The sequence below is a fragment of the Phalangium opilio genome, unplaced genomic scaffold (genome assembly GCF_054372755.1).
Source record: "Phalangium opilio isolate 3A_F unplaced genomic scaffold, DU_Popi_V2 ptg000217l_1, whole genome shotgun sequence".
In the NCBI taxonomy this organism is placed as follows: domain Eukaryota; kingdom Metazoa; phylum Arthropoda; class Arachnida; order Opiliones; family Phalangiidae; genus Phalangium; species Phalangium opilio.
The window spans coordinates 5,503,120-5,643,930 of record NW_028324218.1 but is presented as its reverse complement, the minus strand read 5'-3'; the positions used below and the strand labels follow the sequence as shown (position 1 = coordinate 5,643,930).

At 36.2% G+C, this 140,811-nt stretch overlaps 14 protein-coding genes and 1 long non-coding RNA gene across 33 annotated transcripts in view; 8 read left to right on the top strand and 7 right to left on the bottom strand.

Annotated features, from left to right (window-relative positions):
* Window positions 1-8,848, bottom strand: part of inaE (inactivation no afterpotential E) — a 112,220-nt gene extending 103,372 nt beyond the window's left edge. The window contains exons 1-2 of the mRNA XM_089857340.1: window positions 8,596-8,848; window positions 8,339-8,412 (exon numbers count right to left, since the gene is read on the bottom strand). The gene's annotated coding sequence lies outside the window, so the exon portion shown is untranslated. The remainder of the gene's footprint in view (window positions 1-8,338; window positions 8,413-8,595) is intronic.
* Window positions 2,037-2,678, top strand: LOC149615898 (uncharacterized). The gene is made up of 2 exons (XR_016375895.1): window positions 2,037-2,113; window positions 2,183-2,678. It is a non-coding gene; the product is annotated as an uncharacterized LOC149615898 (long non-coding RNA).
* A 2,734-nt stretch (window positions 8,849-11,582) lies between the features above and the next one.
* LOC149615896 (uncharacterized) lies at window positions 11,583-21,535 on the bottom strand. The gene has a single exon (XM_089856321.1). It carries the CDS (start codon window positions 20,644-20,646, stop codon window positions 15,052-15,054), a length of 5,595 nt encoding a protein of 1,864 aa, XP_089712447.1. The 5' UTR covers window positions 20,647-21,535; the 3' UTR covers window positions 11,583-15,051.
* A 376-nt stretch (window positions 21,536-21,911) lies between these two features.
* LOC149615895 (uncharacterized) lies at window positions 21,912-24,220 on the top strand. Its single transcript, XM_089856462.1, has 2 exons — window positions 21,912-22,320; window positions 23,298-24,220. The coding sequence occupies exons 1-2, from the start codon at window positions 22,046-22,048 to the stop codon at window positions 24,202-24,204; spliced, it is 1,182 nt and encodes a 393-aa protein (XP_089712588.1). The 5' UTR covers window positions 21,912-22,045; the 3' UTR covers window positions 24,205-24,220.
* Window positions 24,221-41,796: 17,576 nt separating this feature from the next.
* Ras64B (ras-like protein 2) lies at window positions 41,797-46,786 on the top strand. Its single transcript, XM_089856029.1, has 6 exons — window positions 41,797-42,320; window positions 42,846-42,933; window positions 43,215-43,317; window positions 43,395-43,503; window positions 43,580-43,698; window positions 43,785-46,786. The coding sequence occupies exons 1-6, from the start codon at window positions 42,219-42,221 to the stop codon at window positions 43,858-43,860; spliced, it is 597 nt and encodes a 198-aa protein (XP_089712155.1). The 5' UTR covers window positions 41,797-42,218; the 3' UTR covers window positions 43,861-46,786.
* A 1,341-nt stretch (window positions 46,787-48,127) lies between these two features.
* Rpn9 (regulatory particle non-ATPase 9) lies at window positions 48,128-50,655 on the bottom strand. Its single transcript, XM_089856523.1, has 6 exons — window positions 50,456-50,655; window positions 50,262-50,375; window positions 49,764-50,202; window positions 48,649-48,837; window positions 48,385-48,582; window positions 48,128-48,315 (listed from the first exon to the last, which is right to left on the bottom strand). Exons 1-6 carry the CDS (start codon window positions 50,554-50,556, stop codon window positions 48,220-48,222), a joined length of 1,137 nt encoding a protein of 378 aa, XP_089712649.1. The 5' UTR covers window positions 50,557-50,655; the 3' UTR covers window positions 48,128-48,219.
* Window positions 50,656-51,708: 1,053 nt separating this feature from the next.
* Osbp (oxysterol binding protein) lies at window positions 51,709-74,097 on the bottom strand. Of its 7 annotated transcripts, XM_089857353.1 has the most exons (16): window positions 73,947-74,096; window positions 73,191-73,378; window positions 71,770-71,975; window positions 63,099-63,355; window positions 61,848-62,052; window positions 61,685-61,772; window positions 60,557-60,695; window positions 60,250-60,474; window positions 59,922-60,167; window positions 58,441-58,758; window positions 57,243-57,412; window positions 56,940-57,160; window positions 55,518-55,896; window positions 53,087-55,454; window positions 52,967-53,034; window positions 51,709-52,828 (listed from the first exon to the last, which is right to left on the bottom strand). In XM_089857353.1, exons 2-13 carry the CDS (start codon window positions 73,316-73,318, stop codon window positions 55,751-55,753), a joined length of 2,349 nt encoding a protein of 782 aa, XP_089713479.1. In that variant the 5' UTR covers window positions 73,319-73,378; window positions 73,947-74,096; the 3' UTR covers window positions 51,709-52,828; window positions 52,967-53,034; window positions 53,087-55,454; window positions 55,518-55,750. The 7 variants fall into 7 exon arrangements, with proteins under 7 accessions (XP_089713479.1, XP_089713477.1, XP_089713478.1 ...); XM_089857351.1 differs by having other exon boundaries at window positions 52,967-55,454; XM_089857352.1 differs by having other exon boundaries at window positions 53,001-55,454.
* A 670-nt stretch (window positions 74,098-74,767) lies between these two features.
* Window positions 74,768-75,460, top strand: LOC149615891 (mitotic-spindle organizing protein 2B-like). Its single transcript, XM_089856291.1, has 2 exons — window positions 74,768-75,033; window positions 75,107-75,460. The coding sequence occupies exons 1-2, from the start codon at window positions 74,906-74,908 to the stop codon at window positions 75,309-75,311; spliced, it is 333 nt and encodes a 110-aa protein (XP_089712417.1). The 5' UTR covers window positions 74,768-74,905; the 3' UTR covers window positions 75,312-75,460.
* A 524-nt stretch (window positions 75,461-75,984) lies between these two features.
* On the bottom strand, window positions 75,985-89,087 carry LOC149615890 (PHD finger protein 12). 3 transcript variants are annotated; one of them, XM_089857348.1, is made up of 12 exons: window positions 88,904-89,087; window positions 88,492-88,667; window positions 88,345-88,405; window positions 88,014-88,275; window positions 87,802-87,922; window positions 86,521-86,824; window positions 86,064-86,195; window positions 84,283-84,973; window positions 82,607-82,840; window positions 82,352-82,530; window positions 80,339-80,551; window positions 75,985-79,037 (listed from the first exon to the last, which is right to left on the bottom strand). In XM_089857348.1, the coding sequence occupies exons 1-12, from the start codon at window positions 88,952-88,954 to the stop codon at window positions 78,873-78,875; spliced, it is 2,589 nt and encodes an 862-aa protein (XP_089713474.1). In that variant the 5' UTR covers window positions 88,955-89,087; the 3' UTR covers window positions 75,985-78,872. The 3 variants fall into 3 exon arrangements, with proteins under 3 accessions (XP_089713474.1, XP_089713473.1, XP_089713475.1); XM_089857347.1 differs by having other exon boundaries at window positions 88,014-88,405; XM_089857349.1 differs by lacking the exon at window positions 88,904-89,087 and having other exon boundaries at window positions 88,014-88,246; window positions 88,492-88,634.
* Window positions 89,088-90,892: 1,805 nt separating this feature from the next.
* Git (ARF GTPase-activating protein GIT1) lies at window positions 90,893-106,083 on the top strand. 3 transcript variants are annotated; one of them, XM_089857005.1, is made up of 19 exons: window positions 90,895-91,155; window positions 91,677-91,810; window positions 91,892-92,007; window positions 92,079-92,175; window positions 93,526-93,612; window positions 93,685-93,815; window positions 93,879-93,973; window positions 94,042-94,136; window positions 94,213-94,285; window positions 95,379-95,476; window positions 95,550-95,664; window positions 97,009-97,172; window positions 97,301-97,570; window positions 98,704-98,847; window positions 99,678-100,079; window positions 100,150-100,229; window positions 100,314-100,532; window positions 102,234-102,297; window positions 102,727-106,083. In XM_089857005.1, exons 1-19 carry the CDS (start codon window positions 91,104-91,106, stop codon window positions 102,919-102,921), a joined length of 2,631 nt encoding a protein of 876 aa, XP_089713131.1. In that variant the 5' UTR covers window positions 90,895-91,103; the 3' UTR covers window positions 102,922-106,083. The 3 variants fall into 3 exon arrangements, with proteins under 3 accessions (XP_089713132.1, XP_089713131.1, XP_089713130.1); XM_089857004.1 differs by having other exon boundaries at window positions 100,150-100,532; XM_089857006.1 differs by lacking the exon at window positions 97,301-97,570 and having other exon boundaries at window positions 90,893-91,155; window positions 100,150-100,532.
* A 2,330-nt stretch (window positions 106,084-108,413) lies between these two features.
* Window positions 108,414-114,531, bottom strand: LOC149615888 (tRNA (uracil-5-)-methyltransferase homolog A-like). The gene is made up of 12 exons (XM_089857360.1): window positions 113,971-114,531; window positions 113,782-113,879; window positions 112,562-112,637; window positions 111,965-112,236; window positions 111,682-111,901; window positions 110,831-110,977; window positions 110,615-110,755; window positions 109,623-109,805; window positions 109,415-109,490; window positions 109,236-109,355; window positions 108,719-108,815; window positions 108,414-108,639 (listed from the first exon to the last, which is right to left on the bottom strand). Exons 1-12 carry the CDS (start codon window positions 114,367-114,369, stop codon window positions 108,516-108,518), a joined length of 1,953 nt encoding a protein of 650 aa, XP_089713486.1. The 5' UTR covers window positions 114,370-114,531; the 3' UTR covers window positions 108,414-108,515.
* Window positions 114,532-114,591: 60 nt separating this feature from the next.
* Window positions 114,592-116,346, top strand: LOC149615887 (uncharacterized). The gene has a single exon (XM_089857369.1). The coding sequence runs from the start codon at window positions 114,763-114,765 to the stop codon at window positions 116,053-116,055; it is 1,293 nt and encodes a 430-aa protein (XP_089713495.1). The 5' UTR covers window positions 114,592-114,762; the 3' UTR covers window positions 116,056-116,346.
* Window positions 116,272-133,621, bottom strand: Iml1 (GATOR complex protein Iml1). 6 transcript variants are annotated; one of them, XM_089857335.1, is made up of 33 exons: window positions 133,407-133,621; window positions 133,205-133,292; window positions 133,002-133,057; window positions 132,834-132,919; window positions 131,785-131,918; window positions 130,836-131,046; window positions 130,626-130,768; window positions 129,357-129,544; window positions 129,154-129,288; window positions 128,546-128,607; window positions 128,413-128,489; window positions 128,278-128,347; window positions 127,783-127,816; window positions 127,589-127,715; window positions 126,316-126,764; window positions 125,267-125,716; window positions 124,700-124,807; window positions 124,330-124,458; window positions 124,115-124,262; window positions 123,794-123,992; window positions 123,163-123,248; window positions 122,914-123,088; window positions 122,333-122,542; window positions 121,312-121,461; window positions 120,750-120,802; window positions 120,605-120,682; window positions 120,410-120,539; window positions 120,034-120,142; window positions 119,163-119,357; window positions 118,760-119,098; window positions 118,422-118,621; window positions 117,171-117,278; window positions 116,272-116,591 (listed from the first exon to the last, which is right to left on the bottom strand). In XM_089857335.1, exons 1-33 carry the CDS (start codon window positions 133,447-133,449, stop codon window positions 116,382-116,384), a joined length of 4,980 nt encoding a protein of 1,659 aa, XP_089713461.1. In that variant the 5' UTR covers window positions 133,450-133,621; the 3' UTR covers window positions 116,272-116,381. The 6 variants fall into 6 exon arrangements, with proteins under 6 accessions (XP_089713461.1, XP_089713462.1, XP_089713458.1 ...); XM_089857336.1 differs by having other exon boundaries at window positions 122,339-122,542; XM_089857332.1 differs by having other exon boundaries at window positions 121,312-121,539; window positions 133,407-133,620.
* A 23-nt stretch (window positions 133,622-133,644) lies between these two features.
* On the top strand, window positions 133,645-136,262 carry LOC149615885 (uncharacterized). Of its 4 annotated transcripts, XM_089857382.1 has the most exons (8): window positions 133,645-133,781; window positions 133,871-133,938; window positions 134,834-134,943; window positions 135,217-135,406; window positions 135,489-135,564; window positions 135,625-135,723; window positions 135,803-135,914; window positions 135,994-136,262. In XM_089857382.1, exons 4-8 carry the CDS (start codon window positions 135,379-135,381, stop codon window positions 136,057-136,059), a joined length of 381 nt encoding a protein of 126 aa, XP_089713508.1. In that variant the 5' UTR covers window positions 133,645-133,781; window positions 133,871-133,938; window positions 134,834-134,943; window positions 135,217-135,378; the 3' UTR covers window positions 136,060-136,262. The 4 variants fall into 4 exon arrangements, with proteins under 4 accessions (XP_089713508.1, XP_089713507.1, XP_089713510.1 ...); XM_089857381.1 differs by having other exon boundaries at window positions 133,655-134,168; window positions 134,722-134,943; XM_089857384.1 differs by lacking the exons at window positions 133,645-133,781; window positions 133,871-133,938; window positions 134,834-134,943 and adding an exon at window positions 134,973-135,152.
* A 1,204-nt stretch (window positions 136,263-137,466) lies between these two features.
* LOC149615884 (sentrin-specific protease 1-like) lies at window positions 137,467-139,658 on the top strand. The gene is made up of 9 exons (XM_089857373.1): window positions 137,467-137,679; window positions 137,757-138,012; window positions 138,080-138,233; window positions 138,367-138,460; window positions 138,534-138,676; window positions 138,744-138,947; window positions 139,041-139,199; window positions 139,283-139,378; window positions 139,443-139,658. The coding sequence occupies exons 2-9, from the start codon at window positions 137,936-137,938 to the stop codon at window positions 139,503-139,505; spliced, it is 990 nt and encodes a 329-aa protein (XP_089713499.1). The 5' UTR covers window positions 137,467-137,679; window positions 137,757-137,935; the 3' UTR covers window positions 139,506-139,658.
* Window positions 139,659-140,811: the final 1,153 nt, after the last annotated feature.

Below are 140,811 nucleotides of genomic sequence, written 5' to 3'. Positions count from 1 at the left end.
TTACATCGCGGCCAGAAATTTAAAAACCCTTCATTATGGAACCATGTCCGCGTGAAAAGTAATAAAAAATGTCCCGACGGGCTGACGGGCAACGCCGAGTGCCTTCGCTCCTAGATCATCATATATGACGAATTTTACCTTGCGAATTTATAATTTATCTCATTGCCTGTTACGTCATACGCGCCTAGGAACTCGCGTCACTCTCAACCAATGGAAAAATTACGGTTAGAAAGACGCCATTAGAATTATGAGGCCCGGTATACCTACAAAACCCGAATTCATAGAAATTAACATGGGATGTATTAAGGGTTCACAATTATTCCAAGAAGCTGTATGTATTCCTTAAAATATCTATTGCCTTCAATATACTGCATTTTTCTACCTCGTAAAAAATATCCGGTGTGATCGGATCATTGCAAAATACTGATCCTTTTTAGTGACCCAAGAAAAAATAATAAACATCAAAGACCAAACGTGCATTCACTCTGAATCTGAAGTTAAAGGGAATATGTAACTAATCTAAAAAGACCCAAATTGCGCATGAGTTTACCAAATAATTACTAATCCTGGAATGGATTTTAGGTAATATTACCATTGAGAATCTGATATCCTTTTCTCTTAGTTAATTTGCTCCTGATTTACTACTCCAATTTATATGATATACGAGAGCCTTCTTGTGTCCATGAGAAACTTTTACAATAACAAAGCAATCTACAGTAACTAGTTTTTGTTTCTTAGGCTCCTAGCCCTATTCAGGGATCCTATACTTTTATGCAAGCGCCATCTGACCCCTAGGATTATATACTGCAATTGTGAAACGATAGAGCAACAATGGTGCCAATGCGTCATCGAAAGGACTTGAAATCTTCGTGTTTGAATGGCCTCTTGAAGGCTGGCTGAATTTAAATTGATATGTTTGGTTGTATTATTCAATGGTAAGTTACGACACGCTACACTCTTTTAGGATATTTTGGAAATAGGGTAATAAATACGGAATTTTAGGGTGATTTATGGATCAAAAACTGGGATTTAGGGTGATTTTTGGACCAAAAACTGGGATTTAGGGTGATTTTTGGACCAAAATCTGGGATTTAGGGTGATTTTTGGACCAAAATCTGGGATTTAGGGTGATTTTTGGACCAAAAACTGGGATTTATAGGTGATTTTTGGATCAAAATCTGACTTTTAGGGTGATTTAGGGACCAAAAACTGGGATTTAGGGTGATTTATAGACCAAAATCTGACGTTTAGGGTGATCCAGGAACCAAAAACAGAATGTTTCTGTGATTTAGGGACCAAAAAAACCAAAAATATGGGTTATTGATGCAAAAATAAGTGCAAGATATTCCAAATACCTGCTGGAAACTTTATTACGTATAATATTTGAATATAGTCATGACCTATACAGGGTGTTTCTGAAAAGTCCATCACAAATTAAGGGGCGTGTTTATGGGACCAAACTGAGCGGAAAGTACCAAAGAACATGGGGTCTACAACATTTAGTTTCGGAGATATGGCCCCCCAAACATTTGCCCCAAAAACGAGAAAATATCCCAAAATGTGGAGTAAGGGTTATTGCCATTACCCAACTTGTTTCGAAGTCATAGACAATTTCAATAGCCTTGAATTTGAGAAACACTACTGTAACTTTAGATAGCAGAAGGGTATAAATGGGTAGAAGTACGCGTACGGCGGTAATGTAAAGCTAATGCCAAGTGTCATAGTGTTTTAAGATTTCTCAGCACCCAGTAAAATGGTGGACCTCAACCTAGAGGGCAAGAAGTCCCAGAGGCCGTAGAAGACGAAGTCCTTACTATTTTCGAGAACGAACCAGAAGCAAGTACCCGCCAGGTGAGTAAGCGATTAGGCGTTGGTCACGTGCTCGTGTGGAAAATCCTCAAAAGTCACCAGTTTCATTCTTACCATTTTCAAAAGGTTCAAGGTTTGAATTCCGCGGACTACCCACGACGCATTGATAAACGCCATTGATTTCCCGCGTAGTCTGTTAGTCACAGACGAAGCAAATTTTTCGAAAGATGGTATTATTAACCTGCATAATAAGCATCAATGGTCCCAAAGAAACCCTCACGCAACGCTCGTTAAATCTCACCAAGTACAATTTAGTTTAAACGTGTGGTGCGGTATTGTAGGTGACAATTTAATTGGATCTTATTTTCTACAGCCCAGGTTAAACGGTGAGGCGTACCTACAATTCTTACAAGACGTTTTACCGGAATTACTTGACGACGTGCCCTTAGGTTTGGTGCGCAGAATGTAGTTCATGCATGACGGTGCACCACCACATTTCAGTCTCGCTGTCCGAGCTCACCTTAACGCGACGTTCTCTTTTCGGTGGATAGGTCGAGGTGGACCCGTGAAATGGCCTGCTCGATCACCCGACCTTAACCCGTGCGATTTCTACCTTTGGGGCCACTTGAAGGACATAGTTTATCAGAGTGAAGTACCTGATGTGGAAGAGCTTCGTCGACGAATCGTTAATGCCTGTCAAACTATTCGCGATACTCCAGGCATTTTGCAACGTGTTAGGGAATCGTTTGTAAGGCGTGTTCAAGTTTGCCTTAACGCGGGTGGTGAACACTTTGAACAATTCTTGTAGTAGTTATTTGTTACAGATTAAGAATGAAGAACTAATAAAAAATACATTTACATTGGGATCGTATCATGGCGTTTTCTCTGTGACACATCAAACACTAACGTAATGAACAAACTCAACCTTCAATCGCAACCATTTTACTGGGTGCTGAGAAATGTTAAAACACTATGACACTTGGTATTAGTTTAACATTACCGCCGTACGCGTACTTCTACCCATTTATACCCTTCTGCTATCTAAAGTTACATTAGTGTTTCTCAAATTCAAGGCTATTGAAATTCTCTATGACTTCGAAACAAGTTGGGTAATGGCAATAACCCTTACTCCACATTTTGGGATATTTTTTCGTTTTTGGGGCAAATGTTTGGGGGGCCATATCTCCGAAACTAAATGTTGTAGACCCCATGTTCTTTGATACGTTTCACTCAGTTTGGTCCAATAATCACGCTCCTTAATTTGTGATGGACCTTTCAAAAACACCCTGTATAGACGATATATCTTGATCAATGGACAGAACTCCAGAAAACCAAAATACACTACTACTTTCCTAGAAACTCGCACACCCTACAGGCTATAATAACCTCAAAGTGAAGCTCGCCTTTTTTTCTTCCTTTTCTTGATTCGGGCACGTTTCCTTACGTAGTTTGCAAAAAAAAAAAGGGTTCGAGCAAGGCTATAGCTAGGTCTATTGCCTGAGCGACTGAAGTAAATGGGCGATGGACTCTGAATTGACCATCGACTTAATAGAAAACTGCCATTAGAGGGAAGTCGCTATACTCCTGGTCAGTTTCACCTGATAGCCAAGATAAAGTGGGCAATCCCTTCCCAGGATTATTGTCCTAGTTTTAGATGGACATTGCGGTTAAATCAACGCGAGTCTTAGGTTCGAAACGCGAGGCGTAAGGTTATATCGTAACCGAATCAAGGTGAGCTAAGGTAAAGTAAGGTCCTTTCTAAAGAAGATTTTCGGACGGTGCCTACCTCTGGTTCGAAACAAGATGTAACGTTAAACATTGTACTAAGTGGACTACTTGCTCAAAAGTCAAAATTTTGTACACCTAATTACTTATTTCTGAATTTTTTATGTGAATTCCGGCAGGGATAGATTTAATTTTAAGAAGTAGGAATGGAGAACGGTTAGTATTTACTTCAGTCCGACTCATAGCCCAATATAGAGCCCCGACCTTCAACACGTACGGAAAAGTTTAAATTATCTTATTGGCTGCTCGCTTAAACTACGTTATGATGACGTTTCTGACAGGGACGGCGGAAAAATACGTAATTCCTTTTTACCTCAGTCGCTATGACCCTCTCACCTCTTCTTTCATACCCCCCCCCCCCCGTCCCGTGGAAAGGGGTCCGGGACTTTGACGCACGACCAGCCACATTACTCTGTTCTCCATTCCTACTTCTAAAATTAAATCTATCCCTGGTACACCTGATTGATTATTCAAGCGATTAACGACTCGATTGAAAGCCTTCTTCCACAATATCCAGTATAATGTTAACTTTCCACAACTTTTATTTGCCATTGCTAATAATAAGTCTCAAAGGAGGCCACAAAATAAAAAAAAATAAAAGCTACACAAAATCAGAGGCGATACATTATCTTTGGTACCTTCCTTAATTGGCCATTGAGACAACGTGATGTCTACGCTAGTTCAATATGAACAAAAACAAGCGTCAATCTAAGCTGATAACACGGATTATCTACCAAGGCCTAACCCAAAACAGGCAGCAATGTCGTTCTAACTTTCTAAGGTATTCCTATTAACAACAGCAACATGAGCATTTTCCAAGCCGCGAATACTTGAAACCTGCGTCGTCTTTCCCAAACAATTCAGGGAATGTATTAGGTAACAACAGAAGTAAGATAAGGGACTAGAAGTATCGAGGTAACCAAATTCTTCACTTGTCGAAAGTGAATATTCTTGATAACACACCAACGGTTGGCCCTCTGGTAGCGGTTTCTGAATTTTCCCTCCAAAACGTGAGAGGCTCGTAGCGGTAGACGGCCGAACTAGATTCAAGCACCCGCGTCCGTGTTCCGCGGCTTTAGGTTGAGGAGAAGGGGGTAGGAAATGTTTTTGGAACACGACCAATTTTTCTCTCTCTAGTGTAGTAGGCGCGATGGAAGCGGCATAAAATACTCAAATTTGTTCACTAGTGCCAATGCTAGAGCTCCTTACTTCTAGTCTCATCTTACTTCTGGTAACAACAAAGTGAACAAACACGTTATTATAAGTTAATATAGCATAAGTCTACATGGTATGGATAATGAACCAAAAGAAACAACGGTTTTTAATAGCTTAGAGCGCGCTGTTAACTTGTGAAATCAGGAATTCATACAGCTAATAGGAATATTTGTGTCCTAACGTTAATTTCTATGCTGGTTTTGTGGGCCGGCCTTGAGAACTTACTATCGCTTCACGCCTTATAGTAATAGTAATGGCGTATTTATAACTGTCGTTTCATTGGTTGGGAACAACGCGAGGTTCATAGGCATGCGCTCAAGGTGCAAGTATGTTAGAATCGAAGTACAGTGGATTCTAGGGTCGATTTTAAGTCAAATATATAATTTCTGTGACAATTTGCCTAATAAAGGACAACGTTTATAAATGTCAATATCTGGACTTCAGTCATACAATTTTGTTTTCATATTCTTTTACTTTTTCTAGTATTTTTCCACTATGAGAGATTTCTTTTTTTCAAATAATTGTTGTTTTAAAATCATGTCTTTAAACTGAAAAATGTCAATATCTGACACTTCAGTCATACCATTTTGTTCCCTTATCTATTACTTTTTCTAATCTTTGTCCACTATAAGAGGGTTTAAAAAAAAATAATTGATGTTTTATAATCATGTCTTTAAACTGAAAAATGTCAATATCTGCCACTTCAGTCATACCATTTTGTTCTCTTATCTAGTACTTTTTCTAGTCTTTGTCCACTATAACAGTTTTTATAAAAAAATATTGGATGTTTTATAATCATGTCTTTAAATTGAAAAATGTCAATATCTGAAACTTCAGTCATACCATTTTGTTCCCTTATCTAGTACTTTCGTTAGTCTTTGTCCACTATGACTCCGAGAGTTTTTTTCTTTCAAATAATTGGTGTTTTATAATCAAGTCTTTAAACTGAAACATGTCAATATCTGGCACTTCAGCCATACCATTTTGTTACCTTTTCTATTACTTTTTCTAATACTCACTAAAACAGATTTAACTAATTTGACGTGACGTGATGAAAGTCATCAACCCCTTATGTAAAGTAGTTAGTTTATAAACTGGCCTATTTATTTATTCATGATGTTGAAAATAATTATGTTAACTGAAGCTCTTCTTCTCATTAAACCGTGGGTTTTATCGGGATCTTCTTCTCAAGTAGAGCAAGCTATTGCCTCCAATCTAATCTTATGCATAAATTAACGGTTTATTCACAATCTAGAGGTAAGATAAATCTAATTTATATTCTTTTAAAAGGGCATGCATCTAGGGCAGCAAGCAAAAAGGGGCGTATTATAAAAGTTAGTTTCCACGTAAAAGAACTGCATTTAATAGATAATGATACTCGAAAATATAAGGTAGCTGTATGGAGCCTTGGAATGGGGGAGAGTTAGGCCAAGAAGTTATATCTAATTTATTAGGGAGAAGGTATAAATTCGTTCATCCACATTTCTAGCTTTATCTCCAGTCCAAACGTAGACGTGTCCGGAGATAATCCCCGCCGCCTCTAAATTACAACCAGCAGCATCTCATTGGTTCTTGAAAACTCGTGCACGTCAGCGCGACGCGAATGAGAAAAAATTACAGTCATATTTTCCAACACTTAGGAGAGGCGAAATATCCCGGGACCTCCTTTTACGTCCCCCCCACCTTGTATTTTGAAAGGGGGACGGGACTATGGCGCGCGAATACTTAGGCATCTTATACCTTCTCCCTAATAAACTAGATATCACTTCTTGGTTAGGCCTAGGCTGACTTCTTTCGAAATGGAAAATGCAAAATTCAATCAAACGTCAATTTCAAAGAAAATAAAGTGACTAGCTTTTTCGATTAAGGATAAAAAAGAAATCCGTCCGGATGAAATAAAAATAGGAAAAACAAATGAAATTGCCACTCAAGATTCGCGGATCTATAGCTTTGAAGGGTGGTTCGATCGTATGAATTAAGCTTTGTCAAAAGTAGTATTTTTCTAATAAAATTGAACGCGGTTGAGTTTCAAAAATTTCAAATTACTAACTCACATTTTCAACTTTTCGATGATTCCCTGACTTGGTTAAAAAAGTTCTTAAAATTCCTTCACCTGGTTAAAAATTTATTAAAATTACCTGACCTGGTTAAATAAAGTTCTTAAAATTCCCTCACCTGGTTAAAAAAAGTTCTTAAAATTCCCTCACCTGGTTAAAAAAAGTTCTTAAAATTCCCTGACCTGGTTAAAAATTTATTAAAATTACCTGACCTGGTTAAAAAAAGTTCTTAAAATTCCCTGACTTGGTTAAAAAAAGCTCTTAAAATTACCTGACTTGGTTAAAAAAAGCTCTTAAAATTCCCTCACCAGGTTAAAAAGTTCTTAAAATTCCCTGACTTGGTTTAAAAAAAGCTCTTAAAATTCCCTGACCTGGTTAAAAATTTATTAAAATTCCCTGACTTGGTTAAAAAAAGCTCTTAAAATTCCCTGACTTGAAAAGCTTAAAATTCCTGACTTTGTTAAGACACCCCCCAACTAGAACCCAAATCCCCTTCAATTACCGACCTTTTTTGGTCCGTTTTAAAATTCCCTGACTATTTCAACATTTTCCCTGATCCGTATCAACGCAGCTAGAAAACGCGCTCTTACAATTTAAAAATAATCGAATTTAAATAAACAGGAAATTAAATTTTGAAATAGGAATACGTTAAACCTATCGAGTATACAATTTTTAAAAATCTAATACCATAAAATTTAGTTCTATATTTTGATCCCTCTAGCAAGGAAACCTTACTAAAGGCAACCCTTTTGAAAAGAGCATCGCACCAGGTACTAAGGTTTCACAAAAATAATTCTCTTATGGTTCTTAATATTATTTTAGAATTGAAGGGATTTCATATATATATTTCCATCTAGCGTCTAATGAGATATTTAATTAAATCTCAAGGGAATGACTGAACGTAATTAGACAACCCGCGGTTGTACCTGATTTTTCGGTGCGTTATATTAATTAAGAGTGAACTGCTTTCGCGTTAATTAACAGATTTACATAGACTTAAAACGGAATTTAATATGGTTTTGATGTTTATGGGGGGGTATAAATATGTGCGTGGTTTCCTACGAGTTGATTGTCATAAAACTAAGGTAATTTCACCCTTGTTGTTAAATTAATGTTTAAGTCACAAAATGTTCACAAGTTGAAGCCCAAGATTTGGTGTCACAATTTGAGATTTGCGTGACAGTTTACTAAATAATTTATTAATCATAAAAAATTCACAAGATGTGAAACCTCGACGTAAAAAGTTGTACATAATCTTTCCGAGAAATTTTCATAAACTATGAACAATTTTGAGGCAATTGTGAAAAAGAAAAGTTTCCTTGGAATATGGGTTGTGAGTACTCTAATTTAAGCTCATGACAAGCTCTACGTCACTAATACTAAATAAAAAATGCTTAACTTACGGTATTCACAAAAACACGTCTAATAAACTCAGAAAAATCGAACATGCTTATAATCAAAAATTTACTCACCCATTTTGAAGTTCTGGAAGATATGACCCATTTTATTTCATACACATCCAATTTGAAATAAAGGTAATAATACACTGTAAACAGAAATTGATATACATACGTAAGAACAACAAAATACAGTAAACACACAACACAGAGAGAGTACAGCAAACATATTTCCCATGCATGAGATTCTTCAGTCTTTAGATGTAGAGAAAGAGTCAATATTGGGACATGGGGAAATCAAATATGTCGTTGCTTTTAGCGTTTTCAAGTACCTGATCATAAGGGAGGAACGGGACGGTAGAATTGCATTGCGCCATACGCTAATGGACAAACAATAGAATGATGACCAAGCATATAAGGGATGTCCAGAGTGCACGGACATAAGCCGTCAATTAACTACATAAAGGGAAATCTAGTTGTTTTGTTCCTGAAAGGACAAAGTAAAACTTAAGGTTAGATACAATGAACGTCTCGGATTCAGGTAATTCCATAGCCAAAATTATAATAAATAAAATTTCAGTTTTGTCTTTCGGTAAGTAACGCTCTGATTTCTAGATTTCTGTTTGCAAAGCAGGAATATTGAGGTTGGATGCGGCGTGGTTTTTGAGATTATAATGAACCTTTGGGGGATTTTCCTTAACGATAGTAAAATTATAATAAGAACAAATTTAGTTTTGTCTGTCGGTAAGTAACGCCGCTGGGAGAGATTTTAGTTTCTGCAAAACAGGACTATTAAGGTTAGGAGAAGTGTGTCTTCTGAACTTTGAGATATTTCTTTAACAATGGCAAAATTATAATAACAAATTTAGTTTTGTCTGTCGGTAAGTAACGTTCTGATTTCTACATATTAGTTTGCAAAACAGGATTATTAAGGTTAGGTACAGCGTAATTTTGAGATTCTAATGAACTTCGGGGGTTTTCCTTCACATGGACTAAATTATAATACAAAATATTTTGTTTTGTCTGTCTGTAAGTAACGGTCTGATCTATGGAGTTTAGTTTGCGAAACAGAACTATTAAGGTTAGATGCGGTATAATTTTGAGATTCTAATGAACCTTTCGGGATTTTCCTTAACATGGGCAAAAATATAAAAATAACAAATTCAGATTTGTCTGTCCGTATGTAACGCTCAGATGTCTAGAGTTTATAATTCAAAACCAATCTCCTCACTATTTGTGCCCATATTTTAATAATTCCTTAATATGCACCGATGACCTTCTTGATTTGTTTTCGCTGACCAGTACTAACCCCACATTCAAATACATATATGTTTGACCCTTTAACCCCCCCCCCAAAAAAAATAAACTGGGCAATAAAAACTGACTTTCCCAACGAAACTCAATTAGTTCTTAAGAAAATAAACCTCAAAATCAATATATCGACATTCAAAGCTAAGGATAAAGAGTCGTAAAATTCAAATTAAGGAAGACGCTAAAAGTACACTAAAAACATACAACCATCCCTACACCTAAAGTTGCAGTCATCTGGCGTTTAAACCCGTTAGTTAGTTAGACCTAGAAGCTAAAATACTAATTAAACCTTAAAACCTTTTACAATAAAAAGGCAACATTACTAGCTAGTAACTTACTTACTAAATTTACATCTTAAAAAATTCAATTTAAAAACAAGAGAAAAAAAAAGTAGAAGAAAAATAACGGATCCGTGAAAAGAACGTAATTTGAAAATCTTCTAAAGAGAAAGTTTCACGAAAACCGCCCCCCTTAGTTAATATCAAGAAGTGATATCTATAGTTTATTAGGGAGAAGGTATAAGAGCCTAAGTATTGGCGCGCGCCATAGTCCCAGTCCCATTTTCAAAAATACAAGGGGGGACGTAAAACAAAGGAGGCTGGGCTATTTCGCCTCCTCTCCTCAGTCGGAAAATATGAGTGTAATTTTCGTCATTCGCGTCGCGCTGACGTGCACGAGTTTTCAAGTACCAATGAGATCATTGCTGGTTGTAATTTAGAGGCGGGATTAACTCCGGACACGTCTACGTTTGGACTGGAGATAAAACTGGAAATGTGGCGAATTTATACCTTCTCCCTAACAAACTAGACATCACTTCTTGTTAATATCTTTTACAATGACGAATTGGTTTCACAAAAGAGGAGGAGTTTATAGAGGAAATGTTGCCATCGACGTCATTTTCTACGTCATATTGCTAGAGCGAATGAAAGTCGACCTTTTCCTTAAAGCATAGCCCACTCGATAACGCTGGCTGCTCGACAGGGCAATACTTAAAATGAAGATTTTTCTTATTTCAGGACGGTTAAGAACTCGCGATCATGTGAAACAGTTAAGCCTTGGCTAGGTAAGTTTTTTCTCAGTTTGAAATTCAAGTAAGATGATGGACGTAAATCAGTATTGAATTAAGTATTATAATTAATTTATAAAGATTATCTTCCTTGTTTGATATGGCCGGCTGGGGCCTTCCAAAAATTCGATGGCCAAGTCTTAGACTGGTCCCTGAAAGCGGAAATGCCACAATTCAATACTTCTAGGTCACGTGACTTCATGACGCAGCAACTTTCAAACAAGACCGTAAGTTTTTGGTTTTTATAAAACCAACTATTGGCTGACATGATACCCGTCCTTTAATTCTAAAAATTTATTTCTTAACAAAGGCTTAACATTCACCAAAGTCAACTTAACCTGAACAGGAATAACATTGTTAAAAACCGGTTTCCAATGGAGATTTTGTCTCAAGTTGAACTGTCGCAAAACTGAAATAAAAGCCTGGTCTTGAATTTTTAAGCTAGTCGATAAATTAAAGAATAGTGAAGAAAAAAGAACTCTTCTTCTTAGGAAGCTTCATTTTCTTTTTTCTACTTTTAAGTTCGTCAGTTAACGATTGCTCGTTTGGGGTTCTAATCCTTGATTGACTGCATCGTCAAGAATTGCTTATTCCCCTTCCCCCCCTTCTCCACTCTCCTTGAAACGTCACGTGATTTCCTTAGAACCGACTCATAATTATTTACGCTTTGTAATTTTTCTATTGATTAAATTGATTTAAAATTTATGAAGTTACAATTTTCGAACGACAAATTTGAAACAATATTACAATACAAAATTAATTAATACATAAGTTTAGTTTCTTGAATTAAAATTATTTTAACAATTAGTTATTTATTTTAACAATTGGTTATTTATTTTAACAATTAGTTATTTATTTTAACAATTGGTTATTTATTTTAACAATTGGTTATTTATTTTAACAATTAGTTATTTATTTTAACAATTGGTTATTTATTTTATATTAGAAAAACAATTTTTTTAAATTTTTGAGTTGTTAAGTTACACTTAGCAACAAAAAAATTGTAAAGAGCAAAAATGTTTGGTTAATTAAGTTCAATTAAAGGTATTGTACGGGAATGCATACAGTTAACAGGAATAATTGTGTATAGCCATTTTCACTCAACGTGTATTAGCGGATTTTGAGGGAGGAGCTATAGACTAATCATTATATATGACGAATTTTACCCATAGCGAATTTAAAATTTATCTCGCCGCCTGTTGCACCTTGAAATCGCGCCTAGCACCTCTCGCGTTGCTACCATGCAACCAATGAAATCGCAGTTAGAAAGACGCCATCAGAATTATGAGGCGTGATTTTAAAGCCAGGCCCACAAAACCCGAATTCATAGAAATTAACATGGGATATATAGTGGCACAATTATTCCTAGTAGCTGTATGTATTCCTGTAATCGTTGGGGATAGAAGTTACTAAATACATTTTTGACTCAAAATTGATTTCCCATAGAACCCTTTTTTTTTGGAAAATATTGTAATTTCTTGACTAGCGCCTTTCTATACCCTCTACCAGAAGTAAGATGAGACTAGAAGTGAAGGGCTCTAGCATTGGTAGTAGATCCTGGCACTAGTGAACAAATTTGAGGATTTTATGCCGCTTCCATCGCGCCTACACTACAGAGGAATTGGTCGAGTTCCAAAAAAATTTCCAACCCCCGTTCCCCTCAACCTAAAGCCGCGGAACACGGACGCGGCCCCTTGAATCTAGTTCGGCCGTCTACCGCCACGAGCGTCTCACGTTTTGGAGAGAGGGAAAATTCAGAAACCGCTACCAGAGGGCCAACCGTTGGTATGTTATCAAGAATATTCACTTTCGCCAAGTGAAGAATTTGGTTAGCTCAGTACTTCTAGTCTCATCTCACTTCTGCTTCTACAAAATATCCCGGCATAACACCAACACCAAAACACAAAGATTTACACCCTGTATATTTCAAAACAGAGTTAATGTAAAGCAAATATTGCTATACGTGTAAATATATATTAAAAAAAATATAACATAATATAATATGAAAAATCTATAATGAAAAATAGAATGATGTCCATTTTGTTGCACCACACCCCCGAAACACTTTATTCGATATCCGTTGAAAGCTTTTTTGAGTTTTCAAAACGGAAATTGGGCCTCTTTTCGTAAAAAAATTAAATTTCCTTTCTAAATATATCATATATAACTATAACCATTTATATGTAACAAACTAAATCTCCTATTTCAACAAAATGGCAGCTACATTCTAATCCAAATTACACCATTTAATTTTAATTATTACTTTATTATTTTTTATGTTGTATTATTATTATTATTATTTTCAAATTATTGAATAATTTTCGATTTTTCGACTTTTAGGTGTGAATTTTTCAATATTAATGTTAGTTTTCTTTCATTTGGTGCGAATTTTAAATAATAAATTATTGTCCGTTTTCTCGACATTTTGCTGGGAATTTTCCCAAATTATTGCTCATTTTAATGAAAATCAATTAAATTACACCATTTAATTTTGATTTTTTTCTTTCTTTTATGTTGCATTATATTATTTTCAAATTATTGAATAATTTTTGGTTTCTCGAAAATTGGGTGCGAATTTTTCCAAATTATTGTTAGTTTTCTTTCATTTGGTGCGGATTTTAATAAATTATTGTCCTTTTTACCGATATTTCACTGGGAATTTTCCCAAATTATTTTCCATTTTCCCGACATTTCGCTGGGAATTTCCCAACTTATTGTCCATTTTCCCGACATTTAACTGCGAATTTTCCCAAATTACTTTCCATTTTCCAGACATTTCGCTGGGAATTTCCCAAATTATTTTCCATTTTCCCGACATTTCGCTGGGAATGTCCCAAATCCTTTTCAGTTTTCCCGACATTTCGCTGCGAAGTTTCCCAACTTATTGTCCATTTTCCCGACATTTCGCTGGGAATTTCCCAAATTATTTTCCATTTTCCCGACATTTCGCTGGGAATTTCCCAACTTATTGTCCATTTTCCCGACATTTAACTGCGAATTTTCCCAAATTACTTTCCATTTTCCAGATATTTCGCTGGGAATTTCCCAAACTACTTTCCATTTTCCCGAAATTTCGCTGGGAATTTCCCAAATTATTTTCCATTTTCCCGACATTTCGCTGGGAATGTCCCAAATTATTTTCCGTTTTCCCGACATTTCGCTGCGAAGTTTCCCAACTTATTGTCCATTTTCCCGACATTTCGGTGCCAATTTTCAAATTATTGTTCATTTTAATGAAAATCAATTAACTGAAATTTTACACACAAGTGCTACCTTACTTAAGTCTTCATATTGTACGTTTCCCGACATTTCGGAGCGATTTGCAAGTTACTGTTTGTTCAGTGACACTCCAGTACGATTTTCAAATTATTGCCTATTTTCTGAAACTTGGGGGCTTAATTTTTAAATTATTGTCCGTTTTTTTTAACTTGGTCTTGATTTGCAAATTAATATCCGTTTTCTGACAGTTCGTCTCGATTTTCAATTTTTTTTGACAGTTTTACGCTATTTTCAAATTATTCCTGGCAATTGTGCGCGATATTCTTGTAATTTTCAAAGTTGCTGGGTATTTACAGACATTTAGGTGCAATTTTGAAATAAGAAACAGTCATTCATTTCATTCTACTACGTTTTCTAGGACATTTTCTCGCTATTTTCGAATTTAAATTGTCTATTTAATGACATGAAGGTAATTTTTAAATTCACTTAATGTTTTCTGACATGACAATCCTTTCTCTAATAATTACCTGCAATTCATTGAGTTTTTTGTGGTATGTTTTGCCCGAATGAAGTTTTAACCTAACTGCAATTTTAAAGTGATACACCCTACTAGCCTACAATGGTCTGTTTTCTAATATTTATTTGCTGTTTTTAAACTAATTAAAATTAATTATTGCTAGTAATTTTGCATGAGTGAAATTCAAATTTAAATTATCTTACAGCCTACTAGCCTACTAGCCTACAATAGAGCTAGCTCAAAATCTTTAGTGTGAAGTCACACATGCCATTTGTCCATAGAACCTAAGCGGTACCAAACAGGGCCGACCACTGCCAAAGCTAAGTCCGTGACGTTTTAACAGGGCACTGACGTCACAGCTGAGATAGCTCTATAGTGTTTTCAAAAATGTTTCTGAACTCTGTACATCATGTTTTAGAAGGTCCCGGATAAATGCAGGGACGTAGAGCCTTACTGCGCGAGCGATTTTAGTATGATCGTATGTAGCGTGAATTGAACTGACTCGGGGGAAAACTGCCTGTTACCCAGGATTCCTTTCGCTTCATTTTTCTTAAAGGCCTATTGCCGTTTCTCTAATTTTCACATGCTTTTTAATAACTTATTTAATTTTTCCTGATAATTTCACCAAAGTTTGAAATTTCCTGACCTTTCCTGCAAACTGCAAAGTGCTGCAAACTACGATTGTCGACTCCATCTGTCATTGCCCAACATTTCAGGAGAAGTTTGATACGCGTACTCTCTTAATTCAGTAATTTGATGTTTCAAATTTCTGATCAGAGCTTCCCTTTCTTGCCGAAAGTGCAGCAAGTTCTTATAATCTCTGTTCAATTTGCTGTTTTCGAGTCTGTAAAAGGTCACCTTCCTTCTCAACGCGTATAAACGGGCTGACCGACCTTGCACCATTCGAGTCATTTCTATATTCAAATTATGTATAGTATATTTAAGGTCAATGATTTCTAAGGCATTATCTTCGTTTATTTTCTTTATATCAGCAATTTCTTTATCTTTCGCTTGGCAAGTTTGCTGATTTTTAACTGACAGTTCAGCGTTTCTCAACTGCAATTCCCGAACATCCTGATCGAGATCCAGCAAATCAACATCGGTTTTTTCGATCCTCATATTTAACCGCGCGATATGTTCGTCTTGTTGCTGGCGTATTTGCTGAAGTTCAGCATTTTCGTTTCTCAATTTTTGATTCTTATCCTTCAGTTCATTAACTAACTTCATGTCGTTTTCAACTGCGCTGTTAAGTCGCGATATTTCGGCAATCTTCTGCTGTAACGTTTCTTGCTGATTTCTGGTAATTTCTCCCAAATAACTATTCATTTCAGTAATTTGTTGCTTAAGTTTTTCAACCTCAGCAACTTGACTGGCAATTTGTTCTTTAAATCGAGTAATTTCGTCTTCTTTTTGCGCATTCAATTTTTCCAGTTCTTCATTCCTTTTAGAATTGTTTTCAAGCTCCGTCTTTAACTGCAATATTTCGGCAACTTTTTGCTGAAACAATGGGGATTCGGGAATATTTTTCTCAAATGTTTCTTGCTGACGTTGCATTAATTGCTTGTACTGCGCTTCTAAATTATCCTTCTCTAATTTAGTCGCGTTAACCTTCTTCAAAGCGTCTTCAACCTTCTCATTTAACTTCAAAATCTCAGCGTCTTTTTGCTGATATATCTCTTGATTACGTTTCATCACACCAGCGTACCCTTTATGAGTATCGTCGTAACTTCGTTTAAAATCAGCCATCTGTTTCGCGGCAATTTCTAGCTTTTTATTCAAGCTCAAAATCTCAGCGTCCTTTTGCTGGCACATTTCTTGCAGACGTTGAATCATACCAGTGTAACCTCGCTGCGAATCCTTAAAGTTTTGCACGCAATCTGACATCTCTTTCTTACTCATTTCTATCGTTTTATTTAGGTTCGCAATTGCAGACGCCTTTTCTTGATATAGTTGTTGGTTACGTCTAGTCATCGCGGCAATATCTTGCTGCATTTTCTCGAAACTTAGCTTAAAATTTGAAATGTCTCTCGCGGAGACGTCGACCTTTTTACGCAGGCTTATAATTTCAGCGTCTTTCTCCCGTAGCAATTGTTGAAAGTGATTAGTATCCTCGACACTATTTCTCTGTATTCTCTTGCAACTTTGCTCAGCGAATGCAAGTTGCTTCTTTAAATTCGCTTCCGTTTGCTGATATTCTATCCGCAATTGTTCAGCGTTACTTTTAATCTCGGCAATTTCCTTATCTTTCACAGCCAAATTTTCCTGATGACTTTGCATCAATTTCGCAACTGATTCTTGCTCTTTACGTCTAACTTCCAAAATGGTTACAGCAACTTTTTTCTGTTCTTCACTCAAACTTGCAATACTGGCATCTTTATCAATGATTAACCGCTGTTTTTCAGCGTTAGATTCTTCCAATCCTTGTATCTTTGTTAACAATTCCGTTAAGTTAATCTTCTTATAGTGATTTCCATATGTAAATGGCGTTTCTCTGCCCAAATGCAGCACGAATTCATCCTCGGAATGTGGAAACCTATTTCGACTCTCGGTCAACGTTGGAGTGGCAATAAGACTTGAAGTTGTGGTGGCACCAGCAGTTACTGCTGGACTTAATAGTTTTTCTCTACTTACGGTTTCAGCAAGTTTCTCTCTTTTAATTCTACTCGAATTTTCAATAGGTGTTCCTGGGGTTTTTCTGCTGGAACTTACAGTTGAGACTGATGATGCAGTTCTACTTGCACTTTCAATAGGTGTTCCTGATGTTTTTCTACTGGTGATTACAGTTACGCCTGATGATTCAGTTTTACCAGCGGTTTCAGTAGAAGTTGCTGGTGAGTTTCTACCCGCAGTTTCAATAGATGTTGCCAGTGAGTTTCTACCGGCGGTTTCATTAGAAGTTGCTGGTGAGTTTTTAACGGCAGTTTCGTCAGAAGTTGCTGGTGAGTTTTTAACGGCGGTTTCATTAAAAGTTGCTGGTGAGTTTCTAACGGCGGTTTCATTAGAAGTTACTGGTGAGTTTTTAACGGCGGTTTCATTAGAAGTTGCTGGTGAGTATCTAACGGCGGTTTCATTAGAAGTTGCTGGTGAGTTTCTAACGGCGGTTTCATTAGAAGTTGCTGGTGAGTTTCTAACGGCGGTTTCATTAGAAGTTGCTGGTGAGTTTCTAGCGGCGGTTTCATTAGAAGTTGCTGGTGAGTTTCTACCCGCGGTTTCATTAGATATTGCTGGTGAGTTTCCAACGACAGTTCTATTAAAAGTTGTTGGTGAGTTTCTACCCGCGGTTTCAGTAGATGTCGCTGGTGAGTTTCTACCCGCGGTTTCAGTAGATGTCGCTGGTGAGTTTCTACCGACTGTTGCAGAAGATATTGCTGGTGAGTTTCTACCGGCGGTTTCATTAGAACCTGCTGGTGAGTTTCTACCAACGGTTTCAATAGACGTCGCTGGTGAATTTCTACTCACGGTTTCAGTGGAAGTTACTGGCGAATTTCTATCCCCGGTTTCGTTAGAAGTTGCTGGTGAGTTTTTACCGGCGGTATCAGTAGACACTGCTGGCGAGTTTCTGTTCGCGATTTCAGTAGACACTGCTGGCGAGTTTCTGTTCGCGATTTCAGTAAACGTTTTTGGAGTGTTTCTACTCACGGTTTCAGTAGATGTTGCTGTTGAGTTTCTACTCGAGGTTTCAGTAGACGTTGATGCTAAGTTTCTACTCGAGGCTTCAGCAGACGTTGCTTTCAAGTTTCCACTGCCGGTTTCAGTAGACGTTGCTTTCAAGTTTCCACTGCCGGTTTCAGCAGACGTTGCTTTCAAGTTTCCACTGCCGGTTTCAGCAGACGTTGCTTTCAAGTTTCCACTACCGATTTCAGCAGACGTTGCTTCCAAGTTTCCACTGCCGGTTTCAGCAGACGTTGCTTTCAAGTTTCCACTGCCGGTTTCAGTAGACGTTGCTTTCAAGTTTCCACTGCCGGTTTCAGTAGACGTTGCTGGCAAGTTTCCACTGCCGGTTTCAGTAGACGTTGCTGGCAAGTTTCCACTGGTGGATTCAGTAGATATTTTTCGTAAGTTTCTACTGGCGGTTTCATTTGATTTTCCGCGTAAGTTTCCTCTGGCGGTTTCAGTAGATGCTGCTGGTACGTTTCTGCTTGTAATTACAGTTGCGATTGATGATGCTGTTTTATTTGCAGTTTCAGTAGCTGGTACGTTTTTACTCTCAATTACAGTCGAATTTGTCGATATATTTCTACTTGCAGCTATAGTAGATGTTGCTGGTACGCTTCCATTTGTAATTACAGTAGATGTTGCTGGTAAGTATCTACTTAAAAGTACAGTTGGGTTCAATGATGCTGTTGCAGTCGCGGTTTCAGTAGCTGTGCCGTTTCTACTTGCAAGTACATTCGAGTTCGTTGATGTAGTTCTACTCTCCGATTTTGATGAACTAGCTTGCCTTGCAAGTGACCATAATTTAAAGCCTGCACCTGTGGGAACGCTACTCTTCCGAGATACACTAAGTGTGGTACCAAATCGGGATCTATTAGTTGCAAATCTGGGTGGTCTTGATCCAAATGTCGCGGTATTTGTAGAATTTACTTTATGTAGAAGACTACTTTGGTACGTTGCGGTACTTGCTCCAAATTGAAAAGTGCCATTTTCAGAAGTTGCGGACTTTGCTATACTCGGTCCAAATGAAAGGGTACCATTTGCAGATGTTCCGGACTTTGAGGTACTCGATCCAAATGAAAGGGTACCATTTGCAGATGTTCCGGACTTTGAGGTACTCGATCCAAATGGAAAGGTACCACTTGCAGATGTTACGGACTTTGAGGCGCTTGATTCAAATGGAAGGCTACTATTTGCAGATGTTGCGGACTTTGAGGCGCTTGATTCAAATGGAAGGGTACCGTTTGCAGATGTTCCGGACTTTGAGGCGCTTGATCCAACTGGAAGGGTACCGTTTGCAGATGTTCCGGACTTTGAGGCGCTTGATCCAACTGGAAGGGTACCGTTTGCAGATGTTCCGGACTTTGAGGCGCTTGATCCAACTGGAAGGGTACCGTTTGCAGATGTTCCGGACTTTGAGGCGCTTGATCCAACTGGAAGGGTACCGTTTGCAGATGTTCCGGACTTTGAGGCGCTTGATCCAACTGGAAGGGTACCGTTTGCAGATGTTCCGGACTTTGAGGCGCTTGATCCAACTGGAAGGGTACCGTTTGCAGATGTTCCGGACTTTGAGGCGCTTGATCCAACTGGAAGGGTACCGTTTGCAGATGTTCCGGACTTTGAGGCGCTTGATCCAAATGGAAGGGTACCATTTGCAAATATTGCGGACTTTGTGGTACTCGATCCTAATGGAAGGGTCCCATTTCCAGATGTTGCGCTACTCGATCCAAATGAAAGGGTACCATTTGCAGATGATGCGGTACTTGATCCAAATGAAAGGGTACCATTTGAAGACGTTGCGGAACCCGATCCAAATGAAAGGGTACCATTTGCAGACGTTGCGGAACCCGATCCAAATGAAAGGGTACCATTTGCAGATGTTGCGCTACTCGATCCAAATGAAAGGGTACCATTTGCAGATGCTGCACTACTCGATCCAAATGAAAGGGTACCATTTGCAGATGTTGCGGAACCCGATCCAAATGAAAGGGTACCATTTGCAGATGTTGCGGAACCCGATCCAAATGAAAGGGTACCATTTGCAGATGCTGCACTACTCGATCCAAATGAAAGGGTACCATTTGCAGATGTTGCGGAACCCGATCCAAATGGAATACTCCTGGGCACCCCTCCGGATGTTGATTCGATACTGGCGCCTTGCTGACTACCAAATTGAATCCGTGCACCTGCCGAAGATGCTGCGGTATTCCTTGTTGTTGTAATATTGGACGTCGAGGCCACGTTTGTGTTGTCCGTTCTCACAGACGTGGATTTTTTAAAAACGTATTCGTAAGTACCATTCAACGGACCAAAGGATATAACATCACTTTCGTTCAATTTACATTGTCTTTTAGGTTTAATTACCGTTTTGTTAATCCTAACGACGTTGTGGTCTTTACTGGTGGAACAGTTCATAATGTACCGACCCGCACCATTCTTGTATTTCCCAATGAAGGCCAACAAAGGATCAATATTAGGATTGTTTAGTCGCAAATTGCAAGATCCTGCTTTTCCAATTGTAAAATTATCTTTATGAAGTGAAATTATTTTCGAATTTGACTTTTTACTAGGCTGTAGGTAATAGGTAACGCGGGAACCGCCTTTCGTCTTCGACATTTTGAACGCGATAAATTTTATTTTCCAAGTAATGGCGTGATCTAGCTCAACTTAGGTGTTGTTTAAAACTTATCTTATCGGAAAATATTAATACACCAAAGATAAGAAAAAATTCAATGCACACGTGTAATGAAATTGTAATGAATTGCTCTATTGTGTTGCGAAGCCTGGTAATGGACCATTCCGTAATTTCCAGTTAAGAGTTAACTTAAACAAACACCTTCTTGAGTTATTTCCCCTGGAGCCAAGAACCACCCACTGCTAGAGGCATTAATTTACGCGACTCGGGTTGGCTAGTCTCCTGTCACGTGACGTGCAGTGAACTCGGGCAACGTAAGATGGCGTTGCCTCCTGGTTGGTGCCATGGAAATAACCTTACCTTTCCTTTGTTGGTTTTTCTGCGAGTAATCAGTTCAATTGTCTATTATCGTCAACCTAACCTCGTTCGCATGTCATACTATCTAACTTTAATACTAATAAAGGCTGGCTTTTATAAAAAAATGTCCAATTTATCTCGCGGTTTTATCTAGAAGTTCAAAACGTTCAAAACCAGATAAGTCGCAGGTGCGGCGTGTACATTGGTTAAGGTGAGTCATTAGCTTCTCGAGTGTCGGTACCCTCGCTAACCAACGTAGCCTTAACAAAACGGAAGTGGCACTTCAAACATTACTAGAACTACAGGTATCCCAAAAGTCACTTTAATGGGGAAACAAACCACTCCCTCGGCTAAACTTCACAGAAGTTTCCTGATGAATTATGTTCGGTTTCTATTGAGATGATATTCTGAACTTTGTCAATTTAACAACAAGTGTTAAAGACATAGAGTAATTAGAAATGATATAGAGGGAGTAACGCCTTAATGGACATTACAGAGTAAATTAATTTTTAACTGAACACAACCTTCCTTAGGCATAGATCGCGAACAAACTGTAATTATTTTTTAACCTAAACGCTCCTGTTGCTAAGGTTGCAATAAACAATGAAATAAAATTCCTTATCAACATACATTTCATTATAAAACTCTCAAAAAGACCCCCAAAACAACCATAGAAAAATCCGTACTCAAGGGTAATTTTTTAGAGCCTTATAACCGGCTTTCTTTGCATAAAAATTTACCAAGATTAAAGATAAAGTACAATTTTGATACAAGATAAACTATAATTCATACGAGCTTTCTACTCTATGTTAGTCATTAGTCTATGACTCTATGTCTCGGGGGTCCGGGGGAAAGATACAGTATCAACCCACCCCCCCCCCCCAGTCTGCCTTGCGTTAAATTTCTTCACAACGTTTGAAAAGTTTCTGCATGGTGGGCCAAGGCTTAGCAAAGTTTTAAACACGCTACGATAAAGGGGCGGTTTAAACTGTAATTAACGCGTGTTTTAATTATCATTTCAAGATGATGTTCTGTTTGAAGTCGCCGGATTCGACCATCGTGTTAAATCCGCGTGCTAGAAATGGTTATTACGTTTATTTTGACCGGGATAGCGGCGAAGTTATCATTGATCAGAAAAATGGTCAATATTCTTGTTTTCATATTACGGTTTTGCGACGCGGTTGGAAAATAAAACGTGGTCCCAAGTGTACGCAAGTTATGACATGTTTCGTTAATACTAAGAAAGTGTCCGCCTCATCGGTAATTGGACTAAAACAAGGCGATGTTGTGTCCTTTAGGTAAGTGGAAAGTTTTAAATAACTATATAAAACTATGTGCTCTGCGATTATGATTCGAAAGTTGAAGGAGCAAAACTAGCTTGCCTCCATTTTCCTCTCAAAGTTACATTTATACTCCTTTTGTAACCAAATGCTTGTAGGGGCAGATATTAAATTTGCTTCTTATGTAGTAATCGCGTGGAATTTGTGTGAAATTTCATGAAAACTCACGAAATTTGTAAGGGAAATTCTAGGAAATCTCGCGAAATTTGATGTAAATTTTCTAAATGATAAGTGAATCCTTGAAATCTCACACACTAACAATTGTAACAAAGTGACATTTATACTCGTTTTGTAATCAAATGCTTGTAGGGCAGATATTAAAAAATTTTCTTATGTAGTAATCGCGTGGAATTTGTGTGAAATTTCATGAAACTCACGAAATTTGTATGGGGAATTTTAGGAAATTTCACGAAATTTGATGTAAATTTTCTAAATGATAAGTGAATCTGAAATCTCACACACTTACAAAGTTACATTTATACTCGTTTTGTAATCAAATTCTTGTAGGTGCAGATATTAAAATCTTTTCTTATGTTAGTAATCGCGTGGAACTTTGTGAAATTTCATGAAAACTTACGAAATTTGTAAGAAATTTCGGGGAATTTAAGGGAAATCTATGGAATCTCACGAAATTTGTTAGAAATTTCGGGGAATTTAAGGGAAATTCATGGAATCTCACGAAATTTGTAAGAAATTTCGGGGAATTTAAGGGAAATTCATGGAATCTCACGAAATTTGTAAGAAATTTCGGGGAATTTAAGGGAAATTTATGGAATCTCACGAAATTTTATGTTAATTTTCTAAATGATAAGGAAATCATTGAAATTTCACAAACAGTTAATTTGGTTGTATTTTTGGTGAAAAAAATGACACTTTTCTGTGTTGTTAATTTACGTTTCACACAAACCCGATTCTTCCCTTCCCTTCCTTTCTAGGTACTCCAATTCCCAGCCAATCCAATTCAAGTACTCATTTTACAAAACGCAACCCAACGAAGCCACAACCAAAGTTTCTGCAACAGTCAAAAAAGAAGCTGAACAAAACGATCTTAAAGATGACAACAACATTCCCCCCAACGACACCCCATCAACACCCCAAACCAGTCAAAACTCATCATCAATCAACACGTCACAAGAACCAACAAACACCATCTCAACACCTGAAGAAAACGAATCTGATCCCTTAAACCTTTCCTCAACAATACGTAAACTTAAACGTAGCATAAATTGCTTGGAAAATCGTTTAACCACAACTCCAACGAAAGATAACACCAATTCCGACAACACCAACGAAATTAATGACCTAAAGAAACAAGTACAAATTAAAACCGAAACCCTCCAGAACTTGCAAAAAACTATTAAGCAAGAAAACCCAAGTACTAAAACCGAATCTAAAACGTTTAAAAAGCTAAAAGTCGAAGATAAAACAGTATTAACGACTCAACTTGAAAAATTAAAAGAAAACGAAGTTAATCTTAAGGCAGACATTAAATCATTGGAGGAATCTTTACTGAAAGAAAAAGAAATGTACGTTCGAATCTCGAAGCAAAAGAGTGAATTAGAAAAACAATACGTTAACTTGGAAACAAAGTTAAACGATGAAACTAAATTCAAATCCGACATTGAAACGGAATTAACTTGTACTATTTGTAACGAGCTTTTTACGGACACCGTCATGTTAAATTGTTCGCATTGTTTTTGTAACGAATGTATCGAGAGTTGGAGAAAGAATAAGAATACGGTTTGTCCTAATCCGATTTGCGACGAATTAATTTTAACTCAAGTTAAAGTTATGACGGTGGATAATATTGTTAAAAAGTGGTTGTACGCTAACGGAGAATAAAAAAGTGTTGGAAGTATGAAGTTGTTTATTTTCTTTGCATGAATATGCGCAGTTGCAATTGCAACTAGGAATGGTTCGTATTAGGACCGAAATTATATAACTTCGAAGTTTAATCGTAAATTTATGGAGGTCAAGGGTCATACTGTAGTTATCAGTTAATGAAAGTATTTTTGATGTCTGTCCAGCGATTATTTTTGGCAGAACATTATTTGTCACTGTCAAATTAAAACGAATGCATGTTCGTTCGAGAGAAGTGTACTTGCACAAAGCGGGTTAATTCGTAATTGTAACATGATCTTCCCCAACAACATCCCTTAACATTTATTATAGCAATTGGGGTTACTAAACCGAATCATGCATGCACATACGCCATTTTAAATAGTTCCCTCATCATTACTATATCTATTAGCGTCACGATGCTTAACTATTTGCCAAGGCGCATGCGTGCGCTCGTGCGTTTTTATCCAGCCATGTCAAGACAATCAAGGTTTGTGCCTACTTGATTGCTGAATGGAGATTTAGTACAAACCAAACAGTTATAGAATTCACCCTAGCACGATGCGATGTAATTACACCCATCTTAATTTAATTAAGTTTGATGAGCGGGTGAGCAAATTAACAAAAAGGGTAATTCCCTCGCCAGGGAAGAATCATGTACTTACATAACTAAAGTATGAAGAGGATACATAGTGTCACACTTCTTCTATTATCCCCTTCTAATGCATTTCTTCGAAAGAAATCTATCTGGGGTGCAACATTCTCCATTATATATTATCTATTCTTGCTCAAGCTATAATTATTCATGTCAAAAAAAGTACAAATTCTCAGTTACACGCGGTAACATTATAGTCTGCCTTCATTTATCAAAAGTTATTTTCTTGACCGCAACGTTCAGGGCTAAGCTTCCTTTAAGCGTCTTGCGAAAATTGAATAGAAAAATCCTTCAGCCATTTTTTACGTCAGGCCCTTTTTTATATATAAACCAGATGAGATTAAATATCAAACGTCTTTAACCCATAATCAATGCATACTTTCTTAGACTTTCCCTTAAGAAAAGTGCTGGAAATGTCAATCTTTAAATGGAGCGTTGTTAAAGGCAGGGTAAGGTACCATTAATGGTATAAGGTTTGGTAGTAATATTAGCTGCGGTTTTTTTTTAGTTGGCCAATAGGCTGCTAGTTACTCATCCGAAAACCCTGCACTGTGACAAAGCATTAATCATTGTAAACCGCAAGGAATAAGGTTTGATCTTATACCATGATCATCATGTATCATGAGTTTATGCGAATGTGTTTGCCGAATTTAATGGTTAGATGGAATTCATGCACCGTGGGAATGGTGCAACTGTACTGGTTTAAAGTTTCTGCGAAACCTTTATTTTCAAAAACAATTGCGTTTTTTCCTTGATTTTCAAAAACAATTGCGTTTTTTCCTTGATTTTCAAAAACAATTGCGTTTTTTCCTTGATTTTCAAAAACAATTGCGTTTTTTCCTTGATTTTCAAAAACAATAGGTAAATATATAAAGTAGGAGGAGCTAATTGAAAAATATAACAAATCGTCACGAGTGACGTTTCTAGTCTGGACAAATGACGCTCACGCTCAAATTCGTACGATCAAGGAAAGAATGCGCGTGAGGAAATTTGTTTTCATGCTATAAGATAGTGTGAAAAATATTTTCCTCACGCGTATTCTTTATCCATGGCTTAACAATAAATCACCAAACTCACGTCACGTGCAACATCGCGCGCAAATGTGATGACGATTTCTTATTTTTCAACAAGTTCAGCAAGACCAAATACTTTATATATTCACCTATTGCGTTTTTTCCTTGATTTTCATAAAGAATAGCGTTTTTGATTTTATCCTTGATTTTAAAAAAGAATTGGGGGTTTTTTCCCTCGATTTTCAAAAGCAATTGTTTTTCTTTGATTTTTGAAAATAATATTGTAGAAAGAATTGTGACATTATTTTCTTGATTTTCAAAAAAGGAATTGCGATGTTTTCGATGAGATTTTCTGCTCTAAACCAATTACCCTGATATTTCCAAGGTCTTCGAAGCCTTTTCTTGAACAACAGAAATCCCCATAGAATTCTCCTCACCAACACAAAGCTGCGACTCAACTCTATCCACTCTCGCCTTTACACTAGAGTATAATTCTTTTAGCTCAAGCTAGAGAAGAAAACTGCAACGTGGACCGAGATTGGCTAAGGCTACATCCTTTTATGTAGGAAGTAGGATTTTTTAGGGGCTTTCTTACCATAAAATAGAATCAGTCTTTGACAGTACCTTTTAGCCTTAAGTGGTGTTTATGGTAAACTTGAACGTAACAACCTAAACGGACACTACAGAGACTAGGGCCCCCCAAACACCCAAAAAAAGAGGTTACTTGCTTCAAGTGACAGTGACATTGGTGATGGCGTTACGTTATTTCGAAAATATTGAGTCACATGAAAACCGATTGTTATTATTTTATTATGAAATTCATAGCTTGACAATAACTGACTGACATCAGAAATATATACAGCTAATAGCACAAGTTCATAAGATTTGTTCTTACCATAAGTTTGTTTAATTAATCTCTGGTCATGACAAACTGAAAGGCTTGTAATTTTGAAGTGAGTGAGTGAGGTGGGTCATAGATTCGAGGAGGTAAAGCGAGGGAGGCCTAGTGAGTGGGGCGCTGCTGTCAAAAGGGGCTTAGTAATGCAGACTAAATAGGAACTAGATCGAAGTCCTAGATCCAACTGGAAGGGTACCGTTTGCAGATATTGCGGACTTTGAGGCGCTTGATCCCGAGGGGGTAGACGCTCTGGATCTCTGTGTACACCTGAGTTCAAAAGAGTTCAGCTTTGACAGTGCATTGAGTTCAAAGTCTTAGGAACTCACAGTTCAGCTTTGACAGTACAATGAGTTCAAAGCATATTGTACACCTGAGTTCTCAAGTGTCTACCCCCTCGCTTGATCCTAATGGAAGGGTCCCATTTCCAGATGCTGCGGAACCCGATCCAAATGAAAGGGTACTATTAGCAGATGTTGAGGTACTTGACCCAACTGGAATACTCCTTGGCACCCCTCCGGATGTTGATTCGACACTGGCGCCTTGCTGACTACAAAATTGAATCCGTGTACCTGCTGAAGTTGTTGCGGAATTTTTTGTTGCTGTAATATTCGACGTTGAGGCTGCTAATCCTGTTCCTTCCACGGCCACGTTTGTGTTGTCCGTTCTCACAGACGTGGATTTTTTAAAAACGTATTCGTAAATACCATTCAACGGACCAAAGGATATAACATCATTTTCGTTCAATTCATATTGTCTTTTTGGTTTAATTACCATTTTGTTAATCCTAACGACTTTGTGGTCTTTACTGGTGGAACAGTTCATAATGTACCGACCCGTACCATTCTTGTATTTCCCAATGAAAGCCAGCAATGGATCAATACTAGGATTGTTTAGTCGCAAATTAGAAGCAGCTGCTTTTCCAATAGTAAAATTATCTTTGTGAAGTGAAATTATTTTCGAATTTGACTTTTTAGACTGTAGGTAATAGGTAACGCCTTGCTGACTACCAAATTGAATCCGTGTACCTGCCGAAGTTGTTGCGGAATTTTTTGTTGCTGTAATATTCGACGTTGAGGCTGCTAACCCTGTTCCTTCCACGGCCACGTTTGTGTTGTCCGTTCTCACAGACGTGGATTTTTTAAAAACGTATTCGTAAATACCATTCAACGGACCAAAGGATATAACATCATTTTCGTTCAATTCATATTGTCTTTTTGGTTTAATTACCGTTTTGTTAATCCTAACGACTTTGTGGTCTTTACTGGTGGAACAGTTCATAATGTACCGACCCGTACCATTCTTGTATTTCCCAATGAAGGCCAGCAATGGATCAATACTAGGATTGTTTAGTCGCAAATTAGAAGAAGCTGCTTTTCCAATAGTAAAATTATCTTTGTGAAGTGAAATTATTTTCGAATTTGACTTTTTACTAGGCTGTAGGTAATAGGTAACGCGGCAACCGCCTTTCATCTTCGACATTTTGAACGCGATAAATTTTATTTTCCAAGTAATGGCGTGATCTTGCTCAACTTGTGTAAAATTTATCTTATCGGAAAATATTAATCCACCAAAGATAAGAAAAATTGAATGCACACGTTTAATGAAATTGAGAAAGGTACGGCTCTATTGTGTTGCGTTTTCGAAAATATTGAGTCACAGAAAACCGATTTTTATTATTTTATTATGAAATTCATAGCTTGACAATAACTGACTGACACCAGAAATATATACAGCTAAAAGCATAAGTTTATAAGATATGTTCGTTCCATAAGTTTGTTTAATTAATCTCTGGTCATGACAAACTGGAGCTTGTAATTTTGAAGTGAGTGAGCGAGGTAGGTCATAGATTCGAGGAGGTAAAGCGAGGGAGGCCTGGTGAGTGAGGCGCTGCTGTCAAAGGGGGCTTGGTAATGCAGACTAAATAGGACCTAGATGCAAAATAAACCACCGAGTGTACTTAGGACTTGACTCGCTTCCGTCGTTCTCCTTCTCGAACTAGTTATCTCGAGTTGTAAGTCTCTCAGAAGCATTACGAACAGTATAGGTAGTGTCATACTTATGGACCATATCACTTATAAACGTATGATAATAGTATCACTGTGTAGCAATATATCCCATGTTCAATTCAATGCAGGTTTTGTGGGCCGGGCTTGATGACTTACTATCCCCGTCACAACCTCATAATTCTGATGGAGTCTTTCTAATTCTGATTTCATTGGTTATTTAGTAGCAAAGTCAGTTACAGCGAGATAGATTATAAATTCGCTATGGGTAAAATTCGTCTCTACTCTAGCTAGCTCCTCCCACAAAACTCGCCTAGATAAGTTGAGTGAAAATGTATAGCTTCACAATCATTCCTAGTAGCTTTATGCATTCCTGCTGACACAAAGATTCAGCGTATGTTTGGAATGTTATTTTTATCTCAAAGCTAATTCGTTTTTTTAGCAAAAGAAAATTTCCCTTCTGGTTTGAAAAGCAAAAGTCAAAAACGGGTCAATTTCCTATATAGGAAAAGGTTATAGCAAAAAATGTTGACGTTTCACGTTGTAAGATCTCGCAAAACCTATTGTAATCCAATAGGCCCATTTTCGATAGCCTTGGCTATTCTCGTACCACCACCTTGATCATCGGGGAAAGTGCAAAAGCTCGTTTCGGTTGGGGTATACTCTAGTTGACAACATATCTTATAGAATATAAGGGGGTCTTATGGGTTCACCATAAAAGTGTCTGTCTTTTATATTTTAAATAGAACCAGTTATGGAGTAATTTTTTTTTTTTTTTTTTTTCATTTTGCGACCAAAGTGTATACAGCTAGGGAACATTGTTAATTCCTTTTAAAGGAAATACAGGAAATTTATTATTGAAATATAGGAAAATTTAGGAATAAATTGGTGTTGAAATATAGGTGGAAATTGGAGTTAAATTATGGCTGGAAATTGGTGTTAAAATATAGTTGGAAATTGATGTAAAATTTGGGAATAAAATGGTGTAAAATTTAGGAATAAAATGGTGTAAAATTTAGGAATAAATTGGTGTTAAATTATGGCTGGAAATTGGTCTTAAATTATGGGTGGAAATTGGTCTTAAATTATATCTGGAAATTGATCTTAAATTATAGCTGGAAATTGGTCTTAAATTATAGCTGGAAATTGGACCAATTGGTGATAAATTATAGCCGGAAATTGGACCAATTGGTGATAAATTATAGCCGGAAATTGGACCAATTGGTGATAAATTATAGCTGGAAATTGGACCAATTGGTGATAAATTATAGCTGGAAATTGGACCAATTGGTGATAAATTATAGCTGGAAATTGGACCAATTGGTGATAAATTATAGCTGGAAATTGGACCAATTGGTGATAAATTATAGCTGGAAATTGGACCAATTGGTGATAAATTATAGCTGGAAATTGGACCAATTGGTGATAAATTGTAGTTGGAAATTGGACCAATTGGTGATAAATTGTAGTTTGAAATTGGACCAATTGGTGATAAATTGCAGCTGGAAATTGGACCAATTGGTGATAAATTGCAGCTGGAAATTGGACCAATTGGTGATAAATTGTAGCTGGAAATTGGACCAATTGGTGATAAATTGTAGCTGGAAATTGGACCAATTGGTGATAAATTGTAGCTGGAAATTGGACCAATTGGTGATAAATTGTAGCTGGAAATTGGACCAATTGGTGATAAATTATAGCCGGAAATTGGTGTTAAAATTTAGGAACAAAATGGTGTAAAACTTAGGAATAAAGTGGTTTAAAATTTAGGAATAAAATGGAGTATAATTGAGGGATAAATTGGTGTAAAATTTAGGAATAAATTAGTGTTATAATATATAGTTGGAAATTGGTGTAAAATTTAGGAATAAATTGGTTTTAAAATATAGATGGAAATCGTTGTTAAAAAATAGGAAGAAATTGGTTTTAAAATATAGATGGAAATCGTTTTTAAAAAATAGGAAGAAATTGATGAAAAATATAATGTAAAATGGGCAGAGTGGTCACAATTCAAACTCGATAACTCTCTTAAAACTTCGGATCGGGGGAGAGGGGGGATTCATTATAATCATGACATCAAACGCGACGTCTTATTTAATACAAACCTCATAACACGGTTCAATGACAAAGTACCCATTCTACAACAAGTCCAGAGACAGATAAGCGAATCCCAACGGCCAATAGGCGTTAGGGAAGATGCAGTATAAAAAAATGGAGGAATAACCCCCAAAAGAAGATAGCTAGCTAGGTAGGTAGGCATATCGTTAATCCCATTTTTTAGGCTTCAGCGACAGATACCCTGGGACGCTGGGCGAGAGGCACATTTATCTATAGGATTATCCAGGGTCGATAATCCGAATTATTTTCCAATCTAACTTATTATGACACTGCATGCTCGGTGTAGGGTAGGTATTCTGAGTTCTGAACTTCTGACCCCCTCAAAAACCGACCAAAGGGGCAAAATCTTTTTATCCCTACAACATTTTTTGATGGTTTGAAAAACGAGCAAAGGGGCAACAATTGACTTTTGCCGCCTTTTATAAATTTAGAACTTTTTTTCTTTTAAATAACCAAATGAATAATGACCATCGATTAAAAATTCAAATTAAAAAAAAAAAATGAAAGGAATACGACGGTTTCTTGTGACAAGTAATTAGCGATGCAAAAAATGAAGCTACAGCCATAAATAAGAGGCTCTAATCTTAGAGGACAGAGATGAGATGGGGTTGCAATGTTGGTGTGCCATGTGCAGCAATGAAAGTCTCTCATAGTAACTCCAGTATTAAGTACTGCCACCTAGCGCCGCCATTTAAAATTATAAGCTATTTATCATGAATTAGCTTCGGTTTTTTAAATACAGGGGGCATTGTCGACGTTTTCGAACAACGTATGACGCTATCCAAACGCTCCCCGAGGATGCTGGGAGGGCTTCGAAGCCGTTTCCTAGATGGCGCTATAGAGGCTACGTTATAAGGTATTGAGAAAAGTTTCGACTCCATCTCACCTTCAAGCTCTATTTTTTCGGGACTGAAAGCAAGTTAAATTAACTAAAATATTTTAAATGGCTAATTACGCAATTTTGAATAACAAAATATTACGGTTACTTTAATCTACATGTGATTAAAATTCTATTTAAAATTTAATGATGTAAATAATTATTGAATTATAAAATTATTCTTTGCGTTATTAAATTTGACAATATAATTGCCTACTGAATTTCCTACTGGTTAATTAAGTCTTTTGTTTAAAACTTTTAAGAACCCAAACATGGAAGAGATTATAAAAGAAAATAACTATCAGGCTTATGAAATACGCTAAGATAATCTGTCCCTTTTTTGCCAATTTAAAGACCAACTTCCAGCGAAAAGGGTTCCAGCAAACTGAAAACCGAGCATCGAGACTAACAATGAAGCGACCGTGCCGATTTTCGAATCCCCACTGGGGTTAAAGTTGGAAGGGTTCTCGCTAACTGAAAGCCGTGCAATGTGGTTCTAGCGAACTGAAGATGAACAATAGAAATCCTTTTTTCCTCTCGAATTTTTGCTTTCCCCTGAAGGAAATTTTCTATTGCGTATCTTCAGTTCGCTAGAACCACATTGCAGGGCTTTCAGTTAGCTAGAACCCTTCCATCTTTTACCCCAGCGGGGATTCGAAAATTGGCACGGTCGCTCCATTGTCAGTCTCGATGCTCAGTTTTCAGTTCGCTAGAACTCTTTTCGATGGAAGTCGGCCTTTAATTATTTTGGCAGCCCTGATTGCGGTCTTTATTGTAGTAACCCCAAAGTCTTACATATCGTTGGAAAGCTTAGAAATAGGGCTATAACATACTCAAAGGACTTCCCTGTATCTCTTATAGAACCAGAGTTACAACACTCCAAATTGCAAAGTTACAATTACGGCAAACGCGAACATGTATCACAGTTGATTATTTTAAAACCAATCAATAGAAAGAAGAAGGCTTTACTGTTCCCATCGGATTTATACGTATCTCTTTTATACTATATATTTATATCCATTTTTTCAGATTTTTGGGGAGAGGGGCTATTTCTATGAGGGGATATATGGTTCCAAAATTTCAGTGGTGCCCAGGCCAAGTAAAGCCATGTGTATATATATATATATATATGCCCTTCAATATACAGTTTTCAAGCCAGACTAGGAGTATTGATACAGTATTTACACCAGGAGGCCAGGTTAAGTTGGCAAACAAAGTGCAACCAAGTAGCCTCACCTCCTGGTGTAAATGCAGTATAAATACTCCTTGTCTAAAAACTATGTATATACAATATAAAAGAAAATATTCTTAAGCCTTTGGTCGAATACTTTAAAATGAATTCATCTTTGAATATAACGCGTAGAGCTCCCTCTATAGGCGGAGATGCATGGTACCAAAAAAAAAAAGGGGATTTTTTGGAAATATTCTAAAAAGCCCAGCCCTTTTCTTGGGCGAACCCCAAAAAAAGGCTGATACAGAATCGATGGATGGGCATTGTGAAGCCCGCTTTTTTTTTTTATTATTTCAGGGATCATTTGGAAAACTCTTCCATTCCCAAAAGCGCGCGAAAAATCCCCGCTTTTCTACTCACACACTGTTTTTGGCGGGAAAAAAACCCAACCGCGTGTCGATTTTTTTTACTGGCTTTTTTATTATTGGGTGACGAAGTGACGTATTTATCGCGTGGCTTTTTAAAATTGGGTGAGCTGTTTGTCCGTTAATGAAGGAACAGTAGATCAAGTAAAGGCGTCCTTTTTCTAAATTCAATAAAATGAATTATCTCTTATTAAAATATGATAATTAGTACATTTGATTAGTCTTAAAAACTATCAAGAACTACTGTGTCGCCGCGGCCATCTGCCATTGGTTTAGTGCATGGCGTCTGCTAGCCAGAACCATGACCTTCCCCTTACCTATCTCAGCCTGTGAGAATTCAACCAATCCCGTTGGAGTAATAGATTCTGGCTAGCAGACGCCACTAAACCAATGGCGTGGGGTTTAGTGCATGGCATCTGCTAGCCAGAACCTACCTTTATCTCAGCCTGTGAGAATTCAACCAATACCGTTGGGGTAACAAGTTCTGGGTAGCAGACGCCATGCACTAAACCAAGGGCGGGGGAATGGCGACACAGTAGTCCTTGATAGTTTTTAAGACTAATAAATGTACTAATTATCATATTGTAATAAGAGATAATTCATTTTATTGATTAATTTTAATATTTAATTCCTTTTATATTTAGAAATTAAGGAAACCGTTCTTTTAACAATTTATCGTTTTCACTAAAATGTGAATCGTTTTTAACGCGACTACTTATTTATAGTTAAAAAAAAATGAAAAATTCTTGAACAAAAGCTGCAGTGGCAAAGATGGACTTTAGCTGGTAATTATCATTGGCATAACCCCTATAATTAGGGGTATTCCCTCACCCCCTCTGTTCGATCCTTCGTGGAAATCCAACGTATCCACGTGACCTAACCATCACCCAATCAACTGCCCTTCTTTACAAAGAATAAAGGGGTATGCCCAAAAACCCAATCAAAAATAAAATGAACATCACAGCGTTGAAAATGGCAGTGGAAAAAATTTAAAGGGATACTTAAGCACCATAAAGAACAACACAGTGACCTTTGATCTCAACTATATCATTCCACAGATGGAATTAATTAATTGGGCTTCGATACGACTCACAAACATTTAAAATGTATTTAATAAAAAAGTGGTCCAACAAATTTAAAAAAGTTGTCCGACAAATTAAAAAAAGTTGTCCGACAAAAAAGTTGTCCGACAAATTAAAAAAAATTGGTCCAACGTATTAAAAAAAATTGGTCCAACGTATTAAAAAAAATTGGTCCAACGTATTAAAAAAAATTGGTCCAACGTATTAAAAAAAATTGGTCCAACGTATTAAAAAACAAGGTTTTGAACTTTTGACTTGTCTTATTTCGAAAGCCTACTCCAGAACCAATCACTTTGTAAATCCCTAAGATTAATGCATAAATTTGACCAATGATATTTAACTTATTCAACCTATGACCCCAAAATAACTCCACTAAAAAAAACCCCAACTCTTAGAACCAATCACTTTCTAAGTAAATCCCTAAGATTAAGGCATAAACTTTGACCGGCAATAACATAAAGCTAAACTGCAGCCAATCTTGTATCTTTCTATAAAAATAAATAAAAAATAATATTTCCATATAAAGTTCATACCACTAAAGTCTAAAAAGCCTAAACGTTCGTTGAAATCTGTCTACACAGAAGACGGATTTTGGTTTATTCACGAAATATATGAAAAATATTTCCTTATAATATTTTTTTTTTTACATTTTTAAAAATCCAAATACTTCTTGAAAAGGATTCCGTTTTTCAACGCTTAAAAAATATTTTTCAAGCTTGGGCAGAAAAAAATAGAGACTGGGTAAATCGATGCCTTTTAAAGTAAAATCAACCGAAGTTATTAAAAAAGATGATTTTCATAATAATTTGTATCTAATTTAGGTCCATTTTCAATTTCCTTGACTTTTCCCTGACCTTTTACGTCCATTTTAAATTTCCCGGACGTTTCCCTGACCTTTTACGTCCATTTTAAATTTCAGTAACATTTCCCTGACCTTTTACGTCCATTTTAAATTTCAGTAACATTTCCCTGACCTTTTACGTCCATTTTAAATTTCAGTAACATTTCCCTGACCTTTTAGGTCCATTTTAAATTTCAGTAACATTTCCCTGACCTTTTAGGTCCATTTTAAATTTCCCTGACCTTTTAGGTCCATTTTCGATTTCCTTGATTTTTCCCTGACCTTTTAGGCCCATTTTCAATTTCCCTGATTTTTCCCTGACGTTTTAGGTCCATTTTCAATTTCCCTGACATTTCTTAGACCTTTAAGGTCCATTTTCAATTACCCTAACCTTTTAGGCCCATTTTCAATTTCCCTGACCTTTTAGGCCCATTTTCAATTTCCCTGACCTTTTAGGCCTATTTCCAATTTCCCTGACCTTTTAGACCCATTTTCAATTTCCCTGAGTTATCCAGGTCTTCGAGGTCGTGCACGAACCCTGTTGTAGATAGCGGTTGAATTACCAACGTCACAAATGACTGCCAACGGTTGCCCGCACAATATCAAACAAAATTACAACTTAAATTTAAACTATAGTCTGTCTAACTTCATTTTAACCAACTTCAACCTCAAGTTACCCAGGCGGCTTTCTTTCCAGCAGAATAAAAAACGGGCGGGTGGGGGTGGAATTCTGATATATATTTCCATATAATGCACGAAATAAGGAAAGTAAAGAAAAGAAGAACGCTTCGTAATTTTATACACCATATCTGGCTGGAATAATATTAGAGTACAGTCTTCTTTTGAAGAAGAAAAGTTTTTCGCAAGTTTCAGCCAAAAGGAGTAGTTATTCTCCCAGCTAGCAAGCAGGGAGCAGTAGTCAAGGAGCAAAAATTTTATATCTAACCCACAGAGGCAGAAGAGCAAGAAGAGTTAAGGGGGGGAGACAAGGAGGATGTGTGAGAGGGGAGGATTCGGAGTCAGACAAAATGCGCGCACGTAGTCACCCTTTAATAAAACGGTACTGTGCCGTTCCCCAGTTACCATGGTTACCGCTCGCTACCCCTTCACGGAATCGCGACAAGAGAGCGTCAGTTCTCGCGCATGCGTTCAAGCCTCCGTGCTCTAGCCTCATGATCTTGTTTATAATTTTGAATATCCATCGTCTCCAACAACGATCACGAATCACGAGACGCTCGCTTCTATACCAAGGTCGTGCCCGTGCAGTATCCGACTCGTTTTTGTTACATCCCCCTTTCCAGTACCAATATCCCCTCCCCTCTTATAGTTTTTTGAAAGTAGTAAATTTTGTCAATAGTCCGCTATCACCTGCACGATTTTGACCGACCTTGCGCTATCACGAACTTTCTCGTGACGTCATACCCTCCTATCTCTTACCTCGGTTTTTGCGACCATATTGGGAGTCGTCAACTCAGGCCATACAATTTAGACTACCAATATTGACGTCACGTACCCGTAGCTCCTCCCCTCCCAGTACCACTCTATTGTGGAGAGAGGGCTTAATATATACAGTAACCGGCGTGACAAGAGGGAACCAATTTAACCCACTTTCTCCCACTATGGGTGGAGTTTAGATTCGCATCGCAGAATACTAGTTTTCCCAGTAATAAGACTCCTTCTCTACTGCTCCCTGCTAAAAGCATCGCTGCTGACAAGGCATCGCTAGACGCCATACTTTCAAGTCTAACTAAATTGACGATAAAAATCATAAAACTGTCTGTTGCTTCAAAACTATACTGAACTCATTTGGTATTTAAATGAACGTGTATTTTTTTTGGGCATTGGCTTTTAAAGTCGCTGGAATCTTTTAATTATGATAAAAATTAATGTTAATTGTTAAGTTATTTGTTTTACATAGTAATGGCCGATATCGAAGTTCTACTGGAACCGATACCAATTTTAAACGATTATTTAACCCAATGAAACCGATATCAACCGATTTTTATTAAATTATTAACCGATAAATCGATAAATTAACATCGAACCGATTGCATCTTTTCTTGGAGAAATTTACAGCCATGAATCTTATCTATTGTTTGGGAAAAACGACAGACTATAAAAAAAGCAGAGAGGTCCAAAATGCAAAATACGTCTGGGTCTGATTAATATAGTGAAAGGCTAAAACCAACGCATCGATATTCGAGGGTTAAATTTGGTTCAAACGCAACACATTTCTTTATTAACTGGGATAAGGCGAATAACCCAAGAACAGGTCGGAGGACTATCTGTCAAGAAGTTGAAACTAAGCAGTAAAAGGGGAAAGGGGGTAGAGAAAATGAACCCTAAAGGGTTAACGGATTTGACCCCTTGACCTTTCACAGTGCCTAAAAAAGACAAAAGAAAACCTGATTCTAATCGATGGACAAACTCCCTACTGTTTTCTAGGGTCATTTTGTTTGACCAAAAGGGTAGTTCGAAAACGTTTTATGTCGTAAGCAAAATGTGCACTTTCCAATTAAGATACAGTTGAAAATAAATTACTTTATCAACGCGAGGTGCAACAGGCATCGAGATTGATTATAAATACGTCATAAATAATGACTAGTTAGTCTAGCTCCTCCCACAAACTCCGCCTAGATACGATGAGTGAAAATTATTGGTTACACAATTATTCCAATTATCTGTATGTATTCCTGGCTAATTTTGGAGTAATTTTATTTAGATAAGGCCCAAACTAATTTAAACTAACTTTATATCGCCGTTCAGATTTATTTTAAAACTTAACCTACATTTCACATATAAATCAAAAGATAATTTACATAAACTATATTAGAACGCAACCTAAGAAGGGGTTAAAAACCCAGTTACTTATATTAAACCAAGAAGTGATATCTAGTTTATTAGGGAGAAGATAAAAATTCGCACCCACATTTCTAGCTTTATCTCCAGTCCAAACGTAGACGTGTCCGGAGTTAATCCCCCGCCGCCTCTAAATTACAAATAGCTTCTCATTGGTTCTTCAAAACTCACGTCAGCGCGACGCGAATGAGAAAAAATTACAGTCATATTTTCCGACTGAGGAGAGGCGAAATAGCCCGGTGGCCTCCTTTTACGTCCCCCTTGTATTTTGAAAGGGGGACTGGGACAATGGCGCACGAATACTTAGGCATCTTATACCTTCTCCCTAATAAACTAGATATCCCTTTTTGATTAAACTTTACTCCTTTTAAGACTGTAATCCACTATATAAAATTCAAAATTCCCAGTAAACCATGCGTTACTTGAAACTACAATTTTGATATAAGCACGATCTGAACTCGACTCAAGGGTAACAGCAATACTACACATTTTACCATAAACTAATGCATGTTTAAACCCAATTTGGTGCTACTAGTCTTTTTAACAATGAGGTTATATAATAAAGTTAATTTCTCCAAAATGTCAAGAAGCTACGGATGATTTAAATTGGATGTTCTAAGTTCGTTTACAATTTATGGAATAATTAATTTTCAAATGTATAAAAGGAGTTAGTTACGACACAAGACACGTCATTTTACCGCGAAAGACGTACTTCTTACACCAAACTAATATTTTTAAGGTTTTATTTAAAAAAATTTATTTAATATTAATTTTATTTAAAATTACTTCATTATGAATAACAGTCAAATATTAGCAGTGTTCATAATTGGATGCATTTTGATTTCGGCTTGCAGTGGCGGTGGAAAAAGTAAGAATTATAACTTATCCATTATTCTACTAAATATAAGATCGGGGATAGATATAATTTTAGAAGTAGGAATGGAGAACGGAACGGTTAGTATTTACTTCAGTCCGACTCATAGCCATCCCAGTATAGAGCCCCTCCCTCCAACACGTAACGAAAAGTTTAAATTATCTTATTGACTGCTCAATTAAACCCTAGGTTTTGATGACGTTGCTGACGTGGACGGCGAAAAATACGCAATTCCTTTTTACCTCTGTCGCTATGACCCTACCGCCTCTTCTTTCATACCCCCCTGTCCCGGGGAAGGGGGTCCGGGACTTTGACGCGCGCCCAGATTACTCTGTTCTCCATTCCTACTTCTAAAATTAAATCTATCCGTGATAAGATCAATCTGCATAGGAAATAGCTACGAATGATTTTAAAATTCAAATTAGTTTGATGAGATTTGATAGATAATTTTAAATTTGCAATTCCGACCAATCGCGTAACGCCCTGCCTTTGTTAACAAAATTAACCGTGGCACGCTCTGCTACATGTCGAATGAAATTTAGCGCGAGATTTGATTTAAATTGCCAGCACACGATGTCACAATCATGGTCACGTGAATTTTGTTAACAAAAAGGCAGGGCGTTACGCGATTGGTCGGAGGTGCAAATTTCAAATTATATACTAGAAATCTCGTAAAACTAATTTGAATTTTAAAATCATTCGGAGGTATTATATTTCCTTTAACGTTTCACTATGCAAATTGGTCTTATAATTAGTAGAAGAATCGATTAAAAAATTCACTTAATTTTCCATTTCACCCTCGTCAATTTAAAATGTCAGCTTTCTATCCTTGAATATGAACGACGCCATTTTGAAGTTGTTCAACTTAACACTAAAATTACTTTTCCTTATCAGAACCTCAAGAACAACTCCAACAAAAAGAGCAACCACCTCAAAAACTGCAACCACCCAAGAAGGTGGACACGGACAAGAAAATTAAACCCCAGAGACAAAAAAGAGCGGCCACTATTTTGCTGTATCATTCCGGGGAAGGTTACAATGGTATTTACGAATGGAGACCAAATTTCAAAGGTCGTGTTTACATGCCAGACAATTAATTAAAACCAATAATAACTTTCAATAATAATAATAATTAAAAAATGCTAATTACTAATAACCCATATGTTAATCTAATTATAAATAAGTTTTTAGAGCTTAATAAACATTTAAAACTTATTGTTTCGATATTTTCCATTTTCTATTTTAATTTAAACCGCGCGGTAAAAGAAAGGTCCGTTTCAACAGAAGGGGATAATAGAAGAAGTGTGACACTCTGTATCCTCTTAATACTTCAGTTATGTAAGCACATAATTCTTCCCATGGGCGAGGGAATTACCCTTTTTGTTAATTTGCTCCCCCGCTGATCATCAAATTTAATTACGATGGGTGTAATTACATCGCACCGTGCTAGGGTGAATTCTATAACTGTTTGGTGGTATTTACTAAATCCCCATTCAGCAATCAACCAGGCACAAACCTTGATTGTCTTGACGTGGCGGGACAAAAATTAATCCACAAATAGTTAAGCAGCGCTAATAGATATAGTAATGATGAGGGAACTATTTAAAATGGCGTATATGCATGCATGATTCGGTTTAGTAACCTTGATGTAATAAATGTTAAGGGATGTTGTTGGGGAAGAATCATGTAACAATTACGAATTACCCCAACCGCTTTGTGGGGTGGTACACTTCTATCGAAGAGAAGAAGTATTATATACTTCTGTTTTCTAGTAAAGTCAAGGAAGCTAGCGCTATCTAGAAGCCGCAAAAATCTGAATTCAGTTCAATTCAGCGGGTACAGCGCAAGGGTAATAATACACAATTAGAATTATGGTTATAAAAGGCACACCTACTCTCGAGCAAAAGAAGGAAAAACAATTAAGCTAATATTCCAAAACATAATTTTCATATACGGAAGCTTTCAGCATTATTAACAATTCCTTCCTACTAATGAATAGGGATTATTTAGGTACTAGCTTATGAAAACAGTGTAAATGGCTGTCAGAATTATAGGGTACATAACCATAAGTTCATAAGATATGTTCCTACCATAAGTTTGTTTAATTAATCTCTGGTCATGACAAACTGAAAGGCTTGTAATTTTGAAGTGAGTGAGTGAGGTAGGACGGCATAGATTCGAGGAGGTAAAGCGAGGGAGGCCTGGTGAGTGAGTGAGGCGCTGCTGTCAAAGGGGGCTTAGCAATGCGGACTAAATAAGAGTGCCTAGATGGAATAGGTCCTAGCTGCAAAATTAATTAACCACCACCGAGTGTACTTAGGACTTCAATTGACTCGCTCCCCCTCGTTCTCCTCCTCGAACTAGTTATCTCGAGCTGCTATAAGTCTCTCAGTAGCATTACGACAAAGTATAGGTAGTGCATTTCATACTTATGGAAGGAACATATCACTTATAAACTTATGATTAACCATGGATCTTAGCGGGAATACATTCAGCTAATTGGAATCATTGCATATACTCATTTTCACTCAACGTATCTAGGCGACTTTGTGGGAAAAAACTAGACTAATCATTATATATGACGAATTTTACACCGCGTGTTGAACCCATGCAGATTTGTCAGTTAAAAAAAATACCGCGTTAAAACTTGTCACATGTATCGGAAATAAATGAGGTGCTCGAACTCGCTAAAAAATATTTCTAACGTAAAACATGTCACAATTGAGGAGGGCCTTTAACTTATCACACAACGCGTAGTCTTGTTTCTCGTAATAATACGTCACCCTTAATCATCAATGACACAAGTCGGGGGCGTTTCTAAGTCCGTATCGTGAGAGTTTTATGGTTTTTCTGAGTATTCCTTTTTACCTCCCTATCTCTCGCGTAGTACACTCCCACTGTGATGTAACCTTCAACCAAAAACGTATGACAAGATACCTACAAATTATATATGCCCATTTTAGGGTAGAACAGTCATTTTACGCGAAATTCTAAACGTCAGTTCAGTTCTGAAAGAAAGGTTGTAGAAGACGCCGCTAATACCGAATCTGATAGTAAACGGTACCGTAACTACAAGACCAAGGCTTAAGTCTCGAATTATTGCTCATACTCGTAGTAATTAATTTACTAGTACGGAACGGTGGTAACTAAAGTCGTAATTTACAGTTTTAGTTTTGCTAGAGCTAGTCGGATTATTGAAAGATGTCGCGGTCAAATGATTTAAATTATAGTCAAACCTATAAGCTGGTTGTTGTAGGAGGCGGGGGTGTCGGTAAAAGTGCTCTGACGATACAATTCATTCAGGTAATTATATGTTTTCCTTAATTACTCTAATACGGTTAATTGAATTGTTTCGCAACGGACATTTTCGTCATCTGCATGATTCACGCTTTAATTTGAGTATAAACACGACGGGTTTATTTTAATTCTGAAAGGTGTCAACGTTTTTTTTTGTGAAGTTTGTGTGATGAGTTTTAAAAACGCGTAAATATTTATTGAAAACATAATTTTACCAATAAATTTATTGTGTATTCGTACTCTGCTTAATTCAAGCTTAATTTTAAGTACCTACATGTTGGGTTCATGTTTATATAACGACACTGTCAAAATAATCCGAGTTGGGGGGGGGCGTGTTGAGTTTGTGACTCGTCACAGTCACAAACTGAAGACGGCGCGCGAAATATAGCGTGTAGGTAATCAAATGAAAGGTTATAGCGCTGGGATCATGAATTAAGTCACCAATAACCCCAAATCACGAGTATTAATCTAAAATTATCCCAAAAACATATTTATCTGCATGTGTTTCTTAAAAAATCTTTGTGTTCACAGTCATATTTCGTCACGGATTACGATCCAACTATTGAAGATTCATACACAAAACAATGTGTAATTGATGAACAAGTTGCTAGATTAGACAGTAAGTGTAAAACTATCCCTTAAAATTTTGTTTTCCTAATTTTAATTAATTAATTAATTAATTTTAAACGAGGCCAAACTGTTTAAAAATTCAAGGCGTCATAAATTAACAATCTAGGCTTATATAAGTGGGTAGCATCAAACATTACAATCATTGTGTATTGGGAAAATAGGTTAATACCATAGATAATTGTTGGTCATGGTTTGGGTTGCAGAACTAATGTTTTTATGTAAAATTTGTTGCCAAAAAATGTTAAAAAAAACCGGTTTTTTGGTCTTTAGTTTTAGATACAGCTGGTCAAGAAGAGTTCAGTGCTATGAGGGAGCAATATATGAGATCGGGGGAAGGTTTTCTATTAATTTTTTCAGTTTCAGATCGTAGTAGGTAAGATTTCACGAACATATTTCACAAATAACTAAAAAACTCATCATTCAACTTAACCCTATCAAATTCCCTAACAGTTTCGATGAAATCTACAAATTTCACAAACAAATCCTCAGGGTAAAAGACAGGGATGAATTCCCAATGCTTTTAGTTGGTAACAAGTGTGACTTGGATCACCAAAGAACGGTGAATATAACTTTCTTCACAAAAACCCCTCAAAATTAAATGAACAAAATCATTCACGTACTCACCAACAAAACAGGTCACAAGTACAGAAGCCCAACAATTAGCGCAACAGTTAAAAATCCAGTACATGGAGTGTAGTGCCAAACTGAGATTGAATGTCGATGCCGCTTTCCATGATCTCGTTAGACAAGTTCGGTAAGTCTTAATAAATGATAAAATTGAAAGAAATAATTAGATAACGAATGGAGGATAAGTATAACTCATAATTTCCCCCAAAATAGTAAATTTCAAGCAGCGGAACGACCCCCAATCAGACAAAACAGACCAAAACCTCGGCCAAAATGTACAGTTCTCTAGTGATCAAACTTCTTTAATTATTATTTATTTTTGGGTCCAACACGAAACGTTTTTGCATTTTTTTGCATTTGTTTCTCATATCATAATTTGAGTTTTGTTTGATTTTAAAAAATTGCAAATTTGCAAATTGAAATTCTAGCTTCCATTTTTATAAATTCCATTAATGAATAAATCACAATTTGTAACAGACAATTGTTTTTACAACAACAACGATGATGGGTTAGTTGTTTGACTGCATTTGATTGATTGATTTATCGTGTAAATATTATTTTAGAGTAGATGATATATATTTTTAACCAATGGGTTGGTACCTGAAAAAACCTTCGCGCTGAATATTATTTTTAGCAGGGATAGATTTAATTTTAGAAGTGGGAATGGAGAACGTAACGGTTAGTATTTACTTCAGTAGTTCGACTCATAGCCCCTCCCCCAACACGTAATGAAAAGTTTCAATTATCTTATTGGCTGCTCACTTAAACTACGTTTTGATGACGTTGCTGATGCGGGGACGACGAAAAATAGTGACGTAATTCCTTTTTACCTCTGTCGCTATGACCCAGCCGCCTCTTCTTTCATACCCCCCCGTACCGTGGAAGGGGGTCCGGGACTTTGAGGCCCGCCCAGATATTACTCTGTTCTCCATTCCTACTTCTAAAATTAAATCTATCCCTGTTTTTATTTTAGCTTTGAACAGTATTTGATAAGTAATAATCATTTATAGTGCCAATTAAGGGTATAAAACTGCTTATTTTATACATTAAGCTTAATTATTTGAGTGACGATGTTCCTTTACTTTAAAGGACACAATTAGCTAAATAATCTATAAAATTAATGCTTCGTTAATTTAATTACTTAATTCTAATGAAGGGTCATAGTAGTTTTGTTTTGGAAACATGTAGGCCTAATTCCACCATTTCTTAACGTAAAGACCCAATTAATGAGACGTGTAAATTCTGCTTTTAAACACAGGGACTTGGCAATTCGGGCTTAACTCCGCCCCCAGCGCCATTATGGTATGTTTTTTTTAACAGAATGAAAGCTATATAAGCCCCTACTCCTGGTATGTTTTTTTAGCACTAGTGGAAGGTAGCCTGACGTTGCATGACGTAGTACTGCCAAGTCCCTAGGCTATAAGTGACGTACATTTCTCAAATAATTAAATTCCATTGAGACTCGCCAGTCACTAATTGTTATTTCGCCAACTAATTAAATTAATTAATGTCATCTAGGCCTATTTTTCCTCCTGGACCAATTAATGTAATAGGCCTAATTATATAATGCTCTATTTTTCGGTTGCATTTAAATAAAAATAAAATAAAACAAATAATAAACAGTTATTTTGTACATAATGTATACAAAAACAACTCGGAAACTAAACTAAACTAAAAAGAAACGTACATACATCGATCGATTGATATTTATTTAACAATTATTAAAATTTAAATAAAATATTTTTGCATGCATTAGATAGTATACAACTAATGTTTTTTTTTTAAGTTATTATTGTAATGTACTTTACAAATGTTAATTGTCATTCATAATGTAGCTTTTAAAATGTATTGTAACTATACAATTTCATCGCAATAGAGTGCTGTCAGTTGTGACGTCAGATCCAAGGTTAAACGTCACGAGTCTGCCTTTAGCAATGGGCGGCCATGACAGTTCCCGTTTTTTCTTTATGGGAAAACAGCATGGGTGACGTTACACCGGCGCTTCTGACAGCACTCTATAGAGCTATCTCAGTTGTGACGTGAGTGCCTGGGTACAACGTCACGCTACTAGCTTTGCCAGTGGGCGGCCATGTTTGGTACCGCTTAGGTTCTATAGAGTGCTGTCAGAAGCGCCGGTGTGACGTCACCCATGCTGTTTTCCCATAAAGAAAAAACGGTAACTGTCATGGCCGCCCATTGCTAAAGTCAGACTCGTGACGTTTAACCTTGGATCTGACGTCACAACTGACAGCACTCTATAGAGCTATCTCAGTTGTGACGTGAGTGCCTGGGTACAACGTCATATGCGAGGGGGTAGACACTTTGGATCTCTGTGTACACCAGAGTTCAAAAGAGTTCAGCTTTGACAGTGCATTGAGTTCAAAGCCTTCGGAACTCAGAGTTCAGCTTTGACAGTACATTGAGTTCATGACATTTGTACACCTGAGTTCTCAAGTGTCTACCCCCTCGACGTCACGCTACTAGCTTTGCCAGTGGGCGGCCATGTTTGGTACCGCTTAGGTTCTATAGGCAAAAAGCATGGGTGAGTGGTGACGTCACACTAAGGTTTCTGACATAGCTCTATATACATCGTTTTCAGACTAGGGAGGATTAATACCATTTACAACAAGATGACAGGCACTAGGTAAGTACTGCACTTGTCCTAAGGCTACAAGTAGCATGGACTCCTGCAGTGTAAATGGTATCAATCCTCCATGGTCTGAAAACTATTTATAATCTCTCTACCAACATACTACTAACAACCCCCAATATGCCTATAGTTTCGTGTAAAAAATATTGGATTTATTCAAATTCAAATTCAAATGCTTTCAGGTGAAAATTGAATAAGTTCTTAGCAATAGCTAACTAACTAACTGCTCTACGTAGAATTTTTAAGCCCTAAGCTACATTAAACTAAACTTAATTAAAATTAAATCCCCCCGCGTAAGAGTCTGAGATGAAATTTATGATTAAAAAGAATTTGTCAATAATGACAATGAAGTATTTTTGGCTGAATTGTACAAAAAAAATATTAAATATTCCAAGTACAGTGGTAGTATGGAAGCTAAAAGAACCGGTAACATATACTATGCAACAATAATGTGCCTTAAAAGTTATAATAAATGTTGTTCATATAATATACTAGCCAATTGTTATGTCTTTCACTGCTGGAGAAATAAATAAAACTTGTTTTATGTATAATTTAATGTCTAAAATGGTCTATTTTTTCAAATTCCTACACATATTAGGCCTATAGTTCATTTAAAGACAACCACCACTTACCAACTTACCATTTACAATTTACATAGATGTTTGAAGCCAAGTCCCAAATTTTATAACGCACGTTTTCAATATAACATCAAAATAGGCTTAACTAAAAGTTTTACTTAATATTAGGCTTAATTGTAATACAGAACGAGTGAATTTTATCAGGAACGTTTTTAAAATTGAAAATAAAGTCGATTTTCGTATTCAGCACCCTCAAAATAGCTAAAAACAACTAAAAACTTTAGTCGAAACTTTGTTGAAAACCCGCCAAAAAATTTTTTTTTTTCAAACTTTGACCTGAACTTACACTCAGTAAATTAAACCTAATCTAATTAAACCTTAACCTAGCAGAAATTAAGACAATCTAAAAAGTGTTAATAAATTTTTACCTACCATAAATATGTCCGCCAAAAAGCTAGCAGTTAGGCCTAAATACAACTGTCAAACATTGACAAAGAAAAGACACTGGTGAACTTTTTAAGCCTTGTCTTTCCGCATCACGTTTCACGACAAAACTTTTCCTGTTCCAAATTCATAAACGTGCCGGAAACGCTGAAAAATAATCGAAAACCGTTTATATAATTAAATTTCAGTATTTAAATTAATAATCAAGTTAATTTTAATTAAAATATTACCTTTGGAATAAGTCGTGTATGCGGGAAAAATTGACTAGAGAGACAATAAAAGACTGCATTTATCTGATTGGCTGATCTTCATCATGTGACAGCAACCTGTCACAGTCCACAGCTAGAGTCTCCACTACCTGATTGGTTGATTTTTGAAATGGGAAAAGCAAACAGGAACGGAAATAAGTTGATTTTTCAATACATTTGTAAAAAAGCATGGAGGCATTATACTTAATACTGGAGTTGAAATGAGGAAAAAATACACTTTTAACACTGAAAATTGACAAAAATTACTATTTTAATATTTTATTTATTAATAAAGAGTTTAGCAAAGAAACACAATATAATTTAGCAAATATTTAAGTCAATAAAAAGTTGTTCAACACTGTTGTGTTAAAGCATGGAGGCTTTACACTTAAATACTGGAGTTGAAACTCTGAAATAAATATATTTTCAGCACAGAAAATTGTCAAAGATTACTATTTTAATGTTTTAATTTATTAATAATGAGTTTAGCAAAGAAACATAATATAATTTAGCAAATATTTAAATCAATAACAAGTTGTTCAACACTGTTGTATAAAAGCATGGAGGCTTTACACTTAATACTGGAGTAGAAACTCTGAAATAAATATATTTTCAAGCCAAAAAATGGACAAAAAATACTATTTTAATATTTTTATTAATAAAAAAGGCTTAGCAATAAATCAATCACACGACCAAAGAAAAAAACATTATATAATTTATGAAAATATTTATGTCAAAATATCTTGTGCCTTGCTTTCGAGCAAGTTTTCCATAGTTTGAACATCTCTACACCATTGATCAAGTCTTTTCTTCATAGAGGCGATCTAAGAACACAATTACATCATACCAAAATACTTAATTAATAAATAAATAATTAAATTAATCATAATTACCTGTTTCTTATCAAGAACCCGAGGTTGTACCCAATTCATAGCCACTTTCCTATCAACTTCATCAATACTACCTTTAACCAAACCCAAAGACAACGCTTTCATTACAAGTAATTCAACTTGGTTCTCTGGCAACCCTGTTTCCGTTGCTATTTCAGTAAAAGTCAGAACACGTTGGTTTCCAGGACGTTTAAAAGTCATCTACAAATTAATATTAATTAAAATTAACCTGAAATTAGTTAAAACTGTATAATTAATTATATTAACCTCCATTAAACATAAAAGTCTAATTTTCTCTCTCAAAGCTTCTTCGTGAGCTTCTAAATCGGGTTGCGTCACCCAATGAGATCTCAATGATTCAAATTTAGCGAGACTGCCGCTATTAAACGCGTATAAAACATTTACAAGCCATTCTTGAGTTGTTCCTTTAAGACTTTCAAGAATGGGATGGGCAAGCTGTAAATGTAATTAATTTTAATTTGTCTCAATTAAATGTAATTAATTAATTTTAATTTGTCTCAATTAAATGTAATTAATTAATTTTAATTTGTCTCAATTAAATTTAATTAATTTTAATTTGTCTCAATTAAATTTAATTAATTTTAATTTATCTCAATTAAATTTAATTAATTTTAATTTATCTCAATTAAATTTAATTCATTTTAATTTGTCTCAATTAAATTTAATTCATTTTAATTTGTCTCAATTAAATTTAATTCATTTTAATTTGTCTCAATTAAATTTAATTAATTTTAATTTATCTCAATTAAATTTAATTAATTTTAATTTATCTCAATTAAATTTAATTCATTTTAATTTATCTCAATTAAATTTAATTTATTTTAATTTATCTCAATTAAATTTAATTTATTTTAATTTATCTCAATTAAATTTAATTTTAATTTATCTTAATTAAATTTATTTAATTTTAATTTATCTTAATTAAATTTATTTAATTAATTAATTTTAATTTGTCTAAATTAAATTTAATTAATTTTTTTTAATTTGTCTAAATTAAATTTAATTAATTTTTTTTAATTTGTCTAAATTAAATTTAATTAATTAATTTTAATTTGTCTAAATTAAATTTAATTAATTAATTTTAATTTATCTTAATTAAATTTAATTAATTTTAATTTGTCTTAATTAAAATTTAATTAATTTTTTTTAATTTAATTAATTTTAATTTGTCTAAATTAAATTTAATTAATTAATTTTAATTTATCTTAATTAAATTTAATTAATTTTAATTTGTCTTAATTAAATTTAATTAATTTTAATTTGTCTTAATTAAATTTAATTAATTTTAATTTGTCTTAATTAAATTTAATTAATTTTAATTTGTCTTAATTAAATGTAATTAATTTTAAAATTAAACTTACCAATTCACCAAAGTTATAAACTCCATCACCTAACAATGCAGCCAAACATAAAGTAAAAGCTCTTGAAACTTTCTCAGCATCGGGGATTTTATTTAAATCGGTGCAACCAAGGTAACGTAAGGCATCTCGATAATAATTAGCGTGATTTCCCATCATTTGATGATAATCACTACATAACTGGTAAAATCTGCCATGAACTGTGGTTACTCCATGAAGATTTTCGACTAATTCATCAGTTTCGGCTATTAGTTTCTTTACATCCTCAAGTTCACGAGTTGCGAGCTTAATTTGACCGGTTAAGATATTGCAAAGTACAACCGCTTCTCCGTGACCTTTGGATTTCTCCTTCATTTTGTCTACAAATTCCAGACATTTCTTTGGATCCGTGATTTGTTTCACGACAAAAGAAACAACCTCAATCAACGATAATGGGTTAATTCTGTAAAGAAAGAGTTAAATTGGAAGTTTAACGAACCCCAATTTTGTTATTCAACTTACTTGTTTTCAAAATCAGCAATGAAGTTCTCATATAATTGTACCAAAGTATCACCTTCTTGGACTTGAGGTTTTTGAACGAATTCTGTGATTTTTAGCGTAAGTTGATGCCACAATCTAATTAAGAACATTAAAATTAAATTCGTTTAACTACGTAAACCATATACATTTTATATACGCTAAGCCTTGGCACTTACTTTTTATTATAGAGTTCTTCGAAATTAGCCCAATCATTTACTAAATCCGATGAGCTTTTAGTTTGCTGGGCAGTTAAATACGCTCCCACGTCGCGAGTCATATTTATTTAATCAAAATTAAATCAAATTTTCAACTTTTATGACCCGGTTAGTTACTAGCTTTCAAAATTGACATAAAGTGACAATGCAATTTCTGCTTAACACGCACAAGGACTAGTGATTTTGGACACAGACGAATGAATAATAATGGATTGTGGAATTATTTTGGAAATAGGTCCGGACATAAGCAACTTCAAAACTGGACATTCTTTACCGCGAAATTTGAAATATCTTTTAAACAACTGATTTCTATAAATTTTTCTAAAATTTATCAGTCTGAAACTTATTGCTACTTTGTAAAAAGCCCCAAATACTTAACACGCTCAACAACTAGTGATTTTGGACACAAACGAATGAATAATAATGGATTGTGGAGTAATTTTGGAAATAGGTCCGGACATAAGCACCTCCAAAACTGGACATTCTTTACCGCGAAATTTGAAATTAAGCTTTTAAACAACTGATTTCTATCAATTCTTCTAATACTTATCAGTCTGAAACTTATTGCTACCTTGTAAAAGCCCCAAATACGTAATTTCTGCTTAACACGCACAATTACTAGTAATTTTTGGCACAGACGACGAACACTGCAGTAATGTTCAGTAATTTTGGAGATAGGTCTAGACATAAGCACGTCCAAAACTGGACATTCTTTTTCGTGAAATTTGAAATATCTTTTAAACAACTGATGTCCTAGTCATTATATACTTTATATATATATCCTAGCATTATATACTTTATTGTCACGGCCCTCTCGCTATAACCGCCGTCTGCTCCTAAGACACCTAGCTGTCTTTGCGGATGTTGTTGTATCAAATAAATAAATAAATAAATAAATAGATTTCTATCAATACTTCTATTATTTATCGTTGTGAAACTTATTGCTACTTTGTAAAAGCCCCAAATATGTAATTTCTGCTTAACACGCACAATAACTAGTGATTTTGGACACAAACGAATGAATAATAATGGAGCAGCAAATAGACCTTGGGATTGAGAGGTAATTTTGGAAATAGGTCTGGACATAAGCACCTCCAAAACTGGACATTCTAAACCGCGAAATTTGAAATTTAACTTTTAAACAACTGATTTCTACGAATTCTTCTAACATTTTTAGTCTGAAACTTAAAACTACTTTGTAAAATCCCCAAATATGCGACTATTTCCCATATATTTTATTCGGTCTGTATTATAAACAAGGCACTACGAATTCCTGTTTATCTACAAGATTAATATTTCATTTTTTTTGGTTTGTTTGTTTTTATGTATGAGCAAACGTCCAAAAAGTATAAACTTTCCGCAATTTAACGTAAAAATAGGGAAAAGAAAATACTTTACAAATTACAACAGCGCCATGATTACACATAAAAAAGTTACAGGGTCTTTTCGTTTTCTCGCGTACGCGATAGAGCTACAAAATATGCATTTACGTTTCTTTGCCAATGTGTTCTAATGTATTTAATAACATTTTTATTGTCTAAGCTGGAGGGTACTTCTTTAGTTTCGCAATAAAAGCTAAGCTAGCTAACAAATGTACAAAGCTAGTACAAATTTTCATGTATTTCTTTCTCTTGTTATATAATAGTACTGTACAATTCAATATCAATTTTTTTCTTATAGCGGAACAATTTTTAAAGACTAGATTATAGTTTCCACAATTTTATTTGCATTATATTTTTTTTAACCAGTAGTTTATGTTGCCGCAAACGAATGGTGTTTTAGATTAGTATCCCAACTATTATTCTAAACGTTTATCGATTCGAGTGTTTATTATTTTTACAGAGCTAACTTCGTGTTTGGTAAAATGTTTTCACAACTAACATCCAAAAATCTCATCTAACATCTAACTGTAAAGAAATATTAAAGATCTCGCCTCTCCTCAATGCTCTCTAACTATCCATAAGCTCATTGTTTTTATTTACTATTCAACTCTATTTCGTTCTTAGTGGCTATAAAATTTGCTATTCTTCACTGCCATTGGCTACGAAGTCAAAGAATTAAGAAAGTGATTGGATAAGGCGCTTTAACCCCAAAAATATTATAAAACCGGGTGAACAAACATCGTTTGTGGTAGGTTTGATTCCTAACCTTTAAAAAATTCAACCAATCAGAATGCCTGACTATCAAAAAAGAATTATTGACCAATCAGTATGCCTGACCTTCAAAAATAAAAAAATCAACCAATCAGAATGCCTGACTATCAAAAATGAATTATTGACCAATCAGAATGCCTGACTATCAAAAATAAAAAATCAACCAATCAGAATGTCTGACCTTCAAAAGCAAAAATAAACCAATCACAACGCCTAACCTTCAAAAAAATGCAACCAATCAGAATACCTGACCTTGAAAACATTCAACCAATCAGAATGTCTGACCTTCAAAAATATTTAACCAATCAGAATGTCTGACCTTCAAAAATATTTAACCAATCAGAATGTCTGACCTTCAAAAATATTCAACCAATCAGAATGTCTGACCTTCAAAAATATTCAACCAAAAAACGAAAATCAGCCAATCAGAATGTCTGACCTTCAAAAACGAAAATCAACCAATCAGAATGTCTGACCTTCAAAAACAAAAATAAACCAATCACAATGCCTGACCTTCAAAAAAATGCAACCAATCAGAACACCTGACCTTGAAAACATTCAACCAATCAGAAGTTTAACTCTAATGGAACTGTAATTAGGAATTGGAATGTTAACGCAACACAAGAGGAGTGAAACAAATTAACAAAACAATTAAACAGACTGCTTATTAAGTACGACATATTCACGGATGTTAGGGATAAGGTAGAAAAATTACTGAAGCATTAAGTGGAAACTATGATTATACAATTTAATTCTTCCTAATTCATTTAAGGGGTATAATTTAATTAAACAAACATTTGTTACTTACTATGTATGTATGTGTGGCAGGAAATTTATGTACATTTTAATATATTTATTTAATCAGAAAAAAAAACGGTTTTCTTTCCTTAAAATAACTTTCATATCCCCATAGTTAATTAAGCCTCATTTAATTTTAATTACAGCTCACACACCTTCCTATACTTATCTTAATTAATTAATTAATTAATTTACATGTTTGTTTGTTTATTTTTAAATAACTTTATAATTAGCAGCACCTATTTTTTAATTCTTAGGCAACGAGCATTTATATAAGTCTTAGTTCAACGGGCATCGTTTATATCTTTTTACGAGTACGAGTTTTTGCCCGTTAAACCAAAAGTAAATAATAATAATTAAAATTTATTTTTTCTTTTATATTATTTATAGTGCAAGGCAAAACAATTAAATATGGAAGGTTTTAATTAAAAATATATTTAAAGTGGGGGGAAGAAAATGAACGAACCAACCTAAATGCTCTCAAGTTTGTTTTTGTTTTTTTAAGGAATAAAATGTAAAAAATTGAATTGAATTGAATTAAACCCAAGTTCCAATTATAATTTCCATTTAAAAAAATTATGATTGTTCGTTTTAGTTTTAGTTTCACCAAGATTTAAATTTATTTTTGGAAGGGTGACTCAAGTTTGAAATTACTTTGAAATTTGAGGAAAAATCCTTACCTTTAAACTAGCTAGGATCGCAACAACCATCTGTAATTTGATTAATTTAACTACAGATTTTAATTAAAATAATGATTAAACCTAATTGCATAATATATCTATGGTAAAATTAAGCAAATAACAAATGGCTGCCAACTTCAGGCCTAAAGTTAGGCCTTAGTTATAAACCGAGGCTTAAAATTAAGCCTTAGTTATAAACCCAAGGCTTAAAGTTAGGTCTTAGTTATAAACCCAAGGCTTAATGTTAGGCCTTAGTTATAAACCCAAGGCTTAACGTTAGGCCTTAGTTATAAACCCAAGGCTTAACGTTAGGCCTTAGTTATAAACCCAAGGCTTAACGTTAGGCCTTAGTTATAAACCCAAGGCTTAACGTTAGGCCTTAGTTATAAACCCAAGGCTTAACGTTAGGCCTTAGTTATAAACCCAAGACTTAAAGTTAGGCCTTAGTTATAAACCCAAGACTTAAAGTTAGGCCTTAGTTATAAACCCAAGACTTAAAGTTAGGCCTTAGTTATAAACCCAAGACTTAAAGTTAGGCCTTAGTTATAAACCCAAGGCTTAAAGTTAGGCCTTAGTTATAAACCCAAGGGTTAAAGTTAGGCCTTAGTAATAAACCGAGACTTAAAGTTAGGCCTTAGTTATAAACCGAGACTTAATGTTAGGCCTTAGTTATAAACCGAGACTTAATGTTAAGCCTTAGTTATAAACCGAGACTTAATGTTAAGCCTTAGTTATAAACCCAGGGCTTAAAGTTGGGCCTTAGTTATAAACCCAGGGCTTAAAGTTAGGCCTTAGTTATAAACCCAAGGCTTAATGTTAGGCCTTAGTTATAAACCCAAGGCTTAATGTTAGGCCTTAGTTATAAACCAAGACTTAAAGTTAGGCCTTAGTTATAAACCAAGACTTAAAGTTAGGCCTTAGTTATAAACCCAAGGCTTAAAGTTAGGCCTTAGTTATAAACCCAAGACTTAAAGTTAGGCCTTAGTTATAAACCAAGACTTAAAAAGTTAGGCCTTAGTTATAAACCGAGACTCAAAGTTAGGCCTTAGTTATAAACCGAGACTTAAAGTTAGGCCTTAGTTATAAACCAAGACTTAAAGTTAGGCCTTAGTTATAAACCCAAGACTTAAAGTTAGGCCTTAGTTATAAACCCAAGACTTAAAGTTAGGCCTTAGTTATAAACCCAAGGCTTAAAAAGTTAGGCCTTAGTTATAAACCGAGACTCAAAGTTAGGCCTTAGTTATAAACCGAGACTTAAAGTTAGGCCTTAGTTATAAACCAAGACTTAAAGTTAGGCCTTAGTTATAAACCCAAGACTTAAAGTTAGGCCTTAGTTATAAACCCAAGACTTAAAGTTAGGCCTTAGTTAAAAACCGAGACTTAAAGTTAGGCCTTAGTTATAAACCCAAGGCTTAACATCAGGCTTAAAGAAATATAAAAGCATTTCACCCAATTCCAAAGTAATAAATGGAAGTAGGCTTGGAAGGTTAAACCTATAATTAAATAATAATAAAAAAAATCCCAATTACGCGGACTTCATTAGAAACCCTGGCTTATAATTATAATTATAAAAAAAGGGGGTGGGAAGGGAGGAAAACATTCAGTTTTTTTTAATAACATTTGCATCAAAGATAAATATCGGGGCACATTTCCCATTCCTGAGTTTTCCGACATTCCCAATATTTCCCAGTGTACATATGAATTGGATTTCCCGTAATCGGGTCTTTTTGTTTCTTAAACCATACAGGTTCGTACGGTTCATAAGGTGATCCTGAAATATTAATTCCAAGTGTTATATTAATTAACTTAAACTCTTAATTAACTCGGGGACTACAATCTCCACCATAGACATTATAACACTATTAAAGCCTAGACAAACTATTGGGGAAAGCGGTCCTTGAACGTTTTTGTGAGGGATTTTTCGCTTCTCCTCCTTCGCATGTGTGATAGGGTGAATGACTGGTGGCGCCCCCTATCGACGAGCGAAGGAGTTATTAATAAGGATGAGCTTAGAGTAGTGGCACTCTATGTTAACTCCCTATAGGGCATAATAAGTCAAACCCTCGGAGATGCCATTACTCCATTTTATACGAGCTAAGAGCGGAAAAACGTATTTTTAAATTTTACACCTGTAAAATCTTTTAAAAAACACTTGGAACTTGTATTTCTACTTACTTTCGAGGAAATACCACCGTTTTCTGAAGGTAAGAGTCTTTTTTTATACATTTATTAGTAATAAAAACATTTAAGGCGAGCTAAGCCTTGGTCACGGCAGATTAGTGATTTTGAAAACAACGCTAATCCTCGCGCTAATCACTAATCTGCCGTGTTTTACAAGACCAAGGCTTAGCTCGCCTTAAATGTTTTCATTACTAATAAATGTATAAAAAAAGACTCTTACCTTCAGAAAACGGTGATATTTCCTCGAAAGTAAGTAGAAATACAAGTTCCAAGTGTTTTTTAAAAGATTTAACAGGTGTAAAATTTATACAATACGTTTTTCCGCTCTTAGCTCGTATAAAATGGAGTAATGGCATCTCCGAGGGTTTGACTTATTATGCCCTATAGGGAGTTAACATAGAGTGCCACTACTCTAAGCTCATCCTTTAATTTAGTTTCGAAAGTTCCCGATAGATGGCGTTTTATACGACTACCCCCAGAAAATAGCGGCTGTCTGCTCGTTGCCCCTTCCGCGTTTTTTCGTTAAGCCTAAGCCAGCGAAGTGGATCTAGACCCTTTATAGTTTTACTATATCTATGGTTACATACCTTCAGCAACAAAGGCTTAAGTTAAATTATAAGTTACGTTACGTACCTTCAGCAGCCGCTTTTTCCGCATCCTGCTCACGTTGCCTCCTAGCTCTCCTTTGTTTCTCTTCAAGTTGCACTTTTATATCATTAGCTTCATCCCATTTACCTTCCTCCATTAATCGTTGATCGGGACGATTTCTACTGTCCGTTGGAGCTACGCCTTCCTCAATTTCATTAAGCTGACACGCGAATGGTGTGAAGTTGTAAATTTTGTCACTTTCATTGCTGAAAGAAGAACAGTTCTCCCGAATTGTCAGAAAAACCATAAAAGCCTCGATAAAAACGTAATAGGCCTATTTAAACTTACGGAGGTAAATTTCTTCTCCATAGTACTTTAGGTGTGGTTGTTTCTAACAAGGGTTTACCCTTTACGGAACCATGAGCACCAATTACTTTCGAAGTTTCAATTTTAGCATCCCAGGTGCCTTGAAGTACCCAACGAGCGTTTCCTGAACTGTCAGTTACGACACCAGTAATCTGTTCAACACAGCTGGTTCGTTAAATTCTGCGAACATTTGAACCGAGGGGTCGGACGTTTGTCAAAATCCCCCCCGTACACTTCGTTTGAAATCTGTTTACAATCTCTCTCGAAAATCTCGAAATCTGTTTAAAATCTCACGTCAAAATCTGTAAATTTTAAAATCTCACGCCAAAATCTGAAAATTTTAAAATCTCACGTAAAAATCTGAAAATTTTAAAATCTCACGTCAAAATCTAAAAATCTTAAAATCTCACGTAAAAATCTGAAAATTTTAAAATCTCACGTCAAAATCTAGAAATCCCAAAATTCCTACCTTAAAATCTGAAAATCCCGAAATCTTCACCTAAAATCCCGAAATCTCACATTAAAATCTGAAAATCCCGAAATCTCATCCTAAAATATCAAAATCAGAAAATCTCCTCGAAATCTGAAAATCTCCTCAAAATCTGAAAATCTCCTCAAAATCTGAAAATCTCCTCAAAATCTGAAAATTTTAAAATCTCACGTCAAAATCTAGAAATCCCAAAATCCCTACCTTAAAATCTGAAAATCCCGAAATCCCTATTTTAAAATCTGAAAATCCCGAAATCTTCACCTAAAATCCCGAAATCTCACATTAAAATCTAGAAATCCCGAAATCTTAACGTAAAATCCCGAAATCTCATCCTAAAATATCAAAATCAGAAAATCTCCTCAAAATCTGAAAATCTTGTTCCAAAGCCCGAAATCTCCTTCAAAATCTGAAAATCTCCTTCAAAATCTGAAAATCTTGTTCCAAAGCCCGAAATCTCCTTCAAAATCTGAAAATCCTAAAAAAAATCCCGAAATCTTCTTCGAAATCTGAAAATCGCGTTCAAAATCTGTAAAAAATCCCGAAATCTTAAAATCTTGGACTAGATTTCCAGATTTCTAAAATCTGAGTCAGAATCTCAAAATCTGGGGCAAAATCTCAAAATCCCGTACACTAAAATGCCGAACGTCCGACCCCTCGATTTGAACTCCGCTGAAAGACAACAAAACTCACTTTTCTCGGTGTTTCCCTTGAAAAATAGCTGTAAGGAATAAACTTCAAATGGCACTTGTCTCCTGTAGTGTGATTAGTAATCTCCATTTCTCCGTGATGATCAATCCATAGCTTGCCAACGATAATGTTGTGAACGGTCGTATTCACTTTACGCCAAGTATAATGGTAACCACTCTTAGGAAACTCCAGATGAGTAATTCCCAATGGGATAACTTGCAAATACTTTCCCCGAAACTTGCTGGACATGGAAAACTCTTGCCAACAAACCCAGTTTTGACCTTCGCAATGTTGCGCGAGCATCGGAGGATGGTGGCTTACCTACCGAAGAAGACACGGGCTCGGATCTCAACTCGACGCTTAACAAGTCACGAAAATGCTTTCGTATATTCTACGTGTAACGGGAGGGTGTACAACGAAACCTTTGTGCTGAAAATCCATAGCATGTTTGCAACTTTTGTCACAATCACTGTACCAGTCCCCAGTAAGTTTTGAAGTATTCATGATATCTCGAAGTGTTTTATGTTTGTGATAAAAGTTTGCGGACTCTGATGTGGTCGCTAAAATTATCCCACACTCATGTTCCCAATACGACCTGGTATCGGATGTTTTCTTAAATATGACCTTTATGGGGATCTTTTCATAAATATGACCTTTATGGGGATCTTTTCATAATTATGACCTTTATGGGGATCTTTTCATAATTATGACCTTTATGGGGATCTTTTCATAAATACGACCTTTATGGGGGTCTTTTCATAATTATGACCTTTATCGGGATCTTTTCATAAATACGACCTTTATGGGGATCTTTTCATAAATATGACCTTTGTGGGGATCTTTTCATAAATATGACCTTTGTGGAGATCTTTTCATAAATATGACCTATAAGGGGATCTTTTCATAAATATGACCTTTATGGGGATCTTTTCATAAATATGACCTATAAGGGGATCTTTTCATAAATATGACCTTTATCGGGATCTTTTCATAAATACGACCTTTATGGGGATCTTTTCATAAATACGACCTTTATGGGGATCTTTTCATAAATACGACCTTTATGGGGATCTTTTCATAAACACGACCTTTATGGGGATCTTTTCATAAATATGACCTTTATGGGGATCTTTTCATAAATACGACCTTTATCGGGATCTTTTCATAAATATGACCTTTATGGGAATCTTTTCATAAATATGACCTTTATGGGGATCTTTTCATAAATACGACCTTTATGGGGATCTTTTCATAAATACGACCTTTATGGGGATCTTTTCATAAATACGACCTTTATCGGGATCTTTTCATAAATATGACCTTTATGGGGATCTTTTCAAACTACCATCTCCCTACTACCCTTCTTATTTTTCGTGTGTTTAATCCACGCACGAACACACAAACAAGGCAGCCCGATATCAACCTACAATCTCCGTTACACGTAGATAAAAACCAAACTCTACGCAAAAATGAATTATCCTTACCTGTTCCGATATATACCTCCATCCTAAATCATCCATACGATCGCATTCGAAAGTTTCTCCTAATAAAGGATTAAAAGGTTTCCCCGTTCGATTGCAGGAACTAGCGTAAGCGGAAATAACAAAGGCCGCTACGTAGGTTAATTGCTCGCACGAGTCTTTACATCTAGCGCCTTTATCTAACAAATCCCCATACTCGTATTCTTCGGTAAGACGTTGTAACGTGGACAAAGGTTCGTTAAAATTGACCTTTGTTTTCAAATTAATTAATAATTTCGTGTTAATTTCGATTTCGACGTAGCAGATAGAACGAAGACCTCAAAAGACTTACAGGCATTGGAATCTTAGAAAGATCTTTCCCTATACAATTTTTCATAATGGACCATAGATTAAGACTATAATTGGGCTTTTCGGGTATCGTAGTTCTTCTAACGCGACGATCACCAATGGGTACTAAAGCGCATTCTCTATCTTGAGTAAGATTGGGTGTACCAGGGGCGCTATTATTAGACGCTCCCCCATCGTGTCTGGAAGAATTTTCGTCATTGTCCCCGTCCTATAAGGTTGTTGGTTAATGAAGGACATAGTTAAGTTGGGATTGAAGAAATTAAGGGGTATGTGTTTGTGTGTGTGCGTACACTTTTGCCACCACGTTTCTTTCTTTGTATAACACCAGCTTCTTCTACATGCTGAGTAGGATCCGAATCAGAATCTGTCGAGGCATCGTTATCGTAACCTTGACCTTCGCTTTGTAAGCTAAAGCCACTGGAAGTCCGTCTAAAATTTAAATTTCTGGTGGTTGGACAAAGATTTGCGGAATGACGGACTAGTAGGTTACTATACTGTTAGGGGTTTTTGTTGGACTTTGGATGGACTTAAGGGGTTTTCTTTATGTTGGACATAAGGACGGACTCAAGGGGTTTTCTTTGTGTCGGACATAAGGACGGACTCAAGGGGTTTTCTTTGTGTCGGACATAAGGACGGACTTGAGGGGGTTTCTTTGTGTCGGACATAAGGACGGACTTGAGGGGGTTTCTTTGTGTCGGACATAAGGACGGACTTATGGGGTTTTCTTTGTGTTGGACATAAGGACGGACTCAAGGGGTTTTCTTTGTGCCGGACATAAGGACGGAGTTAAGGGGTTTTCTTTGTGTTGGACATAAGGACGGAGTTTAGGGGTTTTCTTTGTGTCGAACATAAGGACGGAATTAAGGGGTTCTTTGTGTCGAACATAAGGACGGAATTAAGGGGTTCTTTGCGTCGAACATAAGGACGGACTTAAGGGGTTTTCTTTGCGTTGAACATAGTAACGGACTTAAGGGGTTCTGTGTTGAACATAGTAACGGACTTAAGGGGTTCTTTGTGTTGGACATAAGGACGGACTTGAGGGGTTTTCTTTGTGTTGGACATAAGGACGGACTTGAGGGGGGTTCTTTGTGTTGGACATAAGGACGGACTTGAGGGGGGTTCTTTGTGTTGGACATAAGGACGGAACTAAGGGATTCTTTGAGTTGAACATAAGGACGGAACTAAGGGATTCTTTGTGCTGAACACAAGGACGAACTTGAGGGCTTTTTTGCGTTGAACGGACTCAAGGGGTTTGTGTTGGACATTGGGGTGGACTTAAGGACATTACACTTCAACTGAAAATTCCGAAATTGAGGACTAATGGATAACCTTTCTTTGTACTGGGATTAATACTTAAACTATTGGGATTTACACGACACGACATCTCAAGCTGTAAAGACGACAAAACATTATCTCACCGATGACCTTTCCCTGGTATGGTGACAATAAAATCTGCAGTCGCGTCTTCCTCAGCATCGTAGAATTCGTCATCATCCGAATGACCGCCTAAAAGCCATACAGTATTAGAAGACCTCATCTAACAACCACCTTGGCCAGAGTTTTAACGAAACATTATTTTACCTCGGGCAGTTAGTTGCTTACCGGAAGTCACCATTCCCGTAGAAGCGGCAGCCGCTTCTTTCGCGACTTGTTCTAAGTGAGAATGTTGTTTGGCTAATTGTTCGACCATTTCTTCTAATCTAAGACGTTGCTCGTGTTCATGTTGAAGCATACGTTGCCATTTACGGCCTTGAGTGTGAGCTAATTGCAGGTACTCATTACAGGCCTTAAGTCAAAATTATAATAAAATACTATAATTAATTTTTGAGCTACGTAGCCTGGTAGCCAAGCTAATAACCGACTAGAATTTATCATTTGAAGGATAAACGTAACAAATTGCCGAATTCTGAACAATTTAGAGCAAGTTATAATAGTGCAATTCAAGTTATGGTCAGATATGAGCAATTTTGAATGTAAATGGTACAACTTGAAGATCAAATCGGAACAATTTGGAACGTAAATAACAGTACAATTTCAAAATCAAATTTGAAGAATTCGGGGACATACACGGTACAATATGAGGATCAAATTTTGAAATGTAAAATTCAAGGCAAGAATTCAGAATTATTTGATGGTTCAATCTGAACAACTGTAAATTTCGAACTCGAACCATTTGGTTTCCAAAAATGTCTTAGATTCGAACCCAGGGTTCATACAACTTCTACAAATCCGATTTCCCTGACATTACCAGGTTGTTTTCAAATATATATTTCCCTGATATTTCAAGGTACAAGACCACGTAGTAAAGGCAGGAGTGGACACTTTTAGTTAGAGCAACTCCTTCATGACAAACTTTAATAAGCCTCAAAAATTTCTCCGATTTCCATGAATTTTACTAAAAATTAAAAAATTCCCTGAGCTTTCCCAGAAATTTTAGTCAACAATTTATTTCCAGGTCTTCCCGGTTTGAATCATGCGTACTCTGAGATAAATCGGCCCGCCAACTGTGGAACAGCTCAGGTCCAGTGGAACACTAGAAAATGGAGGGGAATACACTGAAAAATGGCGGCTGGCCTTCCTGATTCATCTGACGTTGACCGCCCGCCATTTTTCCGAGCATTCCTCCCCCATTTCTAGCGTCCCATCGGACCTGAGTCGTTCCACAGTTCGCGTGCCGATTTCTATCAGATGACACATCCTTGTTTGTATGAACCCTGAAAACCGAACCATTCTGAACCTAAATTGTACTTTAAATCCCTCAAATGACCTTTCAAAGCCATTTGGTTCAAACTTTGAATTGGTGTTAAAAAAAACCCAAAAATTTGAACGCACATTGATCATAGCATTTGAAGTAATACGAAATAACGTGGCACGTTCATTAACGGCCTTAATACGCGACGCGGCGTCGTTTCCCGATTCCAATTGTTCAAGTTCGGTAAGAGACCTCTGAAGTCCGGCACCGTGTTTAACTATGAGATCGTTGCAAGTCACAAGATCTTCGAGTTTTGAACTCAAAACCCTCAAGACAGATTGTAACTCATTTTTATCCGATTGAGAATTCGGTATCATTTCTAGCTCCTCATCATCGTCTAAAGATTTGATTTTTAAAAATTCGACAATTAGAAACCAAGGCTTAAGAAGAAAAAATGGTTTCCATAAAACAGACTGCTCTGATAACAATTAATCCTATTAAAAGTGTTTTACGTGTAAATTAACGCATTCAATATTAAAACACATTGATACTTTACAAGACTTTACAATATCATAGATATTAAGCATGTATTTAAGCAAATAATTAGCTTCTTAAATGGTTCATTAAATTGAGGGTGATTTTTCGTTAGTTATAAGATCAATCTGCATAGTGAAACCTTAAAGGAAATATTATACCTCCGAATTGTTTTAAAATTCAAATTAATTTTCATTTATTAATTGTTTTAAAATTCAAATTAATTTTCATTTATTAATTGTTTTAAAATTCAAATTAATTTTCATTTATTAATTGTTTTAAAATTCAAATTAATTTTCATTTATTAATTGTTTTAAAATTCAAATTAATTTTCATTTATTAATTGTTTTAAAATTCAAATTAATTTTCATTTATTTGATGGGTAATTTTCAATTTGCACCTCCGACCAATCGCGTAACGCCCTGCCTTCGTATTAATAAAATTCACGTGACACCTACGAAGCCCAGACCTCGCGCTAAATTTCGTTCGACATGTAGCAGAGCGTGCCACAGGATTGGTTCGAAATGTAACAGAGCGTGCCACGGGAATTTTATTAACAAGGCACGGCGTTACGCGATTGGTCGAGGGTGCAAATTTCAAATTATCTATTAAACATCATTATCAAATTAATTTGAATTTTAAAATCACTCTGCGATATAATACTTCCTTCAATGTTTCACTATGCAGATAGATCTTATAATTAGTAGAAGAACCGATAAAAAATAAAACCACTTGATTTTACTTTTCACCCTCCATTTAAATCATAATTAACGTAAAGATAATTTATTAATTGATGTAAAAACACGTTCAATTTATAAAATAAAATCATTACCAATCATTTTAAAACTTAATCTGCGAGTGTGTAAAAACTTATACCGTAACGAGAACGTATACACTGCAAAATGTTTTTCTTCGTAAATTTTGTATAAAATTTTAAAATTTGAACAAAAATAATTTAAATTAGAACTTACTCAGTGTAGACATTATTAACGCAAAATTAAATTAAAACTATCATGCAAAGGTTAATTAATACCACCGATTTCTAAACGGCAAACTCATATGGTTCAAAAACATTATTTTTATACTTTTTGCGCACAAAGCTAAGCTATCACAAGTTAAATGTTAAAACAAATGCTTCAGGCTTTTACTAGGAATAATAAGGGATTGTTATTTTGGGAAAGCCAATGGAATGTTATTGATAACAATACATGTACATTCTCGGTATCAGACATTAGAGGGTAAGTGCAAAATACATCTACATATGTGGCTGGTCTAATCGGGTGATTATTTCCATAACACTTAAATCATTATCGAAGGTTATATGTCCCTCAATTAAACTATATTTCTTTTTAAATTTATCAGATTAAAGTAAAGAAGGCGTATTCATTTAATTATATAATTTTTCTTCACAACTTTGGCAATCTTGATAAGAAATCAATTAAAATTATAAATTAACAGTTGCGTTGTTACATAAATAGGAATCATTGTGCACTATTTCTAGGCGGGTTTTGTGGGCGGGGATTCTGTAGGGTGCGTCTTTCTAACTGTCGTTTCATTGGTTGATAGCAACGTGAGGTCAGACGCGCGCGTGCCCAAGGCGCAGCAATGTAGATTATAAATTCGCGAGGAAAATTAGTCATACATTATGACTAGTTAGTCTAGCCAAGAAGCGATATATAGTTTATTAGGGAGAAGGTATGAGATGCCTAAGTATTCGCACGCCATAGTCCTAGTCCCCCTTTCAAAATACAAGGGGGGACGTAAAAGGAGGCCGCCGGGCTATTTCGCCTCTCCTCAGTCGGAAAATATGACTGAAATTTTTTCTCATTCGCGTCGCGCTGACGTGCACGAGTTTTCAAGAACCAATGAGATGCTGGTTGTAATTAATTTAGAGGCGGCGGGGATTAACTCCGAACCTACGACTTTTGGACTGGAGATAAAGCTAGATTATAAATGTGGGGCGAATTTATAACTTCTCCCTAGAAAACTAGATATCGCTTCTTGCTATTATATCCTCAGACAAAATCCGCATAGATATGTTGAGTGAAAACCGCTACACTATATGATTCCAATGAACTAATTTTTATCGACTTAACTTAATAAATCATAAATTTTTTAAAACACGTTGAAATAAACGATTCTTTGCCAAAAGATGCGTGTTTTGTATTATATTTTTAAAGTATAGTTATTTTTGTCTTAGTTAAAAATAAATACGAAAAGGTGGAAACTTTCCCCTTTATTTTTCTTTTACCCAAACCTCTTTTTAAAAATTTGTTTTTCCGATTTTATTTTTATTCGCTATTTTCACACGTACCTGGCAATATAACTACCGTATTTTTCTTGCGATTTTAATACTTAAAATAAACATTTAAATACCCCCATAAACTACCCATAGTTTCATATAATTTCAGATAAATCCTTAATATTTAAAAATACATACGTCTTATAAAGATCGCTTTTAATAATAAAAATTATAACACAAAGAATTTCTACAAAACTTGAAGGTTGAATCCCAACCTTAATGTAAACGTATCTCTAGTAAAACTGATTTTTCAGCTGAACAAACACTAAAAACTATACGCAATAAAACTGAAAAATTGACATACCTTATAGCCAGACAGACGTATAAAGTTACTATTCATTCAAAAGTTCGAAACGACAGTTTATAGAGAGTCTTCAGACATAAATTTAGACTAAATTAATTGGGGAAAAAAACCCACGTACGAAACTTCAACACAAGCGCATTTAGGCCTAACACAATACACAAATTTCAAACTGGCTAACCGTCTAAAGAAGTTAACGTAATAATTGTGCTACCATATGGCGTAAAGTCAACCTAAAACCACCAATTAGACTCACTTGTAAGGATCGAAAATGGGTTCTATATTTACTAGACCATGAAATCTACAAAAGCCTTTCTTTTTTTACACAATACACCATAAGTTTATAAGATATGTTACATTATAAGTATGATACGCACTACCTATACTATTCGTAATGCTACTGAGAGAATTACAACAGCTCGAGATAACTAGTTCGAGAAGGAGAACGAGGGGGAGCGAGTTAATTGAAGTTCTAAGTACACTCGGTGGTGGTTAATTAATTTTGCAGCTAGGACTTATTTCCATCTAGGTCCTATTTCTTCTGCATTACTAAGCCCCCTTTGACAGCAGCGCCTCACTCACCAGGTCTCCCTCGCTTTACCTCCTCGAATCTACGACCTACCTCACTCACTCACTCACTTCAAAATTACAAGCTCCATTTTGTCCTGACCAGATATTAATTAAACAAACTTATGGAAGGAACATATCTTATGAACTTATGCTACACTGAATGGTGCTTTTCAAAATACTTCAAGCAATAAGCAAATATCTTAACAATGCATGTATAAGTTTAGGGAATTTCTTTTTTTGTGGTTTGGGGGGCAGCAAGATGCAGTAGGTGTAAATATTCAAAAGGAATGTGGATTCTAAAGGCTTATAAAGATACAATAATATTTGTATTACCAGGAATGCATACATCTAATAGGAATAATTGTGCGCACATATTTGAGTCCATGTTAATTTCAATGAACTCGGGTTTTGTGGGTATACCGGGCTTGAGAACTACTATGGCATCACACCTCATAATTCTGATGGAGTCTTTCTAACTGTAAATTCATTGGTTGCGCAGCGAGATAGATTATAAATTTGTGAGGTAAATTTGGTCATATATAGTGACAAGTCTAGCTAGCTCCTCCCACAAAACCCGCCTAGATACGTTGAGTAAAAATATCTAGTACACAATGATTCCTAGTAGCTGTATGTATTCCTCTTTTCTACAACGAAATTGTAACGTTTTAAACCTTGAAAGGTGTGTGACAGTTTGACATTTGGTTTGAATTTCCAACACAAGTGTGAACAGAAAGCTATCATAGATTTCGTCATATATGACTAGTCTAGCTCTTTCCAGAAAATCCGCCTAGATACGTTGGGTAAAATTGGCTACAAAATTATTCCAATTAACTGTATGTATTCCTAGTATCATTCATCGTACTAGCACTTTTCTACAAAATTTAACGTTTAAAACCTTGAAAGGCGTGACAGTTTGACATTAGGTTTGAATTCAAAACACAGGCGCGAACAGAAAGCTACCTTAGATTATTTAATAACCAAATAATTAGTAGTTATATTATATAATTAAAAATAAAGGGGAATGAAGGTACAGTACGTTGGTTAAAAATATTATCTGCAAAATACGTAGAGGCTCACAAAACGTTACGTTTTGGAAAAACATAACTACTGCAGTGCTAATACATTAAAAATTGCTATGTTGGGCCAGGGTTTTTTGTCATTTTTCAAATAGGTACCAATTAAAGGTAATAAGGAAAAACGATGACAATTTTTAAGGGCTAACTACTGAAAAACACAGTACAGGTATTTTAATCCTCGCCAAAATAATAAAATAAAAAATAAACCATAAAAATATTATTTTCCTTATAACCTAGTCCTAGGGGCCTCAAGGTTTTGATATCTTACGAAATCTTAAGTTCTCTAGAAATGTTATCACAATTCCATCAAACACCGTAATCAAGCATAAGTTCATAAGATATGTCGCTCCATAAGTTTGTTACTCTCTGGTCATGACAAACTGGAGCTTGTAATTTTGAAGTGAGTGAGTGAGTGAGGTCATAGATTCGAGGAGGTAAAGCGAGGGAGGCCTGGTGAGGCGCTGCTGTCAAAGGGGGCTTAGTAATGCAGACTAAATAGGACCTAGATGGAAATAAGTCCTAGCTGCAAAATTAATTAACCACCACCGAGTGTACTTAGGACTTCAATTGACTCGCTCCCCCTCGTTCTCCTTCTCGAACTAGCGCTCAGAAAGTCTCTCTAGCATTACGAAGTATAGGTAGTGTCATACTTATGGAAGGAACATATCTTATAAACTTATGATTCGCGCGACAAGGCCCTTTATCCAATAGATAAGCTAGTTAGCTAACTTAATCGAAAATAACTACCCATAATCCATATGGTTTATTCACTTAGTTTTGCGGTGAAATATAACACAATTATGTAAAAATTTATGCTGTATCTTTAAGATATATTTAGTTCTTATCTTCAAATTATCTGTACTAAGTTCTAGTACTGATATTAAATTTCGCGGAAAAACATTACCAACCAGATAATTAATAATTTTCAAACTTTGCTTTGCCAAGGCTTACATCTCAGTTACACCACGTGACAAGATGACGTACTCGTCTGACAATAATCTATTTCTAAACTAAGCAGATGATGAATACCGAGTCCGACATCTTAGCAACCCTAATCCTAAACTTAACATCAAAATCACGATAAATACGCGTAAACTAAAGCACCACTGTAATATTCTAATAAACTACGACAATAATCGTTAATTCGCCAATGGTTACAAACATCTTACATCACGTGACAAGATGACGTACTCATCTGACAATGATAATCTAAACTAAGCAGATGATGAATACCATTACAAGTACCGACATCTTAGCAACCTTAATCCTAAACTTAACATCAAAATCACGATAAATACGCGTAAACTAAAACACCACTGTAATATTCTAATAAACTACGACAATAATCGTTAATTCGCCAAGGCTTACAAACATCTTACATCACGTGACAAGATGACGTACCCGTCTCACAATGATAATCTAATTCTAAGCAGATGATTTATACCGACATCTTAGCAACCCTAAGCCTAAACTTAACGTCAAAATCACGATAAATACGCGTAAACTAACAACACCACTGTAATATTCTAATAAACTACGACAATATTCGTTAACTTAATTTCCAAACCTTTTTCCTTTGCATTCTGACTATGACATTTTCTTTTGTAAGGCAATATACATCTGACACTAGTTTTACAACTACACAACATACACCTAAATTAACTGTTAGAGCATGCACCCTTCGTACTTTTATATAAAACACTGTCTATAGAAAACTAAATTACTCGTAAAGAATGACTGTCTGAATCAAATAGGTCATTTAACGCTATAAGCTTCGTTGTTCAACTACGTAGTAGGGTTGCCAAAAACGTATGTTACAAACATGTAGCACTAGAATTACGTAGGGCTTTGATAGGGCCTTAGCTACCACCTGCGGATTGACTGCGCTGTAGTGTAGCTGGAGGTTAGTGTACTACGCAAACTGGTTTTGTAATTAAATACGCGTAATATTTCAATATTTCCTAACCCACCGGTGAATTTGGGTAAAAAAAATTTTAACTTTGAGATTACGTACTGTAAGACCTTGTAAAGGATTTTTGAGGAAAGTTGGTCGATAAAAATATTATTCTAAAGGTTTTTTTTTTTCGTTTTTTAGGATCTGGTTGACAATTTGTACACAAAGCAATAATTAAACTTATGTTGATTGATTTAATAATAATAATAATAATAATAATCTAAGCTTTGCCTATGAAGGGATTTGATGTATATTTTACAGTGAAGTCGTTTTTTTAAGTTTGGGGTCTATTTTTAAGGGTTTGATAAACACTTTACGCGCAAAGTAACTAAACTTGAAGGATATGAAGTATTTCCCCTGAAGATGTTAATAGTCACTATAGTGATTGTTGAATAAAATGTTTACTAATACTTCATTTAAACAAGCGGAAATAACTATACACCGATACTTTATAAATAAATAAATAATAAATATGTACCCCGTATAGACGGAGACGCACCCCATATAGGCATAAGTTCATAAGATATGTTCATCATAAGTTTGTTTAATTAATATCTGGTCATGACAAACTGAAAGGCTTGTAATTTTGAAGTGAGTGAGTGAGTGAGGTCATAGATTCGAGGAGGTAACGCGAGGGAGGCCTGGTGAGGAGGCGCTGCTGTCAAAGGGGGCTTAGTAATGCAGACTAAATAAGAAGATGGACTGCAAAACCGAGTGTAGTCGATTCTCGCGTCGTTCTCTAGCATTACGAAGTATAGGTATTGTCAGACTTATGGAACATATCACTTATAAACCTATGATATAGGATATATAGTCTTTTCGACACATTTTCCTGGCTGGATACAGTGTTAACACGCTATGAATAATTCAACAATTGATATTGATTTGAAGGTCAATATTGTTGTAATTAAAGGAAATATGATTGATTGGCACTTTAAAAACTGACAGCTAGCTAGAGAGATGTCCAATGAATAAATTAAGCAACTACACTTTCCTACGTCAACCCATAAAATTGGACTATGCGTTGGGTTTTAGATTTTAGGATGTCAATAGCATGTTCAAACCCAAAAATACATAATTGCACATGGTTTGTTTCATTTAGAAAAATTGCATTAATAGCTAAGGTGCTGTACGCTAGTTTTGTGTTCGAAAGCTTCTGGCACTATAACATAATGCACAATTCATGGCAGGATTGTTTGAACTAAGTATTTAAGTGCATTTAAGTTTAAGTTCAATGTTTGTAAGAAAAACTAATCTATATATGTGCAGAAAGTCTACGAAAATGATTTTCGCATGTCAATATTGCTCAAGCATTCACAATCACAACACTACTTAGAAACGTGCACAAGTTGCAATGGAGGACATTTGCAAGGGTTTATGGGTAATGAAAATTCATGACAACCATTATGCTATAATCATGGATAAAGAATACGCGTGAGGAAATTTCAAATTTGTTTTCACGCTATAGGATAGGCAACTCCCTATCTCGAACGACAGCTTATTCTGTATATACTCTGTTACAACATCGGTTGTCAGCACGGGCAAAGCTGGGTCTGTATGTAACGTAGCTTTGTACGTGCTGTCAAGAGACTAAAAACTTCAGGATCTTCAGGATTTAAAATATCCGCGAGTTTTTTTTAGCTCGAGTGCACGGACCTCTACTCTAGGCCTTAGTTTCAAATACGTGTAGTAGGTTGTAGGCAATTTCACACGTATTTGAAACGAAGGCCTAGAGGTCCGTGCACTCGAGCTAAAAAACTCGCGGATATTTCAAATCCTGAAGATCCTGAAGTTTTTTGTCTCTTGACAGCACGTACAAAGCTAGGTTACATAGAGACCCAGCTTTGCGCGTGCTGACAACCGATGTTGTAACAGAGTATATACAGAATAAGCTGTCGTTCGAGATAGGGAGTTGCCTATCCTATAGCGTGAAAATAAATTTCCTCACGCGCATTGCGTATGGGATTCAGAATACACACTTATGGGGATATTTTTAAGCCTAACCATCTTAAAACGCAACGTGTCTTATATCAGAGCAGTCTCTTTCGGATATATAAATGTCTACAACAAGCACCTTGTTCCATGGTTCTAATAGCTCGTCCTTTGGCCAATTCTAAAGCAGTCACCCACCTCTGACGCTCAATCTCGTTACTGGCTTTCAAATGGAACGTTTGCGTCCCGCCATTTGATATTACAAAATGACACGAATCTTCCGTGTGTATAACTGCGCTAACTAAACTAATAGTACCTCTACAAGTATGACTCATTTCCGCTTGATATCTATTTTATATTTTTTACACGACACATTAAGAATAAATAAAAGGGAACCCATCACCTTGTTAAACAGGGTTCATACAACATTTGGAATACTTCCCTGAATTTTCCAGGTTTTTCCCCTATATGGAGTATCCTATGGAGCAAATGTTAACGAAGGAGGGGGGGGGGGACAAATCGGACTATAACATACTCAAAGGGCATCCCCGTATCTCTAGTAGAACCAGAGTTATGAGCCTCCAAAGTTGGGTGTAATGTTAATCCTATGGAGGGGGTATGTTCACGAACATTTTGCTTAATTACTCGGCCCCTGTTTGTCGTAGCCCTAAGTTTTTAGTATGGGTGGATGGGGGACAAATCGGACTATAACATAATCAAAGGGCATCCCGTTATCTCTAGTAGAACCAGAGTTATGAGCCTCCAAAGTTGGGTGTAATGTTAATCCTATGGAGGGGGTATGTTCACGAACATTTTGCTTAATTACTCGGCCCCTGTTTGTCGTAGCCCTAAGTTTTTAGTATGGGTGGATGGGGGACAAATATGTCTATAACATACTCAAAGGGCATCCCCGTATCTCTAGTAGAACCAGAGTTATGAGCCTCCAAAGTTGGGTCTAATGCTATTCCTATGGAGGGGTTGTTTGTTTACGTTTTGCTTAATTACTCGGCCCCTGTTTGTCATAGCCCTAAGTTTTTAGTATGGGTGGATGGGGGACAAATCGGACTATAACATAATCAAAGGGTATCCCCGTATCTCTACGAGAACCAGAGTTATGAGCCTCCAAAGTATAGTGTAATGTTAATCCTATGGAGGGGAATGTTTATGAACATTTTGCTTAATTACTCGGCCCCTGTTTGTCGTAGCCCTATGTTCTTGGTATGGTTGGATGGGGGACAAATCGGACTATAACATACTCAAATGACATCCCTGTATCTCTAGTAGAACCAGAGTTATGAGCCTCCAAAGTTGGGTGTAATGTTAATCCTATGGAGGGGGCTATGTTTTTGAACATTTTCCTTAATTACTCGGCCCCTGTTTGGTTAGACGCAAATTTCCCTGATTTCCCTGAATTTTAAATTCCTAAAAAATCTAAATTTCCCTGAATTTTCCCTGAGGTTTTTGTCAACTATTTATATCCCTGATTATTCCAGGTTTTCCTGGTTTTTCAGGTTTGTATGAACCCTGTTAAAGAACTTAAAAAAAAATAAAATCTGTCTATACCTGTAATATGAGAGTAAACCATTGCAAAGAACGAACCAACGCTTCTGGTATCCTTTAATGTAGTTTGTCCATTTTAGTAACCAGCCCTTCATTTCTGGTTCTTGGGCTTGAAACTTAACGTTGGCCATATTGGCGCCACTATTCAAATGCGTATTGTCGTCCACAATCTTATCACCCAGCTTCTTTAACTATAATTAAAAACGAAACGCTAATTGAGCCTTACGTTAACATAACCCTCGAGTCCACTATAAGTTTACATGTTTTCTCCTTAGAAATTGTTTAAGTTTTCCGCACATTCTTATAACCTAATCAACAGCTGTTTAACGCGGTTTAGTTCTACAGTTATAATATAGAGTTAAAATGAAAATACATATTGATAATCAGCGTTAAATTTATTCTATATGCTGTGTCACTATCATAAAAAGATACTTCCAAATAACTCAACTATGTAGATGAAACAACCGATTTAATAAAAGTCAATGCCAAATCCGAGTGGGACGTACGTTAGAGAGTTAATAAATTATAATGGAATATTTGTTTTAACTAAATATATAGGGAAAGTTTAAGTTTCTCCCTCCGTTAACTTTCTACAGTTAGGCAAGAATATTACGTTTAAAAGACCAAGGCTTAGTTAGGCTTAGCGAAAGTACAAACAGATGGGAAAATTTACTCTGACTTTTTTCGATTAAATTAAACTCGTGATATATTAATAAATGAAGTTTAATTAGATAAAAAATAAGGTATTTTAATTCTTACCTAAACGTAAAAAACGCAAAATTCTTCGATGAAGAAACACTAAATATTTATTCCTTTAGACATGCATATTTTCCGTGTTGTCGGTTTCAAGGCCATTAGAAAACTACTTCCGGTTTGGGCGTGTTCCTATTTCTACTGCAAATATATCGCAAGTAAAACTACCAGGGTTGTCATATTGGGCTGTAAAGACGTCAATTGGGCTTCTTCTCCAAAATATTGGCTGTAAATAAATGGGTTGGCTGTTGGCTGGAAATTGGGCTTGTCGGGGTTTTTCTTTGGCTTTCTGAATACCGGCGAAGATTTTTTTTTGCTCCTGAGCTAGGGCTGAATGAAGCCTTACAGATCATTAAAATGCCCAAAAAACTGAAAAATGGTAATTTGTGTAGCCTATAATTCGTCAATTTATGGTTAATAAAGTGGTTTCATTTTGTTTTGAGTTTTAAAAACGGTGTCAGTATGTAATATGCATTGAAATTTATACCAAATTTTCACGATAAATTTTTGGCTTGTTTTTGGGCTGGATTCTTTAGATCTTCGGCAGTTTTTGGGCTTCTTTTCGAAATATAGATTGGCGGTTTTTTGGGCTTGTTTCCAATTTGGTTTTGGCGGGTTGAAGGTTTTCAATCTGGCATCCCTGATGTCAACTACATGAATTTCAAAATACTATTTTAGGCCTTTATTGGAGTTACGTGTTTCTACTTTATAAGAACTTTATAGCTTACGCTTAGAATGTTTCAAATCCTACCAGTCAGTGGCTAAAAATATAGCCAATCATGATTCAGCAAACCGGAAATCATTGCGGGATTTCGACCAATCATAGTGGCGGACTCAATTATTCGGCCAATGAAAAATCAATAATGGAGTGTAGATTAATTTAATTTAAGGTAGTTCAAAATCTATCTAGTAAATGGTGCTGATTATTATATTTAAGTACTAGTAATTAATATTAATTATAAATTATGCCTGGTGCGAGTTCGGCGTCAACTAAAGTACAAATTCCATGTGGAAAATTTGCGAAACCTGAAGATAGAGAACTTCACGAGCTAGCAGTAGCTTGCGGAGTTGTCATAGATCCCGATGTATTTAGGTATTAATACTCCATGGTTTCGAGTTAAATCACGTTAATTAAATTAAATTAAATTTAATTTAATTATTTACAGCCTCTTAGTAGATCTACTAAGACTGGATATATCGCCTTCCGCTGTTTTTACGATGCTTCAAACTATTGCGGCGCATCATAAACCTCAAACGCAGCAAAAAAAGCCAAATCCCAGTTCGAGACCAACATCAGTATCAACGCCAGTTCGAAAAAAACCTCAAACAGCCACCAAACCAACTCGTAAAGTCAATATAGTTGACGCCTAACATATCTAAATCACCTCAAAATGTTAAATAAATTAAAAACAAACACTACGCCTATATATTTTACTATGCATTTTTTGTTGCAACGCTGTTTTTGTAATTTTACTTAGTTGACTCTTGCAATTATTTTAAATAAAAAGTTTTACTTTAAATTTTGAGTGGTTTCTAATTATTTTAAATACGTTTTAGTTGTCGAGTTTCTAGAAAAAATCGCTAAAATGTGATTGGGTGTATAGAAAGTTTCTTCCAAAAAACCTTAAAACGTGATTGGGTGCAGAAAGTTTCGTCTAAAAAACGTTAAAATGTGATTGGGCGTAGATAGTTTCACCTAGAAAACGCAAAAATGTGATTGGTTGTAGCAAGTTTCGTCTAAAAAACACTAAAATATGATTAGTTGTGGAAAATGTCTTCTAAGAAACGCTAAAATGTGATTGGTTGTTGATAGTTTCTTCAAAATGTGATTGGTTGTAGCAAGTTTCTTCTTAAAAACGCTAAAATGTTATTGGGTGTTGGGTCTTTTAGTCTTTTCATCTGAAAAACGTTGAAATATGATTGGGTGTGGAAACTAAAAACGCTAAAATGTGATTGGTTGTAGAAAGTTTCTTGTGATTGGTTGTTGAAAGTTTCGTCTAAAAAAACGCTAAGATGTGATTGGGTGTAGAAATATCAAATTAAAAACTCCTCTAGTCATTTTTATATCGTAAAATGGACATTCATATAGCTACAAATAGTAAAACCTTTTTCTTTTTTTGAATTAATGTATTTGTTTTTGACATGTTTCGTTTTTTTAAAACCTCTCCAAGTTTCCGAGTTTTTTGATGAAAAAAGGTCCAAAAAAACCAAAACTTGATTTTCTCCGTCAAGTGAATGAATAAAAACATAGCATGAAATACATTTACATGAAATATTTACACATTATATCATGTATTTTTATAGTTACATGGTTTTTCTTCTTCTTCCACTTAATCTAACTGGCCCAAAAATGCCAAAATATATTTTTTTTTAAATTTTGTTTTAGTTACAATTAATCTTTATTTTGGGCTAATGATGTGGTTTTTTTTCTTCATAAACAACAAAACTATAGATTTTCTTTTGAATTGTTTGAAACAAAACCCGATGATTTATGTATACTTTTATTTACAGCTCAAATAATCAAATATCTTTTTAATTTGAGAGCATTATGTCAAAAAAGCGTGATGAAAAAGTGTTTAGAAAAGTTCGTAACATACGGTTGTTGTGCCTCGATTGTTTACTACGGGGATTTCTTAAGCCTTTGCTTCCGAAATGTCTTTTTGAAAAATGAAATTAATTAGGCCTATATTAGGCCTATTTTCGAATCAGCAATTGTTTTTCTACATTATTTAGAATGTTTTCATGATCTTTAACTTATTTTTCACCAGTTGAAAACTTGAGAATCAATAAATGACATTTTAAACAAAGGCTTAAGTAATCTCCAATTAAATTATAATTTGCTGATGAATAAAATGCGTTTTTATTTCTCTAATCTAATCAACGGAGAAAAGTGTGTTTAAAAATCAAATTAATTAATAATATTTCAACTAAAAAGAAAGAGAATTAAAATAGACCACTTAAACATTAATGTAATAAACAGTAATTAAAGAACGAATTGCATGTTATGGCACTCAATGCGTGTACTGTCAATTTTATTTTTTTAATTAAAAATGGCACCTCTTTGTTTTCTTCATTTAAATTAAACATTACAACCTTCACGGTTAAAATCTTTTATTATTTACATTAATGTAATCGTAATTAAAGCTAAATACATGATAAAATAAAAAGTAGATGGTGAAATAACAATTAATATTTTAGAGGAGGTTTTGCAGGCTTCGAAAGGGGAAATAAATGCAAGAATATCAAGAAATCTGTCTGACCTATTTCAAGACAGAAATCTGACCTATTTCAAGACAGAAATCTGGCCTATTTCAAGACAGAAAAATCTGACCTATTTCAAGACAGAAATCTGACCTATTACAAAACTATAATCAGGCCTATTTCCATGCCAAAATCTGACCTATTTCCATGCCGAAATCTGACCTATTTCAAGACCGAAATCTGACCTATTCCAAAACTATAATCAGACCTATTCCCATCCCAAAATCTGAACTATTTCGTCTGTAATCTGACCTATTTCTATACTGAAACTTATTGTAATTCGGTAAAGCACATATCTTTTATTGCAATAAATTTAGTTCTATCGTTAATTTGTTACGTTAAAATATAACTAAAACCAACTTTAACTTAACCAAAAATTGAAAAACCTGAGAAATAAAAATAACACCCCATAATTAAAATTCAAAACCCCAAGCTCAATTTTATTTAATTCTTTCAAAAATTGACTGTGAGTGGTGCATGAATTGCTAAAACAACTTCAACACAAGAAAGTATGAACGTAACGTAATCTCAAACCCTTTTTTTAAAAGAAAGCACAAACTACAGCACAGAAATTAAAGCAAAAAAAAAAAGAAAAAAAAAAAGAAAAAAAGAAAAAAAAGAAAAAAAAAGGAAAAAAAAAGAAAAAAAGAAAAAAAAAAGAAAAAAAAGGAAAAAAAAAGAAAAAAAGAAAAAAAAAGAAAAAAAAAAAGAAAAAAAACCTGCTAATAAATTAATGCAAAAGTGATCTATTTTGGATTAATAAATCCCTTAAAAACACACTTTTAATCATAATTAATTAATTAACATATAATATATATGATGAACAGAAAAAAAAATATCTAATAGTAATTTTTTTTTTCTTTTCACGTTTAAAAAATATTTATTTGTACATTAACATTTAACGGGGTTTTTTTGGGTTTTGTTTGTTTAATTTTTATTATTTCCGGTTGTTTACTATTATAATTATTATTAATTACCAAAGGGATTGTGAGTTAATTAATTATTTAAACTAAAATAAAATTAAAAAAAAAAACATACAAAACCACACATTGTTTTTTGTAACGATCCCGCAATTTTTTTAAGAAGAAAATCTGCAATCTGCAATAATTAATATTTACACAGAAGGAAATAAAATAAATTGTAGTCTTAATTAATTAATTAATTAATTAAATCTCCCATCCGTTTTGCTTTTCTTTAAAAACATTTTTTTAAAAAAAAAACAATTGCAATTAATTAATTAACAATTATTTTTACTTCATTAATTAACTATCAACAATTTCACTTATTTAATTAATTTTTAATTATTTTTTATTTTAACTTAACGACAAACAAACAAACAGAAACGATAGAGGGGAATTATTTCTATATTACAAGTCGAACGTGAACGTGAACGTGAAGAAAAATGTTCAAACGGCAACGCAACAATTGCCGCTAACGAAAAGCTTTTTTTGTTTTTTTCAAATGAATAAAAAAATGCAATGCATATATGTGTTTTTCTTTTTTTTTCATCACGAAAGTGTTTGTTAATGTTTATGGGTACTTAAAAAGTAGTTCGATGATCATGTATGTAATGTTTATGTGAAATATATATGGGTAATGGTTTTTATGTTATTTTCAATAAATTTTCTTTAAAAATATTTTCAATGAATTGAAGTTTTTTTTTTTTTTTTTTCACGCGGCATTTTTCATTGAATAGTCCGTAACGCTAAAAATAAATTGCAGGCAACCGAATTTGATGTAACTTCCGTGATGTAAAAGGGCTGTGCCTTCCCAACCTGCCCCGCTTCCGCCTATTAAGGTGGAACTGCTGGATTTGCAGTTGCAAGGTACTGCAGTCTGAAAATTTTTAAAAATGTTTCGTGTAGATTTTGTTGTTAACGTGTAGTTTCTTTTATAAAAGTGTTAAAGTGTAGATTATTTTATAAAAGTGATAAGTGTAGATTATTTTATAAAAGTGATAAGTGTAGATTATTTTATAAAAGTGATAAGTGTAGATTATTTTATAAAAGTGATAAAGTGTAGAATATGTGTGTCACCGCGTTGAATATGTGTGTTACCGCGTAGAATATGTGTGTTAAAGCGTAGAATATGTGTGTTAATGCGTAGAATGTGTTAACGCTTAGAATATGTATGTTAACGCGTAGAATATGTATGTTAAAGCGTAGAATATGTGTGTTAATGCGTAGAATGTGTTAACGCTTAGAATATGTATGTTAACGCGTAGAATATGTATGTTAACGCGTAGAATATGTATGTTAACGCGTAGAATATGTGTGTTAACGCGTAGAATATGTGTGTTAAAGCGTAGAATATGTGTGTTAACGCGTAGAATATGCGTGTGTTAACGCGTAGAATATGCGTGTGTTAACGCGTAGAATATATGTGTGTTAACGCGTAGAATATATGTGTGTTAAAGCGTAGAATATATGTGTGTTAACGCGTAGAATATATAAAAGTGTTAACGCGTAGAATATGTGTTAACGCGTAGAATATATGTGTGTTAACGCGTAGAATATATGTTTGTTTAACGCGTAGAATATGTGTGTTTAACGCGTAGAATATGTGTGTTTAACGCGTAGAATATGTTTGTTTAACGCGTAGAATATGTGTGTTTAACGCGTAGAATATGTTTGTTTAACGCGTAGAATATGTGTGTTTAACGCGTAGAATATGTGTGTTTAACGCGTAGAATATGTGTGTTTAACGCGTAGAATATGTGTGTTTAACGCGTAGAATATGTGTGTTTAACGCGTAGAATATGTGTGTTTAACGCGTAGAATATGTGTGTTTAACGCGTAGAATATGTGTGTTTAACGCGTAGAATATGTGTGTTTAACGCGTAGAATATGTGTGTTTAACGCGTAGAATATGTGTGTTTAACGCGTAGAATATGTGTTAACGCGTAGAATATATAAAAGTGTTAACGCATAGAATATATAAAAGTGTTAACGCATAGAATATATAAAAGTGTTAACGCATAGAATATATAAAAGTGTTAGTGTGTATATAGACTTTATAAAAAAACCATGACAAAATTTGCCCAACAACAATGTGTTCATCAAAATAAATAACCAACACAAACTGGGACTCTTTATTAAACAAAACCTTCCAAGTACTATAAAAACTTAAAATCTTACCTCTCCAGCTTTAGCAGTCATCATTGGTAACTCAGTTGTTGGAGACTCGGGTCTAACCTTTGCTTTTTTCCCGGTTAACTTCCTAACAGAAGCAGCGACCGAATTGGGAGGCACAGTAGAGATATTCTTTTCGGAGAAGTCACAGGAGAATAAAACATTATCAACCGTCGTCCCGTGTTCACTGTAGTTGAGAAGCTCAAAATGTTTCGTGATCTACCCCACACACGACACAATCATTAAAAACGTAAACTTAAATTTAACAACGTGAAATAGCCCCTTCCAAAAAGTTTGACTGCCTTGTGCATCTTGTTGTTTAAGTTCTTCGCGCACGCGCACTTGGAGCGAAAAACCGTCATATCTAGGTTGCAGGGTTCATACAACTTTTGGAAAACAAATTTCCCTGAGATTTCCAGGTTTTTCCCCACATACTTCCCTGAATTTTCCAGAGTTACGAGCCTCCAAAGTTTAGTGTAACGCTATTCCTATGGAGGGGGGGTTGTTTGTTTACGTTTTGCTTAATTACTCGGCCCCTGTTTGTCGTAGCCCTAAGTTTTTAGTATGGGTGGATGGGGGACAAATATGTCTATAACATACTCAAAGGGCATCCCCGTATCTCTAGCAGAACCAGAGTTACGAGCCTCCAAAGTTTAGTGTAACGCTATTCCTATGGAGGGGGGGTTGTTTGTTTACGTTTTGCTTAATTACTCGGCCCCTGTTCGTCGTAGCCCTAAGTTTTTAGTATGGGTGGATGGGGGACAAATGGGACTATAACATACTCAAAGGGCATCCCCGTATCTCTAGTAGAACCAGAGTTACGAGCCTCCAAAGTTGGGTGTAATGTTAATCCTATGGAGGGAATGTTCATGAACATTTTGCTTAATTTCTCGGCCCCTGTTTGTCGTAGCCCTAAGTTTTTAGTATGGGTGGATGGGGGACAAATCGGACTTTAACATACTCAAAGGACATCCTTGTATCTCTAGTAGAACCAGAGCTACGGGCCTCCAAAGTTTAGTGTAATGTTAATCCTTCACGAACATTTTGCTTAATTACTCGGCCCCTGTTTGTCGTAGCCCTAAGTTTTTAATATGGGTGGATGGGGGACAAATCGGACTATAACATACTCAAAGGGCATCCCCGTATCTCTAGTAGAACCAGAGTTACGAGCCTCCAAAGTTGGGTGTAATGTTAATCCTATGGAGGGAATGTTCATGAACATTTTGCTTAATTTCTCGGCCCCTGTTTGTCGTAGCCCTAAGTTTTTAGTATGGGTGGATGGGGGACAAATCGGACTATAACATACTCAAAGGACATCCTTGTATCTCTAGTAGAACCAGAGCTACGGGCCTCCAAAGTTTAGTGTAATGTTAATCCTTCACGAACATTTTGCTTAATTACTCGGCCCCTGTTTGTCGTAGCCCTAAGTTTTTAATATGGGTGGATGGGGGACAAATCGGACTATAACATACTCAAAGGGCATCCCCGTATCTCTAGTAGAACCAGAGTTACGAGCCTCCAAAGTTGGGTGTAATGTTAATCCTATGGAGGGAATGTTTACGAACATTTTGCTTAATTTCTCGGCCCCTGTTTGTCGTAGCCCTAAGTTTTTAGTATGGGTGGATGGGGGACAAATCGGACTATAACATACTCAAAGGACATCCTTGTATCTCTAGTAGAACCAGAGCTACGGGCCTCCAAAGTTTAGTGTAATATGTTAATCCTTCACGAACATTTTGCTTAATTACTCGGCCCCTGTTTGGCGCAAATTTCCCTGATTTCCCTAAATTTTACCAGAAATTCGTAATTTCCCTGAATTTTCCCTGAGGTTTTTGTCAACTATTTATTTCCCTGATTTTTCCAGGTTTTCCCGGTTTTCCAGGTTTGTATGAACCCTGGGTTGTGAACTAGGCTATGCGGGGACTACTTCCTGTTTGTAGGAAGAACTGAACTGACTCAGAGTAAGAACATTTTTTCAAAACTTTTTGGAAGGGGCTATTAAAACTAAACCAACAATACCTCATCAAAAAATATAGACGCGTGCTTTGGTGAAACAAAATTACATTGACCATAATTCCCCAGACAAAGATCCATATCAGCTCCTGTCCCTACTGTTAACGTACGATAAGGCATGGGTACTGGTTTACCCTTTCCATTAAGAGGGCACAAAACCGCCCTCGCTTTGACCTCGTTACATTCTAAAAAAGGTCCAAACCAATCGAAACGTTTTATATTTTATTCCCCCGTGATTGGTCGATATATATTTGATCGTACCAGGTACAACCGCGTTCAGATTTTTCTTCTGCGTAGATGTTTTTGTTGGCGATAAAAGTTGTTGAAGTCTTTGCCATGCTAAAACGTTAACTAGACGTTCGTCTAATTTACTCAACTCGGCTTCGCCACTGCCCTCTATACAGTTTTGGAGAGTGGCGTTTAAGTTGATCATGGCAGGAGTTAGGTTTACATTATTAGCACTGCCCCGTTGAGCTACTGCTGGAGATATTTTCACTGGGGGATTTTTTAAAAACTTACATCAGAACTCGAGCTGAACTTCAAAAACATCCTCGTGTCACGATTTTCGAAGCTATCACTTTTATCAAACCCTTTTACTCGCGCCACGTTTTTTAAACTACCAAAACTATCACTTTTACTATTGAAATATACATGAAATCGCGTCCACTAACTTTTCGCGTGCATCACACTAACTAACTAACCAGGTATCAACGCATAACTCCGTTTGTTATTACTAGAACCCGAGCTTTATACCGATCTTCAAAACCGTCTCGTCCCACGATTTTTGAACTATATCAAAGCTGTCACTTTTACAATCGCAATATCCATGACATGAAATCGCGTCCACTAACTTTTCGCGTGCATCACACTAACTAACTAACTTTGTATCAACGCATAACTCCGTTTGTTATTACTACAGAACCCGAGCTATATACTGAACTTCAAAACCGTCTCATGTCACGATCTTGAACTATACCATCGAAGCTATCACTTTTACTACTGAAATATGCATGAAATCACGTCCACTAACTTTTCATGTGCATCACACTAACTAACTAACTTTGTATCAACGCATAACTCCGTTTGTTATTACTAGAACCAGAGCTTTATACCGAACTTCAAAACCATCTCATCCAACGATATTTGAACTATATCAAAGCTGTCACTTTTACAATCGCAATATCCATGTCATGAAATCGCGTCCACTATCTTTTCGCGTGCATCACACTAACTAACTAACTGGGTAAAAGCGCATAACTCCGTTTGTTATTACATAACCACACTTAGTAATAATTGGATTCCCGAACCAAAAAATCACATAAATTGTATTTAAACATAAACATAATGTTTACTAATGCAATATCCATGTCATGAAATCGCGTCCACTAACTTTTCGCGTGCATCACACTAACTAACTAACTGGGTATCAGCCCATAACTCCGTTGGTTTATTACATAACCACACGTAGTAATAATTGGATTCCCGAACCAAAAAATCACATAAATTGTATTTGCACATTTAAACATAAACATAATGTTTACTAATTCAATATCCATGAAACCGCGTCCACTAACTTTTCGCGTGCATCACACTTACTAACTAACTAACTAACTGGGTATCAGCGCATAACTCCGTTGGTTTATTACATAACCACACGTAGTAAAAAATGGATTCCCGTACCAAAAAAAAAATCCCAAAAATTGTATTTAAACATAAACATAATGTTTACTAAATACTAATGCAATATCCATGAAACCGCGTCCACTAACTTTTCGCGTGCATCACACTAACTAACTAACTGGGTATCAGCCCATAACTCCGTGGGTTTATTACATAACCACACGTAGTAATAATTGGATTCCCGAACCAAAAACCACAAAAATTGTATTTGCACATTTATACAAAAGTGAATGTATAAAAAATATGTAAATACTCACCAGGGGTTTGGGGTAACTTGGAATTTGCCACGTGCATCGTCTTAAGAGTAGAATTAATTTGAGACTGTGGCCTGGGAAGTAATATTGACGTTGCGGCGCTGCTAGCGACCACAACAGTGCCATTTGTACTGGCCAGAGATTTTTGTACAGTTGATGGTGTTGAACTTGAACTTGAACTTGAAGCCCTGACAACGTGAGTTATCATTCCACTACCGATTTTTGGAGAACCAACTACACTTCCTAAACTGTTGGTGGCTAACGATGCTGATGACGAAGATGATAACAATGAAGGTGTCGTCGTTGTCATAGTGATAAAGCTTGACGCGGATATTTTATTTCTGTTGGACTGGGAAGGGGGGATGGTGGATGAAATGTTCTCCATTTTTGCTTTAAAGTCCAAATCAGTGACGCAAATGATATCACTTTTAGGCGACGTTTCGGTTAATATTGGTCCATTTGCGGTGATAATTTGGGTTTTACAACAATCGCTTGGCACACCATTGAGCAATTGCAATTTACACTCGCTCAACGAAGATTTGTCCTCAACCAAACTACTACTACACGTTTTACTACTACTACTACTACTATTACTATTATTATTGTCATTATCGTTAGTCCTGGCATTTTTTAACTGTTGTTGCGCCAAATATTTTGCCAGACTCGTTTGCAAAGACACTACACTCGATAACCACTATTTGTTGCAAAAAAAAAAAATAAGCAACAAGAAATTTTCATAAGAAACGGGTTTAAAACAACACTTTGAGTAAATGTTTTACAAAAAACATTACTATAAAAATATATATAGTGTTACACATTATATATACGCGTGTAATACCATATACGCACGCGTGTGATATTTATATATACGCGTGTAAAACTATATATACGCGTTTAATACTATATATTTACGCGTTTAATACTATATATTTACGCGTTTAATACTATATTTACGCGTTTAATACTATATATACGCGTTTAATACTATATTTACGCGTTTAATACTATATATACGCGTTTAATACTATATATACGCGTTTAATACTATATTTACGCGTTTAATACTATATTTACGCGTTTAATACTATATTTACGCGTTTAATACTATATATACGCGTTTAATACTATATATACGCGTTTAATACTATATATACGCGTTTAATACTATATATACGCGTTTAATACTATATATACGCGTTTAATACTATATATACGCGTTTAATACTTATATATACGCGTGAATTACTATATATTTACGCGTGAATTGCTATATATTTACGCGTTTAATACTATATATACGCGTTAATTACTATATATTTACGCGTGTAATACCATATATTTACGCGTGTTATACCATATATTTACGCGTGTTATACCATATATTTACGCGTGTTATACCATATATTTACGCGTGTTATACCATATATACGAGTGTAATATTACACATACGCGTGTATTACCTATACGTACGCGTGTAATTACTATACGTACGCGTGTAATTACCATACGTACGCGTGTAATTACTATACGTACGCGTGTAATTACTATACGTACGCGTGAATTACTATACGTACGCGTGTAATTACTATACGTACGCGTGAATTACTATATATATACGCGTGTAATTACTATATATACGCGTGAATTACTATTTATATACGAGTGTAATACCTATACTTACGCGTGTAATACTTATACATACGCGTTATGTTAAAATATCACACATATATCTACATAATATAATATTATACCAAAAATTAATGTAAAAAAAAAAACCATCTTACATTTTCCTGCTCCTCGGGTGTTGCACTATTGGCTGACATTTGACAGTTTGTTTCATACATCGGAGTTGATTCTCTCAAACGTGGTATTAATGGAGGTGGGTTAGCGTAATGAGCTTTAACAGCTTCAGGTACCTTAAAAGAAAAAACCCAAAACCCCCATTATTAAAAAACAAAAAAAAAACCCAAAAAACCCCATTATTAAAAAACAAAAAAAAACCCATTATTAAAAAACCCAAAAAACCCCATTATTAAAAAACCCAAAAAACCCCATTATTAAAAAACAAAAAAAACCCCATTATTAAAAAACCCAAAAAAACCCCATTATTAAAAAACAAAAAAAAAACCCAAAAACCCCCATTATTAAAAAACCAAAAAAAAACCCAAAAAACCCCATTATTAAAAAACCAAAAAAAACCCCCAATTTTGAACCCAACCCAGCCAACCAACGATAACTTACCTTCACTGTAGGTTTTCCATTGATTTTCCTTTTAACTCTAAACGGAGGGTTTAACCGATGAACTTTATTACAAAATTGAATTTTAATGGCATCCTGGGATACGTGACCGCTAAAACGGTCCCATAACTTGACCCTCTCAGTTAAACTGACGGAGGTCAATAATTTCTCTTCCAAAATATGTTCGGGGTGATTGGGACACATCCATCTTGTTAGGGGAAGCGACGTCAGGGGCGGGTCTAAACAGTCTAAGTGAAATAACAGCGGACAATAGTCGCACTGGACTAAAGGGGCTTTCCGACAACTCCTGTCAAATGGTAGAAATTGTTTTAGTAATTCGGAAAATAGACAAGAATAGACCTAAACAGGGTGACCACTGAAAATGGAAATCTTGCAAAATATGGGGGGAAATTGGTGTGAAATATGGGGAGGAATTAGGGTGAAATACTTGGATGGGGAAATTAGTGTGAAATATGGGAGGGAAATTCGTGTGAAATGTGGGGAGAAATTAGTGTGAAACGTGGATGGAAATTCGTGTGAAACGTGGGGGGAATTAGTGTGAAACGTGGGGGGGAGGAATTCGTGTGAAATATGGGGGGAAATTGGTGTGGAATTTGGGGGGAAATTGGTGTGAAATACAGGGGGAGATTGGTGTGAAATACGGGGGGAGATTGGTGTGAAATACGGGGGGAGATTGGTGTGAAATACGGGGGAGATTGGTGTGAAATACAGGGGGAGATTGGTGTGAAATACGGGGGGAAATTGGTGTGAAATATGGGGGGGGGCTGGAATTCGTGTGAAATATGGGGGGCTGGAATTCGTGTGAAATATGGGGGGGATTAGTGTGAAATATGGGGAGAAATTGGTGTGAAATATGGGGGGGGGGGGCTGGAATTCGTGTGAAATATGGGGGGCTGGAATTCGTGTGAAATATGGGGGGATTCGTGTGAAATATGAGGGAAATTGGTGTGAAATATGTGGGGGAAAATTGGTGTGAAATTTGGGGGAATTGGTGTGAAATATGTGGGTGAAATTAGTGTGAAATATGTGGGTGAAATTAGTGTGAAATATGTGGGTGAAATTAGTGTGAAATATGTGGGTGAAATTGGTGTGAAATTAAATTTAGGAGCATATCATGTTTTTTGTGTTCAATTTTTGAGTATCTGGCTAAAAAAACCATCCATATTATAGGAAAACAGGAATTACCATGAATGAACATATAGAACATAAGGACAAAGTGGTCACCCTGCATGATAAAAAAAAAACAAAAAAACAATGGCGTACTTTCTGCACTGGAAACATAATTTAGCTGGCAAGGGAACCAAACCATTGTCTAATTCATGAGCAGGTTTTTTGTTGTTATTTCTATTGTTGGTATCTTTTGCTTTAGGCTTTTTTACCGAACCTGTGATGAGATTAAAAAAACGCCCGTGAGTTTCTCGCTTTATTTACAAACAAACTTAACTATTCTAATTATTAATAATTAACCAACAAACCTGGAAGCTGTACCGTACAAGCCATCTCATTTGGTAATTTAAACTGTTTAGGATTCATACAAGCAGCGGCACTTATTAATATTTGCAAGGGTGTTTGCGGTTCCTCTTCATCGTAACCCATAGGAAATATATCTTCAAATCTAACCCTTTTCCTCGAAGATGATGACGTTGCTCCCCCGCTAACATCCATTTCCATCTCTTTCTCTAATAATTTTGCCGATGATCTCGTTTCTCTAACATCGGGTTTTTCCACAACAACAACCTTTTCCACTTTAGTTTCCTTCGCCTCTTCGGCCATTTGATTTTCAACTAAAAATGCTTCAGGTAATACCTTACACCGGTGACATATCCATTCTCCAGTTGGTAAATCATCCTCCGTTAACGGTGGGTCGCTAATTAATTGATTGCATGCATGCATTCATTAGTAGCTTTATAGTCTTAATTTTATTTTATAATTAAATTAATTAAGGTTTCTTACTGGCACTGTAAATGAAACGCTGCTGGACAACGGTCGCAGCATATTAAATCTCCACCTTCTTGGCAACTATCACAATGATCGTGATTGACAGCTCGGCCAGGTTTCCGATACCGCGGTTCCCTTTTCTTCTTAACAGGTTCTTCACTAACTGGAGGCGCAATTAGCGCTTGAATTTGCTTTAATTTCATGAAAAAACAATAAATTTCTTACGGAAAAACGGTATAAAAGGGTTAAATTCAAACGAAACGCTACTGGGAAGCCTTAATAAAATTGACGCGCGAAAAATCTCGCTAAGCCTAAATCCTGTTTAGCAGTTTTAGGCCCACAGAGCGAGCCATTTTTGAGTCGAAGGAAGCTGACGCTAAGCCTAACGCGAATATTTTTTAGAGCTATTTTTGACCAATTTACTCACCGGCATTAATCCGCCCGACGTATCCAAGTCATATTCGACCGAATTCATCATTCTATATTATTTTTTACGCGTTAAACAAAAACAAAATTACGTTATAATTAATTAAAATCATTAAATTTGGCCCAGGCATTTTCCCTTTTTCATGGAGATCATGGAGGATTGCGCCAAAAGCCATCTCGCGGTGCATTACCGAAACCAGAATTTTAAGGCGTTCTTTTCAAATTTTGAATTTAGCAAAAAATAAATTAGATAAGCCTAATTTAAAAGACGAGACTAAATATATCAAACACAAATAAATTTTTCCCATTAATTAATGCAACTATTGTAAATATCAATGTGGAGTTATTAAAACAATATAAACTGGAAACCATAAGTATAAATAAGTGGCAATCCTTGTTCAATCCTTGTGGGGTAGATGTATGGCTTGGCCTGTGTAATTTAACTCCACCAAAAATGCATAAGACTACAAAGAATGAGTAAGAAAAAATACTATAGAAAAGTATTTTTATATGCAGATATTTTCCACTCCCATATATCTCAAGGCTGAACTACACGCCTTAAAAGAATATATAAACTTGTCAAGAATACACAACTTAGTTTAAAAACAACTAGCTATACTTTGAGTCAACGTAACTCTAGAGTACAATAGAGCCTAATGCCATTAATGAATGAAATGCAGAAGATACTAGAGTTGTAACAGAACCATAGGTTGTTTACAGTTTTTAGCTACGAATTTGGTTACATTAAATCAACGTAGCTTATGAGCTATAAAGTTTTCCGTGGTATTGCGTGTGTTTGGGGCTTTTTTGCTATATTTATATTGAATTTTATGAAGAAATTGCTTCATTTATATATCTATATAAATCAAAGTCCTGACTGACTGATAATCAACGCCCAGCCCAAACCGCTTGCCCTAGAAGGCTGAAAATTTGCAGGAACGTTACTCTTAAGTAGTAGGCGCGTACTAAGAAAGGTTTTTCCAATCCGCCACCATCTTAAAAAATGGCGCCCAGAAATGTAAAAAATCTTCTCTATGCAACAAAGTCCGCGCTTTTCAACCGACTTCAAAAATATTTAGTACACGGGTTTCCTTTAACCTCTAGAAGGGCTGAATGGTATTTTGGGTTCGATTTGTTGCCATATTTTTAAATGGCGGCCAAAAACTTAAAAACCCTTTTTTATGGAATAATAGAGAGTTTAAACATCCCCTAAACAATGAGATAGAATATATATATAAACCTAGAGTCACAACGTGGGATCTCGAGATCGACGATTCGCGATACACTTTTTGTCGAGCATGAATCTTTATCAAATACGGGTGGCGCCACCTATTAATCACTTGAAGAACTTTTTTATTACCGTCTGCTGTCAAAATAGTTTTTTAAACGTGTTAAATAAAATAAGCGAGTTAAATAATAAAAACTCTAGTCCTTTTTAATCTAATAAATAGATGAAATAAAAATCATAACGATGTTTCTGATTGAAAATAAGCGAGTAAAAGTTGTAATTAGTTCCGCTAGAGGCTCACAGGTGGCGCTGTCATGTTTTGATAAACTTGCTTGATAAAAACAATGTGTATCGCGGTAAGCCGATTTGAATTGGAACTCTATCTATCTCATTGCCCCTAAACGCGTACGTGTAGCTACCTTCCACAGTGCATTAGACCAATGCATTGTCAAAGGTGGCTACACGTACGCGTATAGGGGATGCTTAAACTCTCTAATGTCTGCGTGAACAGTAATAAAAATAACCCGACGGGCTGACGGGCAACGCCGAGTGCCTTCGCTCCTAGGGTGCTACAAAAATATTAGTCATCAGTAAAATCTACTCCTTTCTTTATATCATTTTGATGCAAGTTCTTATTACAAGCGAGCGACGCCGCGGGTAACAGCTAGTAAGGACTAATTATATTAGGATATTTTATTAAAATCTACACTTACACACGTAGCTAGTAGTATAACATCAACGTAATTTTTTCTTGTATCGCGCTATGATTCATTCATGAATACATTACAATGATAGGCGGGTTAATGCTATTTTCCGGTAGGCCCAGTGACGAAAGTCATTAATAACAATGGGAATTTTATCCCTATTAATTTTTAAACTAAATAAATGAGTATAATATAATTTACTTTTAATTATAATAAAACCACCGCCGCGAATTTAAGCCTAGGGTGTTTAAAAAATATAGTATTTTTCAATGGCAAGGGTAAAGCAGCGGATTGAAATATGCGCTGACTGTGGAAATCAAGGTAAACCTTGGCCTAATAATAATAATAATAATTTTTAATTAGTTTAACTAAGCCTAAAATAATATAATTTAATATATTAATAACTTAATATTAAATAGATAAATTTTTAGGGTTAAAATTTAAGCCTACTGATATAAAAAATTAGTATAAGCTGTCAAAATCTAAAAATGATAATTAATGATAAGGATTTTATAATAAATACCACGTAAACCTTGGCCTAATAATAATAATTTTTAATTAGTTTAACTAAGCCTAAAATAGTATAATTTAATATATTAATCGGTTAAAAATAGATAAATTTTAGAGTTAAAATTTAAGCCTACAGAGTGCTGTCAGAAGCGCGGGTGTGACGTCACCCATGCTGTTTTCCCATAAAGAAAAAACGGTAACTGTCATGGCCGCCCATTGCTAAAGGCAGACTCGTGACGTTTAACCTTGGATCTGACGTCACAACTGACAGCACTCTAGTTGTAAAATTAGTAAGGTGTCAAAATCTAAGGATTTTATAATAAAACATACAGATCCTTCATGGGCTTCGGTAAATAAAGGTATTTTACTATGCGATGAGTGTTGTAGCGTTCACCGCAGTTTGGGTAGGCATAGATCTCAGGTTAAATCACTACATAAATCAGCTTGGTCACCATCTCAACTCAATGTATGTGTTAATTATGTTAAAAAACCACCACAACATCTACATGAACTACATCACATGACCTATACTGGTTTTCGTTGTTAGATGGTCCACACGTTATATAGTAGTGGTTCAAACTCCATATGGGAGCATTCCTTACTAGACCCTAATCATGGGAGTAAAAATTCAAAGAAAAAGCCAACTCAAAAAGACCCTTTACAGTAATATATATGACTGTGACGTTAGCGTTTACGTTCGCTGCTAAGCTTATGAATGGTTTTGTGTTAAATAGCCCTGTTAAAGCGGATTTTATTAAAGCCAAACATCAAAATTTCTTATTTGTACATCGTCCTAATAAGGAAGAACAAACTGAGGAAGATTTAAGCCAAGTATAGTGAAATTTAGGCTTAGCAATACATTATCACATGTACTTTTCTCTTATGAGGGTTCAAATTAAAGAAAATAACCCCCATGGTTTTTTTTGGGTGGTTTTTATCCACCTGCAAAAACCCACTTAATAAAACCCACTGAGAACTTTAATCTTGATGATTTTGAATACAAGAAAAATTTTATTTTAAAGATATTTTAAGATATTTGTTGTTTGTATGAAACATTTTATGACTTTTTTTACTAATCAGTGACTTTTGAATTAAATTTTCTACGATGCACAGTTGCTAAAGATAAAAAACTCAATAAAACCCCAGAAAAACGCGATAAAAACACAATAAAACCCCAGAAAACGCGATAATAACCCAGAAAAACGCGATAAAAACACAATAAAACCCCAGAAAAACGCGATAAAACCCCAGAAAAACGCGATAAAGCCCTAGAAAAACGCGATAAAACCCTAGAAAAACGCGATAAAACCCTAGAAAAACGCGATAAAACCCTAGAAAAACGCGATAAAACCCCGGAAAACGCGATAACACCCTAGAAAAACGCGATAACACCCTAGAAAAACGCGATAAAACCCTAGAAAAACGCTATAAAACCCCAGAAAAACGCTATAAAACCCCAGAAAAACGCTATAAAACCCTAGAAAAACGCGATAAAACCCTAGAAAAACGCGATAAAACCCTAGAAAAACACGATAAAACCCTAGAAAACGCGATAAAACCCTAGAAAACGCGATAAAACCCCAGAAAGACGCGTTAAAACCCCAGAAAGACGCGTTAAAACCCCAGAAAGACGCGTTAAAACCCCAGAAAGACGCGATAAAACCCCAGAAAAACGCGATAAAACCCCAGAAAAACGCGATAAAACCCCAGAAAATCGCGATAAAAACCCGAGAAAAACGCGTTAAAACCCTAGAAAAATAAAACCCCAGAAAAACGCGATAAAACCCCAGAAAAACGCGATAATAACCCAGAAAAACGCGATAAAACCCCAGAAAAACGCGATAAAACCCCAGAAAAACGCGATAATAACCCAGAAAAACGCGATAAAACCCCAGAAAAACGCGTTAAAACCCTAGAAAAACGCGATAAAGCCCTAGAAAAACGCGATAATAACCCAGAAAAACGCGATAAAACCCCAGAAAAACTCAATAAAAAACTAGAAAAACCCCGTGGACTGGGTTTTTTATCGAACACTGGTTTTAATATCTATTTCTGACACATTTCACGTTTACTTCACCAGGCTGAAATTACCTTTGATAATGTATTGTAAAGCCTTAATAAATCATCTCTACTCAATACCCAATTCAGAACTAAAATAACCATCTCCATTACGCGAAACAGCAATTATATTCTAGTGTCCGAACTCCAAATGTTGAAACCAGTTTGAGATTAATATCATACGGTGCAGATCCTAATTATCACCATCCCGTAAGTTTTAGGCGAAAATCCAATTAAAAACCCCAAAAAAAACCCAAAACAAAAAAACTTACGCTATAACAGGATAAAGGAAATAGTCCTATGCATGTTGCCGCTTCATTTGGACAACCATCCCAAGTTGAATTGCTTTACGTTTATGGTGCCGATCCGGCAATGGTCGACTCTGAGGGAAAAACACCATCTGATTCCGCTAGGTACCAATTAAACATCAGTTTAATTAATTTTAATTAAACGTTAAATGGGTTTTTTCCTTATAGGAAAGCGGGTTATAATGAAATTGCCGATAGGTTAATAGATTGTCAGTATGAAGTTACTGATAGATTAACATTCTATTTATGCGGAAGAAAACCTGGTATGGGGTTTATTTTTTGGCGCAAATCCTACTAATTAATGCCTTAATTAACAAATTATAATTAACAGATCACAAAATTGGTCAACATTTCATTATACCCGAAATGGCTGATAGTTTAGACCTATCAGAATTGGCCAAAATAGCCAAGACAAAATTGCAAGCTGTAATATACAGTTTTTAAATTGCGTTTAATTGCGTCTATTTGCGTTAATAATAATGATTAATTTAATTTGATGCAGTTACCAAATAATTTGTTCGAAGAATTAGCTATGGATGTCTATGATGAAGTTGATAGAAGAGAAAATGATGCTAGTAAGATCATTTAGGGGGAATATCTTTACGAGTGTTGATTTTTTAATAAAATGAATGTTATACTGTGTCTCATCTTATTCCGCGCTTTAATATGAGTACTTACAAGACATATTTACGGTAATTGAGTGAGTTACCACTCAACAGGTTTGTCATAGACCATTGCAACACACAAGGGGCGGGAGGGGTCCATCTTGGGTTGCTTATTTCCCTGGAGGCAACTTGCGACAGATTAAGAACCTGAGTTCAATACACGCGGGACATGAGGGTAGCTAACTCGTGTTAATGTCTCTAGCGGTGGGTGCTTATTGGTTGGCGTCAGGGACATAATCCAAGAAGGTGACCATCCCCTCCAATGTGCTCTTTGCCACATGGGAGCGGCAACCCGAGGTCACTACACGCGGCACATGAGGGTAGCTAACTCGTTTTAATGTCTCTAGCGGTGGGGGCTTATTGGTTGGCGCCAGGGACATAACCCAAGAAGGTGACCATCCCCGCCAATGAGCTCTTTGCCACACGGGAGTGCCAACCAAGAGGCAACCCAAGTCCACTACACGCGGGATATGAGGGTACCTAACTCGTGTTAATGTCTCTAGCGGTGGGTGCTTATTGGTTGGCGCCAGGGACATAACCCAAGAAGGTGACCATCCCCGCCAATTTGCTCTTTGCCACACAGGAGCGCCAACCAAGAGGCAACCCAAGTTCACTACACGCGGGACATGACCATGAGGGTAGCTAACTCGTGTTAATGTCTCTAGCGGTGGGTGCTTAGTGGTTTGCGCCAGGGACATAATCCAAGAAGGTGACCATCCCCGCCAATTTGCTCTTTGCCACACGGGAGCGCCAATCAAGAGGCAACCCAAGGTCACTACACGCTGGACATGACCATGAGGGTAGCTAACTCGTGTTTATGTCTCTAGCGGTGGGTGCACGCTTATTGATTGGCGCCAGGTTACCAAGAAGGTGACCTCCCCGCCCCTGTGGTCTTTGCCAGACACTTCTGGAATTAATTTAATGGTCTATTGTATTAATCTATGGATTGTAGGTACTCAAATGTAAGCGGATGAGATTATTAATGAATTTTATTAACCTTCAGTTTGGTTATCAACTCAAAACCACAGCGCCTTAGTTATGGATCGCCAAACAGTTCCGTTCCTACCCGTTAATCCCGAATTCTCCACCACAAGAAATCAAGTAATAATCCCCCCGCTTCCACCACAATTTCGGCCCAAAACAATCTAAATTTACCGCGGGATTTTAATAACAGGGTCGACAAAAACTGGCCAGGTTTAACGCGAGAGAATTTGCCACTTTAATCATAGATATCTTGAATGAAGCCAAACGTAGACATCTCGGTCTTCCAGTCATTAGTCCTTCTAAAGGTATATAAACCTTGAACAGGATTCATACAAACCTCCTGGAAAACTCGGGGATATATATGGGAAAAAACCTGGAAAACTCGGGGAAATATATGGGGAAAAAAGCTGGAAAACTCGGGGAAATATATGGGAAAAAAAGCTGGAAAACTCGGGGACATATATGGGGGAAAACGTGGAAAACTCCGGGACATATATGGGGGGAAAACCTGGAAAACTCGGGGACATATATGGGGAAAAAAGCTAGAAAACTCGGGGACATATATGGGGGGAAAAGCTGGAAAACTCGGGGACATATATGGGGGAAAAACCTGGAAAACTCGGGGACATATATATGGGGGAAAAAGCTGGAAAACTCGGGGACATATATGGGGAAAAAAGCTAGAAAACTCGGGGACATATATGGGGGGAAAAGCTGGAAAACTCGGGGACATATATGGGGGAAAAACCTGGAAAACTCGGGGACATATATATGGGGGAAAAAGCTGGAAAACTCGGGGACATATATGGGGAAAAAAGCAGCAAAACTCCGGGACATATATGGGGAAAAAAGCAGCAAAACTCCGGGACATATATGGGGGAAAAAGCAGCAAAACTCCGGGACATATATGGGGGAAACCTGGGAAACTCCGGGACATATATGGGGGAAAACCTGGAAAACTCCGGGACATATATGGGGGGAAAAGCTGGAAAACTCGGGGACATATATGGGGGAAAACCTGGAAAACTCGGGGACATATATGGGGGGAAAACCTGGAAAACTCGGGGACATATATGGGGGAAAACCTGGAAAACTGGGGGACATATATGGGGGAAAACCTGGAAAACTGGGGGACATATATGGGGGAAAAACCTGAAAAACTCGGGGACATATATGGGAAAAAAACCTGGAAAACTCGGGGACATATATGGGAAAAAAACCTGGAAAACTCGGGGACATATATGGGAAAAAAACCTGGAAAACTCGGGGACATATATGGGAAAAAAACCTGGAAAACTCGGGGAAATATATGGGAAAAAAACCTGGAAAACTCGGGGAAAAAAAACCTGGAAAACTCGGGGAAATATATGGGAAAAAAACCTGGAAAACTCGGGGAAATATATGGGGGGAAAACCTGTAAAACTCGGGGAAATATATGGGAAAAACCTGTAAAACTCGGGGAAATATATGGGGAAAAAACCTGTAAAACTCGGGGAAATATATGGGGAAAAAATCTGTAAAACTCGGGGAAATATATGGGAAAACACCTGGAAAATTCGGGGAAATCGGTTTTCCAAAAGTTGTATGAACCCTGAGCAAGTCGGAAAAAGCGCAATCGGTGGCAATTCAAAATCAACTTACAATTACAGTAGAGACGGCTCAAAACGGTAGGCAACCAAACAGCAGTGGTGAAAAAGGTAATATGTCAGATGACGAACCGGTTTACGATAGCGTCGCGTCAGATGATGAAATTGCCGATTATCAAAGGCATTCCGGTGGTAGTTCATTACAAAGAGTGAACTCTAGATCATCCGTAAGTATTTGAAACGGCAACACGTGTTAAACGTGTTAAAACATGTGAATTCCGAGCTTTGGCGACGTGCACGATGTGTTTTTATCAACAATTTCACGCGACGTGTTTATGTGTATTTTTTTATATAGAATGATGAAAGTAAAGTTTGCATGGCTGACGTAGTGACTGCAATAGGTACCTGCAATAATAAAAATAATATTAATAATAATAAAGTCCGGTCGCCCAAAGTGCTGCATGATACGAAAGTCTTAAACAGAAGTTCCGAGTTCAATGAATTGCTGCTGCAACAAAGGCCTTGTTGCCATTGCGGCGCGATTGCCCCCAAAAATTCAATTTCAAGTGCAATAACCGAAATGCTCACTAATGGTATGAGCCTTAAAGAGGAGAAACGTGGAAAGGTACAAAAACTTGATCCTTTTGTTTATCTTTACGCCAATTTATGCGCTGTTTTAAGTTTAAGTTACAATGAATGAGCTGTTTTGATAGGTTGCGTATTTAAAATTGCGCCATTTGCAGTTGTTTTTTGCTATTTTTAATAATTTCAGCAAAATAAGTGGGGTGGATCTAGGGTGCTAGAATGTTGTATTTTAAAATGTGTGTTGTTATTATTAGTGTTGACTATACAGATAGATTCAGGATTGGAGGCCATATTGGATGAAAGTCTATCTGTATAGTCGTAACTACTGTTATTGTCTTAAACAGTACACGAAACTAATAACGTTATGCTTGCGTTCGATGTTACATTGTTTATTTTAATCCCATTAATTAAGCATATATGTAGAATGTTATATTTATAACGTTATATATATGTGTAATGTTGTGCGTATATATATGCGTAACGGTGTGCGTATATATGCGTAACGTTGTGCGTATAAATGCGTAACGTTGTTCGTATAAATGCGTGACGTTGTGCGTATATAAATGCGTGACGTTGTGCGTATATATATGCGTAACGGTGTGCGTATATATATGCGTAACGTTGTGCGTATATATGCGTAACGTTGTGCGTATATATGCGTAACGTTGTGCGTATATATGCGTAACGTTGTGCGTATATATGCGTAACGTTGTGCGTATATATGCGTAACGTTGTGCGTATAACGATATTTATACATACTTGCGCATTACGTTATACATACATTTGGGGAGAAATTATAGTTTGCTGTATTTATTCAAAAGTAATTTCATATAAGTTCGTCTATTTTTACTGCTTGAATGTTATGTTATCTTGTACATAGTAGAAACATCGTTTTTTAAGAAACTTTCAGCTAAAATCCCTCGAACCAAATTAAATATCAGCTAAAATCCCTCGAACCAAATTAAATATCAGCTAAAATCCCTCGAACCAAATTAAATATCAGCTAAAATCCCTCGAACCAAATTAAATAACAGCTACCTTCAGTTAAAATTAAAATTTTAATCAAAACAGCTCGTAATTTAGCCACCACACTAATTGTTAACAAAAAACTCAATTATACCGAGAGAAAACTAAAAAAAAACAACCGCTTTTAATTACTTCTTTAAAATAAAGAGTTTGGCATCTTCCGACGCGCCTATAACGCTAAACGAATATATGGATGTTAAGAAACAATTGGCTAGCTCTGAAGCAAAAATTAATATGCTGCTTCGAAATAACAAAGATATGAAACAAGAAATATCCATACTACAAAGCACGGTAATATAACATAACCCTAGTTGTTGCCACTTATACAAGAAGTGCGATAAGGGACTAGAAGTACTGAGCTAACCAAATTCTTCACTTGTCGAAAGTGAATATTCTTGATAACACATCGACGGTTGTCCCTCTGGTAGCGGTTTCTGAATTTTCCCTCCCAAAACGTGAGAGGCTCGCGGCGGTAGGCGGCCGAACTAGATTCAAGCACCCGCGTCCGTGTTCCGCCGCTTTAGGTTGAGGGGAAGGGGGTAGGAAGTGTTTTTGTCGGAACTCGACCAATTTTTTTCTCTCTAGTGTAGGCGCGATTGAAGCGGCATAAAATCCTCTCAAATTTGTTCACTAGTGCCAGGATCTATTAGTACCAATGCTAGAGCCCTTCACTTCTAGTCTCATCTCACTTCTGGATGAGACTAGAAGTACTGAGCAAACCAAATTCTTCACTTGTCGAAAGTGAATGAATATTCTTGATAACACACGAACGGTTGGCCCTCTGGTAGCGGTTTCTGAATTTTCCCTCCCAAAACGTGAGAGGCTCGTGGTGGTAGACGGCCGAACTAGATTCAAGCACCCGCGTCACTGTTCCGCGGCTTTAGGTTGAGGGGAAGGGGGTAGGAAATTTTTGTTGGAACTCGACCAATTTTTTCTCTCTAGTGTAGGCGCGATTGAAGCGGTGGCATAAAACCCCCAAATTTCTTCACTAGTGCCAGGATCTATTACCATTTACCAATGCTAGAACACTTTACTTCTAGTCCCTTATCTTACTTCCGTTTATACCCATCGCAACGACACGTCTAAACCTAATAGACCAAAAACACAATTCTTACACGAAGGTTCACACCCTAATGCAAGAAAACACTCGTCTAAGATCAATTGTTGGCTCTAACGAGTCACCCCTCAGAGCTACCACTACCACCAACTCTCATATGGGTGCATCAATGGCCAATGGTTACGAACCAGTGGTTGCTGAAAGACCACACCACCATCACCACTCCCCCATAGTTCCTGTAACGACTAATCCCTACGTCAGCGAAGGTTTATTGACATGTGGTGGTACCCCCGGGAGGTCATCATCTCCAAGGGGTTCATCAAATCATCAAAGACCCCAGTCAATGTACGAAGCCAGGGAAAGGCACCCTCAATTGGGACATACTTGGGGCGGATCGAGTTATAATAGTCAAACTGGTTGTTGTCCACCTTACGGTTATTCTTTACCCAGAGATGACAGTGGAATTGTAAGACCACCTTTGCGACCCCTTTTGTGGTACCATGAACGTAATCTTTACATTGGTTTCCACCATGCAGGGTCATACCCACTCTAGTCTATCCTCTCGCAATAGCGGGGATTACGATAACGCTTCCAGTCACCTTAATAGTCATAATAGGTCAGTTTTACTGGCAAACTCGGAACCAAAACTAGCGGCTCTCACGTCGAGAGTAAACAACCTGACTCAAATTTATTTGGACAGTTCCTGTCATCATAGTCGTAGCAACTCTATGAGTCCCCCTACGGAAACCCCTCCGCCTATTATACCAGGTAGGCCAAGTCACACTCAAGTGACGCAACACCACCCTAGAGGTTCCGCCGATGGATTACCTACTCAAGACGAGGTTGTCAGAAAAACTGAGCAAATTACTAAGAAGATACAGGAATTGCTCATTTCCGCGCAAGAAGGCAAGAATGAATGGTAAGTTAACTTAAGGGGAAAACGTTTCAGGGTTCATACAAACCTGGAAAACCGGGAAAACCTGGAAAAATCAGGGAAATAAATAGTTCACTAAAACCTCAGGGAAAACTCAGGGAAATTTCAAATTTTTAGTAAAATTCAGGGAAATCAGGGAAATTTGCGTCTAACCAAACAGGGGCCAAGTAATTAAGCAAAATGTTCAAAAACATATCCCCCTCCATAGGATTAACATTACACTATACTTTGGAGGCTCGTAACTCTGGTTCTACTAGAGATATGGGGAATGTCCTTTGAGTATGTTATAGTCCAATTTGCCCCCCATCCACCCATACTAAAAACTTAGGGGGACGACAAACAGGGGCCGAGTAATTAAGCAAAATGTTCATGAACATAGCCCCCTCCATAGGATTAACATTACACCCAACTTTGGAGGCTCATAACTCTGGTTCTACTAGAGATACGGGGATGCCCCTTGAGTATGTTATAGTCCGATTTGCCCCCCATCCACCCATACTAAAAACTTAGGGGGACGACAAACAGGGGCCGAGTAATTAAGCAAAATGTTCAAAAACATACCCCCCTCCATAGGATTAACATTACACCCAACTTTGGAGGCTCATAACTCTGGTTCTACTAGAGATACGGGGATGCCCTTTGGGTATGTTATAGTCCGATTTGTCCCCCATCCACCCATACTAAAAACTTAGGGCTACGACAAACAGGGGCCGAGTAATTAGGCAAAATGTTCGTAAACATCCCCTCCATAGGATTAACATTACACCCAAATTTGGAGGCTCGTAACTCTGGTTCAACTAGAGATACGGGGATGCCCTTTGAGTATGTTATAGTCCGATTTGTCCCCCATCCACCCATACTAAAAACTTAGGGCTACGACAAACAGGGGCCGAGTAATTAGGCAAAATGTTCGTAAACATCCCCTCCATAGGATTAACATTACACCCAATCTTGGAGGCTCATAACTCTGGTTCTACTAGAGATACAGAGATGTCCTTTGAGTATGTTATAGTCCAATTTGTCCCCCATCCACCCATACTAAAAACTTAGGGCTACGACAAACAGGGGCCGAGTAATTAGGCAAAATGTTCGTAAACATCCCCTCCATAGGATTAACATTACACCCAACTTTGGAGGCTCATAACTTTGGTTCTACTAGAGATACGGGGATGTCCTTTGAGTATGTTATAGTACGATTTGTCCCCCATTCAACCATACTAAAAACTTAGGGCTACGAAAAACAGGGGCCGAGTAATTAAGCAAAATGTTCGTAAACATACCCCCCTCCATAGGATTAACTTTGCACCCAACTTTGAAGGCTCATAACTCTGGTTCTACTAGAGATACGGGGATGCCCTTTGATTATGTAATAGTCATATTTGCCCCACCCCTCTTCGTTAACATTTGCTCCATAGGATACTCCATATACGGGAAAAAACCTGGAAAACTCAGGGAAGTAAATGGGGAAAAACCTCATAGAAATCTCAGGGAAATTTGTTTTCCAAATGTTGTATGAACCCTAGCTGCGTTTGTTCTTAGAGAAGTTTCGTTTTGTTCGCAGTTTAGTTAGTAGCGCCACCTATTTTTATTGCAATTGCAATTGCAACTGCAGCAATCTTTTAAATAACTTATAATTTGAACATTCTCGCCTTTTCTTTTTCGTTTCTTCTTATTTTTGGTTCATAGTTTTATACCCTGTTCTGAAAAAATCTACCGAGCAGTTGTAGAAATGGCCAGTATTTTCCCTCAGGTATGATTTAATCGTTGCACTTTTTATTTAATTAATTATTTTTAATTACTGTTCCGTTGTTAATTAATATTTTGGCGTCCCCTGGTACCTTAGACAAAGGCCCTCCCTTTTTAGAATCAATAAAACTACATTAAATTAAAATTAATCAATTAGCCTTATTCCTGATCAGCGCCATCTACCCATAGCGGTGACTTTGAGAACTACTGTAAGCGGCAAGCCAATCAGATATCGCTAAAATCTGGTGACGTCATTTTTGGTAAGATCCCCCCTCGAGAGTGCCAGTCAGTGACGTCACCAGATTTTATAGACATCTGATTGGCTTGCCGCTTACAGTAGTTCTCAAAGTCGCCGCTATGGGTAGGTGGCGCTGATCAGGAATAAGGCTAATTAAAACCTTTAAACTTATACAATTTCAATTGGTTATCGTAGACACCACATGAAGAGAATATCCACTCGGCTCTTAAGCAACTTACAGGCTGCGCAATACGTTTGCAGTTAGAGTGTCGTACTCTATTATCTCAACAGCAAGGACCCGTAGATTATCGTTTTGTAACCCAGCAAGTGATACAATGTGCCTACGATATTGCCAAAGCTGCTAAGCAAGTTGTAACGTTCTTCGAGTGATATGATATGATATTTGACTCAAAAATAGTACCAAAAACACACCAACCAAGTAAATATTAAAATTCACTTAATATACAATACACTCCTCTAGAAAACAAAAACCTAATTACATCATGGCTTAATTCCCTCTGTAATTAAATTAAATTAAATTAAAATACCAAGAAATTAGGCCAATTAACTTTAAAATAGGCTTACCGGTTTTTTACAATTAATCATGCCTTATCCTTAATAATAATTTAGTTTTAACTCTACAATATAATATACCTATTTAACTATAGATAAATAAATTTAAAGTAGTGCCTTGGCTGCTTTTTAATTAAATAAAAATTAATTACTTACTTACTTAATTAATTAATTATTAAATGGGGCAATTTAAATTTAATCAAAATTATATATATTTTTTTTTCTTCGAAGTTAATTAGAAATTAGTAATTAAGCTAATTGGGTAAATAAATTTCTTAGGCACAATATGGTTGGCTATTATATTTTTAACTATACTTTATCTTGTTTTAATTTTAATTATGTATTAAAAAATTAAAAAGAAATAATATCGCCACCTTTTTTGATGAGGATGTTTCAGTATTTTTTCTTTTAATTAATTTGATTATAGAAATTAGGTGCAATAACGTATTTTTTTCTTCATGTGCTTAGTAGGCCTAAGTTTCGGGAGGTTTTCTGGTTTCTTTTTTTTTTTTTTAATATTAGCCATGTTTTTAATGTTTATAAATGAGTAGGCGTGAAAATGTTAAAAACGTGGCTAATAATTAATAAACCAATCGTTAAACATTAATTACGGTATGTTAAACCAACAATAGTATAATTGGAATGCGGCGTGGGTTAAAGAAAAAGTTCAGGTAACATAACATTATACCTTAAAAGAACGAGCTTTTTCTAAATATAAAAGGAATTAAATATTAAAATTGAAATAAAATGAATTATCTCTTATTACAAAATGATAATTAGTACATTTAATTAGTCTTAAAAACTATCAAGGACTACTGTGTCGCCATCCGCCATTGGTTTAGTGGCGTCTGCTAACCGATTACGCGCGTGATCGAGTGGGCTATTCCCTACCTTAGCCTTACCTCTCTCAGCCTGTGAGAATTCAACCAATCGAACCTCTAACGCGCGTGATCGAGTGAGCTATTCCCTACCTTACCCCTACTTCTCTCAGCCTGTGAGAATTCAACCAATCCCGTAATGGTAAGTGGTTCTGGGTAGCAGACGCCATGCATTAAACCAATGTCGAGGGAATGGCGTAGTAGTCCTTGATTATTTTTAAGATTAATTAAATGTACTAATTATCATATTGTAATAAGAGATAATTCATTTTATTGATTAATTTTAATATTTAATTCCTTTTATATTTAGAAAAAGCAGCCGTTCTTTTAAGGTATAATGTTACATTACCTGAATTTTTCCTTTAAAACAAAATGGCGGCACGTTTTAATCGAAATGGGCCGTCATTCATAACGATGTCAAAATATAAATTGAGCTTGGGGTGTGGTGTATATCAGTTCAACATTAATTTCTTCTTAATTAATTAATTACTCGGCATTTTCTTCTTCTTATCAAAGTATGGTACAAATTGAACTGATTATCATGCACCCACTTATTAAAATGTTAATTAATTAATTAAAATTCTTAACCATATTTTTTAATTAATTAATTAAACTCGATCTTATCACCTTGATTTTAAATACCATAAAGGATAAAATAAAAAAATAAAAATATATATTTAAAAACATGTTTGCGCATATAAATACTTTAAAATTAATTATAAATATTCATATATAGTGTGAGTATTATATTTTTCTGACGTAATTAATAATTTGATGGTGTTTTAAAAGATATTAAAATGAATAAATATTAATTTTAAATGCGTTCGGCAATTAGAGGCGGCATAAGTTTATAAGATATGTTCCATATAAGTTTGTTAATCTCTGGAGCTTGTCAAGAAGTGAGTGAGGTAGGTCATAGATTCATGGTAAAGCGACGCCTGGTCGGTGTGGCGCTGTCAAAGGCTTAGTACAGACTAAATAGTAATATGGACTGCAAAATTAACCGAGTGTAGTAACTAGTAAATCCACCTTATTCCCTTTCGCCGGAAGTTAGGCTTAGCTCGGGATTCATAGGGGTGAGTAACGGGAAGAAATTCGTCTGTCGTCTGCTACAAAAGGCAAAAATATGTACTGTAGCGGACGACAGACCAATTTCCCTTTCGCCGGAAGTTAGGCTTAGCTCGGGATTCATAGGGGTGAGTAACGGGAAGAAATTCAGAAATTCGTCTGTCGTCTGCTACAAAAGCCAAAAATATGTACTGTAGCGGACGACAGACCAATTTCTTCCCGTTACTCACCCACCCCCATGAATCCCGAGCTAAGCCTAACTTCCGGCAAGGCGAAAGGGAATAAGGTGGATTGTCGCGTCATTCTCCCTTGAACTAGCTCGAGCTGTAAGTCTCGTTTGTCTTAAACTTATAGAACATATCTTATAAACTTATGGTATGAAAGCACACGTACGATTTCGATAAATTCAAATAAGCAGACGACGTAAGATAATTCAATTGAAATTAACAGATTCTAATAATATTCGGTGCAATTAAATTAAACTAAAATTAAAACCAACACTACTTATAAACTATAAAACAAAATATAATTCTATATATATATATATATAAATACTAAATTCTAAAACAAAAACGTACCAAAAAATAAATAAAAACAAACGATTTTGGCGCCATCTATCTGTAAATATTCTTAATTAAATAATAATAAGCTGATAAATCTTTGTAAATAATATAATATCTATAACTTGAACTTCCAACAACAACAACAACTCTCGATAACTATATTGTATATTTAGGTATTTTTTCGATGTGCTTATGATTGTTATGACTTATGAAAGATATTCTTCTCTCACTTTATTTGCTTAATTGCGCCAATTTTAATTCGTATAAATAAATAATACCCAAATTTAAAGAATGAATAACGAAATATTTTTCAAGAATAATAATAATAATAATAAAAGTATAAACAAGTATTTTGTTAGAGAAAGGAACAGTAGGGTTGTATGATTTTCGAGACAAAAACAAAACATATTACGACGTACTATTTTGTATGAAAGAGATATCGACTAAATAAAAATCTTATCATCACATAATATTTAGTGATGTTTTTCAACCACTTTACCGATTTAACATGGTTTTTACTACTTTAGGAAAAAAAAACGATCCCCCTGACATTCCCAGGTGCAAGGCCTTCTAGCATAAGTTCATAAGATATGTTCCATATAAGTCTGTCACCAGTTACAAACTGGAGCTTGTCATGAAATGAGTGAGGTAGATCATAGATTCAAGGTAAAGCGAGGGAGGCCTGGTGAGGCGCTGTCAAAGGCTTACTACAGACTAAATAATAATAAGATGGAAGTCCTGCAAAATTAACCACCGAGTGTCGTTCTCCCTCGAACTAGCTCTCAGCAAGTGTCTAACATTACGAAGTATAGGTAATCATGTCGTACTTATGGAACATATCTTATAAACTTATGCTCTTGAGTCCGCAGTGAATAGTGCAACTCATTTTCGTGCTAACCGTTACCAAAAGGAGATGATCCAAAGGACATAGCTTTCCAGCCTAGGAATGAGGGTAATGTGTGTCAGGTTTTCTCTAACGAACGTCTCATCTCGAGTGTTCCTAAAACGTGATATCCCAAGGCTAGGCCGAATGTATTTACTGTAGAGTAAATGGTAGTTGAACACCCAAAGTTTTTTTCTACTAACATTTTTTCTCGGCGCAAACTAACATCAGCCGCGGAAAGCTGGGTCTCGCTAAAGAAATTCCACCCCCCTTAAAAAATGTACGAAACTTAAATTTTTCGATGGGAGGTTGGGTCCGCTTGTGATGAGCTTTTCGGCCAATAGAGAGACGTAGATCCGCTCGCGTAGATCTAAGGCGATCGGAGTTTACGTTATGGCGGAGCAAGTTAGGTGTAAATGTATTAATTTAGAAATGGATAAAAGGCTCTCAAAATAAACTCAGAGTATTTCCGCGCCAGAAAAATATAATTCCGTCGGCTTTCTCTAAAAACGTTTGCACACCACACGCCATAAAAAACGCAAACACAGTGCACTTGGATGAACCCTCCATGCTTGAACTTACTCGATAAAAAAATTAACCCCGCCTGTTTTACTTCACTCTCCACCGCTGTGGAGCGCTGCTTCAAAAGCTCGTTTTCGGTCGTGGCCGATATTTTAGAAATTTTATCTCTTCATTCACGCGAGCTCCGTTGGAAACTTTAAAAAGCTTAACGTCAGAACTTTCAGACACAGAGGCTACGGCAAAAAATCTTACATAGGAACTTGGTGTAAGATTATTCTACTTGTGCCGTTACTAATTTTGAAAAACGTGGTAAGAAATTTTCTCGGAAAGAAAAGTAGTTTTTTGGGTACGTGTGTTATACAAGTAGCTTTATACGACAGTGCTGTGTGTGTTTGTGATGGATCACAAACATAAAACACTTTGAGGCATCGCGAATACTTCAAACGTTACTGGGGGCTGGTATAATGACTAATTTGGACTTTTAATTGTATAAAAAGGCGCAAATATGCAATGGATTTTCAGCACAAAGGTTTCGTCGTGTACCGTTACACGTAGAATATACGAAAGCATTTTCGTGACTTGTTTTTAGTTTTATACGACAGTGCTGTGTATGTTTGTGGTGGATCACAAACATAAAACACTTCGAGGCATCATGAATACTCCAAACCTTACTGGGGACTGGTATAATGACTAATTTGGACTTTTAATTGTACAAAACAGACGCAAACATGCTATGATTTAAATAACAAAAGTTTCGTTGTGTACCGTTACACGTAGAATATACGAAAGCATTTTCGTGACTTGTTTTTAGTTTTATATGACAGTGCTGTGTATGTTTGTGGTGGATCACAAACATAAAACACTTCGAGGCATCATGAATACTTCAAACCTTACTGGGGACTGGTATAATGACTAATTTGGACTTTTAATAGTACAAAACAGACGCAAACATGCTATGATTTAAATAACAAAGGTTTCGTTGTGCACCGTTACACGTAGAATATACGAAAGAACTTTCGTGACTTGTTTTTAGTTGTACCAATCCCTTCCGGGTAAACTACCTCAGGTCTCACAAATTTCCCCGAATTTTTAGGCAACAATAGAGATATCTCAGATGTGACGTCAATGCCTAGGTAAAACGTCACGTTACGCACTAAGCTTTGACAGTGGGCGGTCATGCTTGGTACCCTTTGGTTCTATGGGTAAATAGCATCGGTGATAACTCTATTTAATACCCTGACATTTCCACGTTCCCCAGCTTTGTAAAAGTAAAGCTTTACACAGGCAACAAATGGTCCTCTTTGCTATAGTATGCTTATAATTGTAATTGGTAATACTTACCAGTACTTACCTTGCTGTAAAAGATAGACATCGCCCCCGTATTTTTAGACATAATTTTATGCTTATTGTAACCAAAACTTTTATTCAATATTTTTTTGTTTGTGTGTTTGTTTGTTTTATATAAAAAACAATTATTTCTTTCTCGTATCATTTGCTTCAATCCCTTTCGAACAAAATGACAACTTCGCAATGTGGCGTATGAGGAAACAGATCGACAGGTACAGCTTTCACAGGTAAAAATAAATTGCCTTTGTACGCTTTGGATTCTGGTCGCATTAAACTGAAATTTAAGCAATAACAATAATATAAGTTTGTCACAAACCAACTTCAGAGACAAAGTAACGTAAACGATACTCAACTCTTCAAAATTCGTCATGGCCAGCATGGGATCGCATGAAACGTAAACTAAACGTTTTATCCTTTCTATACTTCTAATGTGTCTTACAAATGTTTTGTCTGCGATTTAAAAAAGTCACAATTTGTGACAAATGTTTCGTGTGAAATTCGTTACAATTTGCGACAAATGTTTCGTGTGAAATGAGTCACAATTTGCGACAAATGTTTCGTGTGAAATGAGTCACAATTTGCGACAAATGTTTCGTGTGAAATGAGTCACAATTTGCGACAAATGTTTCGTGTGAAATGAGTCACAATTTGCGACAAATGTTTCGTGTGAAATGAGTCACAATTTGTGAAAAATGTTTCGTGTGAAATGAGTCACAATTTGTGGACAAATGTTTCGTGTGAAACGAGTCACAATCTGTGACAAATGTTTCGTGTGAAATGAGTCACAATTTGTGACAAATGTTTCGTGTGAAATGAGTCACAATTTGTGACAAATGTTTCGTGTGAAATGAGAAAACATTTAAAACGTACATAAACCAGCTCTAGGTGGATCAACTATCACAATTACATCATCAGTTTCATCAACTGTTTTCAATATATGATAGATTGTGTCTTCGGCCTTTGAGCATATGAATTCCGCATTCGTGATTCCTGATTTGCAGCGATTTTTCATCAATTAACGCATAAATTGCCGTGTTTTAATTAATTACCATTAATTTCTGCATTCTGCCTCGCATCTAGCACAGCAGCTTCGCATAATTCAACACCAATAATCCTTTTAGCTTTCTATAATGTCGAACATCGACGTACGGGATTTTAATTAAAACTTTGCGGTAAAACTTTAATTAATAACTAAAGGTCCGACATTCAAAGAAAGTCAGACCTTAGTTAAAAATTATTAATTATGACGTGTCTAACTTTGGCTAACGTTAATCCAATCGTTCCTGTACCACAGCATAAGTCTAAAACCACAGTTTGTTGCGTAACTGAAGCAAATTCGTCAATTGCTTTGTACAATAATTCCGTAGCTAAGGTATTCACTTGAAAAAATGCCGTCGGACTGATACGAAATGTCAAACCTAATACCTTCTCTTCAATGTACTGTAAAATGCCATGATAATGCCAAAAGGGTGTGTTTATTATAAAATGAGCATCGTTTTCATCATAAGTTTATAAGTGATATGTTGGTTCCATAAGTTCGTTTAATTAATCTCTGGTCATGACAAACTGAACTTGAGGCTTGTAATTTTGAAGTGAGTGAGTGAGTGAGTGAGGTAGGTCATAGATTCGAGGAGGTAAAGCGAAGGAGGCCTGGTGAGTGAGGTGGCGCTGCTGTCAAATTTGGGCTTAGTAATGCAGACTAAATAGGAGTGCCTAGATGGAATTAGGTCCTAGCTGCAAAATTAATTAACCACCACCGAGTGTACTTAGGACTTCAATTGACTCGCTCCCCTCGTTCTCCTTGAGTCGAACTAGTTATCTCGAGCTGCTATAAGTCTCTCAGTAGCATTAGGACAAAGTATAGGTAGTGTTACACTTCGTAATGCTACTGAGAGACTTACAGCAGCTCGAGATAACTAGTTCGAGAAGGAGAACGAGGGGGAGCAAGTCAATTGAAGTCCTAAGTACACTCACTCGGTGGTGGTTAATTAATTTTGCAGCTAGGACCTAATTCCATCTAGGCACTCCTATTTAGTCCGCATTACTAAGCCCCCTTTTACAGCAGCGCCCCACTCACTCACCAGGCCTCCCTCGCTTTACCTCCTCGAATCTATGACCTACCTCACTCACTCACTCACTCACTTCAAAATTACAAGCCTCAAGTTCAGTTTGTCATGACCAGATATTAATTAAACAAACTTATCGAGGGAACATATCACTTATAAACTTATGTTTCGGTGTAAATTCACCTTATCGCCCGTAACGTATTGACAAACAGAATTTTCCCTTTGTCCATCACTTTGAAAAAAGACTGACATGACATTATAATCCCGTCCCATCCCAATTGTATAATATTCCTTCAACTTTTCTTTTTCTTCATTAATTTCGTCCTATTTTTCGAAACAATTGTTTAATTGTTCTATTAATTAAACTTAAACTATACTTTAGTTTAATTTAATTTATACTTGTGTTAATGAATCAGGATGTACAACGACAATCAACATGAGATCGTATTTCAAATTAGATCTAACTGTAAGTTGTTTCCAACTGCCTTCGTGAGTTTCGGGATCGTATATTTTTATTTGCGATTGGTTAATATAGTCTTGAAAACTCTTAAATTGGAGTTAATTATGTTTAAGTTAAATTTCTGCATTAATTAATATCAGAGATAGATTTAATTTTAGAAGTAGGAATGAAGAACGAAACGGTTAGTATTTACTTCAGTTATTCCGACTCATAAACCACCCAGTATAGAGCTATTTCAGAGGGGGTAATGGCTACGTCACCAATGCTATTTGCCCATAGAGAAAACCCTCATAAAATGACTGCCCTACACTCAAAGGCAGGCCCAATTTTCGTAGCAGACGAAATTTTTCCCCACTGAAATAGCTCTATAGAGCTATTTCAGAGGGGGTAATGGCTACGTCACCAATGCTATTTGCCCATAAAGAAAACCGGCATAAAATGGCCGCCCTATACTCAAAGGCAGGCCCAATTTTCGTAGCAGACGAAATTTTTCCCCACTGAAATAGCTCTATAGAGCGCCTCCAACGAAAAGTTTAAATTAGCTTATTGGCTGCTAACTTAAACTACGTTTTGATGACGTTGCTAACGGGGACGTCGAAAATTAGCGACGTAATACCATTTTACCTCTGTCGCTATGACCATACCGCCTCTTTTTTCATACCCCCCCGTCCCGTGGAAGGGGGTCCGCGCCCAGATTACTCTCCATTCCTACTTCTAAAACTAAATCTATCCCTGTTTAGATATAATAGCAATCAATCTTAATTGCGGTCGGCAGTGTATAATTATGTACCTTTGCAACTCTAATCATAGATCTTGGTACATTTGTGCAGCCAACTGGTTCAGCTACACTTTTGGACCCCTTTTTATAACTACTTATGCGAAAACCAACTGCGATTTCACAAGTTTCCAAATGCCTTCCAATATTAAATTCGCACTTATTGCGATAACCTTTTGTTACAGGCGATTTGATTATGTCTAACAATGTGCAACACATGTTTTCGTTCAATTTCCTGCAACGTTTGTTGATGTTTTACTGTACCCTTAAAAACCAAAAGCAAAACCCCTCAATCTACCTTTGATTTTTCAACCAATTGCCTTTAACGTTATTTCTTTCGGCGCTGTACCCTAATTTGACAAAAAACTTCTTCATACTCCGGTATTTTTGCTCAACTTGCTTAGAGTACGGTATTTTGTGTAATGGTACAACAGCGTTCAATAGCTGTTCGGCAATTGGTATACTTTCTTCTTGCCCATTATCGACTTTTTGTCGTTTGGCGTGAAATACGTCTTCGGATACTCCGTCTTTACGTTTTTGAACCAATGGGTCCGCAGCTGGGTTTGCTTTCTGATGATCAAAACCAAGTCAAAGTTCCCGTTTACAACTTTGTTCAGATTTTCAGCACACTTTGTATTGAAAAATAGCACAAAGTGCGATGCAATTCGAGAGAATGGCAATCTTGAACGCAAAAACTCTTTCTTAAAACGTTTTTAGCATATCTTTTAAACCATCACTGTTACTTATAGTTAACAAACATCTTAAGACACTGTCACCGCGATGTATCGGGCCCGTGGCTCCCTTTTGCGAGTATATTAAAGTAAAGTAAAGTAAAGTAAATGCGCGTGCAGGACCTAATATTGTTCAAGGTTGCCACTGCCTTTAATTATTTTACCTTAGCTGCGAGTTTGCGACCTTTAACTTCATAGTTATGAATAATTGGCAAAGCTCTTTCACGATCTTCTTCACACCTAATTTATATTAGTATAAATATATATACATGTGCGTCATTTGTATAAACATGTGCGTTATTTTTATACACACGTGCGTCATTTGTAAACACACGTGGGTGATTTGTATACACACGTGGGTGATTTGTATACATTTGTACGTCATTTGTATATACACGTGCGTTATTTGTATACATTTGTATACACACGTGCGTTATTTGTATACATTTGTGCGTCATTTGTATAAACACGTGCGTAATTTGTATAAACACGTGCGTAATTTGTATAAAAACGTGCGTTATTTGTATAAACACGTGTGTCATTTGTATAAAAAAGCGCGTCATTTGTATAAACACGTGCGTTATTTGTATAAACACGTGTCATTTGTATAAAAAAGCGCGTCATTTGTATAAAAAAGCGCGTCATTTGTATAAAAAAGCGCGTCATTTGTATAAAAAAGCGCGTCATTTGTATAAAAAAAGCGCGTCATTTGCATAAACACGCACTTAATTTATATAAACACGTGCGTCATTTGTATAAAAACGTGCGTAAACACGTGCGTCATTTGTACAAACACGTGCATTATTTGTACAAACATATGAATTATTTGTACAAACATGTGCATTATTTGTACAAACATTTGCATTATTTGTACAAACATATGCAATATGTGTATAAACATATGCATTATTGATGTATATATATATATACATATACTATTTGTATAAATATATATTATATTCATCAAGTATTTTTGTATTCATGTACTGCAGGAGGAAAATCTAAAAAAGTGTCTACCACAAGGTGAAAACAAAGCACATTGTGACGCCTTCTTATAACACATGGTGAAATAAATTAAACATTTTCGAAAAAAATCATAAGTGACATAACCCCTTGCACAAAAAAAATATTTGTTTTTTTACATACAACAGACATTGAAAAACTATGATACAATTTGTACATCAAGTGAATTCAGAACAAATACTGTATACAAAAAATTATACAAATCAAATAATGAAGCACAGATGTCCTAAATAAATCAACTAGAATCAATCAAATCAACACAGCATAAAAACTTCTTAAAGAACAAACATAAAACTTGGATTGACGTCAGTACACCTGTAAATTAAAGTGTACGGACATTCTGACACATAAGCAAGCATACCTGAAAGTTACAAAAGCGTAACTATTGGGAAACTTTCCAACACATTTAACCTTATGTGGACGAACATCCAGCTTCTTCTCCAAGAGTGTTTTTAAATTCTACGTAAGGAAACAGAATAATAACAAGGGAATCAATCCCCTCAAGTGATATCAACGTTACCACACGTTCGCTGAATTCATGAATTCATACCTTAACCCCATAGAACTTGGGTATATTTGATATTTCAATTTTGAAGATTTCAGACGTAAAGTCGCCGTTTATTTTGGTGTAATGGTAAGGATCGCTTGTTTGTCCATCTTTGGAAGTACCAGGAGAAGCATCTGGTGAATTGAGCATGTTGGATGATTGGTTGTTCGATGATGAAGCTCCTTCATTTACTGGTACAGCCATATTTGAATCGTCATTATTATTAGCGTCACCTTCTTCATCATTTTCATTTTCCGAATCGCTTCCCGAATTATCAGGTGTTTTTAATTTTAACGGGGCTTCTCTAGCCTTCATTACCAAATTTAAAATCTCAGTCGTTATGTTTTTGTTGGTAGCGCTAGCATCGTCGCTAAGCCTTGCACCATCATTTGAATCAGACATTTGGGCGTCTTTAACACTGATTTTTTTTATAATTTATCACTGATATCGATTTTAATTACCACTCTCATTTAGGTTATGGCGGAATTAATGCGTATTATTTAAATAATTCGGGTGTTTAATCGATATTTCGATCGGTGTAAAACTACCGCGCGTTGTACTTAAAAGTACGCCATCTTGATGACGGACAGCGCTCCCTCTGGTGAGCGAGCCATCACCTTCTCAAAAGTTGCAATACATGAGTCCGTTGGTCCGTTAGTTTAAATTTTAAAAGACCCAATTGCAAAATTTATGAAAATCTACTGAAAAATTATGTTAAACATAATAAATTACTAGATTTAAGATTGTTAGGGCCATTAAAATATTGAAAAATTGTTGTATAATCAAGGCTTAGACATGGAATCTACAACAACAAGTGGTGTTGTGAAAAGAATGAAATTTGAGGCTTCAAATTTGACGTTATTTCCTCCCCCACCTCCTCCCCCCGAAGAACCGGACAATCCGACCGAAAAGTCAACAGAACCATCAAAAGATGTAATAGATTCAAATGAACCTCAATTACAGAGTACGAATAATGCAGAAGCATCAAAGACCATTGATGTACCACCAGAAAGCATTGAATTACCAACTTCAAGCGCAACAGAACCAAAAGAAAACTTATTGCCTTGTATATCAACCCCACTTGAAGATATTCCTTCACCAGAAGATATGGCAAACCCACCGAAAGAGGCCAAAGATGCGCATACTGAGCAAGAATCTGGGACAACTGAATCTCAACCACCAACATCTCAAGAATCACCCACAGCAAACTCTAAATCTGACCCCGTCATCCCTTCCCCTCAACCATCTGGCCCTAACCCTCCTGCTCCAACCAACAATACAGCGTCAATTCCAATGCCCACTCCATCAGTTGATAGCCCAACATCCGCCCCTGACCCAGTAGGACCCACTTCTACAACCCCAGCACCAGAAACCCCCGCATTCCCTACATATCCTCGCCTACCCCCACCTTTAAGACCACCATTCCTCCACCTAAGGGGTGGTCCTCATCCACCATTTCCTGGTCCAAGAATAGGCATACCACGAATGCCGCCTAGATTACCTCCACCACCAATGGGTCCACCTAGACCAGATCTCATGATGGTACCACCAGTCCCTCCTGGTATCCCCAGTGACTTATGGGAATGGTTTTTCCACTCCGATGAGGACAAAGACGGAAGGATAACCGCGGGAGAAGTACAAAGACTTCTTTTGAAAGGAAAATGGTCACCTTTCAAAGAAGAAACTTGCAAGATGATGTTGGACATGATGGACATCGATAAGATTGGTACGATTGACGCGTACCAAATGACGTCATTATGGAATAGTCTTTTAGATTGGAAAAACATCTTTGACGAATTAGAAACGGACAAACGGGGTTGTTTAAACGCCTCCCAAATGTTTAAGGCATTAGAAAAATTCGGGTACAGATTGTCCTCTGAGTTCTGCGATGCGGTTGTCGATAGATTTGCAACTGACCATGATGAAAAAGGGGGCGAACCTGTACTGTCCTTTGATGACTTCATTCAGACACGCGTCATGTTGAAATCCTTAACAGAATCATTTCAAATCTTTGATACTGCTAAAGCAGGAGTAATTGATCTGCATTATGAACAGTTTCTTGAGATGGTACTAACCAATGCAATGTAATGTAAACGGGTCCAATATGTTACGCACAATATTATGCAATGCACAAAAAGAATATATACGCACCAACCATTATTCACAAAGTGGCTTATTTAGGCCAAAAATAGATCAAAATCTCATCTACTAGTCCAAAATACAAAATACAAAAAAAAGCACATGTGTACAATTTTTTTTAAAAAAAAAGTGCAATTATATACACACCAATTTTTACATAATGTTATTAAATTAATGTTACACCAATTTTTTTATTGTTGTTATATAAAATATTTAATAAATTTTTTTTTGAAACAAAAAGTATTACTATTATTTTGAGTTATTAATTATACTAATTAGGGATCGTCTCTTAGGAACATATCATTATCTTCTATACTGAGATTATTTGCTAATTGAAAGTCCCAGAAATTACGTAATCTATCGTCTTTGTTCGCGCAAAATTCTCTAAGATCAGCCAAGATTTTTCTCATGAAATTTTCATCACCAGTGGCGTTCGTTTTGAAACGTTTCGTAATCATGTAATTCCATGATAAAAGAAACCCCACCTACACACGGATTTTTTTAATAAAATACACATTTTAGTGTAGTTTTGTTTGGGAATGTTAGTTAAAGATCTTAAATATGCAACTGCATTTAAAGTTGCATAGATAAATATAAAATTTATTTAAAAAAAATGAAAAAGATCGTATTTTAAATCAAAGGGAATAAAATAACCAAAGTCAAAGGCTTAATAAAAATAATCTGCAAGTCATTTTGAACGAAAAAATAAAAATTTAAAACTAAAATTTTTGGTTTGTGTTTTGTTAAAAATTGCAATTAGGAGTACGTAATAATCATAAGTTTGTTAAAAATTGCAATTAGGAGTCCGTAATTATCATAAGTTTATAAGATATGTTTCTTCCGTAAGTTTGTCACTAGTTACTATGAGAGCCTGTCATGAAGTGACGTAGGACGTCGTAAAGCGACGCCTGGTCACTGGTAGGTGCTGTCAAAGGCTTAATAGGAAGATGTACAAAATATTCGCGCCTTAACCCTTATCTTAATAAAAACCTGCAGAATTTTTTCAGGGTAGCTTTTACATTCCTTTGGGTGTTTTATATCCCTTATCTGAAATGTAATTATACCCTAGTTTCAGGATTTGAAGTCATAATTTCGCTTTTTTTCAAACCACTAAAATGCCTAGTGATGTATTCCTCGTGTGGGCTGCCCAAAGGGAGCGATTCTGTTAAAGTCTACAAGTAATATCGGTCAGTTAGAACAGAACTACTTCCTTCGTTTGTCGTCGTTTCTAAACATGCAGCAGCAACAGATCCTGACATAACCCGCTGCCATAGTTTAACACAACGTCACTCGGACATGCCAAATAAGCAATACAGAGCTGATACGTTTCGTAACGTTAGGAAGGAAGGCAGATACACTTAGCGGATATTTCAAAATTTGAATTTCCCGATTCTAATTACTTCCCAATATTAGTTGATTACTTACTTGCATCATGGTTAATAAAACATAGTAGCTAATAAATACTTCAATTGGCATCAAAAAGCGGTAGAATTTGATTGAAAAACTGTCATAAAGACGCACGTCAACCAATCATGGTTATATAGAGTGGTATTGAGAGGGGAGGAGCTAAGGGGACGTGACGTAGTCTAAATTGTATGGCCTGTGCTGACGACTTCCAATATGGTAGCCAAAACTGAGTCAAGAGATAGGAGGGTGTGGCGTCACAAGAAAGTTCGTGGTAGCAGACTATATAGTACGTCACGTCTCCGTAGCTAACCACCTTTCAGTACCACTCTATATACAACCCTACGATGACGCACTAATGACGGTTTTCAATATATACTAGAGCTATCCCAGAAGCCTTAGTTTAACGAAACCCATGCTACTTGCCCTTAGAACTAAAGCGGTACCAAACATGGCCACCCCGCCCATGACGTACGTTCTACCTGGCCACTGACGTCACAACTGAGAATATCTCTATTCCTCACATCCCCCCAACAGCAAGAAAATCTTAGACCCCACAATTTAAGACCAGCAAAACTTCAATAATCCCAGTGTTAATTAACATAATAATTTAAAGCGGTACCAAACATGTCCGCACACTGCCAAAGCTAAGCCCATGACGTACGTTCTCCCTGGCCACTGACGTCACAACTGAGATATCTCTATTCCTCACATCCCCCCAGCAACAAGAAAATCTTAAACCCCACAATGGAAGACCAGCAAAACTTCAGTAAACCCAATGTTAAGTAACAGAATAATTCAAAAAATGTTAGCGCGGTAAAGCGAGTGCGACAATAGCACCAAGTCGATCCACGCAACTATAACACTAGCCAACCGCAATTAAAAGAACTTAGGTGAAATTAATGACCTACCTTTCGTTTTTTACGATTGAAAGTCTTGGCCAAACTTTCGTCACCTCTCGAAAGTGGCCTATTGGGTAATATCACCATGAAAATACTTCCGGACGTATGAACAAATTGTTGCTGTCGTTCGTGAGATTGCGTGTACTCTTGGTGCATTAGGAACCCGAATCGTTTCAAGATACGTTCTTGAAAGATGGACAAACCTTCGTCTATAAACGAAAAGGTCAAAAGGGCAGGGTCCGGAGAAAATAAAGCAAGGTTATCAGTTGCGTCATAAGATGGAACATGTTATGGTTTTATTAAGTGTGTTGGGGTGGGTTTCTTGAGTTCAAACGTCAAGAACGAACCTTGCAACATTTCCGAAGCTGGTTCGGGTAAAGACTGAAGACTCAACGGAATAAAGATTGGTCCCCTTAAAGGATCCGATTTCGATGAGAATGGTAAAGCAAATGGATCACTGGGTATGGGAACGAGATGCAAGTTCATCCCGGTGGCTTTCCGTGCCCAACCCATGACGACTTCGGCAATAACGTTACCGGTAGCTACCATCCATTCTAAAACAATCTCATACGCAGTATCGGGGGTAAAATGACTATGATATTTGGCGTGTCCCCATTCGACTCTATCACCAGGTTGTTGGCGACCAGGGAAATGTAAGTCTAAGTTGACTTTCTTCAGGTACAATGCTGTCGCCAGAAGAAAATACGATTATTCCCATTAAAGACTTAATTTAAATCTTTAATTAAGTACTTTTGTTAAGTTCTTTGGCTTCGAATTGTCTTCGTTCTAATTCGGTTTCCCATTCGCAAGCTAACATTTTTTTGGAACCAACTTTGGCACTTGGGTCTCGCGTAGGTGGAATTTCAACTTCCATCCATTCTTTTTGAAACATATCCATTTCTTCGTCGTAATCATCGCGTTCTTCTGAAGGTTCACACTCGGAATCTGACCCCAAGAACACGAAGATACACTCCGTGAAATAAGAAGTATATAATACTTTTTCTCTTCGAAAGAAGTGTACTTGCACACAAAGCGGAAGTAATTCGTAATTGTAACACGATTCTTCCCCAACAACATCCCTTAACATTTATTATAGCAATTGGGGTTACTAAACCGAATCATGCATGCACATACGCCATTTTAAATAGTTCCCTCATCATTACTATATCTATTAGCGCTGCTTAACTATTTGCCAAGGCGCATGCATGCGCTTGTGGAACAATTTTTGTCCCGCCACGTCAAGACAATCAAGGTTTGTGCCTGCTTGATAACTGAATGGGGATTTGGTAAATACCACCAAACAGTTATAGAATTCACCCTAACACGGTGCGATGTAATTACACCCATCTTAATTAAGTTTGACGAGCGGGAGAGCAAATTAACAAAAAGGGTAATTCCCTCGCCTGGGAAGAATCATTCATGTTACATAATTAAAGCATATTAAGAGGATACAGAGTGTCACTCTTCTTCTATTATCCATTTCTGGTAAAATCTACATTCCGCAACTGCACATTTCAATGAGGCTAATAATATGGACAAAGGCAAGGTATTGCTCTGTGGCGCCTGCGCTGTAGGCTTATTGATATACGAGAACGCACGTATTACCAAATGATGAACTCACCTTTAAGTGGATCTTTAGTGGACGGAATGAATGAGTATAAGTAGAACCCATTCATAATCGGCAATTTGCAACCCGACGCGTGACAAATGAGACCTTCGTCTTCCATTTTCTAAAACAACCCGGAAAATCGTCCACAAATGCATAAAGCAAAAGAAGCAATAGACCATTTCGATGTAAAAAAGAAGGTAGGCAAGCCTCAGTATCAGGGGGTTGATACATTGCTATCCGTCTCTGCATGCCCACTCTCATGATACAAAAACACTACAGCGCAGGCGCCAAAAAGCGATAGAGATGGAAGGCAAAGTTTTATCCCCCCCCCCATGTCTTTCCCTTTAAGTTACATCGAAATGGTCTATCGCGGGCGTTTCTTTATTACTTGCAACAAGCTTATAGCTTGACCAATGGTGTCAACACCGTCTATGTGATCCCTAATCCACGTAATGGCTTCCCCACTTATGAAAGTCATAGAAGGTAAACCCGTTTGTTTTATAAATGTCAACCCCTCGCTAAATAAATTTTTAATCGTTTTCATTTAAATTATATTTAAATTCACATTAATTTCTTATCACACCTTGCACTTTTAAACGCCTCAATAATTTCCGAAAAAGTTGATAACAAAGTTAATTTTCTGACTTCGGTGCTGTTATAACTGACGTAGAGATTTGAAAAAAACATTTTAACCTAGCTGGGTCTCAACTCTACAATAAACTACTTACAATTCGTCTAACTCTTCCGTGGTAGCGTCCACAGAATTAGTTGAACTACTTAACTAAATTAATTGATTATATAATTAAGTTAATTTTCTTTTAAAACACTAAACATTTCACGAAATATATGGAGATATTTCAATATTTCGACCATAAGTTTATAAGATATGTTCCATAAGTAAAACACTACCTATACTTTGTCCTAATGCTACTGAGAGACTTACAGACCACTCGAGATAACTAGTTCGAGAAGGAGAACGACGGAAGCGAGTCAATTGAAGTCCTAAGTACACTCGGTGGTGGTTCATTAATTTTGCAGCTAGGACCGAATTCCATCTAGGCACTCCTATTTAGTATCTGCATTACTAAGCCCCCTTTGACAGCAGCGCCCCACTCACTCACCAGGCCTCCCTCGCTTTACCTCCTCGAATCTATGACCTGCCTCACTCACTCACTCACTCACTCACTTCAAAATTACAAGCTCCTGTTTGTCATGACCAGAGATTAATTAAACAAACTTATGGAACGGAACATATCTTATTTTTGGACCTATTTGGTCCACAAAACCTACCTCAGACGCGGGTGACACTCTCCCGCTAGTTGAAAAAACTTCCGATCGTACTCTTTCAAGTGCTTTGGTACTTGTGGTCTTCATACGGGCGCCGGTACTACCTACCCTTTCTCGATACGGAACGAGGGATGTTGAACTACTTAATTGATTCTGCAAAGAACCAAACGCCTGAGTATAGTTCAGACCTAAACTAAACCGTCTTACGGACAGATTTTTAGTCAGCTGAACCTACAAAAATCAAAATCGGGTTACCAAATTAGTCCAAAAAGTTAAAATATTACTTGTTGATGGTCAAATACAAGCCAAGTTTGATTTTTAGAAGAATAATTTAGAAAAATTAATGGGCCTGTAAAGCAGGAATCGGCAGTTGGGTGAAAATGATTTGAAATACGTCAGAGCACCACGTGACTGAAAATACGCCGCGTCAGAAGCACGTGATTGAAAATACCTCATGTCAGAGGCACGTGACTGAAAATACCTCACGTCAGAGGCACGTGACTGAAAATACCTCACGTCAGAGGCACGTGACTGAAAATACCCCGCGTTAGAGCTTGCACGTGACTAAAATACGCCGCGTCAGAGCCACGTGACTAAAATTACACCGCGTCAGAGGCATCGTTTTATTTCGAAAACTAGCACTTCGATAAACAATTACTGGGGGTTCAGTCCCACTCAATGTGGAGTCATTGCATCTGGGCGTCACGTGGTGCCTATGCCGTTCTTCAAATCATATTAACCTACCCTCCAATGCCAACTTTACAGCCCCTTTAAATAAAATTTCGATAGACAACTTTAGGAAATTATGACGTAATTCCACGGGCTTTCCCGTTAAACTTGGCTTGTAAATCCCATTTAAGGGTGCGATAAGCATTATATGAAAAACCTTCTTTACCAAATTTAAAACAATTCCTCATTCGCAAGCATTACACGTAAAAGAAAAAGAGAGAGACGGCAAAGCAAAATGAAGCGTTAAATATTCCCAATTAAAGCAAGCTTTTAATTGCAGAGTTCGTAAACTAACTTTTACTTTCTTGGTCGGTCTACGAATCTTATTTATCAATTCCAAGAATTTCAGAAAACCTTCTTTCTGAAGCAATAATTTTTCATCTTCGTCCGCCATTATGGGATTATCGTCATAAATATCACAGTAATTATTGCCGGCAATAATTTTTTGTGTTGCAGGATGACCACCAGGTAGAAGCAACAGGCGAACTCGCCAAAATTTCATGTTCTACGATGGTCATGCAATTTTCGTTAAAATTAGGCCTAAATTTCAAGGAAAAGTTCAGGTAACATAACCAATTGCTTCAGTGGCGTGTGCCACTTACCTCTCTCAGCCTGAATTCAACAAATGGTTCTAACTAGCAGACGCCACTAAACCAAGGTAACAGGGTTTAAGTGAGCAGCCAATAAGATAATTTAAACTTTTCGTTACGTGTTGGAGGGAGGGGCTCTATACTGGGTTGGCTGAGTCGGAATGAAGTAAATACTAACCGTTCCGTTCTCCATTCCTACTTCTAAAATTAAATCTATCCCTGGTTTAATGTTACGTTACATGAACTTTCCCTTTACGTCAATTAATTATGTAATTAAATTAATTACATCTTCTAATTGATATTCGCCCAAACCACGTTGACAAATGTAATGATCTAAAGAATTCCATTTATAATTTTCAATTTTTTCCGCGGTAAAGTCAACCCAAGAGACACCGTAAGTGTCATTGTCGGGTGCTCGAAATCGGTAACAGTAGTGAATATTTATTGTTGGAAATGGGTGTCTATAATAATTTATTTAACAGAACAATTAACAACTATTTTTATTTCATTTCACAGTTTGTGAACCCTAACGAACCTTGGCCTATATTGCGTAACGGTAATACTAGAATCCTCCAACGAAATCTTATGAAATATTCGACCAATACTCATCAAATGCTCCAACTACGAATGAAAACCTTAATATCTGTACCTTCAACCATTCCCCCCCCCAAAAATATCTAAATGAACTGGCAACATAACCTAAAATCAGAAGTGCATACTACTCCTACTCTTAGAGAGAAGTGTACCACCCCACAATAACTATTTGCCAAGGTGCATGCTTGCGCTTTTTGCGGTTTTGTCCCGCCACGTCAAGACAATCAAGGTTTGTGCCTGGTTGATTGCTGAATGGGGATTTAGTAAATACCAAACAGTAATTTTAGAATTCACCCTAGCACGGTGCGATGTAATTACACCCATCTTAATTAAGTTTGATAAGCGGGGGAGCAAATTATCAAAAGTGGTGCCATGAGCCCGGGAAGAATCATGTTACATAACTAAAGTATTAAGAAGATACAGAGTGGCATCCTTCTTCAATTATCCCCTTCTGATACAACTACTAGACCGCTAATATAGTATGCCTATTTTGAAAACTAGGACGTACGATGCTTGGTGATGGTTATTTAGTTAGTCAGTTGCCAGTCCCTAAAAACACAGTAAACACGCACTTGTGGTTGTCCATCAACAGGAACCGAGGTTTTAATTTGAGTTGCAACTGAACTGGTAGTATGAGGATAATCAGGATGTGCCTTATCCATTAAAATAACCTGAAAACTTTGCTGTAATCTTTGATAAATTAACTCCCAATAAACCTGCGATGTCGCCGGAGGTAACTGATGTCTCATATCATCCTCTCTAAAGCATCGACTGTAACATTTGAAAGGATCTATTTTACTGACACGTCACATAAGTTAACCCAAATAATTTTGAATAAATTTCATTTAAACCAAGATGGTGTACTCGATTAACAAAATGAAATTAATCTGAACCTTAACTGTGCTAAATCAATTCCGATATCTTCGGGAAGTAATGTATAAACTGATATGCCGTAAAAGGACTGTAGGCTGCGTTTATCAGGGAAGTAATCAGTAGTTATGGGTAAACATGCCGGTATGGCAAGGGATTTCCAATCAACACCTAATTTAATTGATGTATAATTAATTAGTGTTTTTGAATGATTAATTTCCATTAGTGGAAATTGAACCTGTTGTTAAAGCAGGTGTCCATTCTTGTTCCCCAGTGGCCCCCCATAGCCACGTTAGACTTTTGTCGGTTTGAGGGTCACCTGAAGGTAGTGACGAGGTCGCCCTTGGTTGGGCGCTTCGTATACTGGCTATGTTAATTAATTAATTAATTTTCTTAAATTAATTTTAATTAATATCCATTTTTTCTGGGAGCCCAGCCAAAAATTTAAATTCCTTATAGGAAAAATTTTATTTGTTTTTTTTTTGCGGAATTATAGGATTTTATAGGGAGAAAAGTATGTGTTTTTATAGGTTCAAAAATATAAAGGATTTTATAGGAATTATAGGCCTACCGCTGGGCTCCCTGCCTATGTAACTAACTTAACTAACCAACGTCAGACGTTGCCAAACTGGCTGAACTGGGTGAAGGAAGAATTCCCCCGATACTTCTAGACAAAGGTGTACTCGCGTTCTTTTTATCTGCTTCTGAGTACACTTCTTACAAAAAGGAATATTTTGATTCCAAGTTGTCAATTTAGATGAAAGGTTCAGTTCAGGAAACATACCATTATACCAGGGATAGATTTAATTTTAGAAGTAGGAATGGAGAACAGAGTAATGTGGGCGCACGTCAAAGTCCCAGACCCCCTTCCACGGGACAGGGGGGGGGGGTATGAAAGAAGAGGAGGCTGGGTCATAGCGACAGAGGTAAAAAGGAATTACGTATTTTTCGCCGTCCCCGTCAGCAACGTCATCAAAACGTAGTTTAAGTGAGCAGCCAATAAGATAATTTAAACTTTTCGTTACGTGTTGGTTGGAGGGAGGGGCTCTATACTGGGTTGGCTATGAGTAGGACTGAAGTAAATACTAACCGTTCCGGTCTCCATTCCTACTTCTAAAATTACATCTATCCCTGGTATAATCAGTTATGTTGCTTGAACATTTCATTTAACTTACTTTCAACATGAAATCTAGCAACCGTAGTTTTAACATCAGGTGTCGATTGCTGCGTATGAATTTCCGAATTTTGATGTTGCAGTTTGTTCATTAAAGCCGTTAAAGTAGGATTTAGGGAATCCTGAACAGTGCCATCTAAAGACACTGGCAAAATTGTCGCGGCTGTATTTTGCGGTACAGCTTGATAGTGATGTTGTTGCATAAAAATTCCAGTTGGACCTAAAGGGAACACGTGCGTCCATCTACGTCGGTTCGACGTCAGTTTGATCGTAACGTGCGATGGGTCGAACGGGTTAACTAAAGCCCGGGGTCTTCTTGGATTCGACATTTGTTTTGGCATTAATGGGTGTTCGTAAGATGTTGGAGCGCTACCAACAATCGGTCGAGAAGTTGAGCAATTATTTATACGACCTTCTTCGTAAGAATCTGGTTTATCATCGTGTGTCCTCGCTTAAAAATGGGACGAACTTAAGAACTAATTCAAGTCAAACCGGGACCATAAGTTGATAAGATATGTTCCATATAAGTTTGTTTAATTAATCTCTGGTCCTGACAAACTGGAGCTTGTAATTTTGAAGTGAGTGTGTGAGGTAGGTCATAGATTGGAGGAGGTAAAGCGAGGGAGGCCTGGTGAGTGAGGCGCTGGTGTCAAAGGCTTAGTATGCAGACTAAATAGGAAGACGGACTGAAAGATTAACCGAGCGCAGTCAATTCTCGTGTCGTTCTCGAACTAGCTCTCATTAAGGTTACCAATGGTTACAAGCTGGAGCTTGTAATTTTGAAGCGAGTGAGGTAGGTCATAGATTCGAGGAGGTAAAGCGAGAGAGGCCTGGTGAGGAGGCGCTGCTGTGAAAGGGGGCTTAGTAAGTTCAGACTAAATAGGGCCTAGATGGAAGTCCTAGCTGCAAAATTAACCACCGAGTGTAGGACTTCAATTGACTCGCTGGAACTAGCTCTCAGTAAGCCTCTAGCATTACGAAGTAGGCCCGTAGGTAGTGCATGCCATACTTATGGAACATATCTTAAATAAACTTATGCTGGTAATATACCTTTTAACTGAGGTATATTTACTCTCGAATCGCTTCTAGCAACAATTACACGAGGACTTTGATTCGATCTAGAAGTTTGACTGGAGTTGCTTTCGGGATAGGCTTCTTTTATGGGTATTACCACGCGTCTTTGACTACCACTGTTGCCAATAGTGGTTGGCGCGTTATTTTTGCAAGGGATAGAAATGGCGGGAGATCGTGCCATGTACGCGAAAGGGTTGTAGTAAGTCGTGGTAGCCACGGAACTAGCTGGGGAAGAGGAAGATGAGGGTAAAGTGGGTTCCGAACGAATGTGAAATGAAGAGGTGCTAGAGTTCATTTCATCCATGGATGTTTTTCTTAATCGTGCAACGTTTTGTATCGAGACTGTAGCTGATTTAGTACGGGTTTGAATACCGGCAACCGTCATTTTGCGACGGGCTTCTGGACGTTGAAGACTGTTTGTAAGACTGATTGATTGGTTGTTCGAAAATATTGAATCAGTTTTGGTATGTATGTTTGTTGGAAATTTTCCTTATTACGAATTATGGTTGGAAGACCGAGGGATGCATACAGATAATTGGAATTATTGCGCCCCCATATCTAGTACCATGTTAGTTTCTATGAATTTGGGTTTTGTGGGTATACCGGGCTTCAGAACTTACTATCCCCGTCACGCCAATGATAATTCTGATGGCGATTTTCTAACTGTGAGTTTTTCATTGGTTGGGTAGCAACGCGAGCTTCTAGGCGCATGCGTGCGAGGTGTAAAGGACAGCGAGATAGATTATAAATTCGCGAGGTAAAATTCGTCATACATAATGATTAGTCTAGCTAGTTCCTCCCACAAAGTCCGCCCCCCCCCCTAGATACGTTGAGTTAAAATGGCTGGGTACACAATGATTCCTATTAGCTGTATGTATTCCTAGGAAAATCAGCCATTTCTTTAAATGCATCAAGAAGTGATATCTAGTTTAGTAGGGAGAAGTTATACGATGCCTAAGTCCCAGTCCCCCTTTCAAAATATAAGGGGGGACGTAAAAGGAGGCCGAGCTATTTCTCCTCCTCTCCTCAGTCGGAAAATATGACTGTAATTTTCGTCATTCGCATCGCGCTGACGTGCACGAGTTTTCAAGAACTAATGAGATGCTGGTTGTAATTTAGAGGCGGCGGGGATTAACTCCGGACCTACGACGTTTGAACTGTAGATAAAGCTGGAAATGTGTCGCGAATTTATACCTTCTCCCTAATAAACTAGATATCGCTTCTTGAATGCATCTAATATACTTCTAACCTTTTTCCTTGCGAACTATGCGCGGGTAATTTGAAAATTTGAGCATCATAATCATTGTAATTAAACACAACCGGCAATGATTGGTTAAAAGGTTGACTAATATGTCTTGAACGTTTCTCAGCCTTAACTATTTAAAAACGTGTATTATTAACTTAAATTTAAATTTTAATTAAGTTATTATCACGATAACTTACTACCAGCTTCAAGTTTCATTCTTTCAGCTTTGGGCTAATATATATATATATAGATATTTTTTATTTTTAAAACTAGAAGTTAAAACGTATCTAACAGGTACCATAAGTTCATAAGATATGTTCCTTCCATAAGTTTGTTGAATTAATATCTGGTCATGACAAACTGAAAGGCTTGTAATTTTGAAGTGAGTGAGTGAGTGAGTGAGGTAGGTCATAGATTCGAGGAGGTAAAGCGAGGGAGGCCTGGTGAGTGGTGAGGCGCTGCTGTTTCCTAGATGGAATAGGTCCTAGCTGCAAAATTAATTAACCACCACCGAGTGTACCTAGGACTTCAATTCTCGCTTCCGTCGTTCTCCTTCTCGAACTAGTTATCTCGAGCTGTAAGTCTCTCAGTAGCATTACGAATCGTATAGGTAGTGTTATACTTATGGGTGGAACATATCACTTATAAACTTATGCTAACAGGTACATATAGTCTTTATTAATATAACTTACAAGAGGGGTTGGTAATTTTATTCGTGGCACAAAATTAGAATATGATATGTGTTTTGTAGATGAATAAAAACTAAAATAATTTAAAAATCCTTAATTAAACCCTAATTAGCGGATTTAAATTTCTCGAAAACACACCTTAAATTAATCCAATGTGGCATATTGTAATCATCCGCATCATTTAATGGCGATACATTTTGAAATTTATTGTGAAACTTGATTGATTGATTATGATTAATTTGTTATTATTTTTTGGTTAATTTAATCTTACTTTAAACAGGGGGACTGCGTGTAAAGGTTGTTCACCTAAGCAGACTAAATCGCTACCGATACCTATATTATATATCAGAAGTATATAATACTTCTCTTTGAGAGAAGTGTATAACTCCACAAAGCGGGGTGGGTAATTAGTAATTGTAACATGATTCTTCCCCAACAACATCCCTTAAGATTTATTATAGCAATTGGGGTTACTAAACCGAATCATGCATGCACATACGCCATTTTAAATAGTTCCCTCATCATTACTATATCTATTAGCGCTGCTTAACTATTTGCCAAGGCGTATGCATGCACTTGTGGATTAATTTTTGTCTCACGTCAAGACAATCAAGGTTTGTGCCTGCTTGATTGCTCAATGGGAATTTAGTACTGCAAACAGTTATAGAATTCACCCTAGCACGGTGCGATGTCATTACACCCATCTTAATTAAGTTTGATGAGAAGCGGGAGAGCAAATTAACAAAAATGGTGCCATGAGCCCGGGAAGAATCATGTTACATAACTAAAGTATTAAGAGGATACAGAGTGTCACACTTCATCTATTATCCCCTTCTGCTTATATTTATTAAATACGAAATTTAATAAACTTAAACTTGCCATTATCAATTATTCTCTGTTTCGTGATATTAGTTAGTTCCCTGTCAACGTCAAAAACCCCAACTCCGGGTGAAATTACAACCGAAAGCTGACCAGTACGATCAAAACTTCTGTCCAAGTAGTGTTTCTCGAACACTTTGAATGTTGCAAAAGTCAATTTACTTAGTAGTGAACAGTGCCAAAGCAATTCATTAACTAATTACCATTAAGAGACATGTTAAGTACTTCTAAAAAATTCCCCTGTGACGAAGTGGAATTAAAAGCGTGTGGTAATTTGCAACCAGGTCTTTTATGGTGTTCCAAGGTCAATTTTTGATATTCATTAAATAACCGTTTTAGTAGAATTAACGTCGAACTCCAATCTTCAAAACGTTCATTTTGAACTACCACTCTTTTGTAGATTAATGCGAAATTAATTTAACGTAGTTTAAAATTGACATTTTTCTCAGGGTTCGAATTAAAAAAAAAACCCAAAAAACCCACGGGTTTTATTGCGATTTAAGATATTTATTGTTTCCACTTCAAAAGTATTATTTAACAATATATTTTATTATTTTTTATGAAACATCTAATTTAAGACTTACTTTTAATAGTCAGCGATTTTTGAATGACAATTTCTACAATGCGCGCAACTGCTATAGATAAAAACCCCAATAAAACCCCGAAAAACCTCAATAAAACCCAGAAAAACCTCAATAAAACCCAGAAAAACCTCAATAAAACCCAGAAAAACCTCAATAAAACCCAGAAAAACCTCAATAAAACCCAGAAAAACCTCAATAAAACCCAGAAAAACCTCAATAAAACCCAGAAAAACCTCAATAAAACCCAGAAAAACCTCAATAAAACCCAGAAAAACCTCAATAAAACCCAGAAAAACCTCAATAATACCCAGAAAAACCTCAATAATACCCGGAAAAACCTCAATAACACCCGGAAAAACCTCATAACACCCGGAAAAACCTCAATAAAACCCGGAAAAACCTCAATAACACCCGGAAAAACCTCAATAACACCCGGAAAAACCTCAATAACACCCGGAAAAACCTCAATAACACCCGGAAAAACCTCAATAACACCCGGAAAAACCTCAATAACACCCGGAAAAACCTCAATAACACCCGGAAAAACCTCAATAACACCCGGAAAAACCTCAATAACACCCGGAAAAACCTCAATAACACCCGGAAAAACCTCAATAACACCCGGAAAAACCTCAATAACACCCGGAAAAACCTCAATAACACCCGGAAAAACCTCAATAACACCCGGAAAAACCTCAATAACACCCGGAAAAACCTCAATAACACCCGGAAAAACCTCAATAACACCCCGAAAAACCTCAATAAAACTAAAAAAAAACCCGCAGAAAACTCTATAAAACCCAATAAAACCAGGTGGGTTGGGTTTTTTTATATAAAACTTGGGTTTTTACGAACTCTGATTATGCTTATAGAGAAACAGCAAATTACCGATAGAAATCTTCATAAAACCTCCCTTTATAATCTTTCTGTAAACATTCCCTAGCGTGTAATGGAAATTCCTCAATGCTAGTTGCTTCGTAAAACGTTCTCGAAAACATTACAATAGTTACATCGTGATTGCAAGTCAATTTCTATCAAATTGCATACGTCGTTTAACTTTAATTAAGTTACTTTTAATGTTCGTTTAGAACTACTAACCTTCCATTTAGCAAAAAGATCGGAGAGAAAGCCATTAACAGCTTTTTCAAAATAGAGATCACCATTTATATCGAAATCCCACATTTCGGCACTCATTTGAATAAATAGGTAGACCATACTACTAGCCGATCTAAAGACTAATTTAGTCTCGTCTGTTATGGAACCACACGCAACCCTTTCACCCTGTGCCCACATTTCATACACCTGGCATCTTAAAAATTATATATTTTACCAAAAAACAACTACTAACTAAATACAATTGGCCATATGTCTAATCAGCGCCACTAGCGGATGGTCTGAAAACTACTCCCATAGAGTCTGGGTTAGAGACGAGTCGGGTCGACTTTCTTTTCGACCCGACCCGGCCCGAGTCCAACTTTAAAATTATAAACTTAGCCCGACCCGACCCGAGTCCAACTTTAAAATTATAAACTTAACCCGACCCGACCCGAGTCCAACTTTAAAATTATAAACTTAACCCGACCCGGCCCGAGTCCAACTTTAAAATTTTAAACTTAACCCGACCCGACCCGAGTCCAACTTTAAAATTATAAACTTAACCCGACCCGGCCCGAGTCCAACTTTAAAATTATAAACTTAGCCCGACCCGACCCAACCCGAAAAAAAAAATTAAAATAAAAACCCGACCCGACCCGACCCGGAAAATTTGGAAATTAATTTTGCCCGACCCGACCCGAACCCGTTTCGGGTCGGGTCGGGTCGGGTCGAAAAAGCCCGATTAAATCGGGGGCCCGACTCGTCTCTAGTCTGGGTATATTTAAGCGGGTTTGCAGAATTTCCGTCAGATGGCGCGGCGTTCGAGCCACCTGGCTATGATTCTGCAAACCCTCTTAAATATACCTAGTTTCTATGGGAGTAGTTCTCAGACCATCCGCTAGTGGCGCTGATTAGACATATGGCCAATTAACGGCAATGTTATATAGTATACCTAATGCCGGCAAATTCAATTTTTTTGTTAAGAAACACGCAAGTATTTACAAGAGAGGCTTTCATCCTCCACATATCGCTTCTTGCCAGATACTGGTCTTTAAAAGTAATCTCAACCGAATCAAGAACAACATCCTAAAATACGTAGGCTTTTTTTGAACTCTATGTTCAGTTTAACCATAGCCCACTTGATCACGCTGGCTGCACGCGCTATAGAACAGACTTAGAAATAGCACACGTCCACTGGTCCAAAACCAGTTTATTAATTGCTTGGACTAGTTTTTTAATTCAAAAAGTGGGGGTTACTGGTCCTCGGGACCAGTTTATTAATTGCAAATCTATAGGAGAACAAAGGCTGGGACCACTCCGGAGACCAGTTTATTATTTAGGACACTAGGGGGGTCACTGGTCCCAAGGACTAGTTTAAAAATTATCCTTATTTCTAAGTCTGCTATAGAAGCCCGCTCAATCGACCCTAAGAATGAGAATAACATAGGTTCGGTCTAAACTTTCAAACCCGTCTGGTTTTAACATGGGCGTCTATGGGAGGGGACCATTTTTATCAACGTTTTTGACAATATTAGTGCATCTACTGGTTCAAATCTCTTGAATTTTTAATGAGACGTGTATTGAAAGGTTTGATATTATCCTGTAAAATTTAAAGTCTTCAGCTATAATAGTTTTTTTTTATAAAAAATAAAAATCATCACATTGAAGGATTTATTTCTCTACTATGTGATGATTTTTATTTTTTATAAAAAAAACTATTATAGCTGAAGACTTTAAATTTTACAGGATAATATCAAACCTTTCAATACACGTCTCATTAAAAATTCAAGAGATTTGAACAGATAGATGCACTATTTGAGCCAAAAACGTTGATAAAACTGGTCCCCTTCCATAGACGCCCATGTTAAAACCAGAAGGGTTTGAATTTTAGACCGAACCTATGTTATTTTCATTCTTAGGGTCGATTGAGGGGGCTTCTAGAGCGCGTGCAGCCAGCGTGATCAAGTGGGCTATGGTTTAACGGTAGATTTTTAACAATACCTTCAATTCTACTATATTTATATTAATTTCAGCGTAGGGTCTTAGCTGAAAGGTTTTAGCTATTGATTCTTCGATACTTATTGCCTCTGTAAGCGTTCATTCATTATCACTTTTAAACTTATTACAGAAAACTATAGTTTATGATCGTTAAGTAAAAATCAAAGCTACCTTTCTGTTGAAAATCCTCATGCAAACCATCAGCGGTAACTTGTAATAGTAGCCGACTAAAATTATGATTCCGACTCAATTTTAAACACGATTTTAACGCGTAAATTGTTAAATAACTTAATAATAATAAACTAATGCCTTAGATTTCAGCGTAATTATATTATAATTCGCGTAAATGAAATGAACATGCAAGTTTACATTACCTGAACTCAGTTTCAGTGGAGTATATTTCCAAAATTTGTCCAATATTAAAGTATGGAAATTCTTTTGGGTTTATAACGAGGCATTCCTCTACAATATGCAAAAAAAAAATTTAAACAATTATATTAATTTTATTATCATTAGAGCGATAAAAGACCCACCAGCTATGTCGGCTTATCATTAACTATTATCATTAAAACTTACCGCTGAAACTTTTCTGATGAACGACAAGTTTTACAGGCTTCATTATGGAAGCTTGAATACCTTAATTAGTTTATTATTAACGTCCCGAACTAATGTTATAATTAAAACATAACTTTAATTAACATTTCAACGGAATATACACATACACGACCCGCCAAGTTGCCAACATATGACATTTCTTCAAAACACGACCATAGAGATATGAACACGACAGTCGTCTGCTCTCTGTGAGCCTATGAACGCCATGGAGGATGTACAACTACAGTAGCACCTTGAGTTGAAACATTAGCGCGCTAAATGTGTGCCTGTTTTTATCATTATCAAGGTTTATCAACTGAATAAATTTCCCCCTTTTCCAAAATTCTACTTAATTCGGTATGTTTTAACCCCAAAATATTGCTATGTTTATTGTCACCTTTTTCCACAATATTTTTATTTTACTTCATTTCTACCCTAAAAAAAAGAGGCGCCCCACTTTTAGCCACTCGTCTTGAAAGTTCAATAATCAATAGACCATTGAGTTCTAATATATGTATTTCTAGAGTTTTTGTTGAATTTCCTCCTCGTGTACTCGGATTCGTCGAATTTCATTACTTTATCATTAGTCTTTAGCGCCATCTGTCGCCTTACGTGAGAAGCTTAAAAGAATTTCCCACGATTTTTGCGGGAAAGCGCCACGCAAAATCGCCGCAGCTTGAGTTTGAAAATTAGGCTTAGGAAGAAGTACAGCGCGAAATATGAAAGTTAGGTAATTGAAAAACAGTAAGTGGAGCCTAATAAATAAAATTTGATATTTAATAAATGGAATATTGATCAATTTCTTATTAAATGCGTGTTTTTACTTGGGAATTATATGTTATTAGTTATTAAAGTAGCACATAATGTGAAAATGTATTAAATTTTAAAATGGGTCGAAAATGCTCAGTAGAAAAGTGTGTCAACACTGGTAGAAATAAAAATGTTTTGTGACATAAGTATATACGTATAGAAAATTAATAAATATTAGATAGTTCAGCCCTTTTTGAACTGTACGATTAAGATTCCCTGCAAAAAATTCGGAATTACCAAAACAATGGTGTCAGGCCATTAATGGAATTGAATGGACTCCAAAAAAATACATTTGAGGTGATCATTTTTGTCAAGTTGACTATCACGAAAGCTCAAAAATACATATACTATCGGTTAATGCAGTTCCTTCTCTGTTTTTACTCGAATCTAGCAATTTACTTTCATTATCATAGCGGTTTCTAAACATTTCCTGTCTATATTAAGAAATTATAGCAGACGCCATAGTAACAAATATGTGTTTTTTAAGTGAAATAGATGGCGCCACCACCTAATGATAAAGTTATCCGTCCGTCCCATAATTTCAAAAACGATGGTCGCGCGAGCGCGAAAACCCGATATCCAAATAGAACTCTAGAAAGATATATGTTCTGAACTCAATGCAATAGACCTAAATCGTATGCAGACGAAAAGTCACGAGGAATGTGATGCTGTTAGCAATCTGCCACCATGGAGCAATATTACTATAGACGTAAGTACATTTAAGGCAATTTTAATAGAAATATCATTATCACTCCACTAAAGCTACTCCGTGGAAAACGCCAACGGAAAAGAGGCAAAAAATGTAAGCCTATTAAGGGCCAGCGCTGATTGGATGGCCAACTATATGACGGTGATTGGCTTGATTACTGAGTTGTATTTAAAGCGCGAAAAATCGTTGTTGTTTGTGACACGTTTTTGGTGATTGCAGCGTGACAGTCATTATATTTTGTTGAAATCTTTTAATCGTTAATTTTCGTTTCAGTCGCTCAATGCCACTCAAGAGTAAAAAATCCAAGAAAGTCAACAAACAAGATGAAGGCAAAACATTGCTTGATGGTGTTGAGGCGATATGCGATAACCAAATTAGCAAATTAAAAAGGGAATTTGACGCATTACATTGTCATTGTAGGAAGTTGTACAACAGATGAAAGTGGGCGATTACTTAAAATTTGGTAGTAGATTATTAACTTGCCTCGCATTGTAATGTTCTAGTTACTGGTAATTACTAATATATATATATATAATTACTTATAGCTCAGCAGCTTCTAGAGGAAGAGTCAGCCTCAGCTAGTGATAGTGATAGTGATAGTGCTAGTGATATATCCATCGCGTAAGTTTTAGTTTAGGCCTAACTGCCAAGTTACTAAAGTGTATTAAATTTGGTTTTCAGACAAGCCCACAAGCAGCGAGTGACTTTTAACTCGGCCTCCTCTGCTGTCAAGCCTAAACCAACAAGAAGCAGACACATTACACCCAAGGTCGATCTCAGGTATAATGGGGGGAGAATGGTTCTATGTTAAGTAGATATCCATTATTTTATTAACAATTCCAAATATTTCTCTTTATAGTAAACCTCTTGCGCGTTCAGCAATGAGACAAGCAATTCCAGGAGAATTATTGCTTTTGTTGTCTGGAAGTCCAGTTGCTTCTAGTTCGCTTCTTGCGAGTAGAAATGCCCAGGTGAAAATTGATAAGGATATAAGTTTTAATCATTGCATTAAAAATAATTACAAGCATTATCATCTTCTTCTTTTCCTAGCCCGCCACGACTGTTGCTGAGTTGGAAGAGGCAGGAGAAAGGCTTAGAAAGACCCTGCGGAAGTAGTTTTTTTAATTGTATAAATTCGTTTTTTATTATTAATTAACATGTTAAAAATTATTTTTTATAAATTTTTTTTCTTTTAAATTATTCTTGGAAAAAAAAAAATTTGTTCGTGCATTTTCTACATTAAAGAATGTTGGTTGTAATATATTTATATGCTCTTTGAATTTCAAAATATGAATAAATTATCAATTGCAACTTAAAAACCACATGTGTTTAAATTATTGAAGAAAATACAATCTATTAAATAAATTTTATTGTAGCCTATAATTAAGTAACTGCATTCATTTTAAATAACTATATAATTAATTTAATTTATTCTAGAATAATTAAATTTAATTTGATCATATCTTCTATAATATTAATATTTTTATGGACTAAGTTTTAATTTCAAATACTATAGAGATATCTCAATTGTGACGTCAGTGCAAAGGTAAAATGTCAGGGGCCTACCTTTGACAGTGGGTGGCCATGTCTGGTACCACTTTGGTTCCATGGGAAAATCTAGCATGGGTGACGTCACACTAAAGCTTCTGAAATGGCTCTATTTGTCATTGATGATTGGAACACTTTGCCCAATGATCTATATCTATATAAATCAAAGTCCTGACTGACTGACTGACTGATAATCAACGCCTAGCCCAAACCGCTTGCCCTAGATGGCTGCAAATTTGCAGGAACGTTACTCATAAGTAGTAGACGCGTACTAAGAAATATTTTTCCAATCCGCCGCCATCTTAAAAAATGGCGCCCAGAAATGTAAACTATCTTCTCTATGCAACAAAGTCCGCGCGTTTCAACCGATTTCGCAAATATTTAGTACATTGATTTCCTTTAACCTACAGACGGGTTGAATGGTCTTTCGGGTTCAATTTGTTGCCATCTTTTTAAATGGCGGCCAAAAACTTAAAACCCTTCTTTATAGAATAATGTCCGCGTGAAAAATATTAAAAAAAAATGCATCCCGACGGGCTTGACGGGCAACGCCGAGTGCCTTCGCTCCTAGGGTGCTACAAAAACATTGGTCATCAGTAAAATCTACACATTCTTTACATCATTTTGATGTTAGTTCTTATTACACGCGAGCGACGCCGCGGGTAACAGCTAGTATTATCATACTCTCTACCAAATCTAAATTCCGTCGTCATTTGATAAAATTTTTTCGCGCTACTTTGTAACTTTCAATTCCCTAGGATCCTCACTGTTTTGAAAGTTTTTTTTTCCTTTTTTTGATCTTATTGACAAACTTATTATTGTACCATTTTATTTACTTATCTTTATTATCTTTATTTTTTTCCTACATATACATGGTCTTCCTTAATCTCGTGTTGATATTTTTGTGCCCTATGCTATTGTACTTATTGCTCTTGATTACTTGCGTGTTAATGTTTTCTTATTTTTATATTTACATTTAATTTTCTTTTCTCCTTGACAATTGTAACTATGTACGATGCCCATTTACACGTCACATTGTTGACTTTATGGGCAATCATTCATTCAATAAATAATTAATAAATAATATTTTGAGACGTTCCGTATATAATGTTGCTCCATGGTGGCAGATTAATTGCTAGCTGCCAATGGAAAAAGGCATTGAAGATATATGCTGTCAATCCAAATATTGTAATGTTTTTTTGCTGTCAATCTAAAAATTGTAATGTTTTTTCTGTCAATCCAAAAATTGTAATGTTTTTTTTTAGGTCAAAATTTCAAATTGGCGGGAGTTATCAGGCAGAGTTCAAAGGTTAAGAATTGGCGATCTGACGTTTTTATTAAGTAAATGACTTCTTAAGTTTTTAATTTATTTTCTCTCTACCTTTCCGCGAGAGACAGTAATTAACTAGACACTGCTTTAAAACTTACTGCAATCATATACCAAATGATTTTAAGAAGCCGATCTAAACGCCACCCTGATGAAGATCCAGGATTAAATAGTGTTTCTGTTGAAACTCAAAGGTAATTTCCATACCAAACTCTCTGTTCTTGGATAAACTGTAAAATTTACTTCTTGCGGACTTCCTAGGAAACCTCAAGCCAAAGTGAATCTGACAGATAGGGCCAAAAACAAAAAAGAAAAGAAAAAGGAAAGAAATGAAATCAAAAGCAACATTGAGAATAATAGAAAGATTCAAATGTCTCCTTGGGATGTTAAGCAACCTCGAACATTACAGAAAGAGGTGAAATAAATTTTTCGAAAATTATTATTCATTTAAAACAATTGAATAAATTTATTTTATATTATAGAAGGAGAAAAAGTAATTAAAACTTAAAATGAATTTAATGTTTAAAACAAATTTATGAAAATTTCAGGCTATGGAAAAATTTGAGAGTAAATTCTCAACTCTAAGTTTAAACAAATACGTTGATAATGAAATTGAAGAAGATGATGATTATCAACTTCCAAGTAAGAAAAAACGTCATTTAGTATTAGAGGGTTTATTTTCTTTACTAATTACTAATTTTAATTAATCTTAAAGTACTTACACCTGAAATGGAATCCCAGATTGACAGGGCCATGCAACCAAACCCAGCATCTGAAGTTTTAACTCAAGGGTTTGGAATTAATATAACCAGAAAGGATATTGAAACATTAGCTGATCTTAATTTGCTAAATGATGAAGTAAATTTGTAGTTTCAGTTTTAAAAATGGTTTTAAAATTATAATAATAATCTTTTATTATAAGCAGATCATAAATTTTTACAACAACATGTTGATGGAACGTGGGAAAGAAAAGAATTACCCATCAGTTTATTCTTTCAATACATTCTTCTACCCTACGCTTATTAGTTTTGGCCACGCTGCTTTGCGCAGATGGACGAGAAAAGTCGATATTTTCTCATATGATCTTCTTTTGGTTCCTGTCCATCTGGAAGTGCATTGGTGTTTAGCGGTATGTTCATACTATAATGTTTAAAAAATATAACTTTTTCTATATTGTTTAATAGAAATCAATTTAATGAAACATCTTTTATTTTTATTTTAGGTGATCGATTTTCGTTACAAAAAAATCGAATACTATGACTCAATGGGAGGAAGTAATAATGAGTGTTTGAAAGCGTTAAAAGATTATTTGGCAAAGGAAAGCAGGGATAAACACGAAATTGAACTTGATATGAGTGATTGGAAACTAGAAACCGTTAAAGTATTGCATTATTTTTTTATTTTTATATATTTATTGTTATTTAATTTTGCAATTAATGTTGATCAACTCCCTGTTATTTCTAGAAAATTCCACGACAGATGAATGGCCGTGATTGCGGAATGTTTATTTGCAAATATGCCGAATATATCACACGAAATGCTGAAATAACTTTTACACAAGTAAATATTAAAGTTTTATTTACTACATTTAAATATTAAGTTATTAACATATTTTATTTTGCAGAGAAACATGCCATACTTCCGAAGACGTATGGTTCATGAAATTATAAATAAAAAGTTGTTATAAAAAGTTAAAGTCTATAGTGCTATACATTTTATATAATTTTCTCATGTTTTTATCATCATACGCGTGGTTGTCAGAGGACTAAATTTTAAAAGATTTTAATATATTATTGGTGTAATACCGCTTTTTATCTAAAATAAACGATTTCGAAGTAATTTTTACCAGAAGAAAATAGGGGAAGTGGGTAGCTTGGGCAACTTCGCGAGGCGTCCCGTTTACGGATTTTTCGCGCCATTTCCCTCCCCGTGGGGGTGAAGAGAGATAGGATTTTTACGCGCATTAACACACGAGTGACGTAATTCTATGGACAGTACGGTCCTACGCCCTCCAACTGACTAGAGGCGTCTGCTAGAGGCAGTGAGGCACTCAGACACTCAGGCAGAATGGCAGAGGCTGGAATCGAGTGGTAAGTACTAAATTCATAACTTATTTTAAAATGTCTTTATTTTTAAATACAATGGTATTTCTAAGTTCCAGGGGAAAATTAACTTGTCCGAAGTTTTAAACTGTGATAGGGAAGAGTTCAAAGTAATAAAGTTGTATCCAAGTTGTTGTAGTTTGATTTTTAACATTGGGATTGGTTTGGGTAGATCTTACTTTTCCTTTCAACACAGCCTGAGTTTTCTTATCGGTAGTAGTTAAATCACACTGCGTACTCTTAACGACATTCATTTTATTAAATAACCGAATTTTCGTCCTTAATTAAACCAATATCCCCATTAACCCGTTGCCTGACGTAACCCTAACTCAAACTGAAGCACAGCAGAAATATAAGCAGACTACACAAGTTAGTTCCACAGTTCGCTACATGGTGGCGTTCGCAATGAAATCTGGTACTATTTTATGCTTCGCGCCGATTGGCCAGATTCAAATTTTATGGGTGGTAGGGGAATCGACCATTGTAAGTGAGAATCACTGGACGACTTGTATGGCTCAAGGCTACGGCTACCCACTTCCCCTATTTTCTTCTGTTTTTACTAAGCCTCATGGCGCTGGCACTATGAGTTTTAAAATTTGGCGGGAAAGTTGGGCTGTATATGTTGGTCTATTGTAACTTGGAAGAGGGAAGTACTACTTACTTATATTTTTCACTGTTTAGGGTAGGGCTTCGAGGGGCTATTCACTCTGATTTTATGCACGGTAAATCATTTAAGCATTGTAAAAGATAGCGCTTTTCACTCATTAGGATAGGGTATAGAGGGTCTATTCACTCGTACGATGTGGCTAATATTACGAGCCCTTGGGTCGTCTTGTTTAACTAGTATATGCTGAGAGGCCCTTCTATCCTTAAACTTCTATTAAACTTAGT

Excerpts from the sequence above, each read along its gene's own strand:
- LOC149615896 (XM_089856321.1), bottom strand. The coding sequence starts at position 20,646 with ATGTCGAAGACGAAAGGCGGTTCCCGCGTTACCTATTACCTACAGCCT.
- LOC149615895 (XM_089856462.1), top strand. The coding sequence starts at position 22,046 with ATGATGTTCTGTTTGAAGTCGCCGGATTCGACCATCGTGTTAAATCCG. Across the intron at positions 22,321-23,297 it reads GGCGATGTTGTGTCCTTTAG|GTACTCCAATTCCCAGCCAA; the intron begins GTAAGTGGAAAG and ends CTTCCTTTCTAG.
- Ras64B (XM_089856029.1), top strand. The coding sequence starts at position 42,219 with ATGTCGCGGTCAAATGATTTAAATTATAGTCAAACCTATAAGCTGGTT. Across the intron at positions 42,934-43,214 it reads ACAAGTTGCTAGATTAGACA|TTTTAGATACAGCTGGTCAA; the intron begins GTAAGTGTAAAA and ends TTTGGTCTTTAG. Across the intron at positions 43,699-43,784 it reads GATCTCGTTAGACAAGTTCG|TAAATTTCAAGCAGCGGAAC; the intron begins GTAAGTCTTAAT and ends CCCCCAAAATAG.
- Rpn9 (XM_089856523.1), bottom strand. The coding sequence starts at position 50,556 with ATGACTCGCGACGTGGGAGCGTATTTAACTGCCCAGCAAACTAAAAGC. Across the intron at positions 50,203-50,261 it reads ATTGCTGATTTTGAAAACAA|AATTAACCCATTATCGTTGA; the intron begins GTAAGTTGAATA and ends CTTTCTTTACAG. Across the intron at positions 48,316-48,384 it reads GGGTTCTTGATAAGAAACAG|ATCGCCTCTATGAAGAAAAG; the intron begins GTAATTATGATT and ends TTGTGTTCTTAG.
- Osbp (XM_089857351.1), bottom strand. The coding sequence starts at position 73,318 with ATGGCCAACGTTAAGTTTCAAGCCCAAGAACCAGAAATGAAGGGCTGG. Across the intron at positions 62,053-63,098 it reads CTTCAAATGCTATGATCAAT|GCCTGTAATGAGTACCTGCA; the intron begins GTGCGTTCAAAT and ends TTTTGACTTAAG. Across the intron at positions 57,161-57,242 it reads TGGAGAAGAAATTTACCTCC|CAATGAAAGTGACAAAATTT; the intron begins GTAAGTTTAAAT and ends TTCTTCTTTCAG.
- LOC149615891 (XM_089856291.1), top strand. The coding sequence starts at position 74,906 with ATGCCTGGTGCGAGTTCGGCGTCAACTAAAGTACAAATTCCATGTGGA. Across the intron at positions 75,034-75,106 it reads ATAGATCCCGATGTATTTAG|CCTCTTAGTAGATCTACTAA; the intron begins GTATTAATACTC and ends AATTATTTACAG.
- LOC149615890 (XM_089857347.1), bottom strand. The coding sequence starts at position 88,954 with ATGATGAATTCGGTCGAATATGACTTGGATACGTCGGGCGGATTAATG. Across the intron at positions 88,668-88,903 it reads CGTCGGGCGGATTAATGCCG|CAAATTCAAGCGCTAATTGC; the intron begins GTGAGTAAATTG and ends ATGAAATTAAAG. Across the intron at positions 82,841-84,282 it reads CAAGTTACCCCAAACCCCTG|TGAAAATATCTCCAGCAGTA; the intron begins GTGAGTATTTAC and ends AAAATCCCCCAG.
- Git (XM_089857004.1), top strand. The coding sequence starts at position 91,104 with ATGGCAAGGGTAAAGCAGCGGATTGAAATATGCGCTGACTGTGGAAAT. Across the intron at positions 94,286-95,378 it reads TAGAAGAGAAAATGATGCTA|TTTGGTTATCAACTCAAAAC; the intron begins GTAAGATCATTT and ends ATTAACCTTCAG. Across the intron at positions 98,848-99,677 it reads TATCCATACTACAAAGCACG|GTTCACACCCTAATGCAAGA; the intron begins GTAATATAACAT and ends TCTTACACGAAG.
- LOC149615888 (XM_089857360.1), bottom strand. The coding sequence starts at position 114,369 with ATGTCTGATTCAAATGATGGTGCAAGGCTTAGCGACGATGCTAGCGCT. Across the intron at positions 112,638-113,781 it reads TACGCTTTTGTAACTTTCAG|GTGTGAAGAAGATCGTGAAA; the intron begins GTATGCTTGCTT and ends AATATAAATTAG. Across the intron at positions 108,640-108,718 it reads GCCATGACGAATTTTGAAGA|TTTAATGCGACCAGAATCCA; the intron begins GTTGAGTATCGT and ends CTTAAATTTCAG.
- LOC149615887 (XM_089857369.1), top strand. The coding sequence starts at position 114,763 with ATGGAATCTACAACAACAAGTGGTGTTGTGAAAAGAATGAAATTTGAG.
- Iml1 (XM_089857332.1), bottom strand. The coding sequence starts at position 133,449 with ATGAAGCCTGTAAAACTTGTCGTTCATCAGAAAAGTTTCAGCG. Across the intron at positions 129,289-129,356 it reads ACTTAACATGTCTCTTAATG|TGTTCGAGAAACACTACTTG; the intron begins GTAATTAGTTAA and ends CAACATTCAAAG. Across the intron at positions 117,279-118,421 it reads TCAATCGTAAAAAACGAAAG|ACTTTAACAGAATCGCTCCC; the intron begins GTAGGTCATTAA and ends TATTACTTGTAG.
- LOC149615885 (XM_089857382.1), top strand. The coding sequence starts at position 135,379 with ATGAAAGTGGGCGATTACTTAAAATTTG. Across the intron at positions 135,565-135,624 it reads GCTAGTGATATATCCATCGC|ACAAGCCCACAAGCAGCGAG; the intron begins GTAAGTTTTAGT and ends TTTGGTTTTCAG. Across the intron at positions 135,915-135,993 it reads TTGCGAGTAGAAATGCCCAG|CCCGCCACGACTGTTGCTGA; the intron begins GTGAAAATTGAT and ends TTCTTTTCCTAG.
- LOC149615884 (XM_089857373.1), top strand. The coding sequence starts at position 137,936 with ATGATTTTAAGAAGCCGATCTAAACGCCACCCTGATGAAGATCCAGGA. Across the intron at positions 139,200-139,282 it reads GGAAACTAGAAACCGTTAAA|AAAATTCCACGACAGATGAA; the intron begins GTATTGCATTAT and ends TGTTATTTCTAG. Across the intron at positions 139,379-139,442 it reads CTGAAATAACTTTTACACAA|AGAAACATGCCATACTTCCG; the intron begins GTAAATATTAAA and ends TTTATTTTGCAG.